This window comes from Cavia porcellus, unplaced genomic scaffold (genome assembly GCF_034190915.1).
Source record: "Cavia porcellus strain 051 isolate PalLab524CR breed Dunkin Hartley unplaced genomic scaffold, mCavPor4.1 scaffold_11, whole genome shotgun sequence".
In the NCBI taxonomy this organism is placed as follows: Eukaryota; Metazoa; Chordata; class Mammalia; order Rodentia; family Caviidae; genus Cavia; species Cavia porcellus.
This window is the reverse complement of record NW_026947494.1, coordinates 45,904,431-46,048,609: the sequence shown is the minus strand read 5'-3', so window position 1 is coordinate 46,048,609 and position 144,179 is coordinate 45,904,431. Positions and strand designations below refer to the sequence as shown.

At 38.2% G+C, this 144,179-nt stretch overlaps 1 long non-coding RNA gene across 1 annotated transcript; it reads right to left on the bottom strand.

Annotated features, from left to right (window-relative positions):
• Nucleotides 1–24,460: 24,460 nt before the first annotated feature.
• Nucleotides 24,461–127,535, bottom strand: LOC134477998 (uncharacterized). Its single transcript, XR_010050336.1, has 2 exons — nucleotides 127,352–127,535; nucleotides 24,461–25,726 (listed from the first exon to the last, which is right to left on the bottom strand). It is a non-coding gene; the product is annotated as an uncharacterized LOC134477998 (long non-coding RNA).
• Between the last annotated feature and the right edge of the window lie 16,644 nt (nucleotides 127,536–144,179).

Below are 144,179 nucleotides of genomic sequence, written 5' to 3'. Positions count from 1 at the left end.
AGGGGCCTTCCTGTGGTGATGTTCAGCAGGCAGAGGCAGATCTCCTGTTTCTCTCAGCCCGCGCTGGGTGCACAGAGGAAAGGGCCTTCTGGTGGCGATACCCAGCAGGCAAAGGCCGATCTCCCAAGGGGCAGTTTCAAAGGACAACTTTGATATGGATACACAAGGCCCCTCTTGGTCCTATTTATAGTTGATGCTTGGAAGGGAAATAGATGGACTATGTTTGGAGATCCATATTACACTACTGCACTATAAACACCATAAAGACTTTAAGAAGTCTGTATGTAAAACTGACCTTTCACTTTATTATTAAGGTACATTTGTCAAGATGGAAATACATGATATATTTGATTTAATATATTGTGCCTTGACTTATAACTATCAATATTTAAACAGGGTAGAGATATGGGCTTCCATTTGTATTCTTGCCCTGGGTCCCATTAGTTTGAGAGTAAATCCACAGGGTTTCTCTAATGTATGTTTATTCAAATAAGAGTATGCTAGAAACAAGTGCTTTAGATGGGGACCTTGTATAGACTTTGTCACCAGCCTCTGTGTGCCCTGGGCCAACCATGTCAACTCTGGGTTTCAGAATCTTAATCTGGGTTTAAGAATCTTTCTGTTGGTCCAGAAGTTCCATTAAGTTTCAACAGTCCATAAGTAAGAAAATCTACATCTTGATTCACAGCCAGAAAGATGTAGCAGGCAAAGGTTTTGCCAACATTATCACTAGAATTAATCCTAAAGGAATTTCAACATCCTGCTTTTGCACTGTACCTTTTCCATTGAGGCAGCTGCTTTTCACAGAGCCTTGAATAATTAGAACAAAATCTTCCACAGACCTACAGCTATGGAAATTTTTATACTACAGAACCCACATTATCACATTTTTCTGTGCTTAGCACAAAGTTTCTCAGATAGATATTGCTTACATTAAGGAAACAGTTCCAAAATCAATAAGAAGTGCTAATAGCTTATCTTTCCCAAGAAGAGAAAAACAATAAAGAATTTTGTAAGGCATGCCTGGGAGGCTGAGAAGCATATACATTCATGTCTAACACAAAGTGACCACAATGCTGGAGACAGTATTTGTCAACTTCACTCTAGAAGCCAGTACTTCTGAGCCAAGGAATCCCCCAGAGAAACCACATCATAGAATGATAAGGCTATAGAATCATTTTGCTTTCCTTGTCACCTACTTGCACCCCAAATAGGGAAGGACATCAGGAAACTAAAAACCCCCATTAAAATGTGTGCAAGCCATCAGAGAACAAACTTGACCCCACTTGAATTAGAATTTTCTCATTTTTAAACTGGAAGCAATACATAGAACAATGTGTGGCAGGAAAGCAGCAGCCCAAAGTATAGACACAAATCATATAAATTGAAAATGAAAGGATGTCAGGTGGCAATAACAAGAAACTTGACAGACTCCAGAGAAAAATAGATCACTCATTGTAATAAAAATGTTATAAACTATGATGATAGAAACAGGAGTGGAATGTGGCTGTGACAGGAAGTTTTAATGCTGTATTTTGGGGAAGGAAAAGGAGGAATCCAAAACTATACAAAACCTAAGTGGATAGAAGAATGACACCTACAGAAATGAAGAAGTCTGAGAAGAACTCAAGTCCAGACATAAGTCTGAGGTAGCAGGTAGACAGTGAAGTGGAGATCTCTAGGACCAGCTACCTAGAAATTCAAGGCTGAAGTTGTGGAAAGAGGACATGGCTTGAGCTACGGGTGTGGTAGTCATTCAGAAATAAGAAAACATATGGGATATTAATATCAGCAGTGACGTTTAGAGAGACAATTTAGAAAGAATGTGAAGACAAATGCCAGGATTGCAAGTTGAGGATACAAACAAGGAAACTAGAAATAGCAAATGCATAGCTCTTTTTTATGGGGATTGAGTCTTGAGCTTTTGCAGAGTTATATCTCTAGCCACCTTTTAAAAAATCTTGATTGCCCAAGATGGGCTCACACATGTAGTTCCTCTGTCTCAGCCTCCCAGACTGCTGGTATTAGAAGCATACATCAGCACACTTGGCTCATACCACAGTTTTGAGATGTCTGGCACAAAAAGGGTGATATTCAAGGTACCAGCAGCAGGGGCTACATACGCATGACTTTCAAGGGAAGAAAAGACAATCAGATACCCAGAACACCAGAAGTAGCAGGTCACTAAGGCCCATGCTTATTCCAGGTGCGCCAGAAGGAATGGGTTCCCCAAAAGCCACTAGACAAGTGCCAAACATAGCAACAGCAGCTCAGTTCTACTTCCCTCTATCAGAGCTGATTAGACTTGAGCATCTGGAATGTGCCTGGATTTTCTCAGAGAAAAGAACAACAGAAACACAAGCCACTGTGATAAGCAATGCACACATGTGAGGCAAAAGCTGACCAAAGCAGTTCCAAAGGTAAAGGTTGATTTTTCTGGGAAATGACTCGAAGTGCCCTCATGTACCTACTGAAATAAAGGTTTCTCAGACTTGAGTACAATAGGCTATCAAAGTGAATTTCTGACCCAGGAAACCTAGTTATGTACAGAGTTGTGTAGTCCTTTTTAGGTGACCCAGGACAAGCTTCTCCATCTCCGAGTTTCTATTTTCTTAACTGAGAAAAAAAATCACCCTGACCTTTTTTACAGGTGTTGTGGATGAAGACAGTTTATGAATCACAAAAGTATCTATAAGTGTATAGTTTGCTCGTTTGGTTGTGCCATTAAGACAAGAAAAATTGTACTCTTATTGCTCTCAGAAACTTAAGAGTTTTAAAGCTTCCGTATTGCAATAATATTGCATCTAAGTTGCACTGAAGTCTACTGCCTGAACTGCTGAAGGGGAATATTCACACAGAGGCACATTGATAGGCTGTAGTTTTCTTTAAAGACTGGTGATAGAGTTTTAGACGGAATATTTTATAAGAACTTCAAGGTCTTACTTTCAGTGACATCAGGGAAGGTAAAGCACAGCTAAGTCCTTTACACTGATGAGGTGACTTCAAAATTTTTTAAATCATGTATCCAATTATTTAACAAAAGGATTTTTCATTTCCTATTCTACATGACTACAGAATTAACTCACATAAGACTAATTCAACCAAGTTGTAGTTTATGAGTTAGTTTGAATTTCCTGACTGAACTATAACTTTTTAATTCAGTTTATTCCAATTAAATTTTGGCGCTATAAAGTATATTTCCATGGAGGGGGAACCTAACTCCATTATGAGAATATTTGGTGGCCATAAATAGAAAAACGAATAATTATTTTAAGCTCAAATAATTGGTAGTTTTTGTTCCCCCCAAAATGGGGAGGGTCTGAGAAAGAGGAGGAGAGAAAAAAAGAAAGAATTGCTACATATTAAATATCTTGTCTTGAAGACTAATACAATTGATTACAAAAATTTTATTGGAGAATAGTTCAGATTGAAAATAAAGAATTTTTTATCAAATATAAGAAGTACCTCACTGAGGTGTAGTTCCAGTAATGTTTTAGTTTCGTTAGGATCAACTGTTTCAAAACCTAAGCAAAGTAGAGTTTTGTAAATTTCTGGCAAATAAAAACATTTTTAATGTGTATAAATTAAACCATAAGAAACTAAAATTATATATGAGGAAAAATTCTTGAGCCTAATGACATAGTTGTGGCAAACAGAATAACTTTTCCTGGGCATGCTGTAATGCCAGGTACCTCACTAGGAATCATTGAAGTTAAATATAAGGCTGTATTGTTGACTTTTTGGTCTGCCTGAGGTTCTGACTAGAGATAAGATATTTCTAAACAGCTTACCAAATCCATTTCTTTCTAAAACTCCATAAAATATCCAAAATTGAGGGTAAAGTAGATAGGAAAATGACAGAAATCAAACCACAGAAGTAGTCTTCTTATAGAGAACACTTTGTTTCATAAAAGTTTTGCTCAGTTGAATAGAGATATGGTACCTTCAAAATTCAAAATTTAAGAGCAATATCATGCTTAATATCAGGTCCTATGTGCTTCAGTGGACAGAAAAAGAATATAAATGATCTGTTTTTGACCTTTCCTAATATACCTCAGCTAATTCTCAGATCCATTTATTGAAACTGTGCCTCAAGTGATTTCCTAGGTCCACAGCATGGAGCAGGCATCTGTGTACAGCACTGAGAACTGAAGGACCCACACAACAGAACCCCACCTCCCATATGCACAAAGAATTATAGACACCTCCTCCTTCCAGCAAAGTGTGGTTCTTAGCAACAGCACCTGATCAACCCTCCAAAAAAGGGCCATTGTCTTCTGGAAGGGCATGTTTACTTCAAACCTCGCAGCTAAGTAACATTTCCGCTGAGGTCATTAATAGAATGACCTCACAGTTGTGCCTGTTACGTCTGGTTTTGTTTACTGCTTAATCCCCTACCTTCGTCCATATGCCCAGAAGCCTCAGTAATAAGAGGTTTTTATAAGTCTAATAAATAATTATATGCTATATTTACTGCAGTCCATTCCTATTACATCAGGTCCCATTAAAATCAAGAGAAAAAATGCTAATTCTTTTCCCAGAGCATACATCATACAATATAAAGTATTTCCTTCCATACCGAGTAAAATAAGCAAATGGATGTAGATTTTCTAAAGACCCTTCTCCCTCATCTCAAATAAAACCTTTCTGATGCAAAAACTCTTTGAAGATTATTTCACTACTTTTTAGTTATGAATGCCTCTCTTGATGTTAAATTTGAGTCTAGGCTAATCATGCTGAAATGCCAACAGAAACTCCCTTAACGGAGTACGTCATCTTTCCAGTTGCAATTGGGAAACTCAAATTTGAATATTGGCCTTTGAGATTGTTCTGCTGATTTTACAAGGTGAAACTCCACATTTACTTTTAGATAAGTTTCTGTTTTGAAAAGCAAATTTCCAGTCCACTCAAAATGTATTCATGATGCTCCACCTTTTGTTCATTTTCATAATGAAATTAATTCAGAAAGCATAAAAACAAAGTATTGTCTAATGATAGTTTATTATAATACTTTCTGGTTAATAGAAGACTTTTATAAACCTTAAGTTATTTAATTTTTGCATTATCATTGCTAATACATTATTTTGTGAGATAAATAATATCCTAGTACCTTTCAAGATAAAGAAACTGAGGTTTAAAGAGTTCTGATTCTGTACCTGAAATTACACACCACTGTGAAAAGTCAAATGTAGTTATTGATAGATTTAACAGTGGTCCCCTAATTACTCAGGTTACTCAGGTAGTAGTAGCATCTTCAATTTTTAACTGGGCATGTGACTATCTAGGAAAAAAAAGATATTATCCAAGATCCCCCTGTAGTTACGTATGGCTGTACCATTGTTTCATAAAATAGTATTTCAGGAAGAAGAAAAAAGTATCCATACCTCTAGGAGGAGTTCCTAGAAGATTCAAGGCCCTCCTTCATCCCTTTCTTCTCATGACCAAGAACAAAAGAAGCCATCTTGAATTATAAAGTGGCCAAGAACAACCTGTACAATACAGCAACAAGACAGAAGGAGCCTGGATGTTTGTGGACTTTGTGGCATTGGTGGCTGTTACCAGATTGCCTACATTGTAACATTAAAATGAGAAAAAACACAAGAAGTGAAAGAGAACCTGCCTTGGTTATGCTACTGTTATTCTGGTTTTACAGATCAAACCTCAAATTAACCAATAGGTAAATTTTAACTAATAAATATTTGACTCCTCTATGATAAAGATGAATGACTAGAAAGAAAAATAATCTGACTGGATGAGATGGTAAATGACCTAGAAATCCAGAAGATAACAAGAAAACAAGAGAACTTCTATGGCACTGGGCATGGCCATCTGGCAGTTAATTTATACGAAAATTCACTTTTCATCTAAGTTCACTTGGAGAAGCAGCTGTATTTACATCCTCCCTCTGAAACTAAACATCCCAGTCTCTTAAATGTCATTCCTCTCTGAGCAGCACTACACAGAAAGAAAGAAATGAAGCAAAGAGGTGCCTTTCTGATGTGAGGCCTTGCTATTTCCTTAACACCAAAGTTTTGTTCTCATATCAAATCACGAATTAAAAATCACTCCTGAGACCCAAGTCACTAACCGAGCAGCACTTCTGTGCATGAATGCAGACACATGAGAGGCTGCCATTATCTTCTATTTTTGGCCTGGGATGGGAGTGCGTCTGCTGAATCCTAGCCAAAATTGATGCAAACCAGGTGAGCTGAAGAACACATCCCAGAAAGTCAAGTTCCAAGGCACGTCCCACTTTGAGAGCCAGTCTCTCCTCTAACAAAGTGGGAGAAATTTGGCAAAGAACCAAAAACTTTAGGTGAGAAGCATGAGAGGGGAGCAGACACTTCCCCACTCTTGTGGGAAACCCTGTATATCACAATCCAGAGCAGCCCCATAGCCAGCCACAGACCTTCAGAAAACCCAAGCTTCTGAAAGTGCATGGTTAGAGCCATAAAGCCTTATTGCCAGCCCAGCACCCGAAGTTCTCATTGCTCAGACAGGGAACCAAGGGCTTAGAGATGGTAAGGAGCTTGCCTGGAGTCACGTGGGCTGCTACAAGCAGTGCTGGGGTGGATAACCAGAGCTCATCTCTGCACATTCCGTCCCTGTTTCTTCATCGTAAATCCCCACCAGACCCCTCAGTCCTCAGCCTTAGCATGGCAAAACTTTGATGAAATCACGTAAGCTTTAATAAGACCCTTGCTCTTTTTATCCTACACAGCTCAAATGAAGAAAAGACCTGTGAAGTAGGCACTTTCCCATGGAGCACTATTCCCTACGCCTGACAGTTCTCTCCCATCCAGCCCTCCTGTCAGGCAATTTAGGCCTTGTGTCTCACAGGAAGCCATTCTGAGGTATCTTCTCTGTGCCCCCAAAATACTTTGTACCTACCTCTATCTTCAATTTTATCCTATGAAATTAAGAGCTCTGTTTCCTCATGTGTCTTCCTTAGCCGAGCAAAACATTGCTGATTCTAACAGTCTGTTCTATGTATTTTATGTCATGAATTTTAATCCTCATAATGATACTTAATGTCCTCATTTTACAAGTGAGGAGACCAGGGCACAAAGAGATTACAGAGTCTGACTGACTTACACAGAGAACCTACACCAGGGGTAGAGATGAGGGTCAATTTGGGGCATTAAGTCCCCCAGGGGCACTTGATCACTGCTATATTATTTTTCAGTTAAAGGACTTTAAGACTTGGGGGAAGGGTTTTATATGTTGGGGGGGGGGATTTGTCTTGTCATTTCCAGCTCTAAAATCCAAGAATATCACAGCAGACAAAACCCATTCCTTGCCCATATTTGTAGGATCATTCACTGTGCACTCAAGTTCTAGTATCTGCATCTCTTGCTTTAGGGATTTTTTTCCCCCAGAGATCTGCTCTCACTGCATCCTGTACACCAGAAAGCCAGGGAAATAATACCTTCTGGGAGCAGTGCTCAGCCAATAGCTCTAGGGCACTGGAGTATAAATGCCCTGGCTCCCTTATCCTTCTGTTAGGATCATTCCTGACAGCTTCCAAGGACTGAGCTCCATGGCCCACTGTACTACCTGGATCGGCAGCATATCTGTATCAGCTGCCTTCCACCTCCTCCCTGTGGGACAGTTCCACCTAAAACAGAAATTCAGCAAATGGAGAAATAATGAAAGGCAAAGAAAGTGCTCAAAAGGAAAGAACAACTTGTAGAGATACACATGTAACTATGTATGTTTAAGTGTGCCAGACAGATAACCGTACTACTAATTCTTTGTTAGTTCATCAAAAAGAATAGTTGGTGCTGTCATTGTTTGTTTGTTCATTTTTTATGCTTAGTTTTGTAACTCAAACAACTACTTCTAAGGTAACAATATGTAAAATATTAACTAGTGTTTCTTACTGTTACTCTTTTTGAAATTCTGCATCATTTCTACCCTTTTTGCTGTTTTGCTTTCTAAAAATAAAAAAAAAAAAATTTTAAAGAAACCAAAAGGGTAAGAACCAACCTGTCATTCTCTATTCCCCTGGTGTTTGCTGTACTTACCAGATAAATGACTTGTTTTTATCTCAATGCTCACACCTGAGAGAGCCCAGCTGTTGTGTCATACCACCCCAGAGGACCACTTTCTATGCAGTGTGTGAAGAGCACTGTTATGGATTAAGAACTGGTGGTCAATTTAACGCCATCTGGATTACATCAGCATGGTGCTGAGTGAAGATGCTCCATCTGAGGAAAGTTGCCAGCATAAATAGGCAGAGAAGAAGAAGGCTGTTGAGGTGTTAATGTGTTATTGTGTTGAGGCACTGTGGGTTCTCCTAACTGTTGCTGTTTGAGCCATTGGTTCTCCTGGAGAAGCTTTGGTCCTTACATCGAGCATTGCTTCCTGGCTCCAGATGGGAAGATGTGTGCCGCTTGGTCTCCAGGATGAACTCATCACGCTGGCTTCCTGGCATGTACCTGACTGTGCTTGTCGTTGGAGGCACACAGGGCCTCCATGTTGCTGAGGATGGCTGCGGTCCTTTCAGGACATCCCTGGTCTTTGTTGTGAGTGTGACTTCTCGGCTCCAGTGTAGAAGCCTCATCCCACCAGCACAGCTCCTTTTGGGCCTGCCCAGCACAGATCCATAAAAGGGCCTGGTGTGAGTCCTGTTAGCTCTGGACCTCCAGTTGGACTGGTGAGAGGCATTGTCATCAGCTCTGGGTTTTCATCTGGACTCATGTGGGATATTGCAGTGGGATTTAGGCCCTTGATTAAATATTCTATGTTTATGGTGTTATGGATAGATTTCCTGCATTTCTTGTGTTAACTCCCAGTGACCATTATAAAAATAACATTATAAACTCCGTGTCCTGATTCTAATTGTTCTCCTCACAATCCTGACTACAACAGGCACCACTGAAATTGTGCTGCACACAACCCATGTGGCTTCATGTAGTGACCAAGGGAGGGAGGATTCTCAGCTCATGCCCCATCCTAATTAGCTACCCTTCTAACATCTGCCATGTGCACTACACGGATATGAACCTGTTCTTGATTTCCTTCCTGAAACCAGTTAATTAGCGTATCTCCCAACAACCTGCAGGTCTCTGATCAGAACATGATTGCCATTGTGCCCTCAGCGGCTGGAAACTAAAAGGCAAAGGTAACAGTGAAACCCCTTAGAAAAAGCTGACAAATAAGGAAGTTGTGAGGTGGAACAAGGAAGTGGACATTACAGAACAATGGGAAATGAGACAGTTTAACCTAAAACAGAAAGAAAATGGGTAAGAACCCATAAAATGAACTGAAATTCTGAAAACTCTCTATCCTTGATTTCTTAAACAGCAATTATCTGGGCATGAAACTACTGAAAGCATTGCCTGATGGGGGAAAAAAGATTTATTTTAAGACTTTAGAAGTTGTACATTAAACCATAACCTTTATTTAATACATACCTTTATGTTTTAAATCATGCCATTATCAAAATACTATGGAGGGGCTGGGGATTTAGCTTAGTGGCATAAGTACCTGCCTGACAAGCACAGGTAGTGAGTTCGATCCCTGATATCAAGTTTTTTAAAAAAAATACTTATAGAAAGAAGAAATTTGTTTTTCAGTAGGATTCACTTTGTGCCTCTGTTATGTAAGGGAAGAAGGTGCCCATTTTATAGGCACCTTCTTTGATAACTAGCACAGTAGCTAATAAAAATGTACCCTGAATCTACTCTCATGGGAAGTTTGAATCATGGTTGGGACAACTTCATTGGCAGTGTCAGCCTTTCCATTTCAGAGAACTCAGTTTTTCTCTACATCTTGTCATCACAGACGTTCAGTAGTCACTGACTGATCACCAAGATGTGTGGGCCACAGTGAGATAAATTAGGCAACCTTAGAGCTGCACCTATACAAGAGCCTTTCTGCATATCTACCGGCAAAAGTTACCAGTAATTTTTCTTGATACTTGAGAATTGGACCGCTACTTAACTTTCTTGCTGTGTCCCCTAGTTAATCTGATAAAAAAGGTGTAAATTCTGTTTCCTTGCACTTTACTAATGATAAACATGACTTTTGATTGCACTGCGGCTGGGGCAACCATAAAAACCAGATGTTAGCTCTTGCAGGGCATGAGACTGTTTCTGCACCTACTAGATATAAACTCAGTCCCTTGAATATCACCAGCCAAAGACAATAGCTTCCAGATAGCCATATGGGCAATAGTGAGGACAACTGCACAAGCCTCTCCCGCGGCACCAAAGGCCTGTTATTGCACACTGCTACTTTGTGGCTCCCGTCCTAGGGCATTGTGCATGGGGCTGCCTGTTGTCATCAGGTAAGTCTAAAATTTTTTTTATCTTTTTTTAAAATTTCAATTAAAAGGAAAAAGAGAAAAAACAAAACAAAACCAAGCGGTATAAGGGTACAAGTAATACAGAACTACAAAAAAAAATAAATAAATAACAGTAAGAAATCACCGGTTAATAGATTACACATTATCATCTTAGAGATAGTTGCTCAAGTCACAGTATCAAAGCATACAAAGTGAACATTCAAACAGAGAGACTGCAAACAGTTGTGTTCAATGATCCAACCAAAAACATTAATATGGTCAGCTATTTAACACCCCTAAACACACTTGCAGTTGTATCCTTTAGGGCACTTTTTTTCCCTCTCTTTTTTTACAACAAAATTTACACATTTTGGGTTTTATTACTCCTTAGTTCTTATTACTTTTTTTTTTTGGAAGAGAATAAAGTCAAATATGGACAAAGCTGTGAGTCAAAACCAAGGATAGACATAGTACATGATGTAAAAACAGAGTACAAGGTTATCAACAATGGTTACCATAATGTCTCTTGTTTCCTTAAAAACAATTGTCTATCTCATTAGATATTATAAAGTTGAACAAAACAGTAGAGAACAAGACCAATAAAACTTAAACATTGTAAACATTACAGGACTTCCAAAGGAGGTAATAGTCAAACCAGAATGGGCATCTTAGTGAATCTTATTGCCTTCAAAGTAGTTGCCTATACCCTCAAACTTGATACTATCATACAGAATGGAACAGAGTCTAATCAGTCAAAACAAGATAGTGGGAGTATTACAGGACTTCAAAACAAGTTAATAGGAAATGAAAAAAAGTTACTATAGTATATCCTGCTAATTTTTTAAATTTTTCCCCTTAATTAAAAAAACATAAAAAATAACTAAATAATTTTTTAATGAATAAGGGAGAGATTGAGATAAAAGAGGACATAACAACATAACAATACAGGTCAAAGCATGACTGTTTCAGCAACCTAGTGCTTCACCACCAAATCACCTGACTTAATAGTAGTTACCATAGTGTCTGTCTTTTTCCTTGAAATATTGGAATATAACTTCATAAACTATAGCTTCAAATATTTCCATATCAAGAAGCCCAGAATAAAGCCTTTGCAATTAATAAGTGAAAACTTTATAAGGCTTCAAGGTCACATAATGGGGAATCATGATTACCACATACTTTTATATATTTGAATCATTACTTACATTAGGGAAACTATTTGGTATTCACACATGCGAGATTGATTTATTTTACTTATGAGTATGGTCTCAAGCTGCGCCCATTTATTGATAAATATCTCAATGTGATCCTTCTTTATAGCTGAGTAATACTTCATTGTATAGAAATACCATAACTTTTTTATCCATTCCTCAGTTGATGGACATTGGGTTGTTTCCAAGATCTGGCAATTACAAATTGTGCTGCTATAAACATAGGTGCACATATATCACTGTGGTATGATGCTTTCAGTTCTTCTGGGAATATGCCTAGAAGTGGAATAGCTGGAATAAATGGGACTTCCAATCCCAGCTTTTTGAGAAAATTCCAGACTGACCTCCAGAAAGGTTTTACCAGTCTACACTCCCACCAACAGTGTAGGAGAGTTCCTTTTTCCCCACAGCTTCTCCAGCATTTGTTGTTGTTGGTTTTCTTGATCCTGGCCATTCTTTCAGGAGTGAGATGGTATCTCAGTGTGGTTTTAATTTGCATTTCTCTAATGACCAATGATGATGAACATTTTTTCATGTATTTATTTGCCATTTGTATTTCTTCATCTGAGAAGTGCATATTCATCCCAGATGCCCATTTTTGGATTGTATCTTTGAATTTTGGGGGTCTGAGTTTTTTTAATTCTTTATATGTTTTAGACAAGAGGCCCTTGTCTGAGAGAGAGTTCACTAAAATCTTTTCCCAGTTTGTGGGTTTTCTTTTCACTATACTGGAGATTTCTTTTGACATGCAGAAACTTTTTAATAAGAAGTGGTCCCAGTTATTGATTCTGGGAAGTATTTCCCGTGCAGTTTGAGTTCTGTTCATGAATTCTCTACCTACTCCTATGTCTTCAAGGTTTCTACCCAATTTGTCTTCCAATAGATTTAGTGTTTCTGTTTTAATATTCAGATCTCTGACCAATTTAGGTTTTAATTTAGTATATGGTGATAGGCATGGGTCTAGCTTTAGTTTTCGGCAAATGGAGAGCCAGTTTTTCCAGCACCATTTATTAAATAGACTGTCATTCTTCCAGTGAACCTGCTTGGCTCCTTTGTCAAAGATAAGGTGGTTGAGTGTGTTTGTAGTTGTGGTTGTATCTTCTAATCTATTCCATTGATCTTCGACTCTGTTTTGATTCCAGTACCATGTTGATTTTACTACAGTTGCTTTGTAGTATAACTTCAAGTCAGGGATTGTGATGCCGCCTGCATTGCCTTTGCTGCTTAGAATTGCCTTTGCTTTTCTAGGTCTCTTCTGGTTCCAGATGAATTTTAGGAGTGATTTCTCTAGATTTATAAGGTATGTTGATGGTATTTTTATTGGGATTGCATTGAATCTGTATAACAGTTTTGGGAGAATGGCCATTTTCACAATGTTTGTTCTTCCCATCCATGAGCAAGGGATGTCTTTCCATTTTCTGAGATCATCTTGAATTGCTTTTTTCAGTGTATTATAATTTTCCCTGTATAGGTCTTTCACTGCTTTCATAAGAGTAATTCCTAAATATTTCATTTTTTTGCTTGCTAGTGTGAAGAGTGTAGTTTCTCTTATTTCCCTCTCTGTGATTTTGTTGTTAATGTATAGGAATGCTATTGATTTCTGAGTATTGATTTTGTATCCAGCTATATTACTGAATTTATTTATTATATCTAAGAGTCTTTCGATGGAGTTTAGGGGGTCTTCTATGTACAGTATCATGTCATCTGCAAACAATGATAATTTAACTTCTTCTTTTCCGATCTTTACCCCTTTTATTTCTCTCTCCTGTCTAACTGCTCTGGCTAGTACTTCCAGTACTATATTAAATAGGAGTGGTGATAAAGGACATCCTTGTCTGGTGCCTGATTTTAAAGTAAAGGCTTTCAATATTTGGCCATTTAGTATGATGCTGGCTGTTGGTTTGTCATAAATGGCCTTTATTATATTGAGGTAAAGACTATTCCAATTTTCTGTAAAGTTCTTATCATGAATGAATGTTGGACCTTATCAAAGGCTTTTTCTGCATCTATAGAAATGATCATGTGATTCTTACTTTTGGCTTTATTGATATGGTGGATTACATTTATTGATTTACGTATGTTGAACCATCCTTGCATTCCTGGGATGAATCCCACTTGGTCATGGTGTATAATCTTCTTGATGATTTGCTGCAATCTATTTGCCAATATTTTATTGACGATTTTTGCATCTGTGTTCATTAAGGAGATCGGTCTATAGTTCTCTTTTTTAGTTGGGTCTTTCTTAGGTTTTGGTACTAGAGTAATATTTGCTTATGAGAATGACTTAGAAAGGATTGCTTCCTTTTCAATTTCATTGAATAGTTTGAGGAGTGTCGGCATTAGGTCTTCTTTGTATTTCTTGTAGAATTCTGCAGTGAATCCATCTGGGCCTGGGCTCTTCTTTGTAGGTAAGGACTTAATTACATTTTCAATTTCATTAACAGAGATTGAGTTATTCAACAGTTTTACATCCTCTTGATCTATTTTTGGTACTTCATATGTTTCTAAGAATCTGTCTATTTCTTCTGTGTTATCAAACCTTTGAGAGTAGAGGTTTTTGAAATAGGTGTTGATGATCTTCTGTATTTCTGGAGAGTCTGTAGTGATTTCACCTTTTTCATTTCTTATTGCATGAATTTGAGCTTTTTCTTCCCTTTTTTTAATAAGGTTGGCTAGGGGCTTATTGATTTTATTTATTCTTTCAAAGAACCAACTCTTTGATTCATTGCTTCTTTGGATTGTATTCTTAGTCTCTATTGCATTGATTTCTGCTCTGATTTTTATAATTTCCTCTCTTCTTTTGGCTTTGGGCTTGACTTGCTCTTCTTTTTCTAGCTGTTTGACATGTAGCATCAAATTATTTATTTGTATTTGTTTTGTTTTCCTGATGTGGGAACTCAGTGCAATAAATTTTCCTCTGAAGACAGCTTTCATTGCATTCCACAGATTCCGGTAAGTTGTATCTGCATTTTCATTTTCTTGTAGGTATTGTTTAATTTCTTCTTTAATTTCTTCTGTGACCCACTGATTACTTAAGAGTATGTTATTTAGTTTCCATGTGTTTGTGGGATTTTTGCAGTATCTTTTATCATTAATTTCTAATTTCAGAGCGCTATGATCCGATAACATGCAAGGGATGATTTCAACTCTTTTGCATTTGTTTAAATATGCTCTGTGAGCTAACATATGGTCTATTTTAGAGAATGATCCATGTACTGCTGAGAAGAATGTGTATTCTGATGTTGTTGGGTGGAACATTCTGTATATGTCTATCAAATCTGTTTGTTCACAGATGTGATTCAGTTCTGTTATTTCTTTGCTCATTTTCTGTCTGGTGTCAATGGCGTATTAAGGTCTCCTGTTACAATTGTGTTACTGATAATTTGAGTTTTCATTTCTGTTAATAGTTGTTTTATATAACTGGGTGCTCTGGAGTTTGGTGGATATATTTAAAATAGTTATCTCTTCCTCTTGGAGTTTTCCCCTAACAAGTATGTAGTGACCTTCTTTGTCCTTTATGGTTATTGTTGGTTTAAAGTTCACATTGTCTGCAAACAGAATGGCTACTCCTGCTTTTTTTTTTTTTAATTCCTGCTGCATGAAGTATTGTTTTCCATCCTTTGACTTTCAGTCTGTGAGTATCCTGGGTTAGATGGGTTTCCTGTAAACAGCATATGGTTGAATTTTGTTTCTTGATCCATTCTGCTGTTTCTTTTGATTGGTGCATTGAGACCATTTACATTAATGGTTATTACTGTTAAATGCTGGTTTTTTGTTGACATGTTATCTCTCTGCTGTTGCATCTTTATCTTTCTGTTCTGTTTAATTATCTGCTTTGCTTAGTGGTTTTTTCCTTTGTGTATCTAAACTGTCTTTCAATATTTTTTGCAGGGTCGGCTTGGTGTTCATGAAGTTCTTCAGCTGTTCTTTGTCATGGAAGTATCGTATTTCACCATCAATTTTGAATGATAGTTTTTCAGGGTACATCAGTCTAGGTTGGAAATCATTTTGCTTTAGGATCTGGAATACTTCACTCCATGATCTTCTTGACTTTATTCTTTGTGCTGAGAAGTCTGCTGTGATTCTGATAGGTTTTCCTTTATAAGTGATCTTTCTTTTCTCTCTGACAGCTTTTAATAATCTATTCTTGTGTTGGATTTCTGGGATGGTGATTATTATATGTCTGGGTGTAGTTTTATTTTGGTTATGACTATTTGGAGTTCTATATGCTTCACTGATCCTGATGTTGGTTTCTGATCTCATGCTTGGGAAATTTTCAACTATTACTTCTCTAAATATCCTCTTAACATCCTTTTTGTTGTCTCCTTCTTTTTCATTAACCCCTATCAATCTTATGTTATTTTTCTTTGCATCATCTTGCAGTTGTTGAATTGTTGTTTCCTGATTCCTTGTTATTTTTAAAAGATCTTTCCTTTCCTGTTCACTAGCTGCAATCCTGTCTTCAAGGTCTGAAATTCTATCTTCATTTTCATTGAGGTGGTTTTTACAACTTTCAGTGGAGTTTTTTATTTCCTGTATATCTCTGTGCATCTGCATTATGTATTCTGTTTGTTTCTTATATTGCTCATCTAGGGATTCTTTTTGTTTAGTTCCTCCAATTTTTAACTGTGTTTTCTTTAGATATATTCAGAATCTCTTTCATTTCTTTTATCAATTCTTCTTTTACCTGGGAGATTATTTCGAGTTTGAATTCCTTTAAAGCTTCCTGGAGTTGCTTGTTAATTTCAGTAGCTATTATGTCTGATATTTGAGGTGAATGGCATATATTTTCTTCTATATACATTGCTCCTAGGGTTTCTTGAGATGGGCTGGAGGTTTGAGGTTGTAATTTGGTCTTTCGTTTTGTCATTTTCCTATATTTCTGTGTTTCAAGTGTTATTTGAAAGCTTCCTCAGGGTCTGTTGGAAATCCACTTCTATGTTCACAGCTCCTGGGACTCTGGCATCCAGTTACCCCAAGCCACTGGGCCTGTAGAACCAATGGCCCTCTTCTGCCTGTTTAGAACTCTGTAGTTCCCGATAAGCTGGGCTTCAGGGACACTGTGTGCCTACCTGCTTGTTGGAAGCTCCACAGTTCTCCAAGTGCAGCCAGAATGGGGAGGTGGATGTAGATGCCTCAAACTCACTTATGAACTTCCCTGCATCCAGAAGCCTGAAGGGTCCCAAACAGTTTGGGCTTGGGGCAGAGTGCACTGAGCACTTACCATAGGCCGCAGTGCCTCTGGAACCTGTGATGCTTGCCTGCTTGCTGAGATATCCACAGTCCTCCAGACACATGGGGAGGCGGATGCAGGCACCCCAGATCCGCCCAGCCCTTCCTCTGCACCCAGATGGTGAGGTGCAGGAGTCCCAAATAAGCTGGGCTCCAGGGATAGTATGCACCCGCCTACTTGCTGGAAACTCCACAGTTCTCTAAGCGCAGCTGGAATAGGGAGGTGGATGTAGATGCCTCAAACCCACTTATCCACTTCACTACACCTGGAAGCCTGGAGGGTCCCGGACAGTCTGGGCTTTGGGCAGAGTGTGCTGAGCACTTACCACAGGCCGCGGGGCCTCTGGAACCTGCGATGCTCCCCTGTTTGCTGAGATATCCACAGTCCTCCAGACACACGGGGAGATGGATGCAGGCGCCCTAGATCCGCCCAGCCCTTCCTCTGCACCCAGATGGTGAGGTGCAGGAGTCCCAAATATGCTGGGCTCTGGGAATAGTGTGCGCCCACCTACTTGCTCGGTAAGTCTAAAATTTTAACCGAACCTAAGAAAATGGTGCTCTGGTGAGTACTGCAGTATCCCTGTACAAACTCTTCATCTAACTTGAAAAGTACTATTCCTTATAAAAGCCATTGTTTTGAAGAGGTGATGAAAGAAATGTATACTTTCTCCTCTCCCTGTCCCTTCACATTACTCATGCTAAAAAAAAAAATGCCACTAGTCATGATTAATTATAAATCTTTTTTTAACCAACTGTATTCTACCACTGAGCCACATCCCAACTTTTTTGAGACAGAATTTTGTTAAATTGCCAAGATGGGACCCAAACTTGTAATCCTCCTGCCTCACCCCCCCCCCAAATACTGGGATTACAGGCATACACAACTATGTCTTTTTTAATTTAATTATTTTTTACTTTCTGTTGAGGCCCTTTCCCTCTATGCAATCTATCTTCCCTCTATCAGCTCCAGTACACACCTAATGCCATGCAATCATATGACTTTTCACCTTTTGTCTCTCTGGTTCAGAGAGATAAACTTTCTTTCAGAGGATTGACTTTCTTTCTAGCCAATTTTCCTGTCATCATTTTCTCAGTCCTTATTTCTCATCAAAACTGAGCTCTTCGCGACCATGTTGCTCTCTGTTTGGTTCTCTTCCCGCTTATTTCTGTTCTTACTATCTCTGCGTTCCCCCAATTTTCAGTACTGCCAAGAACATGCTGTTTTAGCATTCTCCTTAGCAAAATTCATTTCTTTCCCCTTTTTCAAACAGAACAATTCTCCTGGACATGGCTACCTGACCTCATCACCACTACCAAGAATGCATAAATATTAGAAAAAGAAACTTATAAATATGGCCAAGCAGTACGATGGCCAGTTTTGTCATCAGCTGGTTCTTAACATTAACATCCTTCTGCTATATCTTTCAATTCCTGCTATTATATTAGGACAGGGTTTCATGAGAAGCTGCTAGACTACAGAACACAAGATATTTAGATTCACAAGTTTCTCAAAGTTAAAGCAACAGTGACAACGGAACATTATTTAGTCCTTTCTTCTATGGCCAGGAAGGAAAGCTCATGCGGACTTCATAGCTCCTCTGAAGATTCAGAACTATGATTCCAAGCTCTCACAATACCAAGAGAGAGAGGTACGCATATCTGGTAGACAATTCAGTGAGCAATCTAAGCATGAAAGAGAACAAATAATGATGCCCTATGAGGAACTGGAATGGGCACCTAGCAACTGGCATTTTTCTTTTTAAATAAGAAATCACTCTATTTTTAGAAAACAAAGGTAAAACTCAAGAATCAGTTAAAGTTTTATAAATATTATATCCAGTAACATGCTATACATATGTTTATATTTATTCATTGTCCTAATTCATATTATTCTGAAATTTCAGGGGTGTTAGCTAATGAAGATCAGTTCTTAAATTCTTCATAAAGCAAAAGGATTTCTTTTTGTGCAATGTATCACTCATGCATGATCTGAAAATTGGATTTTAGAAATCATGACTTCACCACCCCTTCGCTGATGCTAAAAATAATTACAAATTATCTATTGAAAGGAAAATGTTAACATCTGAAGTATGAAAGTTATTAGAAGCTCCATAGCTTTGGAACCATACTTAATTGCTTTTTTTTTTCAGTTTTACTTTTTTTGCTCTATTTGACAACATTAGGCAAAGCTGGAAAGCCCAAAACACGGAAGTAAAAAAGAGTAAGACTAAGAAAGGAGAAGAGACAACACTATTCCAAAGGGAAGAATACTTCCATATTTTTCTATTCATGTGTGAACCCAAGATATCTACTGGCTTTTGTACTTGAATCTTCTTGACTGGAAGGAAAATACGTCATACTAAGAGTATTTCATTAATCACCAAGGATCAGTAAAATACTGCTCTGTTTTATGAGATCCAAACATATTGTCATCGTGGCTGAACTTAGTCTAGACTATGTAACCACTTATCATCAGAAACCAGTCAAAAGAACTTCTGGAAGGAGTAAATCCCTCCTGGCTGCAGTCTTATCTCAGTTCACAATGCCCTGACTCTCTTCACTCTAATCACTCATTTTGTTTCAGTTGTTCACGTGCTCTAAGGCTTTTCCTAGTTCCAGTTTTTTTTAATATTTTGTTGTTTCTGCCTAGAAAATGCTCCTATTCCTCACTTGAACTATTTCTTTTTCAGATTATATCAGTATTTCATCCCTCAAAAGGCTCTCCCAGGTCCCTGACACAGTGCATCCCCAGAAGAGTGCTGCTACATAAGTAACTCATCCTTTCATGTGTACAAATGGTCCCTGATAGACTTTGCAGTTCACATAGAGAGGGACCAACTCTACTATATTTGATACAATTCAATGATGCTTAATTGTAAACATATAAATCAATGAAGTACAACTCAGATGTTACCTGACATAACACCAAATTCATATATGACAGTTTCACATGGCTGACAGAATCAAGACTCAGCTATTTGATGCAAGCAAAAAGCAGTCAAGTCCTTACAAGACCCAAAGCAAAGAAATTCCTCAAAATAATTAGAAATTTAGACCATTAAAACAACCAAGAATTTTTTTTAATTCTGTATCATTTGTACCCTTTTTTCTGTTTTGCTTTTTTCTCTTTAAATAAAAATGTTTTTAAAAGTAAAAAAAAAAAAAACCAAGAGATAAAGTTGTTTAAAAAATGAACCAAAAGAAAAAAAAGAGGGCAAAAAATGATCAGCCGTAACTCAATATAAGGAAAAGCCCAAGAATCTGCACGTGAGGCATTTGGGATTGTTCTTGGTTCATTTCCAGAACACCCTGTAGGAGGCTTGGCATGTGGAAGCAGAGATGATAGACTGAAAATAGAAAATGTATGTGTAAAGACTTGGATCAAAAATAAAAGCAAGTAAGTCAAAATTTTGGAAATGCAATTTTCAGAAGAACTAGAGAAGGATTAGAAGCATTCAAAACTGACCTGAAATCGAAATAAAATAAAGATCTAAAATAGTAATGATAGCTGGCAGGAGTGAGCAACCACTGCATGGCTCGCAACACGATAAGTATTTTGTAAACATTGTCACATTTAGTCCTTGAGCTATCCCATTACGTAAGCACTATTATTCTGCTCTCATTTTATAAAAGAAATAAACTAAGGTTTTAAACAGTTAAGTAATTTCCCGAATTCTTAAAGAGTAAAAACCCATATTCAAAACCAAATTTTTAGAACGCAAATTCTTAAACTCACTATACTAAAAATTACCCAATCAAAATAGCCCTCTATTTTATTTGTAGTAACTCTACATCCAAATCTTTCCTTGCCACTCAGGGGTGTGTTTTGTGGAAGTAAGTGTTTTGTGGAAAACACCAGAAGATCTATTGTATCCTTTTCTCTATAGTAGCTACAGAATGTTCCATTAAAAAAATGCAAAGAAAATTTTCAAAAAGAGTTAAGGCAGCTCTCTGCATTCCATTTAATCCCTGTCAAGATCCATAAGGATAAAATCATGAAGTGGCATTTAGGCATTTTTTCAGTTTTACATATTTTTCATTTTGCATGTGTGTGCTTCTGTGTGCTTACCCCTGTACATGTCAGCCTGAATGTTCACAGAACCGTCTAAGGCCTGTACACCAAACTCTAACAATGTGACCCAAAGGGAGGTGAGTGGAATTAGAAGCAGGGGGAAAAGGGAGATAGCTGCAACTGTCTATAATGTTCACAATTTTTACAAGAAACTTAAGTCACATTTTAAATTAAAAATAGGTCATCTCCCTCATTTTCCATTTTTCTTCTTGATAAAACAGTATTCTTATTATAATGGTAGCAGATTTTACCCAATTGCACTGTTGCTTAACCACTGAATACTTTCCAAACGAATACCGAATTCCTTACTTCTAAGAGAGGTTATTGTGATTTCAGTCTATTATTTTTCTTTTTTCAGTGTATTAACTAATACTTCTTTGGTAATAGCTACTGACTGCATTTAATGTGATGAAAATAAACATACTCCTTAACTCTTCAGAGTACTAATCTGTTTGATCACGAAAATAAATGAAGCCCCAGGGGTGTTTTACCCTCAAATGAGTAGCCCATGTCAATGATGCAAGGGGAGTTTATCTAATCCATTAGATTTCATGTCATTTCATGTATAGGGGAAACCCTAGATCACCTTTAACTAGTCTGTTCTTGTTTCCCAAATCACCAGATTTCTGTTTTACCTGTGTTATCTTTTATTAAAACATACAGTTAATATACAAATATATCCTTAATGAAAGATTAAAACCACACTGAAGTACATTAAGCAGAAACTGAAAAACACACATTTGGCTCTTTCTCTAGATTTAAAGTTAATCACTGAAAATAGTTTCTGTGTATTCTTCCAAATATTTTCCAATGTATTTATAACTGAGGCATGAAATATAGTTCTGTGTGACCCACTTTTTCATGCCTGCATTCCCACTTTACTTAGACTTTCTTAGCCAGCACATTGGGGTCTACTTCATTCCTTTATCCTCTGGAAAGCTGTCATCCTCATTAATGTAACCTCTACCATACTTTTAAACTCGTATAAATAGTGCTGCAGTGACCATCCTGGCACATGTGTCTTAGCACAGTTTTAATGTTTCTATACAATAGAAGCTCCCTAGAACAGAATTTAAGGATCCCATTCCATTTTTAAGACAGGGTCTTTTTATGTATACATAAAATCCTGGCCTTGAGCTCACGGCAATCCTTCTGCCTCAGCCTCTCAAATGCTTGGAGTATAGGTGTGCACCACCACTTAGGAAAGATTTCATTCTTATAAATTAAATCCCTGTTTGTTGTCAATTTTGAACATTACCAAATTGCCATCTAAAATTGTACCAATATTGTTTCATTTTCTAGCTTTATGGGTTTCTTTTATGTCTAGTAAGCCAAAATATTCTTATTTTTCAAAATTGTTTTACTACATTCTCATTTGGTCAACATTACAAAAAAGTTTTTAAGTTCTGTTAATAGTCTGTGATACAGGAAAATGAAGAATGAAGAAAGCCAGCTGGGTGGCGTACACCTGTAGTCCCAGAAGGTGAGAGGCTGAGACTAAAGGATCATGTGAACCCAAGCATTCAAGTCCAGCCTGAGCGTCATAGGGAGCCTTTATACCAAGAAGGTTTGAAGCATTTGGTTCCTCCGGTTTTCACCTGGTTACAGAAGACTAACTTTGTCATCATTGCTCAGTCATACATAGAGCAGGATGTGAAAGGGAAGATCCTCTGGGTCCCACTGATTGTGAGGGTTTTCTACTTCAATGGCAGCGATACCTGGGTTCTCAGAGAGAACCTGGCTGAGCCCCAGGTCTATTGTCAAGGCTCATCTTAGAGGTCAAGTGGGCATAGGAGGACAGGCTTGAGCAACCATGCAGCCCGTGTGGAGAAAGAGGCTGGGGTGGGGCCTGGGGGGTAACAGGTAGAGCAGGCTATGACTTCCCCATACCATCAGTGTCTCTGTGAGCCAGACAGGTCCTAAGACCAATCTGAGCCACAGGTTCTTCATAAGTCAGCAGTGAGGATCTAGGTGCCATCTTGTCAGAGCCTTGGGTGAAATGTCTAACAGTGCCTGAGGCAGTAATACATATATTACAAGAGACCAAAAGAAGATAGGAGGGCCTGTTTTCACTCATTTTCCATCAAGTATCCATAAAGCATCAAGGATATAATTCCAACAATCTCATTAGTTAAATCACATCAGCATATGCACGTAGTACTGAAAAGTCCCCAAAAGATACACTTTGAGAAAACTTACTGTTGGAGACAAGGTCGGGAATGTTAGAACAAAAGTAAATCAGCCTTAATCCAAGACCAATGGAAGGCTGAGTGTGTTAAGGCAGGATCCTTGTCATCACTTATAATCTGAATCATATGTGCTTCCCTAATGTGTGTAAGATCTACTCAAGCAGAACCTAAAGAGACTGTACACCCACATGCAGGGTTCACATGTCTGGAAAATTTAATAAAGTTTGTGTTTTAGAACTAGGATCTGTTTTCTCATTAAAAACAAAATTCGTTTTTCAAAACTGGGATCTGTTTTTTCATCCCAGTAACTCCATGGCCTGGAGTCGTCCAAGCAGGCTAACTAGTCCCTCAGTGATGGGTGACCAAGGACAGAAAAAATACAACATGTGTCAGAGGCTTTTCAGATGGCAGAAGGTAGACCCTTTGGGATCTTCAAATTTTTAACAAATATTTACAATAAAAAATACATTGCTTTAATCCCCTTCAGAATACTCCCCTTCACTTCAAGTACACTGATCCCATCATTTTTGCCACTTTATGAAGCATTTCTAGAGTTCTCTTTCATGAGTGTCTTTAGGAAGTGTAATAAAAACAATAGAGTGAATACAGCTGCTAAGTGCCATCCAACAGAAAAGGAGAGTCTTAAAACATTACAATATGTTGTCATTTACCTCATTCCCTGGATCTGGCACCATGGGACTTCTGGCTCTTCCCTAAAGTCAAAATAATCCGGTAAATGTTTTGATTCAATTCAAGACATTGAAACAGCTATAACAGCACAACTAAAGACACTTACAGAAGAGGACTTCCAGAATCACCTCAGAAAGTGGCAAGAACATGGCATAAGTATATTCAAAGGAAGGGGAATATTTTGAGGGTAATGAATGGCAATGTGACTTTTATTGTAATATTTTTTAAATGTAAATATTCACAATTTTTTTCAATCCTATTTTATGCATGACCTCAAGAAAAACTCATATACTACCCCTGTAGATGCTGGAGAATTAGTATTCCTAGATTAATTAATGCTGTTGACCACCATGTATGAGTAATTAAAAAATGCCTGTTGGTTTTCCTTCATACTCTGATACACCAGATCAATTCTGACAAGGGTCCACGCATGCTGAACATTCAGTTCTTATTATTGTGTGCATATGACCTTTAAAACAGAAAGCAAACCAGGTGTCCAACTTCACATGTAATGTAAATAACATTGAATGTATTCAGTAGGACTGATTGTAGTAAAAATAACATGACATTTCCAACTGAGGAATCTGCAAGGAGGCTGCTCAAATTGTGCACTTCCAAATAAATGATGCAAAACACCATTAGTACCAATGAAAATGAAGCAAACAGAATCATGAGTGTTCACTTAGGAAAAACATCTTTAAATGTAGCTAATAAGCAAAGAACAACCAGGAAATGTGACTTCTGTCTAACAAGCAATAGAAAACACCCTGCTCAATGGACATTTAATAATTGAATCTTTTTATTCCAATGGCATTTTTCACTTTTGAGCTAAAAGTATATTTTCCATGATTCACTGACAACTATGAGGAACATAAATCTAGAGTTAGACAGAGACGAGTTAGACAGATGGAAGAGGAATACATGTAGGAAGACATACACATACACCAAGACTTTGGGGAAGGGGACCGGGGAGCCAAGATCTACAGGATTGCACTAGAATGATTTCTTTTGAGGAACAATGAAGAACGAGGAGCTAAAAAGGAAAATCTGCTGCCAGAAACAGTATATTTGGCCCTGATTCTTGGTTCTTTCCAACCAGCATTTGGCTCAGTATGGAATTGGCTAAAAATGTCAGGCTGTTGAATATTTTTTTTTGCTCTAAGGCTTCTGTTGCCATAGGAACAGCCACCATCTATTTTCTGAAAGTCAGTTAATAATTAAATGTGAGAGGAAACAAATTCTGTCCCAAACTTGAATTCAGCTCACTCTTGTCTCTGATATTGCCAACAAATTCATAATACCTTTGGAACTAATCCAGGACCTAGGAAAACACTAGGTCTAGAGTCCAAACATCTATTCAGACTCCTTAGTATAAAACCATGAGATGTGATTACAAAATCACATTTCATGTGTTTGAGTACACGTTGCAGCAAGCAAACCAGAACTTGCATAAAATCACACTGAATCCAGTAGAGACAAAAGGAGTGTGCGCTTAGTCCAACAATGCTGACATTGTTTAGAACTTTCCTAGAACTCTTCTTTATGACAATCCCTTCAGAGTCAATTGAAAAGCTCCACTGAGAAGTCCATAATCTAATCTTATAGACATGCAGTAGATGGTTTTATATCATTCCTAAAGTCCACTGTGGTTCCAGAGTCAGAAAAAAAAAGAAATAGTCTTGTTTAAACAAGCAGCAGAAATAACAAATCATCCTTACAAATCATGCCCCACCCCACACCCATAAGGATCGCTATTATCAAGAAAATAGAAAACAACAATTGGTGAGGAGGACATAGAAACACTGGAATGCTTGTGCACTGCTGAAGGGCTTCCAAAATGAAATAGCTGATATAGAAGACAACACAATATTTCTTGAAAAAAATAAAAGATAGATTGTCAGGTTTTGAAATTGTTATAATTTCTTCTTCTTCTTCTTCTTCTTCTTCTTCTTCTTCTTCTTCTTCTTCTTCTTCTTCTTCATTTCTTATTCTTCTCTTCTCCTCCTCTTCTTCTCCTTCTTCTTTTTTCTTTCTTTTTATCCTTGAGTAAAATGGATTTGTACAAAAGAAAAAACACATTATATTCAAAGTAATAAATAAAATAAAACAGAATTACCATGTGGTCCAGAAATGTCACAATATTAATACATCAAAGTTCATAGCAGCATCATTCACAGTTGTTAAAACACTGTATGACCTAAATGATCATGGGCAGATGAACAAATAGACAAAATATGGCATACACATGCAATTGAATTATTCAGCCTCAAAAAAGGAATAAAATCCTGGCACTTTCTACAATATGAATACACCTTGAAAACATTACACTAAGTAAAACAAACCAAAAAAACAGACATAAAATGACAAATATTGTGCAATTTCCCTCATAGGAGGTACACAGAGTAGTCAAATTCACAGAGACAGAATACAGAGTGGTGGCTGTCAGAGTCACAAGGGGAAGAGAGAGAGGAATCATGACTTAATTAGCACAGAGTGTCTGTTTGGGGAGGTAGGAAAATGGAATGGAAAGTGATGCTGGTTGTACAACATTGTGTATCTACCTACTGCCAGTATTATACTTAAAAATATTACAATGATAAGTTTGATTAGTTATATTCTATCACAATCTTACTGGCTACAGAAGTCAAGCCAGGAGTATCGTGAGCATCTTCAAACCTGCCAGCTCTTATTCACAGTTCTCACCACTACCACCTGGCACACAGAAGTTTTCCAAGGTCCATCCAGATGCTTAAAGTGAAATTAGTTTTCCTGTCACTCTTAATCGGATCCTGACTTTTACTAAGGAAAAAGAGAAGCAACTTCTCAGCCACGAGATTCTGTCTAAACTAGCATGGTCAGATTTAGCAAAGAAAAACAGCTAAATCTGAACTTTAGGTAAGAATGTATAAGAATGACTTAATGTTACATACTGCAAATTTAATTTATACTAAAATAAAATTTTTGGTATTTTCCTGAAGTTCAAATTGAACTGGGCATCTTGTGTTTTATCTGACAATCCTAACCATAAATGAACTGCTCCTAATCAATGACATTGTCACTTGCCTTGGGAAAAAAATGACTGAAAGTCCATCACAGCCAGTGTCTGCAATACTTGGATTTATGCCATACTGTTATCAAACCATCATGAGCAGAAAACAGAAAATGAAACACAGATCTATTCTCTGCCCTTGTCTCCCATGATGCAACACTCAACACATTTCCCAAATCCAACCCTTCAACCCTTATCCTGAGGTTAAGTAATATTCCATTCTACCCATCAGCTTAACTCTCCATGGGGTCTGGAGCTACAGGAGCCTGGTGGATTGTTTCAGACCTCCCTAATTGCTCATTAAATTTAGAAATATCACATTGAAAAGCTGTTTACCATATCGTTGGGAGCTCTCTAACCCAAATACATCTATAATGATTTCCAGCAACAGGAAGGCCATTTTAAAAGCATCATTGCCAAGTTTTTCTGTACATACTCCCCCAGGGATCTTACACACACAGTACAATTCTCAAGTAAACTTATTGAAAATAACAACACAGTCTCCAATTTATACCTAAAGAAACAGAATGACCTTCTCAGCCACTGGTCCACTCTAAATCCATTGTATCCATCTCTCCACCTGCCTTTCCATGTCCTTTATGTGTTTCTTTTTCTAAAATCAGGAGCTATAATCAGTCATGTTTACACTTTCTGTCTTGATTTGCTTGTTCTCCCAGGCTTGTTAATCCCTACCGTTACACACACACACACAAAATAAAATATTCCAAAATATAAGAAAAATACGGAATTTGCCATGTGGGTAATTTGCCCTTTTCTGTGCCACCAAAACGTTACCTATTGAAGGGGCCAAGCCTCAGCGGACACAGAAGAGTATGGATCTCTCCAGAAAGCCCACTGTGTTGTTGGTTCCCCAGCAGAGACACATGCCACTCAATCCCACAAGGACCTGTAGCGTTCCCATTGCACACAAAGCACAACTGCAGCCAAGGGATCAACCAACACGTTGTCACTGCTCACAGGTATTGGTGAACTCAGAATGAAGTGGGAAAGGTCTTTCCTGCTGTGGCATGAAAGCATCTGGTTGGCTCTTATAAGTTTTCCCCTTTTCTTCTTGTTTTACCCTGTTCCTTTAAAGGATCTTGGTCTTCCTTGCATTCGTCCACATTTTTCCCATGGTTTCAAGTCTCACATCTATATTGAGTCCACTGAATTTTTCACCCTGTCCAAATTCCCAATGGGCATCTCTATCTGGATATTTGTTCCAAAATTACTATGCTTCAAGCCTCACATAGCAGCTTTCTCCCAGGTTCTTGTTCCTGTCACCCTTGTGTCAATGGCCAACTATATGCCAAACAGTACAGAGTCTAAAACTCTCTCCCTCATTCCTCTCTGCATGTAGTTACAATATTCAGCCAGTCCCACTGTCTTCAATGTCTCCTATAAATGCCTTCTACATTCCCACTATCCTTGATTTGGCTTTCTCCCCCATCACCAAATGTATGGGCTACTGTATTTTCGTAAATGCTACCTTTCCTCCAAACTCTCTGTTCTTAAATGCACTTTTCAAATTCCTTTCAAACCTAAATCTGACACTCAATACCCTCCTAAAGCAAAACTCACAATGTCTCTACCCTGCCTAGAAAAAAAATAATCCTTGGAATGAAAGACAGGGCTCTGTCATCTAGCTCTAGCCCCAAGCTAATACATGCTAAGCATACGGTCTACCGCTGAGCCACATCCCCAGCACCTTCTAACTTCATTTTTAGCTTTTTCTTCCATTACTGCCCTAAATGCCCTCTGCTTAGGCCATACAAAGACTTTTCTCCATGAATGTTCATGTAACTCCTTGCTTCTGTCTCCTTCTTTTAGACTGCTTTTCTCTCTTGGTAGGATAATAACCTTAAAATAAAACACCTGAATTTAAATGCATTTGTGTGATATTGGTTATATTACACTTACCCCAATTCGTCTTTTGAAATGGGGACAATTTATATGTACTTCATGAAGATTTGAGGGCCAGGGGTTTAGCTCAGTGGCACAAGTGCCTGCCTGGCAAGTGTAAGGTCATGAGTATAATCCCTGGTACAAATAAAAAAAAAAAAATACTGATAACCTCATGAAGATTTTGAAAGACTTAAGAGATAATACATATAAAAGAGCTTACCTGCTTGACATGTTCAAAGTTTAGTTTCTGTCACTGTTACTGTTTTTAATTTACTTACGTTAATCATTTACAATTCATCTTTCAAGGCCCTAATAAAATGGCCTTTTCCATAGGCACTTGCCCAAAGCTACTTTTCATTCTTCCCTCCAACCCTCACCAGTAAGTGTACCACTCGATCCACACATTTTCACTCTGCTTTACATTCTAATCAGTTCCCTAGGTTCTGACACACTTCCTGTATCCATCACTTCCTCATCCCTCACAAGCTTAGGTCTTCGGAGGCTCCAGCTAAAAGTTTCAGCTGAGACCTGATGTATCCAATGAAACTCGTTCAGACCTAATCTTCTTACTGACCACATTGCTCTCAATACTACTTGAAGGCATAAAAAGCTTTTCATTTTCTATTTTTGTTCCCATTGCTATAGTAAATGACTGGTTCTTCCTCATTTCTCTGCTCTTGGAATTCGCTCCTATTTATATTAAACTCTTACTTAATGACAATTTCTTTAATTTTTTTAAATACTTGCATTTTCTAATTCCCTAAAAATCATAGCTTTCCCCTAGATTTTCCTTAAAATCTATGAGACCCACCTAATAGTGATGTTTTTTAAAAGATTTGAGAAGAGTTAGAATAACAAAAAAATAGAAGATAGATAACTACGCATTATACATTTGGGTCTGTTGAGAGCTCCCAATTTAATACAATATATATCATCCCAAAAATTTAATAAATTTTCCAAAGAAATTCATAACTAGAGATAAAATATCTTAGATGTCAAAAATTACATATTTTGTTCATTTTTCATTAAGATACAATGGCCTGCCGAACTAATACAGTTGAGCTGGACTCACTTCTAGATATATTTCTCACATTCTAATTAGCAAGTTGCCCAAAACTGATGAAAATTTTACCCAAACAAAGACTCTAGTTTCATATACTGACCTCATATGCAATATTGTCATCTTCACTAAGGTAAATCCTAAGGAAAGTGAGTACAAATGTAACCTCAATGTTTTGCCTAGATGTTTTCTTCCTCCTCAAGCATTTTCAAATTCAAAATAAAGTTAATTTACAGGAAGTTGAAAATCATTCTGTTTATTGCACACATTTGGGGGCTGTGCATACAAATATTTACTGGACTTGAAAATGCAGTGCCCTAACACAAACCATCTGACTTCAGAAAATTGAATACATACAGCAATAATTAACAACAGATGAAAATTTTACATCCTCAGAGTTCCACATTTTGAATTTAAGCAAACTCTGTAGGGTAGGTACTCATTACAGTTAGGCAAGGCTTTTGAGAAGTGTGTTTTCATTACTAAATTCTGTTTCTATAACCCCACTCAAATGTAGAGGAAAACATTATTCTCTGAAATGAAGTGTAGTTAAAAATAGAAAGTAAATTAATAGCCACTCTTTGAGATTGCCTGAGTTGAACTTTGATCCTGTCCAAGAAGTTTTGTGAAGTCTTTCTTTTATGCTAAAATGAGTGAATGGTTACATACAGCAATACAAACACCACAGCATTGAAAGTTATGAAGCTCTCTACATTCCCTAGGAAGGCAAAACAGAATTTGAACTTCAACATTATACAATGGTTATTCCCAGCTTCCATATTTCAAATCATCTAGATATTTCATGGCAATAATCATTCACAGAACTACAGGATTCTAGAATGCCACCATTTCACTTTATGAAAAAAATTATAAAGGTAAAATTTCTAATTACTTAAAACTTTGGGACAAGAATCCAGATCACCTAATTTCCTACCTCAGTGTTCCTTTGTTTCCAGAGCTACCCATGACATCACCCCTTATCTCTATTTCAATGCGGTGGGTTACAAGACCCTAAGGAGAAGGCTATATTATGGAGCCCAAATATCCAGGCAAAGGTGCCTACACCTCTCCACTGGGCAAGCCCTGAAAGTACTCAAGAGGGTGAGCCTTCTTTCCAAATACTCGTGACCAGAGAAGAGCCAGAGTTCACCATTAGGAAACCAGAGAGGGAGGGAACAAGCACTAGAGTTCTCTCAAGAGCCAGCCTGGCTGGGGAAACCCAGCTTCCACCAGAAGGAGGAAGAGTATTTGCTTCAGGCTTGAGCTGTCAACTTTTCTCAGATTAAGACTTCTAATCTCCCCCCAACCTGTGCCATTTTGGTCTTATGAACCTTAGAGCACAGAAACCAGCCTTGCCAACCAAAACTGCTGATTTACATAACTGTGAGATGATAAATTTGTGTTAAGTCTGTGATGATTTGCTACACTAGCAATAAAAATTAATAGATTCATTGTTGCTAAATATAATCTGCTCTCATTTGACCCTTTTAGGAATAAATTTCTTCTTATATCACCTAAGCACATATCATTCTGAGAGGAAGGCATTACTGTTTACCACTACTTAAGCATCACATTAAACTAAAAGATATCCAGAATCTACAAAGAATTCCTCACAATCAATAGTTTACATTCTAAACATAACACAACACTCATCTATAGCCAGGTCACATTCTCTGCCCAGGATTCTCCTCATTGCTGTTAGGGGGTCCTCTAGAGAGCACATACTTCTCAAAAACAACTGCCCTGCAAGTATGTCCTGAATCTGATCTCAGAAGAAACTGTTCTAATCTGCTCCACTGCTTTTTTGTAATGTTCACTCTGCTGACCTCACATAACACTTAGAAATGATACTGGCATGGATTTTTTTTGAAGCACTAGTTTGAAATAAATGGAGAGTTTAGAAAAACCATCAAATAGATAAAAATAGCAATGAGAAAAAGAACAACCCAAGCTCCAGGCAAGTATTTCCAGAGAAAACAATAAAAGAACACAACCCTGTTTTGGCACAACAGTCCCAGGAGAAAAATTGATCCAACTTGCCTCCAGGGCACAGTCACCTCTGAGCCCTTTCTGGTTACACAATCTGGATCTGTAACTCTGAGAAGCTGGAATTTCTTTGACCTGAACAAAGAGGATTTAATGTCTGCAGGGAACTCCCGTGATTCTAACCATAGCCTCTCCTAAATGTTATACCCAAGCCTAGACATTTTTAAGACTTTTATAGGCACCTCAGACAACTCTGGGACATGACAAAATCCAGTGCCTTCCTTCCCAGAGCACACAGCCTCCTGACTTTCTTCCTTTTGAGCTACCATCTGCCTAGGCTCTGCCACAGCATTCAAGCTTTACATACAACATTCACTCAACTTACAAATACTTTACAAGTGTAGACACTTTGGAGATGTTAAATTTATTCTTATTAAGAGGAGTTTTGTTGGGAATTTCCTTTGTCTCTTCTAGAAAGAAGCTGCTTCCTTCCCCGAGAGTGGCACTAAACTCCTAGCACTGGCCTGCTGGTATCATGTCAGTAAGAGTTAAATGTTGAGAAAAATGAGCCAAGGAAAGAGAAAAGACAGAAGCTAGAGTGTAAAGAAAGGAGCACCAACACAATCTGTCAATATCGTCTGAGTGTTTTTGGATCAGGTTCCTGGAGCCATTTCTATATTTTCTGGTTTTATGATAAATTTAGTATTTAACTCCTATTGAAATAGACTTGGTCACTAACAATCCAAAGTTTTGACTTGTAAATTCCCACATTCAATAAAATTGCTGCTACTTTTATTTTATTTTCTTCTTCCTTTTGGTACTCATGTAACAATGATTAATGAGATACTGCAACTGCATTGTAGTTTTTAGTTAATAGTTCAAATATATCTAACATCATAAATTATTTGAATAATTTCTATAAATTATAATTTCCTTTGTTTGATTGCTCGTCTTTTGTTTTGTGTGTAATCTTGCCAAAAATTTTATTGGCTATTAAAAATATTAACATATGCAATATAAAAAATAATATACCCCATTAAAAAACTAAAGCCCTCATTAGAATTTATTCCTATTTATGATAGTATATTCTAAATATTTTCATAAGGTGATAATTTTCCTCAACAATTTTAATTCTGTAATAAATTCTCGAACTGGACCTGGAGATTTGGACAAATAGTACTTTTAATCTTTTACTATGTTTCAAGAAATGTTAGTTGAAATGGGAAAGTTTTCCAGAACAAACAGACAAACAAAAAAGAATACATTCCAGAAGTGATAAGCATGTCAGTGGTCAAGACCCCAGCCTGGCTGGCCTTCATGCATTGCATGCTGGCTTCCTTGTAGGCTCAGTCAATAGGAAGCCTTGTTGGAAGGAAAGGAAGGAAGAGGAGGGAGGGAGGCGGCAGCATTTACCTCCCCAGCTTGTCAGCAGGTCACTTCAGGGCTAATGACCCTTCACGACAAAGGTCAAGAGTCCTCTATGGGGCTCTCTCCTTTGCTCTCTGAAGCTGTTTCCTCGCCTTTTCTACCACAGGGAGGTGATGTCTCAGTGTCACCTGTTTTGAGGTTCTGTACTGTTCTACCCATTATGGCTTTTCCACTTTCACCTGCACCTCTGTAACCGTGGCAGTATAACCATCTGTATGTGCTGGGACCATGACTGCACTATCCTTCATGTCAGCTTACACATCCCACAGTCTAACTCAGTCTATTATAACACGGTACCCTGACTATTGATTCATAGCCCTTTTGTGATTTGCAATTAGGTACTTATTGATTTCTGCATCTAATTCTCTCTCTGTCCCTCCCTCTCTCTGTGTCCCTTTCTTCTCCCCATAAGTAGACTTCAAGCTCCCTAAAGGCAAAGACAGAGTCTTATTCTTCCCCATAGCCACAGCAACTAGTGTGGTAAGTCCAACTATGTACTAAATAGTACCTAATAGCTATTCAACCTAGCATAAACTCTGAATATTTTTATTATTGCTTATATTCTTACAGTGATTTTTCCTTCAGAATTAAAACATTATATCTCTCTCATCTTTATGCTTCATATGCAAGCAGACACCACCAACAAACATTTATTGCACTACACTGAAGGCTGACAGGGAATCATCTACTCATTTAATAAGATGATCTTTAACAATATTCACTTTATCTCACGCTTTGGAAAAACACCAAAGATCAGACACATTCTAAAAATGATGATTGAACCACCCTGGGGGGGAGGGGACAGATCATTCTTAGAGTTACATTTATTTTCCTTTATGATATGAAATTATTTTCTCTTTCAAATGAAGGAAAAATGTATATGGACTTAATTAAACTGAGATTTTTATTCCCTTACCAAACAGTGTCATAATGTCTTCCCCAAAATTGATATCTCTCAGTTGTTTTAAATTTCATTTTGGTAAAAATTTTTTTCCCTAAACAGAGTAAAGAAAATGGAGGTGAAATAGCTTGGGTGTAATTATGTCCTGAAAGAAACTGGAGCAACCAATGTGGAAAACTGAAGTTATCAAAGCCAAGGCTTACAAAAAGTGACAAATAAAATTTTCCAAAATTTAAGCTTTTTACTGCTCTGCTCACTAGGGTACCCTAAAAAGAACATGGTAAAGACAATCATTACAATGACTATGAAGGAAATTAGTATAAGGTAGATCATTTCACTGGGCATCTTTATAAAGTAGCTTACATGCTCTGATTATTACACCTTTATGATGTAAGAATATGTCCTCCACTATAAGACATGGTATACTCATAAGTGATCCCAATATGTTAGTAGAATATATAGATTATAGAAAATTTTTAGGATCATTAACGTGGCCCAAACAAATATTTAGCTAAAGTAATAAACATTAATGAAGCAATCATTTTGTAGGCAATCATTTTACCGAGTTTTTCCTTAGATCTGAGAAGAGCTTATCATATAATTGATATCTCTCTAAAAAGTAACTTTATAGAAATGTTCACATAAACCTATTTCTTGTTTGTGTATTTTCTGGCATGTAGAATAAAATTTTACCCACTGGCATTACAACTCTATTAATAGTAGGGAATTTTTCATTTCAAAATAACCATTGCAAAATCTAAATATTTGTATTTGCATAAAAAATTGTAATTGTAAGAAGAAATCTTTAGGACTGGTACTTACCTTAAATTTCTCTTTGACTTCCACAATATGGTAGAATCTCAGGAGTAAAAGGCAAAAGAAAAAGGTACAACAAGTGTGGTAAAATCTCTAAAGGTCTGGAATTAGAACTAAGAAAAGAAAATTTGGAAGCCAATTTCATGTCAAAATGATGCATTCAAGTTTCTTCTGCTTCTCTAGATTTGGATCATAGATCTGACAGGAGTGGGACTGAGGTGGAGAAGCCAAGTCATCTGATCCCTGACCATACAGCCTTCTGCATTCTGTTTAGTTTTCATCACCGTCCCATAAATGTTTGGTAGCAGCACCCCTAAAAGTAAAGTGAAACTCAATGCAGGGTATACATATATGCTTACAAAATATACCTGACAGTAGAAGTTAAGTCCTACATTTTTTACTAGTAAAAGTACTCCTGGACATTTCTGTGAATTAATACCTAAACAGAACACCCTGTCTATCATCAATTTCCTAGAGAAAGTATCTGATTAAGGTCCGGAAATGGCACTTCAGAAATACAGTTAATAAGTATTCAAGTGTACTGGCCAACTTAGATCTTCCTCCACCCCCTCAAGCAAGGCTATGAGACCTACCCCTCAGATAACTCAATGTATGATCTTCACTTTGAGACCTGAGATCTCTACTGTTCATCTCCAATTGCTTTTCAGTTTCCTCCAAATTACTGGACTAAATAAGTTTCCAAGTTAAAAAGTAGAGACTTAATAAGCACTGGAAAAGGACAACTAGCATGGACTGTTTTTTAAAACAGTAAATTGACTAGTGACTGAATAAATAAGCTTAGTATATGGAATGAGGCAAAATAAGATGAATAGCAAACTCAAGTTTAAAAGAAGTTGTAATGGACTGCCTCCTGAACCTTAACTATAGCAAGTTAGGTGAGCAGATGGCTTTAATGAGCACAAGATTATAAGAATTAATGTTCTAAAATAGCTTCTAGCAGAGCACTTTTATAGAATTCACCAAACTATCTACCTTATAAATCAAGACTTGTATCCTTGAGAAAGACATTAAAGCTCTCTGAGCCTCATATCCTTATTTGTGAAAGAAAATAAACTTTAGTACATATAATAATAATTTCTGGAGTTTATTAAAAATGTGATTTACTAAAGTCTCATTTCAAGAGATTTTTTTCAGTTGTCTTAAGCATACAGTTCTACACATATGTTTCCCAGATTTCGCCTCACATCGTTAAGATGTGTATATGGTTTTGTTTTTAGGTTTAAAATTCTGTCTCTATAATTTCTCTTTAATTTTTAAATATTACACAGTGTGGAATACATAGTTACAATTTTAAAAGTATAAAATAGATATGGATTTCACCAAGGGCATAAGGAGAGTAAAATATTAATATCACTTGAATCTAATTTTAATTCAAAAACTGTTCTGAGAAAATAATCTCACAGACAGGGATTTTATACAAAGATGCCAATAAATTAATTATTTCTGTGGTAGAAAAACCTTCAAAATGACAAAGACAGAATAGTGGCATAAATGATGGTACTACACAAAATATAACATTTTAAATTACTAATATAGCAATATTGCAATGACTGGCTCTGTATAGCATACTAATTTCAAATGTTATATGAAAACATAGCAGAAGTATCTGTGTATCTACACATACATATGCAAGTTGTCCCATCCACACTCCTCCCTGGTACTCTGTAATTCTGCCAGACCAGCACCAGAGAGCAAGACCACAGTATATTTACAGTCAAAGTGATCTGTTGGTTTTGGTTTTGGTTTTTGCTTTTTGATAACCTTTAGCCTAAAATGCATAAAGCTGTGATCCCAGAGGAGTGATGCACCCTGTTTTAATAGGTTTCTAATTATTTAAGTGTGGTAACGCCAGAAAAATCAGGTGCTGACTATCACTGAAAACACAGAGGACTACACAGGGAATCACTGGCCCTTTCACAAGGCAAATGCCTTTGCAGCTAATGAGTGGAGCAGGTTATACTGGGTTAGGATTGGCTACTTTCAATAACTTCAGTGGATTCTGAGGCATAGGAACTGCCTCTGGCTATTTAGTATTGATCACTGATGAATCAAGGTAAAGGGATTTGGACCAGACAATTTGAACCCCATAAGGGACGTGGTTGAGATATTTATTAAATTTCCTACCTAATCGGTATAACTGACTGGCTCTAGCTGAGGCTTCAAAACTAGATCAAAACAGCTTTTTAAAAAGGATATTAGCACCTGTGAAAGGGATAATACCATAAAGACAATTATTTGAAATTCTGTTACTCCCTGGCTAGGAGGAGGGGAGCAACCACAGCAATATGCAGCAATATTTGAAATCCCCCTGTAATGAAAACAACCAAAGTGTGCTATGTGCACGCACAAATCTGCCAGGATAAAATCCACTAATCCACATAACCAATAAGCACTGATTTTTTAAAACAATGTGAAAAAATGAAATCCCTCTTGTGCCAGTTAATCTTAATTGTCACTTTGACTGGAGTAAGAGCCCCCCGAAGTGGTGACTGGATCATAGGAGCATGATAGTCAGTGGGTTAACTGAATGTGCGTTTAAGAAGAGAGGCCCAGTGAGGACAGATGGGCCACTGGGCACCCGCCTTTGGAGGGTATGGTGCATCTCTTGCTGCTGCTCCGCCCCTGTGCCCTGCTCTCCTGCTTCACCATGGCCCTGCCCGCAAGAATGTTCCACCTCACCTCAGACCCCCAGCAATGGAACCAGCTGATTACGGACTGAAATTACTGAAATCATGAACTGAATAAACTATTTTCTTCCTTAAATTGTATATGCTAAGTGTTTGGGCCCAGCAATAGGAAAGCCAACCAAAACAGTACACCTTTATTTACTTCCTTTATCCACTTCTCTCACATAGTGCCAGACTTCACATACCAAAGCTTGACTCTACTTAATTTCCTCTGTCACTTTCCTTCATCTGTCCCCAGAAATGCCTAAGAGTAGGTTTGAGAAACCAAGCCATGCTCAGTGTATAGACAAGGGAAGGGACTGACCTCTGCTCAATAGGACCTGAAGAAAGGCTAGGGAAGTGATGGTGAACTTTCAGTGTTTTCAATGATGCAAACAGCCCACTGAAGCACATGTGCCATAGATGGACCACTGCTGGCCCAGGGAATTCTCAAAAGTTAAATCAACTGTATTTATATACAATGTAAGCACTAATCAAAAGAAGACAGCAACAGCTCATTAATTTCAGCAGAGCAGAATTTAAAGCAACAAGCTTATCAGGGATTAAAAGATTATATCGTGTAACTTGAGCAGCTACTTTGAAGACAACAATATACAATATATTGACCTTTGTTAATCTCCTATTATTTTGTTTTGAAGCTCTGTATCATCATTTTTTTTTCATTTTAAAATTTTAAAATTACACAATGGCAAAGAGGTCAATCTCAAAGAATATATAACAGACGTAAAAATTCTTAATGGGTATGCACCTAACAACACAACATCAAAATATGTCAAGCAAAAACTGATAGAACTGCAAGAAGAAAGAGATGAATCCACTATTGTAGTTAGAGGCCTTAATACTCTTCTATTAGAAATGAGCAAATCCAGGAGACAAAAAATCAGTGAGTTGAACTCATCAACATTGTCAATCAAGTGGACATAATGGGCTTGGATAGAACACGTCATCCAGCAATAGCAGAATACACTTCTCAAACTCATGCAGAATTCTCACCAAAATAGGATACATCTCATTCTGGGACATATGACACACCTTAACAAATTTAAAAGACTAATAATCATATAATGTGTGCTGTCATACTATAATGAAATTAAACTAGATATTAATAACAGAAAGATAACTGAGCAATCCTAAAATACATGGAGATAAAACAAAATGCTTCTTTAAAAAATGAGCCAAAGAGAAAATCACAAGAGAAATTTAAAATTTTTTGAATGAAATGAACATGAAACCACAACACACCAAAATTTGGAGGATTCAGCAAAAGCAACAGCTAACAGTAAGTGCATAAATTAGAACAGAAAAAAAATTTTAAATCAACAGCTTAAACTAGTACTTTAGGAAAGTAGAAACAGAAAAAATAAATCTAAAGTAAGAAGATAAGAAATACAAACTACTACAGAAATAAATGACACTGACAACAAGAAATGATTAGAGAATATCAGTGGACTCACAAGCTGGTTCTTTGAAAAGATAAATTAGGGGCTGGGGATTTAGCTCAGCGGCATAAGCGCCTGCCTTGCAAGCAGGCAGTGGTGAGTTCAATCCCCGGTACCGATAAAAAGAAAAAAGACAAAAATAAATAAATAAAATTGACAAGCTTTCAGCAAAGTTAGATAGAAAAGGAAAGAACAAAGTTGGGTGGCTGGTTAAAAAACCAAACATACTCATACTGTAAAATCCACCCACTGAGCTCCAAAACAGTTGAAATATATCAACTCAAAAACTTGCAGACACGTTATAATCACTAATTGTGATATGTCAACTTGATTTAAGTAAGAATCACTTATTAGTAAATTTTGAAAATTTAATTAGTAGCATATTAGTAAATTTTGGGTGTATCTGTGGATAATTGACATGTAGGCAAACAGAGGGCAGAAGACCCACCCCAAAAGGGGGTGGCCTGAACCAATAGGCTTTTAGCTTAGCAAAATAAAAACAGAAAGAAGGAAGTGATTCCCTTGTCTTAGAGGAGCTCTGGTCTTTGCCATTCATTGACTTTGGATATTGGTCTCTAGTTCCTTCATCCTTCCAATACAGACTCATTGGCCTTCCAACAGAGACTTGCACCAGTGACTGCAGTGGGCTTCCAGGCTTTTGACCTTTTATTACTCCTGGATCCTCTGGCTCTCCAGAAAAGAAGTTCATCTGGAATTATTCTGTTTTTAATGTATCAGACTTGAGATTGTTTGGCTTCTGATCCTGTAAGCCTTATAACTTCTTTTCTATAATTATACATATATTTTATATTGAATCTTTTTCTCTAGATAACCCTAACTAATACAGATGTTTATATAAGTTTTATACATAATTATACAACTTGGAAAAAACCAAGATGCCCTTCTATAGTGGAATAAAAATATAAACTGAAATATATCCAGACATTGGAACATGATTAAGCAAACAAAAGAAATGAGCTTCTAAACCATGAAACGACATGAGGCAACCTCAGATGTGTATTACTAACTGAAAGTAGATAATCTGGGGAGGCTTTGTATTGTATGATTTCAACCACATGACATTCTGGAAAAAGGGAAATGCTGGAAACATTGACTGCCCAAGGTTATCAGGGAGGGAAGGATAGAGCAGGTAGAGCGCAGACCATTTTTAGACTTCAAAACTAGTCCATAATATACTATAATTGTGGATATATGTCATTCTAAATTTGTCCAATTTGTACAACACCAATAATAAACTCTAATTCAAACTAAACTGGGGCCACAAACACTAGAAAATGTAGTCACATAACTGTTATAGAACCAGACCTACCTAGATCCATCCAGGCTGCTTTAGTTATGATAGAGATTTCCATAGGCTTTGTTGTGTCAACAGAAGATTCAGGATTAAGATGCAGTGATTATGCATCACTTATTCTGAACACTGCTACCAAGTATACTTTATCAGCTCCCCCCACTGTATTTGTTAAAATTGAGAGTGAATGCAGCTCACCCAGTTTTCATCAGGGTTTAAAGGACTTTAATCTGATAGTCATAATGGGTCCCTTCCAGGTTTAATACCTCCCTGATCATCTATGACTCACCCATAGATTAGTCTCAGTCAAATCATGACCAAATTAACTGGGGGACTTCATGCAAATGTCTAAAGGAAATGTGGCACCTACTTTTCATTCTTACCTGAAATACCGGTAATAATGTCATGTAGTTTAACTACTAAGACTTTCTCTTCCTATGTAGTAGGAAGTCTTAATAGTAGTAGTAGTAGTAGTCTTCATCTGTTTTATGTTTCCCTTGTCCTACTTTTTATTTTGGATCCATTACTACCCACTAATCACAGATATTTTGTTATTTTTCTCTTTTAGGAGCTTGCTCAATACAACCATTCTGCGTCAAATCCTCTATCAACAGATCCCTACATGCATCATTTTCTCCACGTGCAAATTGCTGGGTTTTGTTTTAGGGTATTTTTTTTAAGTAAAAACAGCTTTACTACAAGGCTTCTAAGAGAAGTAATCTGTTTCTTTTTTGTATATATTTGTGCCTAGATTCTTGGTTATATGTGTGCGGAGAGCTCCTGCATAAGTAAATTGGTGACCTGACAGCAGGTGCAGTTTCATCTCTGTTTAATTTGTCCACATAGCATTTTAAAAATTTGAGCATCGTTGTCAACTACTTAATTAGAAAATTTCACAAAAAAAAAAAACAGTATTTTCTTCTGGTCCACTTGAAAATCTAAGTTCCAGCAACATTAGGCTGGAGGCCAATAAGGAGTGTTCCCTTTCCTTCTGGCACCATTGGGCTTGAAGTCAGCAATAGCAGGACAAGTGAGGCATTCGTGTGTCAACCATTTCCATAAACCATCACATCCTTCAAGGTACTTGAGTTCTACACCTAGTTTAACCACATCATCTGTAATATCATGTATGTTCACACACAGGTAAAATAATATACATTAAGCTTAATTCCATGGTTAGTATGTAAGACTGGCAGGCAGCCTTCCTCCCATGCCATTACCTCCCTGATATTCTGCATTCGATCACTAACTCCAAGAAATCCTGCTGCCTGGATGCCAAAGCGTATTCTCAGAAGTCCATGTCGAGTTCTTGCAATGAAGGCCTCCCTGCTCCTTGGTCTTTGACTGTTGAACTCCCTGGCATCCTCAGTAACTGGCTTCATAATCTGAGATGCACAGAATGGTGAAAAGCATCTAAAAATGTGAGGACGCTCTTTATTTCCTTGGTTCCTATGTTTTATGTCTGTTTGATTCTTCTCTTGCATCACATTTTGCCAATAAGAGTCACTTTCAGTCTCCTTAGGGTTCTTTACCTCTAAATCCATTCACAGCCTCACTTCTCTTAGCCCTGGGCACTTATGCCTATTTGGTGTCACTCTTGTTATCATCTGCTATAATTGAAGAATAACATCTTAAGATTTTGGTTGGTTGGGGAATGGCACTCTTTAATTGAATCACCTCTTTCTTCTCCTCCCCAGGACTGCTACCTGCTCCCTGAATCAGCAGCAATCCCATGTTTTGCAGCATTTAGGAAACTAACCAATAATAAAACTGTTTGAGTGCAAGTGTCAGAAAAAGAAAGTAACCATAGATTACATTTACTACTGCAGGGAGGGTCATTTTCCTTACATAATTAGTCTTGAGGTGGACTAACCACGGTTGATTCTTTCTGTCTTTTAACTTCTTTAGTGAAGGCCTTTAGTTCTCATGATTGGTTGCCAAACCTTCAGGCAGCCCTTTTGTTTCCAGGTGAGAAGAAAAGGAAAAGTTGACTAGCTCTTCCTCATGAGGTTTTCTTCCCTCCCCTCATTACCGCAAAGGAGACCATCCTCTTCAGAGTTCCTCTTACATCTTTCAATCTGATATTGTATATGAGATTTGACTTATATGAAAACTCTTGGACCAATTATTGCCAAAAATGCATGGGATTTCCTTAACTGATTTCAGTGCTTTATCATGCATGGCTGGCATAGGATCTGTGCTCCCCCAGATCAACTAGTTATACTCCATTTGTTTCTTGAATAAGTAAAGGTTCTATGAGAAGAAAATCAGGCAGTTGGGGGAAAAAATGGGTCTCCTTAAGCAACGGTGACTGCCACGTGCCATGGTGAAGTCTATGGACTGGGAGAGGCCTGTGTAGTTATGCCTGGTCTCCTCATCTCCTCCTCACCTCCTGCTACACACATGCACATACACATCTGTCCACATGCATACACCATGGATTGGGAAAGGGGCTAAGAACCATACGGTCATCACCTGCATCCAGAGCCCAGTGGGAGAAAGGCAGCCCTGACTCTCCAATGACCCATGTTCAATAGCTTCTGAGAGGGCCCCTTGCCATTCTGTCCTCTTCTGGACAGGGCCATTTTCTCCTAAAACTCAGCAGCCCTTTTCTGCCTCCAAGCAAGAACCTCCTGTTTACTGAACCATCCTCAATTGCTGAGGTTGGAACTGTTTACTATTGCTACATAGCAGTTTGTTGAACAAATAGATGCTTGCTCCAGGCTCTCTGAGGAACCCATCTTACTAACCATACCTATCTTAAAAGAAAAGTTTACACTTAGAGCACCACAAATTGGTTGTTGTTCAACTAGTAGAAACTGTTTCTTTTTCCTAAAGTTCTCAGAATTGGAAAGATCATCAACAGCCAGTAGATGAAAAGTCATTCCCTAAGTCCATTTTCACTGTTTGGATTTTCTACACACTTTACCCGGTATGACCATCCAACATTTAGCAAGTTAGCATCTTTCCATCAAACCATGCACGGAGTGCAGCTGTGCACTCTGCATTCACCATACCCTCAGGAAATCCTGAGACCTTAGCAAAAACCGTTCACCGGCTCTTTAAAAAGAAAAAATAAAAAACCAGACCAACATCATTTCACATTAGTTGTATCTATGCCTGACACGTAGGTTGAAAGTGACTCATCATTCAGAGATTATTCTGGGATAAAAACTAAACATAAGAGTGCACCAAATAAACAGTTTTTATAAAAAGCTTTCATGTGACAGCAGTGTCTTCTCTGGCATCACCTCCCGGAAGTGATAAAACATGACTCGTTAGCATAAATTAACTCAGACTCCAAACAGAAAGTGCAAACGTTGCCTAAGAACATGTCCCACAACATAGTGTTCTTATCTCCCACAGCCCACAGGGCAGCCAGGGTTATGACGCAGTGGCCTGTGCCATGCACGCTTGTCTAATCAGCTTCTGCTTCAAATTGAGCTGGATCATTTCCGATCTGCAAAGGTAATGGTCCTGCTCAGCTCCCACTGCTTTCCTGAGAGCTGCACCAAACACCCTCGCCTACAGCAACTTCCTTCCCACCAGGTCTAAGCACTTGTGCAGTTTGTTTATTGCTCACTATTCCCACTTCTTTAATAGCTAATGTCCTAATTAGTTATTGTCCTTATAATTAAGACCCCTTATTCCAAATTTAAAATAACAAGATTCTTTAGGAGAATTTTTTGACTGAATGTAAATTAGGTAAAATACAAATTACTTGTGTGATGAACATTAGAAAAAAAAGGTTTAAAACATAAATAATAGATGAGAAGCAAATGAGAGCTAAGGGAGGTTTTTTTAACAATGTAACAGTTAACATTAATTGCTATGTGGCACACACAATGCTAAGCAGTTTAAACATAGAAACATTTAATCATTGCAAAAACCATATGAGAGTATACTTCTCAATAGATTCATTTATGCAGATGAAAATATGGACAGCTGGGAACAAGATGGAATCACTAACCAGTCTCTCCTGGGCCCACAACAATCCATGCTTTTGTTGTAAATTGGATTATTGGCCCCAATTGTTCACCCCACCCTCGTCACACACTCTGCCCTTTGTGATACTGCAGTTCTTCCCATTAGAAGTGGAATGTACTTGCCTGCACCTGAATATGGTGTTTGGCTGTGTGACTTGCTCTTGTCAGTGAGATGCAACCAGATGTGATATGTATTTGCCTTGCTGGACTTGCCCTCATCTAGAAACACATATGTCCCAAAAATTCACATCCACTTGGAACTTCAAAATATGATCTTATTTGGAAATAGGATCTTGTAAATGTAATGAAGATAAGAAGTGAGAGGAAGATGAGAAGTAAGAGGGTCCTCATCTTAGGAAAATGTTGCTTCAGGTAACCGATGGCTTCAGGTAACCGATGGCTTCAGCCTGCATCTCAGCCTTAACTTGTGAGGAGTGGATCTGAGCCCAACTTAAAGTGAAAATTAACCTCAGCGAGGCTTATAACTGAAGGAGAGCTGCTCTGAGCAGTCCAGGCTAAGTCATCCCGTCAATCTGTGGAACCCTGAGGGTGACAGTAGATGCTTAACTTTTTATAGGCCACTAAGGTTTAAGGTAGCCTGGGAAGTTGCACAGTTATTCTTAGAGCTCACAGATACAGTGGTCCAGCCTTTTTTGCAGTTCTGTGGTGCCATATGACTAAACACTAAACCAATGCAATGGTGAGCAGACATAGTCCACCATTCCAAATTTGGGCCCTGGAAACCATATCATATTCCATCATGCCCTTTCCTGCTCCAATGCAGACCTGGAACCGAGGTGCTGAGTAGAAACAACTAGAGCCTTGCATCACTCTGCTGCTCTGTAGCACCTACTTCTCACTTTGCTAGAAATAAAATTCTACTGAATCCAGTCTCTACTTGAAAGGTTTGTTGGGGAGCTAACATTACCCTAACTTATAAAGTAAAGATGAGCAACCTGTCTAAGGTTATATACTGATTAAATGACAAACTAGGATTTGAGCCTGTCTCCGTATGACTTCAGCACTTAGCCTATTATCAGATAAAACAAGATTGCTTCTTGCACTCGCTGTAAAGCCTTGGGGAAAGTAAAGGAAGATGCTTTAGAACTGGATTCTCATGCCATTTGACATTAGAAAAACTATTGAGACCAGTGTAAGCAGCGCTGGAGGAGCAGCTTGGAAGGTATGGAATGTGAAATCTGAAGAAGATCCTAGAAGAAAAACTCAGATGGACAAATCAGCAGCTCCCAAGTAACCAGATAACAAGTATCCTATGCAGTGCTGTGTGGCAGATGCTTTTCAGAGGGGATCTGTGGGGAATGGCTAAAACTAAAGATCAGTCACACACATGGGGTTAGAGCAAGATCAACCCCAAGAACAGAGTGTTCAAGGCAAGCCATGTGACCAAGCTGATCTCCCCAGAGAACACAAGATGTCTGAGGTGAGCTAGGTGAACAAGCTGTTGGGCAGAGGGGCTCACCTGACATCACCTGCAGGATGTATAAATAAGCATGCTGCGGTCATTGAGCAGTTCTTTTTGTCCACCAAGAGAGGGACTCCACCCTCAGCTTCCTGCATTTTCACTTTGCCTTCATTTCTCCACAGTTCTCCCCTCAGGAGTGTCTCAAGAGCTGCTCTGGACATGTCAATACTCCTTTCAACTTTCCTGGAAAAAGGTATTATTTTCATGCCTACTTTAAAGAGAAAATTGAGCACAGAGAAATTGAGTGACTTCCTCATAAGCACACAGCTGATAGTACAAAGAGCTGGAAATCAAGCTCAGGACATCTCATTCCAGAGCCAGGTGTTAAGGGAGCTTACTAGAGTGAAGAAGAAAGAGAGTCACTGGACAGAAGACCAAATTAATGCGTGGAAAAAGGAAAAAGGCTCAGTATTTTTATTATCTGCAGCACAATTTAACAAGTGTCAAGATGAACCTGAAAAGTTTCACACACATGGCATAGAAATAAATGAAAGAGAAATAAAATGAAAAGAGAAACGACAGTGAAAGAGAAAAAATACAGTGTCCATTGTTAAAAATATTCACTGAAATAAGGAAAAAGTCACTGACTTTACCTTTCACAGCACGTTATGATCCTTTTGGTGCAGGGCATAAAGGACTGGCAATGGTGTGGTCTCTCAGGCTCCAGCTCTGAGGGTCAGTGAGCCTGAAGCTGTACAGCTCTATGCTTTGGCTGATGTTGCCTTCATCAGACCATGCTTGTGAAAGCCAAGTACCCCAAGTCAGGGCTCTCAGCTCTACAAGGCTACTCCTCACCAGCAGTGTGTGGATAATGAAAATCCCTACTGTAAAGTGTTGCCATGACAATTAAATTGTTTTTTCTTTTTTCCGGTATCGGGGATCAAACTCACGACTGCCTGCTTGCAAAGCAGGTGCCTATGCCACTGAGCTAAATCCCCAGCCCCTGCCATGACAATTAGAGAATAACACTGAGCCCTGTCTCTGACACATACAAAGGGCACAATAAACATTGGTTATTCTCTCTTTAAATATTGCTATTAAAATATATCTTCTAATAAACTGCCAGATAATATAGATTCTACCTCTACATGGTTCCTATATCAAACATTTTTCTCCTCTATTTTAAAAGATTCATTGACACTCCTGGTAGATCACTTTAGTTGCTTCCTAAGTGTCATGGTTTATGTCTGTGTCCCCCAGCCCTCATGAGTTTGAGTTGTGCATTTGTTATTCGCTCATTGTCTAGTGCTTGGGTTGATTGTGTCAGTGCTCCACCCACATAGAGGTGGAGCCAGGATGTGATGTAATGGCAGGAAGAAGGTGTGTTTCTCTCTTTGCTGGTTCGAGTTTGCTGCTGGCGGCCGCCATGAACTGCAGCCCAGCCATGCCTGCCTGTCTTGGAGACAACTGAGTGTGGACTGAAACCTCCAAAAACTGTAAGAAATAAACCTTTCCTTTCCCAACTTTGGGCTTCAGGTATTTTGTCTCAGCGACGAGCATAGAGTAACTAAGACACTAAGTGAATCTCTTCACCTATTATGTCTGCTGGCCCAGCCCATCTGTAGGAGTTCTATCCAATTCCTCTTCCCAGATCATAGCTCCTCTCCTATTATTTACTCACTCAACAATATTCAATGGCTCCCCATCGATTCCAAACTTTCCCTTCCACACATTGTTTAACTTTCATTTATCTTCCTTTTTCTTGAATATGCTTGTGATTTTACTCTTTCCCAACATTGCTTTCCCATCATCTCCATCTTCCCTCACTTAGTTCATCTTTCAAATACACTTTCTTTAGGAAATTTACTTTCCCTTCCCCTTAAGCCCTGTCCAAACAAATACATGACTATCCTGCTCTCATTTCCAGGGCACTTGCTTTGTGCATCTCTCATGTCATGTATCATAGTACATCTTTAATCATAATTACTCAGGCATCTGACTAATCGAATACCATAGTAGGCTCATTGAAGACAATAAGAAACTATGTCTTCCCTGTAGTATATGATGGATTGCATGCACAGTAGGTTATAAATAAACATTCACTGATAATTTAAGTTTAATATATATGTCTTACTTTTCGTATTAAGACAAAATTTTCTTGATGCTGGGGATCATTAGAACTAAGAATATTAATTCAAGAAGTAACCCCTAATGCTGGAATATTTGGTGCTGTTGTGCTTTGTCTAACTATTTTATCTGAACAGAGTAGTAATAAGAGCTTGAACCCAAGCATGTGATTTGGATATGGAGCTCCACATAGGCAGCCAGTGAAGACTCTGCCTAACTGTGAGGATGAGGAAAATCATGGTCATGCTAAGAGTACATTTTCCAAGCACTGCCCCAGCACAAATCTCAAGGCCCAAAACATAGACCCCCACAGACTCGTCTCTATGGTGTGAAAAGTATTGCACTTTATGCTCAAGTAAGATATTTTGAGGTTACAAAAGTGCTCTTACAAGCTGACAAACTTTCTACTCTGAAAGTCTGGGTAAGGCTATCTAATTTTGAGGACACTTCCACGAGATACAAAGGAAAAGCAATAGAGACCCCATCCACTTATATCCTATGTTGTGTGTACTTTTGACTACTGATTAGTAGCTATAAGAAAAAAATGAATTAAGAGCAGACTTCAGCCAAATCCCAGGCATTGTTGTAAACTGTCTTGAACCCAGCCAATCTCTGAGGTCTGGTCTAACACAGAACTTAACGGGAATTTTTAAGCAAATGGTGATGGGTGCCAGGTTTCTATTAGGGGATTATCATAAGAGGTTCTATGAACATCATTAGGGAAACAATATCTACTATAAAACCTTTACAGAAAATTCTTTCTTCCTTGTTCCTAATTATCATACTCTCCGACATCCACTGGAGTAATTAGAACAGTAATTTAGAATTATGAAATCTGCCAAAACCCTTCAGGAGCAAACCGAGAATATTAAATTTTCAGTGAAATTTTACTATTAGTGAATTTTATAGTGTTAAAAAATTTGGAAGATTGCCATCATGTACATACACATTATGTTATAAATGAGAAATTCCTGTAAGCAAAGTATTTATTAGTTGAGAAGTTAGGTGATATTTATAAAATAATTTTTCTGTTAATAAAATTGCTTTTAGATAAATCGTCTCACATTCTCAAACTAAGTTATTTTATTAACATTACTACTATTTTATAGGCTGGGAAATTATGATAACTAATGTCCCTGAAGTCATAGCAGTTAGTGATTAATGGTTTCTGCAAGTCAAATTTAGGTCTATAATGTAATATTCTACATCCTTTTCATTGTATGTGACTCTTCTGAAAATTCTTCCAGCCCTGTCCCATTTCCTCCTAGGTTAGTGACCCTGTGAACTCCCACACACACGTTCTCCAGTAGTGACTATGACCCTCTGCAACCTCAAATGGCCATGTGTCTGATGATCAGTGCATTCAGCCCAGGTTTGGGTCTCTCAATAGATGCTCATAACCCCAACAAATGTCCTCTAAACAAGTGGATACTTCAGTATTTGGGCACAGTCAGGGGCCCTTAATTCTATAATTGAGGAAAACTTCAGAGAATACATATACATATATACATAAATGCTTGTGTGTACATGTGTGTGGTGTGTGTCTGTGCATGTGGTGGTGAGGGGGTATTCGCATATGTGCACACCAGGTTTCTCCTCCTCTCTCAATTACCCCCAGACCTCTCCAGGGGTTAATAGGGGCCTAATTTGTGTGAGGTTTCAAACTATAATTTAGAGATGTCTGGTGTTCATGAATCCCACAATTACTCTCAATGACTAAACTGGAGGTGCTGACAGACGCATAAAATCTCCTGTTCCATCAACATCTCCTTTAAAACCTGATGGAACCTGCACCTGCAACTTGAATTCCTTAATCTATGCCACTGACTTTTTGAAAAGCGCTAATGAATGTCAGTGGCATACGGGCAGAGATTACAGGCTTTTTTCTTTTCTCAGAAAAATACTATAATCTGTTGGCTGGAAATGAGCAGCACATTAGCAGAGCTGTCGAAGCTCAACGCCACTTAACACTCAGACCAAGGTTCAGGGAGGGACTGACATTGAGCCTTTCTGAGTGTTGTTTGAAATCCACTCTGTCTACTGCCAAATCTCACTCACAAATAGCAGATCTGAATTCTCATAAATTGAAAACTGCATAAAGGAACTGCAATCTGCAAACACAGGGTCACAAGGAAATGTAATGGCATTAACTAGAACTTGGCAGTATGAGTCTAGGAAATTAACCAGGTTCAATAACTAGAAAATTTTGCTGGAAAGATGTAAGAGTTGAGGGCATATACTCTAGCACAATATTGACCGAAACAACATATTGTGGGTCACATATGTAATTTTTAATTTCCTGATATCCATATTGAAAAGGGCAAAAAAAGAAAGAAAATGAATTTTAACAATATACTTTATTTAATCTACTACATCCAAAAGAATGTTATCCTAACATATACTTCAAATAAAATTACTGAGATGCTTTACACGTTTGTTTATACTGTCTTTGCAATTCAGTGCACACTTTATATTTTCATCTCAGTTTGGACTAATCATATTTCAGTGCTCAGGAGTTACACGTAACTGATGGCTACCATATGAGCCCTGGGTAAGGGAAAGATCACACAAAAATTCAGTGGAATGAGCCAGGACCCTTTGGATTATCCATACCAAAAAGACAATTTTAAATAGCTCAGATAATGAACGGACAATGCTGGGGTAATAGTCCAGCACTACCATTTATTAGTATCTCATTTCTACTTCTTCCCCATGCCAGGTTTGGTCTCTCACCCTAGCTTTCTCTACAAACTAGAACTATAGCTATCAGAAGCTTCTGGGCTCATACCACCCAGTCTCTCCACAGACCAGAGAAAGTTGCTTTTTTTTTTTTTTTCATCAACTCTAGTGTGGGGAGGGAAAAACAGGAAATCCAAGGAAGTACTCTGATTAGCCCAGACTAAAGTCCATGTCACCCATCAGGGTAGGAGTGCAGGGTACTATATATAGAGCCCTACACACACTATGCCCTATATACTATGTTCCCAAGAGACCACTCTAAAACCTAATGACTGGAGTGGACAACTGGTTCCCAAAGAAAAGAGTTGTCCCAAACATGTACATAATAAGTCAATTACAACTGAGCCATGGTCTCATAGAGATCAGAGAGAGGATCTCCCTAAAGGAATCACTTTTACTCAAGCAGTCCTTCTCAGAGACCGTGAGGAAGTGTCAGAAGTCCCCAAAGCTCCAATAGTCTTGCACACTCACAAGTGGTTGAAGAAAGATCAAAATTAAATTCAGATTTCTATGCTCAGAATTCAGCTTTCCCTTCACGCTAAGATAATTTTCAGTGTACCTGATACCACACCTGATTGGATGTTTTAAGCTTTCATGTGACGTTTTGCTCATTGTCATGGCAAGGGAGTACAATTTCATAGGCAGATGTCAATGATACAATTATCCTTCAATGTTTTCAGTCCCGGAAAACTAAGACTTTTCTTGGGTCACCATGACTTTTTTTTTTTTTATTTAAGAGGAAAAAGAGAAAAACACAAAACAAAACAAAGCAGTGTAAGGTTACATATAATACAGAACTACAAAAAAAAGCATAACAGTAAGAAATCACCTGTTAATAGATTACATATTATCATCTTGGAAATAGTTGCTCAAATCACAGTATCAAAGAATACAAAGTAGACATTCAAACAGAGAGACTACAAACAGCTGTGTTCAATGATCCAAAAACATTAATATAGTCAGCTATTCAACATCCCTATACACACTTGCTGTTATATCCGTTAGAGCTCTTTTTTTCCCTTCCTCTCTTTTTACAACAAAATTTACACATTTTAGATTTGAATTCAATGTCTTTTTGTAAATCTGCTTTTAACAAAAATAATCTACTTGCAAATATCTAAACTTAGCATTGTTATTCACCCTGAATCTTCTAGAAATACAACTGTCATGGTAGACTGTACCTACTTTTGCTCCTAACTTTAGCATGATTCATTCCTTATTTCAGGAAATTATGCCACCAATAGAAACACCTTTCATGGTATTTGAGTCACAAGATAACATGCCTTATCCTGTATGTCACAGGGCTCATTTCATTGTGAGCCTACATGTATGTATGTATGTAGTACATAATTATGTGCATGTGTGGACAGGGGGACATGCTCAGATTGCCAGTGAGTGACATAGAAAATTTGGGAAAAGTTTAACAAGGTTCAAAATACATCAAATTTCATGGGCTTGTAGCTTAAAAAATAAAGCAAGAACTAGGTTAACCACTGACCCCTCAGCCATGTACCAGGTGGAATGCACAGACTTAATAGGAAGAGGTTGTGTTTCTCTACTGCTTATTTCATGGTGTCAGACACATTTTAAAGTGCCAACAATATACAGTTGGATATTGTCTGCATCTCTCAAAACAAGTACATTCATTATTGGTGGTACAAACATCTGTCTCCTTCAACAAGACTTTCAGTAGAGTTGTGTCTGAACATGTGCAAGTATGCTTTACTGATTGCAAACAAGTTTCCTTTTATTTCCTCTTTACATCACAACACAATTAGATTGACTTTTAAAAGTACATATGCTGAACTTCTCTCACTCATAAGTTTCTTTCAAGGTAATAAAGATACATCACAAAATAATTAAAGAGTAGGCATTGAGAGCAGGAGATAAAACTGAGAGGCGGAGCACTTGCCTAGTACACATGAGGCTCTAGGCTCAATTTCCAGCAGTGCAAGAAATAGAAAGAAAGAAAGAAAGAAAGAAAGAAAGAAAGAAAGAAAGAAAGAAAGAAAGAAAGAAAGAAAGAAAGAGAAAGAATCAGTGGAGTCAAGAACATCTGATCTATACCAAGTTTAGGAAAAAGATGTATAAAGAGAAACAGACAAGGAACCAGGACAGAAGAGGCTAAGTAATAATGGGTACAGAGAGAAACCTAACACAGACAGTCAAGAAGGAGGAGCAGCAGGGTGAGGGTGAGTAGGGAAGCCATCTCACCTAACCACTGCATCTCTCCCATGCCACAGCTCTATTTCTCTGCCTCTCAAGTCTCCAAAGGGTGAGGTCAGCACGGGATGCCCAGTGGCAGCACATCCCGGCAAAAACACCTACCAACAATTATTTCCAAGACCCTAAGCATGAACTTTCCCCTGGCTCTGCCCCTGGGATATGAGATGATAACCATCCATAAGGAGAAACAGAAGTCAGTGGCCTGATAAAAGAAATGAGAGGAAGTCTCAACTGGAATCTTACAGAACAACTGTAAAAGGTGACTATGAAGACTAAATGAAAATGTTGACACATATCAGACACATCTGAAATCCAAAAATCAGAATTCATTTTATTTCTTTTACCCCACATTGCAACAGTTGTTGAAAATGGGTGCTTACGAGCTGGCTATGGTGACCCGTGCCTGTAATCTCAACACTTTGAGGGGCTAAGGCAAGAGGATCACAACTTAGAGCTGAAGATGGGCAACTTGGTGAGACCCTGTCTCAGAATGAAAGTAAAAAAGGGCCAGTTATGTAATTCCATGGTAGAGCACTGCTGGGTTTGATCCGCAGTACCATACACACATGCGTGCGCACACATGCACACATGCACACACACAAAGACACATACACATATGACTGTGGACAAATAACTTAGCAAGGACAGAATGTTTTCAAGAGCTGTGGTAGCATGGTCAGATTTTTTTTTCTTTAACACTTTCCTTATACAACTAAGTATCCTCTCTCACTCTGAAAAACAAAAACAAAACACAAAGCTTATTTGTTTTGTTTTTCTTCTACTTCCCTATCAAATCATTACTCTTCGCATTTATTACTGTGCTTCCCAAAATTTCCAAGTCAAATACATTCTTTTTTCCATTTAACAGTGTTTCTTCCACTTCCCTACAAATAAATTCTTAAGAGATTTACTTGAAAGTTAGCAATTAATATCCATTGCATGGATGTTTCCACTTAAAATTCAATTCCCACAATTTTCCCTTAAAACTTTAACATCAAATCAGTTAACTTCAACAAGTTACAATAACTCTATAATCTAATAAAGTATTACTAAGCACACAACTCTTTAACATAATAAAATACATGCATCTTGCATGATAGAAAATCAAAGCAAAGTTTTGTTTTGTTTCTTCTTATTTGTTTGCTTGCTTGTTTGCAGTTCTAGGGGTCAAACCCAGGGCCTTGTCAAGGCTAGGCAAGTGCCCCACCATAGAGTGAGATTGTTAACATGTGTAAGATGACTAAAAATTTTAATAGCATGAACGTAAGTCCTAGAGCAGTGTACTCAGGCTTGTTCAGGAAGCCTGGCAAGACTAACTTACATTATCTGCTTTCCTTTCATCAAAGTCAACTAATAAGTGGTTCCACTTTATTGACCATTAAAAAATCAGATACATAAAACCTTGTTTTCTCTGATTTCCCTAAAGCATTAAAACTGTGGCTCTCTAAGCTTCCTAGAATCCTTTCTACACAAGTCTGTACTTTCCTGGTTTGCTGCAGGATACATGCACCAAGGATGGGCCATTTTGTTGTTCAGGAGGAGGAGCAAGGGGAACTGTGTCTCTATTTGGAGTCTGATTGTCAGGAAATTAGATGGCAAGTAGAACCTGTAGCTGGTCTTTATAACAATCAAGGAAAGGGCTGCCAGGCAGAGATGATTAATGGAAGCTAAAAGAAATTCTATGTCAAAAAATTCAGAAAATACAAGAATTCCCTCAGTCAGATTCTAAAGGGATTTTTAAAACTCACTCAAGGTGTCCCTACCCTCCCTAACCTTATACCTGTGGGTCACACAAAGGCCTCTGCTCCTGACAGTTGGGGGTCTCTAGCACCCAGGCATTCAACATTTCTCCATGCTTTCCCATATTTCAGTCTGAAAATCACCTCCCCGGTCTCCAGGCTCCAGTCCTGTCTGCCTTCAAAGCCCATCATGAGGTCTATTTCCCTCATGTTCCTCATGAAATGTTCCCAGACTGCCCACCGCAGCCTGTGTGACAGCCCTTCATTTGGTGTCATTGCCTATGTTCTTTTCTGGCATTTAGAACAAGCCAGAATCTTATGCCTCATGGTTTTGCACATGAGACAAATCTCTCAAACTGAATCAGAAGCTCCTGGAGTGGAAACTCTGCCTCTTTACACTGCAGATTCCTCATTGTACAAAATAACCGCCAATTGGCATCAGAAAGCTAATGATGGAACCTGAGGTCTGTACCTGGATCCTTAGGTCCCTCCCTTTGAATGACAAGGTCAAACCTGCCGGAATTGTTTTCTTCATCTTTATATGGATGAAGCTATGGATACAATGTAGGGTGGCTCACAGCTCTGTGAATAAGTATTCACTAATGCTTTAAACTCCACACATGAAAAATACCACTCACTTATTAATGATGCTCCTCAGTGTTTTGTGGGATGTTTTGTGGGAAAACAGACTGCTTGGTGCTCCATTGATTTCACTGAGCCCTCTGGAGTTCACCTTGGATTCCATGCCCTAAACCAGCTATGCAAGTAGGACCCAAACTAATCCCAAGATGCAGCAAGTCCACCTTCCTCCTCTTCTTGTTCAAGACAGTTCTCCAGAACAGACAAAACTACCCAAAAGGGAGGGCAGGCCTGTTTGAATGTACCCTTGGATTATACCCTAAAAACTTCACCAAAAGGCAGCTGCTAATCCTCAGGAGCATTTTATTAGTACAACTTAGATATACATAATGATCACATTCATCCCAGGGATCTATACCTGCACATGAAATATCTTAGTTTCTCTTTTTTTCCATTCCCCTCCCCTCCCTTCAACCCTTCTCTCCCTTCTTATTTACAAAACTTTGTTTCCATTTGTTCTCATTTGTTTTTTGTTTTCCCTTCCTTCTTCCCTTGACCTGTTCCTCTTTGCTTTTGAACAATTTCTTCCTATTCTACAATATCTATTATAAATTTTGATTCTTCACATGATCATCTCTATAGATGCAGAAAAAGCCTTCGATAAGGTCCAACACTTATTCATGATAAGAACTTTACAGAAAATTGGAATAAATGGTCTTTACCTCAATATAATAAAGGCCATTTATGACAAACCAACAGCCAGCATCATACTAAATGGCCAAAAATTGAAAGCCTTTACTTTAAAGTCGGGTACAAGACAAGGATGTCCTTTATCACCACTCCTATTTAATATAGTACTGGAAGTACTAGCCAGAGCAATTAGGCAAGAAAGAGAAATAAAAGGGGTAAAGATAGGAAAAGAAGAAGTTAAATTATCATTGTTTGCAGATGACATGATACTCTACATAGAAGACCCCCTAAACTCCATTGAAATACTCTTAGATACAATAAATAAATTCAGTAATGTGGCTGGATACAAAATCAATACTCAGAAATCAATAGCATTCCTATACACGAACAACAAAATTACAGAGAGGGAAATAAGAGAAACTGGACTATTCACATTAGCAAGCAAAAAAATGAAATATTTAGGAATTACTCTTACGAAAGAAGTGAAAGACTTATACAGTGAAAATTTTAATACACTGAAAAAGGAAATTGAAGATGATCTCAGAAAATGGAAAGACATCCCTTGCTCATGGATAGGAAGAACAAACATTGTGAAAATGGCCATTCTCCCAAAACTGTTATACAGATTCAATGCAATCCCAATAGAAATACCATCAACATACCTTATAGATCTAGAGAAATCACTCCTAAATTTCATCTGGAACCAGAAGAGACCTAGAATCGCAAAGGCAATTCTAAGCAGCAAAGACAAAGCAGGAGGCATCACAATCCCTGACTTGAAGTTATACTACAAAGCAACAGTAGTAAAATCAACATGGTATTGGAATCAAAACAGAGCTGAAGATCAGTGGAATAGATTAGAAGATACAACCACAACTACGAGCACACTCAACCACCTTATTTTTGATAAAGGAGCCAAGCAGGTTCACTGGAAGAACGACAGTCTCTTTAATAAATGGTGCTGGAAAAACTGGCTCTCCATTTGCCGAAAACTAAAGCTAGACCCATGTCTATCACCATGTACTAAATTAAAATCTAAATGGGTCAAAGATCTGAATATTAAAACAGAAACACTAAATCTATTGGAAGACAAAATAGGTAGAAACCTTGGAGACATAGGAGTAGGTAAAGAATTCATGAACAGGACTCAAACCGCACGGGAAATACTTCCCAGAATCAATAACTGGGACCACTTCTTATTAAAAAGTTTCTGCATGTCAAAAGAAATCTCCAGCATAGTGAAAAGAAAACCCACAAACTGGGAAAAGATTTTAGTGAACTCTCTCTCAGACAAGGGCCTCTTGTCTAAAACATACAAAGAATTAAAGAAACTCAGACCTCCGAAATTCAAAGATCCAATCCAAAAATGGGCATCTGAGATGAATATGCAATTCTCAGATGAAGAAATGCAAATGGCAAATAAATACATGAAAAAATGCTCATCATCATTGGTCATTAGAGAAATGCAAATTAAAACCACACTGAGATACCATCTCACTCCTGAAAGAATGGCCAGGATCAAGAAAACCGACAACAAATGCTGGAGAGGCTGTGGGGAAAAAGGAACTCTCCTGCACTGCTGGTGGGAGTGTAGACTGGTACAGCCTTTGTGGAGATCTGTCTGGAGATTTCTCAAAAAGTTGGGACTGGAAATCCCATTTATTCCAGCTACTCCACTTCTAGGCATATTCCCAGAAGAACTGAAAGCATCATACCACAGTGATATATGTGCACCTATGTTTATAGCAGCACAATTTGTAATCGCCAGATCTTGGAAACAACCCAAGTGCCCATCAACTGAGGAATGGATAAAAAAGTTGTGGTATTTCTATACAATGGAGTATTATTCAGCTATAAAGAAGGATCACATTGAGATATTTATCAATAAATGGGCGCAGCTTGAGACCATACTCATAAGTGAAATAAATCAATCTCGCATGTGTGAATACCGAATAGTTTCCCTAATGTAAGTAATGATTCAAATATATAAAAATATGTGGTAATCATGATTCCCCATTAGGTGGCCTTGAAGCCTTATAAAGTTTTCACTCATTAATTAGAAAGGCTTTATTCTGGGCTTCTTGATATGAAAATATTTGAAGCTAGAGTATATGAAGTTTTACCCAAATATTTCAAGGAAAAAGACACTATGGTAACTACTATTAAGTCAGGTTATAAGGTGGTGAAGTACTAGGTTATTGAAACAGTCATGCTGTGACCTCTATTGTTATATTGTTATGTCCTGTTTTATCTCAATCTCCCCCTTATTGTTTCAAAAAAAAATTATTTAGTCATTTCTTATGTTTGTCTTAATTAAAGAAAAAATTCAAAAAAATTAGGATATATAAATAGTAACTCTTTTCGATTTCCTATTAACTTGTTTTGAAGTCCTGTAGTACTCCCACGATCTTGTTTTGACTGATTAGACTCTGTTCCATTCTATATGATAGTATCAAGTTTGAAGACATAGGCAACTACTTTGAAGACAATAAGATTCACTAAGATACCCATTCTGGTTTGACTATTGTCTTCTTTGGAAGTCCTGTAATGTTTACAATGCCTAAGTTTTATTGGTCTTGTTCTCTACTGTTTTGTCCAACTTTATAATATCTAATGAGATAGACAATTCTTTTTAAGGAAACAAGGGACAACGTTGATAACCATTGTTGATAAACTTGTACTCTGTTCTACACCATGCGCTATGTCTATCCTTGGTATTGACTGACAGCTTTGTTTTGCCATATTTGACTGTATTCTTTCCCCCCCCCAAGAAAGTAATAAGCACTAAGGAGTAATAAAATCCAAGATGTGTAAATTTTGTTGTAAAAAAGAGCGGGAAAAAAAAAAAAGAAAAAGAGCTCTAACGGATATAACAGCAAGTGTGTTTGGGGGTGTTAAATAGCTGACTTTATCAATGTTTTTGGAACATTGAACACAGCTGTTTGCAGTCTCCCTGTTTGAATGTCCACCTTGTGTTCTTTGATACTGTGATTTGAGGAACTGTTTTCAAGAAAATAGTGTGTAATCTACTAGCAGGTAATTTCTTACTGTTATGGTTTTTTGTTTTGTTTTGTTTTGTTTTGTAGTTCTGTATTGCATGTACCCTTACGCCGCTTTGGTTTGTTTTGTGTTTTTCTCTTTTTCCTCTTAAATAAAAAAAAAAATAAAAAAATAAAAAATAAAAAAAAATAAATTTTGATTCTTATCTATACTTTTGGCTTCTCACACCACGAAAACAATGTGATATTTACATGTGTGTCCATGGTGTCAAGGTGCATTGAATTAGCTATAAATGTCTCGTTTACCCTTCCATATTACTGAGCATATTCTATTATATTTAAAAAAACACATCTTTTTTATCCATTCTTCAGTTAATGAGCATTTGGATTTTTCCAAGATTTACCTATCAAAAACTGTGCTGCTATAAACACGGGTGTGTATATAACATACCATATCGAAAAAATTAAAAGCATCGTACCTCAGGAGCATTTCAACTTTGACTCATGATCTAAAACATCTGATCGTGCAATGGCACCAGGGCTACAGTGATGGGGCTGCTATACAGTACAATGCCCTGGAGCTTATAACCTTATTGAGAAACATCATGTACAACCTGACACCGCCATTTGTCTCCTGGATAAATGTGTAATCCATCCTGCATTTCACTTCTTCGTTCTTTAAAGAAAATGAAAAACCTAACCTCTTATGGAAGAGATGGTCAAGCAATGGTGTTTAAGTACCTTCTTTTGTTAAAATACTTCCCTTCTACAGCTATCACTGTTGGAATAATAAAAGCAAGCTCATCAGAAATGTAAAAATTTTTCCAGATTTGTTTAGACCATTAATACAAATTTTCAGTTAAACCATTAATACAAATTTTGAAACTTTTCAGGCTTTAAAAATTTCAGACAGATGTTCTCATTTGAGGAGTGGGTTTTGAGCTCTGTTTTCTTTTGTTGTTTTACTCCGGCCATTCCTTGAGGGCAATATATGTTTTCCCAGTATTGTGTCTATGTCTTATTTTGGCTTCTCATTCTCTGCAAAGTTTCCATCCCATGGTGCTCTCTGGTTCCAGTGTTTAGGAGAGTTAACAACTCATAAACATAAATATTAATAACTATTCCTCATAAAGTATTTAAAAAGGAAAGTCACTTAGCTGAGTTCCTACTCACTCAATATAATATTCATTTCTTAGGAAATATTTTTTATCTAGTCATGCAGCAAAATGTATTCAGTAGCTGTATATCCTGGGCTCAAGATTGCATATGATTGCCCCCCTCAGGAACTCACAGCCTAGTAATAAAGACAAGTAGACAAGATTTGCTCTATAATAATGAAGCTATAAAAAAATATAGGCTATCAAGGCTAAAAAAAACCTATATGTTTCAAAAAACTGCCACATAAGAAATTTAGAAAGGAGCTCTTTGCAGAAGAATTTTTAAAACCACATCACATGTGTTTTCCATGTGTATGGAAAACATACCCCTAATAGAGGACAGAGAAAAGTCAGGGAAGTCTTCCAGAGTTGAATGATTCCTAAATTTGAGCCTTTAAAATAAGTCATAGGGATAATAATAACCATTACAATAGCAAAACTATAAATAAGGCATTATACCTAGCATTTGTACATGCATCCTTCACTTGCATTTATTGCAGTTCAGACGGGTATCTCATTATCTTATAGATGAGAAACTAAGTCTCATGATGGGCTGGATGAGGAATACACAGGGAGAATGTGATTGTTCCAGTGACAAAGTTAGAGAACAAAAATTGGAGGCACAAATTTTTCTGAACTCATTCATCAATTGTACTGAGCTCCTATTATAGATACTGTATCTCTTGAACAGAAAGAGATCTGAGAGTTGGAAAGGTAGTTGCTACAGGCTGAAGAAGTTTGGATAAGGGGTGATTGATCAGTCAGACTAGCCCGGTACGCTATTGCACAGTAAGATGACTAGAATAAGATAATACATATTTCAGAAAGTTAGGGAGAAGCCTGGGTTTGGTGGTATGTACCTGCAACCCAACCCTGTGGGAAGCTGAAGAAGGAAGAACACCAATTCAAGCCCAACTTGCACAACTTAGTGATTTAGCAAGACTCGTTTCAAAATAAAAAAATGTAGCTCAGTGCAAAGATCCAGGATTGAATACCCAGTACTAGAAAAAAATAGAGAGGCTTTTAAATATTTTCACCATGCAGAAATATTTGAGGAGACAGATATGTTTGCCTTGATTTAAATTTTATACAATGTACACGTGTAACAAACTATCACATAGTACACTATAAATATGTACAATTTTTATGTATCAGTTAACAATAAATTTAATTGTCTGAAAAAGGAAAGAAATCAAAGGAAAAATGAAACAAAATGCAACACATCACCACCACCACCTCCTTACCTCACCTCTATACCCCTCTTACCAGGATCCCAGGATGGAGTATTTTCAGGCTCAGCGATATTCCCAGGACAGATGTCTGGTCATGAGTAATTAATTCAAAGCACAACATTCATATCCAAAATATATTCTATATCTTAACCTAAACTTTTTCTGAATAACTTTCATCCTTTTCCAAAGGCAAATTAATATTCCTAGTAAGCTCACCATGGTGATGAAAAGAGTATTTGAATCCAGATGTGCTTGAATTCGAAGTGTCTCAAAGTGATCCATTATAAAAGTATTATTTTTTATAACATATCAGCCACTAATTTTAGTTTACATGCAAATTATCCTAGTACCATTATTCTATTCTCACAGATTCTATTTATCGAAATCTCAGTCAATTTGTGTGTCTGTTTCTGGCCACTCCATCAAATTCATAGTCCTCGCTGTACATATCACGTAATCACTAACAAATAAACAGCACTCACCAAACACCATACTCAGAGATATGAAAATTATAGAAAAATGGATATTGTCTTACAAAGCTTTCAGATGCAAAACTAATGTGCTGTTCATATAATCACCAACACTTAGAAAATACGAGCAAGTTGTTTCCTGGGAAAGTGCACAGGGCAAAGGAAGTGAGATAGGAAAGAGACTCACAGGAGTAGGGCTGCTCACAGGTGCTCCTTCATCAGTAATCCTTTAGTTTTTACACTGAACAGTGATGACAAGTGTGTTATTTTGTTACTATTTTATTTTTGAATTTAGCTTAAATGTATGAAAAACTCCAAAATTTTTAAAACAAGTGAATAAGTTGCTCCCTTCAAGAAAAATATCAGTATTCACTTTTTACACTAAAACTTAATTGCCAATCTCTTAAAACTCACTTCTACCCATGTAGCTCTGACATAAAAACTTCCCAGTACAATCCCTTGTGATTGTGATGAAACCTAACCAGCGCAGGCTCCTGGTTACCCATTATCACAAAATGGCTGCTTTGGCCACACTGAACCGGATACCAACTACTACGGAAACCCTGGCTGGGCAGTCACCTCCTCTCCCAGGCTCTAAAAAGAGAAGATGAAACTTTAAAGGCTGTCATCCAAAGACAGATCAAGTGATACCCTTGGCTTCTGCTTTGTTTTATTTTGTTTACCTGACTCACTTAGCCATCTGTGGGGAATTGTTCTGGGAACACAGCCATTATTTTATTCAGTTTTATGTTTTCTGGTTTTAATAAATTAATGGGTTATTAACCAAATTGACACATGATAGGCCACAATGAATCTATGAAGTGTGAGGATGTGGACCAGGCCTGCCAATCATTATAGCCATCCAGGTGCAGCTCTATTTCCCCTCCTAGAAGGTCGTGAGGTGCCAAACTACACAACACCTGCATACACACAGATGTTAAAAGAAGTGTTCTCTACATCTGGGAGAATAAGAATGCCTTACTAGGGACACCAACCATTTTGTTACTTGCACATAATAAGCATGTTCACTGGACCATTAGCTCCCAAGGGAGAATGACAGGAAAGAGGAATTTGAAAATTCAAATTCTGAATGAGGATCTTACCTAAGATCAAAACTAGTATTTGCTCTAATTATTCCTTCCAGATCCAGCAGTCAAGGAACTTTCCTAATCATCCACAGAGAGGAAAAAAGGAAATATTGGCTACAGCAATGCAGTACAGTTTTTAACAGAAAGGAGCTCGCACCCAATCAAATTCTAATTCATCTTAATGACGCCCCCACCATCATACAGAAGGCTGCTCACCCTGTTGCAGTTTGCCAAAGAGCAGACTTTCCTCTTAACACATGGAAACAATTCACCTACTAAACATTCCCTCAGTAATACACAGAACATTATTGGTTGTTCATTTCCCTTGATACATATCTACTGACATCAAAACATCATGTCTTTTAGTTTAGAGGGATTGTTCTTTTAAATATTTAAAGAAAAACAGATCCTTCGCATTCCATTGTGAATAATTGTTTAAAATTTTATAAATGTATGTCACAGTATAAAAGGGTATAATTTTACCAGGAAGAAATCAAGATATGACTTCTTCGGATCATAAAATGTGGCCTTTATGGACAATTTGCATAGAAAAATTGTCTATACAATCATTACTAACATCAGTGACTAATTTTTTAATACTATGTGACTTTAAAAACTGGTACAGAGGATGAGAAAATCTGTAGGAAAATACAATTCACTAAAGCACAGTGATAAAGCACAGTGATAGTCACAATAGATGCCAACCTAGTAAATAAGTCAAAAGGGATCGCTAGACATCCTTAAGAGTCCATATGAAGCAGTAAATATGAGGACAATATATAGGTGTCTTTTGGAGTATTTTAGTATGGTGGCTTCCAGCTGATGACTAGAAAGAGAGAATTTTCTTTCCATTTCATCCCAAAGTAGGATAACCTGAGAGCAGATAATTTGGATCTCAAAACACAGGACTCCAATTAGAATCTATGGCTCAACAATGCACTTTTCTCCTGTGAGTCCATTTCCCCATCTAAAAAGTGGAAACCCTTAAATCATATGTTACTGAGGATTAAAGTAGTTTATGAAGGGTCCCAGTAAAAATAGTCAAAAGTGCTCATTATCATCCTTTGAATTTCTTTTGCTTACTCACCCAGTCTTGCACCCCCAGATCATTTTTAAACTACTCATAAATGGCTGTCTGTAGTAGTCACAATTCTTTCAGTTGCAAATAACAGATACCCAACACGAAGTGGGTTAAGCAAAAAGGCTTTGAAAAACTGAATGTCTGCACAAAAGAGACATTTGATCCAAAAAGCTCAAGCACAGTTTCTGCAGTCATCAGCCCAAAATGATCAGACTTGATCAAAGATACCCACCTTCCCTTATTTTTGCTCTGCTTCTCCCATAGGGCCAATGGGGATGGGGGCATGTTTCTCTAACCAGTTATAAGAATGGCTCACTTGTCAGCCTTTCTCCAGGTTCTCCAGTCATATCCATTAAGGACTCACCTGAAGCCTTCCCATTTCCACTGCAAACCTTTCCTCTTCTCTATCTGCCTTTAAGTCTTCATCAAACACAAGTGACAGTGGCTGACTCCTTTGCAAGCACTGAAAAAATAGACTTTACTGGTTCTCATATGTATGTCCGCTGGTGGAAACCCTTCAGAGGATGAACAGGTGGTAAAGCTGAGTACAGCCCCATGACTCTCTGTCTCCGTGCCTTGCCTTAGCCTCCTCCGTGGCATCAGCACTTTGCTTCTCTTCTGGACCCAGGTTCCTTCCAAGTAAGCAGACAAAGTGCCAGCCTTCCATGCTAAAACTGAGGAGCCACAGCATAAAAAGAATTCCCTTCTCCCAACTTCTCTCACTCATAATATGCTCAGCCACCATTGTCACCTCCACCTCCTCTATTCAAGGTCTCCAATGATCTCTATGTTTCCAAAGCCAGTAGTTCTGTACACTCCTCACAATGTCCAAATTAACCATTTTCCCTACTCTAAGACACCACCATGCCTAACCCCTAACCAATGACAATGTTTCTTGTTGCACTCAGAAACTAAAAGTAATTCACAGAAAACTGTTTCATTGTCTTATCAACATTACCTAACATTAACTAGCTTCATCTCTACCATTTACTCTGGTTTATCCCAATGAGAAAAGATGAACAGACTCACTTTCAAACTGTCCACTAAACATTGATTCATCCTACTCACCTTCTCAAGGTCTTTGCTACTAAGGTTATTTATTTTCTGTCCTACATCTCTTAAGTTTTCCTTTCCATGTAATTATTCCTATCATCATCTATGCATGCTATAATAATGCCTTAATAAAAAAACATACAAAACTCTATCGTGTCCCATCTTTCCTTTGACTACTACTTAGTAATTCTGCTCCCCTTTGCTCCCTTCCTCAAAAGATTAGTATGCTTCCATCTCCTCTTCTTAAATGCACTCTCTCCTTTCCAATAAAAATACTCTCACTGAAGCAACGACTTCCTCCTTGCAAGTTCCAACCCCTAGGGCGAACCTCAGTTCACTTCACTTTCCTTGTCAAAGCCGATCACCCCTACTTCACTTTCTTCACCTGCCTTCCACAAATCCACACTTCTCATCTTTATTCACTCTTCAGCACTGTTGTTCTCCTCTCCCTCATCTCTGAGTGCTAAGTGATGGCCCGGTACTCTCTGTTTAGCCCTCTCTCCACCTAATGGAGATTTCTCACATCCAGGTCTAGGTCATTGCATGCCTTTTATTCAGATGATGTCTGACCTCTTCCCCCCACCCCAAGCTCCACATATGCATATTCAGCTGCCTCCTTCACATCTGCTTCACCATGGGTATTGACATCAATATTATAATAAGGCCCAAAATGATCATCTGATTCTACTCATTTACTCTCATTGTAGGCTTCCTTCGTCCAGAAAATAACTCAATGTAGTCATATGCCAAATTCTATGACCCACAGAGGAAAAGGTGCTCAAATGACAAGTAATGGGATGACCAGAAGGTTGCTGAAGAAATCTACTAGATAAACCAAAGCAAGAGTTTCTAAACCCATTAGCAGCTCAGCCCTCAACGACCCTTACCAACTCAGTAGACTATGTCGCCTCCTGCCTCATTGAGAAGCAACTCCACCAGTTTCAACACGAAGCCAGCTCCTTTCCTATTGCTTCGTGTTTCTTTATGGATCCTGTTCTGCCTACAATCCTCTTAATTGCACTGCAGTAATCCCTCCAAGCTGAGCCTTTCCCATTAGTCCATCAACATGTCAAGTTCACATTAGCTTAAGCCAATTCTTGGTTCCTATCTATATTTCTCCTCTTCTTGTCAGCCAGGCTGCTTAGGCACACGGTTCTTACTCACCATCTTAGCTGTCATTGTATATACCCACAACATCTCAGGAGCCTGACTTCTGCACCCTCTGCCCACTCCCTTCCTGTGACTTGAACTATACAAAGCCCTCTCTGCCCTCATTTACTCACAGCCGTTTGGTATCACTATTGCTCCCCTCCTTGCAAAGCCTGGGCCCTTGGTACTCAGCACGTGAAGTGATCTAAAGCAAATAAAATAACTGGATTCTCAAAACAATACACCTCTCCTGCCTGCCAGTTGAATTGTGGACTACAAGAGAAATGTCATTCTAATTTTCTCACAGGGTAGACAAGAAACAGTACATAAAAACTCAATTTTTATTAAATATATAACATTGCTGGTTCAAATAATCAGCTCAAAATACAAACAACAGCCAAATACAACAAACAAAAGCCTAAAATAAAGCATTTAACATTTTTTTAAAATGAAATTTTAAGTTGAACATTTTAGCATTTATAAAAATGACTAAAGAATCACATTCTGTTGAAAATTAAAAACTGACCTGGAGAAATTTTAATCAAAAGCTTATAAAGTTGACCACAATAAAAACTTCAAAATGGTATTAATGTGACAGTCAACTCAATCCTCTTGACTAAATTTAGATTTATAACATTGTAATTAGTCAAACTGGACTTAGTTGGTATAATGACTACAAAATAAGACAACACAAAAGCTATAAACTAGTAAATTGTCTCTGTGAATTTTCCATGAGAAAGAACTGCTCCAAATTAAAATAAGTTTGGTAGAAAAAAAACATAATAAAAATAGAAAATAATGGATAATTTTAATTTTCCTGAAAATGAATTGATTAAAATATTAACTATTTCTGTGGCATTAGCTGTATAAAATGTACTGTCATAGAATTTTATTAAAGTCAAAATAATGCTTTCTCCTGGACTCAAATTAGCAGGATGAAAAACAACTTATTGACTGACATTAGGACTAAAATATTGTTTTGCTACAGATAGCTCCTGGTCTCCAGACCTACTGGAGATTCTACTCCTGTAGAATCTGGACCTACTGAAGATCAACCTACTGATTCACTAATACTCTTTTTTTCAGAAATTACCACCTGGAGCCAAAATTCTCACCACAACACAGCTTTTCAGGGACCAAGTTGTTTCATTCACCTTTACATCCACAGTGTCTGATGTGGTACTTAGCATTTATTACATGCCCAAGGATTGTCCTGGAAAAAAAATTAAGACTTTCCAAGTTTAACATGCATCAGGATCACTTAGGAAACCTGTTCACCATGCAAAGTCAAAGATCACCACTCCCAGGAATTTCTGAAACATCCCCCAGAGCCCAAAGTAATCTTAGTGTTCCTAGAATCACATTCTGGGAACACAGCACTGGGACAGAATGAATTACAAAAGCAAGGAAGTATTTGCCATCTGAATCAGTACTGCACAGGTGTCAGTAAAAATTAAAAATAAAATGAATTCTTTACACTAACAAAAAAATATTTTCAACTGTAAGTAAGAGAAAGCCTGATCTGCTGCAAGCAGTGTAGTGAATGCAAGTTCTTCTAACTTGTTCTACAGCATAAGAATGTAGAGCTTGTATCTCTGAGATTCTCTTGGCTTCCTAATTAGCTTGTCACTCCATGGTTGATAAATGTCAGTTGTCATCCTAGATGTGACATCCATGTATAAGGCAGCAAAAGGGGCAGGCAGTGCTAATCGCAATTGTTTCTTTCATAGAAAGAGCAGATTAGGGGCTGGGCATTTAGCTCAGCGGCATAAATACCTGCCTTGCAAGCAGGCATCGTGAGTTCGATCCCCGATACCGATAAAAATGAAAAAGACAAAAAAAAAAAAAAAAAAAACTGGCAAGTACTAAATATGGCAAGTACTAAATACAAATACTCTGAAGACTACAGATGAAGTTTCTACTTTCTAATTAACCAGTTTTAAAAAAAAGAAAGAGCAGATCATTCCAAGGAATTGTCTTATAGAGTTCACTTACATCCATTGGCTAGAACTGTGAGAGGCTATCCCTAGCTGAAGGGCAAATAAAGAGTATATGGTAGGTTTTCCTGTCTCTAGGGTAAAAGCCTGAGATAAAAGAGATTGAGAATAATTATTGGGTCAGCCAAATGTCTGCCATTTTGTAACTTCCAGAAATTCTTCATATACCGAGTTAGCCAAAGACTACATCTCAGAACAAACCTATAAGAGAGTGTCTGTTACTGTACTTACTTTATAGATGAAGAAACTGAGACAAAGGTACTAGCTCTCCCAGAGTCATTCAGCTGACAAGTGTCAGAGTCAAACCTAAGGAAGCTAGCTTCAGAGTCCATGCTTTTAAAAGCTCATCATTCCATGGATTTAAAAAAATAAAGTCATGGTAAGGGAGTCTCCATCTACTGCCCAATGCAGTAATCAAATTTTATTCTACTATAACATTTCCTAATAAAATAAGCCTTTATCTTTATGCTTCCTTTTCAAATGCAGACTCAGAGTAGGTAACATTTTTAATGCATATTAAAATTCAAAACATCCTACTGCCTGGTATATTTTAGGTCTGGATATTTTTCTTCCTACACCTTGGCATATGAACTCTGTCCATACCATGCATATGCTAGGAAAGTGTTGCAGATGAGGTCCCCAAACAACAGTAGGCACAGTTTCATTATAGACTATCTTCTAAACTGGATGACAGATTCAAATTCTCAAGAACCCTGAGCCCCTGAGTTCTCTCCAACAACTAAATCTATTTATTTCACTTAAGACACACTCCAGAAGTTCAAACATCAAAAAAAATTTCCCTTGGAGCTATACATATGGCAATGGAAATAAAACAAGACAAAATGATAAAAATAAGACCTACCTCTTCAGAAAGCCTGAAATGTTCTAACCACAGCTAAGTGATGTTATCTCCAACTTATTTGTGAGTTGTGGAAATTTTTATATTAAAAATCAAGAATTCACGCCATTACTTTGTACTATTTAAGGTGAAGAATTACTACAGTTTTAATTTAAAATAAATTTATGTTTTTCTTATAACAAGAATAATATATTCATTTTTAAATTTAACATAGAAAATAACAAGAGAATTTTTAAACCTATAGTCTCACCACTGATAGCCAAGCACTGTAGCTTAGTATATAATCCTCAGGCTATATCATAACAACTAATATAATTAGACTACATCAAGGGTATCTCTCCTCTTCCAGACACTAACACCAGACACCAGTTGGTGGGAGGACAGTAGGGTTTGCCAGGAGGCTAATAGGAATAAAGAAGAAAAAGGTGCTGAATTCCTGGCAGAGATCTATAATCAAAGTCTGGGCCCAATGAAGGCAGAGCCAATCCCAACACTGCCCGGAGAACCAAGGACATTGTGCCAGGACATGTCCACAGTGTGGTCTGAAAATACGGCACAGACATGAATCATTTTGGGAATTTCGTCTAATAAGCAGAAATGAACAACAGAATTGAGTTCAGCACTAGTACATGGTAACATCAAGGTATGAAATGAGCTTTTATCAATCTGCTGAGATAAAGCATAGGAAACCAGCAACAGAGTAGGAAACCTGCAACAGAAAAACCAGCAACAGAGTGGGATAAGAATAGCTCAGTGAAAAAGATTATCAATGTTCAAAGGAGGGGCAGCAGGGTCATTTCCTTGATTCAAGATATTAGTTGTGCTGACAGGACAGTGTGGAGAGCCTGACCCTTTGGCCCCAGTTGTGGGCACTTCTAAGTCCTATTCACTTGTTTCTGGTGGTTCTTAAAAAAGAATAGAAAAGATAAGTAGTATTTATCCTGAACCTCAGGAAAAGGGTAAGACTCAAATAGAGCCACCTGATGTGAGCCAGTAGATCACAGGATCTGGACCAAATTTATGATGATCCCAGTGGAATGAATACAATGTTCTTTAGTCAAATAAACTGGTTATTACTAGAAGAGTACACATTAATTTATTGCCAACTATACTACCTATGACTGAGATATCAGGTAAACTTGCCAACACATCAAACCCTTACGATGGCCTAATTATGCCCTATCTTCCCTTATGCCATTAGAATGTAATCTGTGAGAAGGTAGGACTTTTGTAAGTTTCACTTATTGCTATAGTTCTGGTACCTAAAACAACAGCTTGATGATAATATTAGTATTTGTTTAATGAACAAATGCCCCATACCTAAAACTGCCTCACCCCTGCAATTCTTATTTTCTAGATAATACCTTTTTATGGGCATGCTTAAGTTAAATAAAGATATTGCAAAATCTGTAGCCCATTGGACTCTAATCACATGTATGTCAAACATAGCTGTCTATCTAATCTCAGGAAATCAACAGAAGTAGAACTTACTAGAAACCATCACAATGAAGAAAGGGAAGAAGGGGTGAGGGACAAAGGGAGACAAAATTATTAATTGGCTTTAAAAATCTTTTTTAAAACCTTCAAGTATTTGGACAGTACATACTTTGTTTTCCAAAAAGAGGTTGTTTCTACAGATTGAGACTTCCAAGCAACTCAGGATATCAAAGCAAGATGAGTAATGAAGAACTAATGATGTTATGCTTTTACAACAAAATTTTCTTTTCTTTCCATTGAAACACTGAAATATACCTCACCTAAATAAAGTTCTATTAAAGTTATGTGATGCTTCTATTATAAATGAAAATAGTCACTGCATTGTCCATATACACATAGTGCTCATAGCTCTGTTCAAATACTCATCACATGAGCCACCTTACAACACATATGCATACAACTCCATAATCATAACATTTAAGTAATGATAATCATAATACTTGATTTTCATAATTTTACTTTCTACAACTACCAGTTCAACTCAGTCATCAAAAGTCTAAAAAGATATCTGGAATGGAATGCATGATTATCTTCTAGATAGAGAATATAATTGGCAAATTGGAAATCTTGCATTTATCCAATTTATTCAACATACTGTATGCACTTTAATGAATAAAACGGGCATATCCTTCTCTCTGGAGTGTATAGTCTAGAGAAGAATTAACAAAATTTTCCTATAAAAAGCTAGATAACAAATATTTTCAACTTTGAGGTCCATGGGTTCACTTACTCTGTGAATATAATGTCAAAAAATCTGTAAACAATACACCCAAAACAAGCAGAGAGACCAATGCAGTCTATAGCCAGAGCTGCCTATCGCTGGTCTACTAGGACAGAGAGATATTAGCCAATCCATCCAACAGGAATACAACTGCACACTACGATGCGTGTTACAAAAAAAACTTCCTGTCTAGGGAAGCTGAAATACACATCCTTGCAGAACTCACATGTGACTGAGGACTAGGTGTCAGCCAAGTGAAGGAAGTGACTCCAGGCAGCATGAGCAAGCATGAGCAGGGCCCTGAAGCCGGGGTAGTCTGCCATTCTCAAAAGGTAAAGCTGGCTTTTGCTCATCACCAAAGAGTGAGAGGGTGAGAAAGCCTAAAGCCACAGAGATCATGGGAGTCAGAGTACATAAACCTTCTGGACCATTCTACCAATTTGCTTTTTACCACAACCTATGCAGGTGGCAGGGAGCATGGAAAACTAAAAAAACAAAAAAAAAATCTATAGACACATACAGAAAGGAAATCTGGGGTCCAAGAGGGACCAGACCTCTCTGAAGGAGTGGCAGTGACAACCCAGCTTGGTCTGTTTCATTATTTATACACTGTAAAAATGGGGGGAAATGCACAATGGGGTTAAAAGTATAAGGTCTCAGTGTTTTGCTGAGTATACTGAAAGCAAAATACTCTCAGAGCTATCTGTGCTATAGTTAACAGGGAAGAACACCAAGGCCAGACACCTGCTGAACCGGCCTTGTTCTAGACCCAGGAACTTGTCTACATGGCGCTTCTCAGGAGTTCTGTGTTCTCAGGGGATGGCCTTGCTCTAGCCCCGAGAAGTTTACCAAACTTCAGCTCCCCCACTCCCCAGTTTCTTATCCAGAGAATGATGGGAAGGCTTTGAAAGGGAATGAGGTCATTCACTGAACAAATACGCACTGAATACCTACCATGCACTAAGCACTCACAGTTATCAAAGTCCCTACCCTCATGGAGCTTACCTCCCAGTAGGGAAGTCAGGCAATAAACAAAAATGCACTGTAACTCATCAAGAATCTCAGTTGAAATAAATACCAATAAGAAAATACTAGGGCAAATAATGAAAGAAGAACAGATGTTACAGTAATTTAATTTGTCTTTTAATTATTCTGTGAGACACAGAATATATTGGAGAAAATAACATTATGGGACAGTTTCAGCAAGAAAAAACAGGTAAGGGACAGTTTGGGGCCGGGGATATAGCTCAGCAGCATAAGTGCTTGCCTAGCAAGCATGAGGTGATGTATTTGATCCCTGGTACGAAATAAAACAAACAAACAAAAACCCAAAAAGGTAAGCTGAGTTGGCCCAGTTACTTTAAAAAAAAACATTGACTTGAATCAACATGGTGTGAATGGACATGCGAGAAATAGAGGAAGATTTAAGGAACACATATAAAATATAAATGAGCAGCCTTCAAGATGAATTCAATATGGGGGTAAGAAGTAGGGTGATGTCGAGGATAAACGGTGGCTTTCAGGCTTCTTTTTCTGTGCAGTTGGAAAGATGACTGAACCTGTTACTGAAAAAGCAAAGCTAAGGGGGAGCATCTTGGGAGAGGAGATGGAAAGTTTACCTTTTTGGCACTTGTGTTAGAGGATCTTTTGGAGGACCCAATCAGAACACTGAGTAGACAGTTGGGTAATCAGTGAGTTTGTATGTCCATAAGCAGAGATCTGACCAATGCAAGCAAAGTCCAAGTCACAAGAACTGCCATGCTCTGGGGCCAGACTGAGGTATCCCTCCCTAGACTGAAGCTCAAGTTCATGTTAGGTCCCTCAAGCCAAAGATGCTGACAATGTCCATGATAAATGTTGTAGTAATGTACTTAATGTTAATATTAAACAGCTGAAATGTACTCAATTATTTCGTTTATTTCTAACACAATCCTATAACTTATGAACTATTGTTCTCTCCATTTCAGAAATAAGCAATCTGAGTAGTCTGAGAATTTAACTGTTACAGTGACACAGATGGCAAGCAACAGAAACAAGATCCAACCTAATTCTATCAGACCTCTGAATCTTAGGTTTTACACACTAACAGCAACCCAGCTACTGATGAACTCACAAGAGAGTGCTGTGTATGAAGACGCCAGCAGTGAGAAGCCAGGGCAGGGAGCCACTAGCAACAACAAGTCTTGAGGAAGTGAGATCCTTTCTTTGACAAGCAGCACCAAATTCTCTCATTTTAGCACATGGGGAAAATGGACTTTGGGGAGATTTGGAAGTATGTAAGGAGGGAACAGAATTAAGCTAAAATGAGAGTTAACCTACACCAGTGTTCATTAAACTTTTGTACATTTAAGATGACATAGGAAAGTTGTCAAAATTTTTAGACTTTACAGTCCTACCACTTGAGATTCTGATTCAGTAGATCTGTTTTCTGAATTTTCACAAGTTTCACATAATCTGATCTAAGTAGTAATCAATTCTTTTCAGAGTCTTCCATTCTTGGCCATTCACCCAAAGCAATTCTGTTCTCTCCGTTAATTCTTTCGAAGTTTCCAACTTAGTCTTATCCATTGATGAGAAGAAAGTATAGTGATTTGCAGCAACACAATCCTAGGTAGCTGGGCCTATTGTACTGCCTACATCAGGGATGGTGAACCTTAATTTCAATGTCCAAACTTGCAACCCGAAACCCACTTATTTATAACAGAGTGCCAGTACTGCAATTAAACCTGAATTTTGAGGTTTTAGGGTTTTTTTCTCAGAACAGAACAATTTAAATAACACAGTATTTTACCACAAGGCAACCCAGTATAACAGTAGCTACCATAATGTCTCTTTCTTTGAAATAGTTGAGCATACCTTCATATACAATAGTATCAAACATAACAAAATAGTCTAAAACCATTCAAGAAAATGAAAGAATTACAGGGCATTCAGAACCAAATAACAAAAAACAAACAATGGCTACTATATTATCTCATTGCCCATAAAAAATTTGTTTATACTATCACACATGATAAAACCCAATAAGATACAACATGATAGAACCAATGGAAACAGAAGATCAAAAGCATGATGATATTAAGCAAGATGATATTAAATTAGCGCTGACTATTATAATCCCTTGTTTTCTTCAAAATAGCTGGTCATACCATCACAGATAATAAAATCAAACAAACCAGGATAAAACCATTCCAACTAATGAATGAAAACATTATAAGCCTTCAAAGCAATGTAATGGGGAATAATGATTACCATAAAAACTTATGTACTCTTATCATTTTTAACACTAGGGAGAGTATATGGTATTTATACATGTGAGTTTGATTTATTTAGCTTCTGAATATGGTCTCAAAATGTGACCATTTATTTATAAATATCTCAATGTGATTATTCTTTATAGGTGAGTAGTACTCCATTGTATAAAAATACCACAACTTTTTTATCCATTCCTCAGTTGATGGACACTTAGGTAGTTTCCAAGATCTAGCCATTAAAACTTGTGCTACTATATATATTACTATGGTATGACGTTTTCAGTTCTTCTGGGAATATGCCTAGAAGCAGAATAGATGGATCAAATGGGACTTCCAATTCGAGCTTTTTGAGAAATCTCTGGACTGACGTCCACAATGGTTGCACCAGTCTACACTCCCAACAACAGTGCAGGAGAGTTCCTTTTTCCCCATAGCCTCTCCAGCATTTGTTGTTGGTAGTTTTCCTGATCCTGGCCATTCTTGCTAGAGTGAGATGGAATCTCAGTGTGGTTTTAATTTGCATTTCTCTAATGAGTAACGATGATGAACATTTTTTCATGTCTTTATTTGCCATTTGTATTACTTCGTCTGAGAAGTGTGTATTCATCTCAGATGCCCATTTTTGGATTGGGTCGTTGAATTTTGGGGGTCTGATTTTTTTTAATTCTTTCTATGTTTTAGACATAAGTCCTTTGTCTGAGGGAAAGTTCACTAAGGTTTTTTTTCCCAGTTTGTGGTGTTTTTTTTTTCACTGTGCCGGAGATTTCTTTGGACATGCAGAAACTTTTTAATGAGGCGCTCCCAGTTATTGATTCTGGGAAGTATTTCCCATGCAGTTTGAGTCCTGTTCATGAATTCTCTACCTACCCCTATGTCTTCAAGGTTTCTACCCAATTTGTCTTCCAATACATTTAGTGTTTCTGTTTTAATATTCAGGTCTTTGATCCATTTAGATTTTAATTTAGTACACGATGATAGGCATGGGTCTAGTTTTAGTTTTTGGCATACGGAAAGCCAGTTTTTCCAACACCATTTATTAAAGAGACTGTCGTTCTTCCAGTAAACATGTTTGGCCCCTTTATCAAAGATAAGGTGGTTGAGTGTGTTTGTAGTTGCGGTTGTATCGTCTAATCTATTCCATTGGTCTTCGGCTCTGTTTTGATTCCAGTACTATGTTGATTTTATTACAGTAGCTTTGTAGTATAACTTCAAGGCAGGAACTGTGATGCCTCCTGCCTTGGCTTTGTTGCTTAGAACTGCCTTTGATATTCTAGGTCTCTTCTGGTTCCAAATGAATTTTAGGAGAGATTTCTCTAGATCTGTGAGATATGTTATTGGTATTTTCATTGGGATTGCGTTGAATCTGTAAAACAGTTTTGGGAGAATGGCCATTATCACAATATTTATTTTTCCTATCCATGAACAAGGGATGTCTTTCCATTTTCTGAGATCCTCTTCAATTTCTTATTCAGGGTATTATAACTTTCCCTGTATAGATCTTTTACTTCTTTCATAAGATTAATTCCTAAGTATTGCACTTTTTTGGATGCTAGTGTGAAGTGTATGGCTTCTCTTATGTCTCTCTCAGTGATTTTGTTGTTAGTGTATAGGAATGCTATTGATTTTTGAGTATTGATTTTGTCTCCAGCTATATTGCTGAATTTATTTATTATATATAGGAGTCTTTCAATAGAGTTTTAGGGGTCTTCAATGTAGAGTATCACGTCATCTTCAAATAATGATAATTTAACTTCCTCTTTTCCTATCTTTACCCCTTTTATTTCTCCCTCTTGTCTAATTGCACTGGCTAGTATTTCCAGTACTATGTTGAATAGGAATGTTGATAAGGGACATCCATGTCTTGTGCCTGATTTTCGGGTAAAGGCTTTCAGTTTTTGGCCATTTAATATGATACTGGGTGTTGGTTTGTCATAGATGGCCTTTATTATATTGAGGTAAAGACCATCTATGCCAATTTCTGTAAAGTTCTTATCATAAATGAATGTTGGACCTTATCAAAAGTTTTTCTGCATCTATAGAAATGATAATGTGATTCTTACTTTTGGCTTTATTGATATGGTGTATAACATTTATTGATTTATGTATGTTGAACCATCCCTGTATGCCTGTGATGAATCCCATTTGTATAATCTTGATGATTTGCTGCATCCTGTTTGCCAATATTTTATTGAGGATTTTTGCATCTGTGTTCATTAGGGAGATTGGCCTACAGTTCTCTTTTTTAGTTGGGTCTTTCTCAGGTTTTGGTACTAGAGTAATATTTGCTTCCAGGAATGACTTGGGAACAATTGCTTCCCTTTCAATTTCATTAAAGAGTTTGAGGAGTGTCGGCATTAGGTCTTCTTTGTATTTCTTGAAGAATCCCGCAGTGAATCTGTCTGGGCCTGGGCTTTTCTTTGTATGCAAGGACTTAATTACATTTTCAATTTCATGAATAGAAATTGGATTATTCAGCAGTTTTACATCTTTTTGACCCAGCTTTGGTACTTCATATGTTTCTAGGAATCTGTCTATTTCTACTGCGTTATCGAAACTATGAGAGTAGAGGTTTTTGATACAGGTGTTGATGATCCTCCGTATTTCCACGGAGTCTGTAGTGATTTCACTTTTTTCATTCCTTATTGCATGAAATTGAGTTTTTCTTCTCTTTTTTAAAATAAGATTGGCTAGGGGATAATCAACTTTATTTATTCTTTCAAAGAACCAATTCTTTGATTCATTGATTCTATGGATTGTTTTTTTAGTCTCTATTGCATTAATTTCTGCTCTGATTTTTATAATTTCCTCCCTTCTTTTGGCTTTGGGCTTGACTTGCTCTTTCTTTTCTACATGTTTGAGGTGAAGTATCAGGTTGTTTATTTGTATTCACTCTGTTTTCCTGATGTGGGAACTCAGTGCAATAAATTTTCCTCTGAGGACAGCTTTCACTGCATCCCACAGATTCTGGTAAGTTGTATTTGTATTTTTGTTTGCTTGTAGGTATTGTTTAATTTCTTCTTTAATCTCCTCTGTGACCCACTGATTGCTCAAGAGTATATTATTCCATTTCCATGTGTTTGTTGGGTTTTTGCAGTTTCTTTTATCATTAATTTCTAGTTTCATGGCGTTATGATCTGATAACATGCATGGGATAATTTCAACTTTTTTGCATTTACTTGAATATGTTCTGTAGACTAGTATATGGTCTATTTTAGAGAATGTCCCATGTAATGCTGAGAAGAATGTATATTCTGACATTGTTGGATGGAACACTCTATATATATATATATCTATCAAGGCCATTTGTTCACAGGTGTGATTCTGTTCTGTTACTTCTTTGCTGATTTGCTGTCTGGTTGATCTGTCTCTTGGAGTCAATGGTGTGTTAAGGTCTCCTGTTATAATTATGTTATTGCCAATTTGGTTTATCATTTCTGTTATTACTTGCTTTGTATAGTTGGGTGCTCTGGAATTTGGTGCATATATATTTGAGATGGTTATCTCTTACTCTTGAAGTTTTACCGTAACTAGTATGTGTTGACCTTCTTTATCTCTTAGAATCATTCTTGGCTTAAAGTTCACATTGTCTGCAATCAGAATATCTATTCTCACTTTTTTTTTCAGTTCCTGTTGCATGTAGTATTGTTTTCCACCCTCTGACTTTCAGTCTGTGAGTTTCCTTTTGGGTTAGATGAGTTTCTTACAGACAACATATGGATGGATGTTGTTTGTTGATCCATTCTGCCAGTTTGTTTCTTTTAATTAGTGAATTGAGACCATTTGCGTTAATGGTATAACTGTTATATATTGGTTTGTTGTTGACATGTTATCTTTCTGCTGTTGCATCTTTACCTTTCCATTCTATTTAATTGCATGCCTTGCTCAGTGGTTTTTTTCCTATGTGTATTTAGACTGTCTTTCAGTATTCTTTGCAGGGTTGGTTTGGTGATCATGAAGTTCTTCAGCTGTTCTTTGTCATGGAAATATCTTATTTCTCCATCAATTTTGAAGGACAGTTTTGGAGGGTACATCAGTCTGTAGTTGGAAGTCATTTTCCTTTAGGATCTGAAATACTTCACTCCATGCCCTTCTTGACTTTATTGTTTTGCTGAGAAGTCTGCTGTGATTCTGATAGGTTTTCCTTTATAGGTGATCTGTTTCTTCCCTCTAACAGCTTTTAATATTCTATTCTTTGTTGGATTTCTGGGATGGTGATTATTACATATCTGGGTGCAGTTTTATTTTGGTTATGGCTATTTGGAGTTCTATATGCTTCACTAATCTTAATGTCAGTTTCCATTCTCATGTTTGGGAAATTTTCAGCTATTACTTCTGTAAATATCCTCTTGATATCATTTGTGTTGTCCCCTTTTGATTTATCCCTATCAATCTTTTGTTGTTTTTCTTTGCATCATCTTGCAGCTGTCGAATTGTTATTTCCTGATTCCTTGTTATTTTTAAAAGATCTTTCCTTCCTTGTTCACTAGCTGCAATCTCATCTTCAAAGTCTGAAATTCTATCTTCACTTTCATTGAGGTGGTTTTGACAACTTTCAATGGAATTTTTGATTTCCTATATATCTTTTTACATCTGCTTCATGTATTCTGTTTGTTTCTTAGATTGTTCATCCAGGGATTCTATCTTTTTGTTTTGTTCCTCTAATTTTTTTAACTGTGTCTTCTTTAGATGTGTTCAGCATTTCTTTCATTACTTTTATCATTTCTTCTTTTACCTGGGAGATTATTTCTAGTTTGAATTCCTTTAAAGCTTCCTGGAGTTGCTTATTTATTTAAGTTGCATTATTTCAGGTATTTCAGGTTTATGGCATATATTTTCTTCCATGTATATGGCTCCTAGGCTTTTTTGGGATGGGATGGAGGTTTGAGATTGCATTTGGGTCTTACATTTTGTCATTTTCCTGTATTTCTGTGTTTTGAGTGATGTTCCAAAGCTTCCCCTGGACGTGTTGGAGCCTAGGGCGTGTCTCCTATGCCCTAGGCTCCTGGGACTGAATGGTGGTTGCTGAGCATGATCCAGTCAGACCCACAAGACCTCCCGTGCCAACTCCAGTGTTCCAGGAAGCTGGGCGGGCACCTGACCACTATGGATGATGGTCCAAAGCTCTCCTTGGGCAAGCACCAATGTGCTGGAACTCACTTCACGTGCCTCAGCTCCCCTGATTGAAGAAGGTCGCTGAGCATGGTCTAGTCAGGCCGCAAAACCTCCCACGCCTAGTCTAGTGTGGCTGGAAGTGGGGTGGGCACTTAACTGCTGGGAGTGATGATCTTAAACTCTCCCCAGGGCCAGTGCTGGTGTGCTGGAATTCACCTCCAACACCTCCCAGATTGAAAGATGGTCACTGTGTGTGGCCCAGGCAGGCTCAAAACCTGCAGAGCCCACTCTAAGAAGTTTTAGTTTTTAAAAAGCAACTGTCAACTGATTGCTCAGTTGCTGGGGTGACTTGATTCAGAAATGGAGTGGGTTCTGGTGTCCACTGGGGCACATGTTCAATAGGTTTGCCACTACTGATCTACATAGTCCCAGCTTATATGGTTAACAATGCTCAGAAATGATCAGCAATATTTGAAGAAGTCCTCTCACTGGTTCAAGAGAAACAAATTTAAAATGAGGATTTCAGTTTTTAATAGCACCTAAAGACCAAGGACCTAAGAAGTAGATTGCAGAATGTTAGCTAAGTGACAGGGTGTCTTCCAGATGGCTAGCAATGAGGTGATTTAGGGTGGAGGACAAGTACACAACAAACTGAGTCACCCTGAGGTCTCAGGTAGGATGACGGACTAGGTAGCTACCCAGCACATTGACTCTTCTTGAGTTTTTATTTCTATTTGTCTGTTTTTTATTCAGCTGATTCATATTGATTTTTTTAAACTGTATGCTTGAACATATAAACAACTATATTTCACATTTGTAACATGATTACCGGTTTTGGTAGGTTCAGATATGTCATGTCCACCATTCCTTCAAAAAAACAAAGGTAAAAGGAGCCATAAATACAAGAGCTATAAAGAAATAAGACCAAAGCACTAGCTTTTTGCTCTTAATTAAGCAGCCAAACTTGGCTAATCAGTCCTCAGCGTACAATACACAGGGCTGTGTGGACTTATATTTGTATTTTATTTGTATGTATACTGTGGTTTTATATGATCCACACACCACTACCAGTTCCCAAAATCATCAATGTTCAAAGGAAGTCAATGCTTAGAACTTCCTATAGCGATTTGACAATGACATAACATCATAGTGCATGACAGATGGATTCATCTTCTGGAACAATGTATGACCCATGGAGTAGAGAACTCGCCTAGTAAATTTCAGATGGAATGAACTGAGTATTTGGCATTGCCATATAATATATTGGGGAAAATAGCCTGGCCCTTTATTTCAAAGGGCTTACCAGACCCCAAACAATGGACTACATCAGAAGTACTGATGCAGCATAGCACTGTAGATGAATCAGTCTTTACTTAAGAAATTTACAAAGCCAAAACTTCTGTTTTATTCTGTTAGTTTCACCAACTTAGATTTCTCAAGTCCCATATTGATGATTTCATGTTGTAGAAAACATTAAATCAGTCCAGGTTCAGAGATTATGGAGGAAGAAAGGAAATAAACCAGAAAGCAAATTCCTGATTCGCAATTGTTCAGTTTAGGCAGAAGTAGAATAACACACACTTGTAATCCCAGCACTGAACAAGTAAGGCTGAGGTTCAGATGCACCTCTGTGAGACCTTGTCACCAAACTTTAAGAATAAATAAGTAGACTGGCCAGGAGGAGAACCAGAAGTGGCTACCCGAGACCCAGCCAAGGTGGGATTTAGACAGCTACACAAGAAGGCAATTTGCCTGCCCTCTTGGTAAGCACCCCTGGTGCCACTGGAGGAGAACCAGAAGCGGCTGAGACCTGGCCATGTTTGGACTTAGGTGGCTGCACAAGAAAGCATTTTGCCCACCCTCTTGGTAAGCACCCCTGGCGCCAGCCAGGAGAACCAGCCAGCTGTTCCCACGAGCCTACTGGAGCATGGGCTGAGAATCAAACTCCCTCCCCACCAGCCAGCAACTGGGGACAGTCTGAGTATCTCTTGGGAGGATGACCATATGCCTTATAGCAAATAAGAGGGATTTCCTTCTATGTTCTGTTTGAAGGCAATGCTTATTTTCACTGTTATGTTTTGTAATGATTGTTTTGCTCTATTCAATATTCTCCTTCAATTGGTTTTACAGTGGTCTGTTATTGGTTTGATTTGCTATACCTAATTGACTGGACAACTATTGTGAAGATAATGAAATATATTATAGTACCCATTACTACTATCCCAGTATCCTGCTTTGAAGCTCTGTACCAATGTCACTATTTTGTCTCAATTGGCTTTGTTTTATCTTGTTCTGTTGTATTTTTACTACATTCTGAATAAAATTAAAAAATTAAAATTAAATAAATAAATAGATCTGGGGGTGTAGCTCAGTTGTAGATCACCCCTGGGTTCAATCCCCATTACTAAAATAAAATAGGCAAAAGCAGACCAAGACTGAGAGATGACTTTAACAGTACAAGTAAATCAGATGGGAAAAATGCCAGCAAGCTATCTAAAAAGTCCTGCTTCCTTGACAGAATCTTCTCAGGAGGTATTCAGCCAGAATAAATTATTTTCTTCAGAGTGATATCAAGGTTAAGAATGTGAGCCCACCAGGAAGTTTGCCTTGTTTCAAATCCCAGCCTCAACATTTACTTTATGTAAGCTCTTGGGCAAATTACTTCACTCTGAGACTATTTTCTCTCCTGGAAAACTAGAAAATAATACCTTTATTATGGTGTTATTATGAGGAATAAAGGCAATATTAAAGAAGAAGTACAGTAGCAATAAGGATTAAGTAAATATCTAATAACTATTATCTATGATCATTTTTAATATTTTGCCACTGTTTCAGAAAGGAGTTCACAGTAAAAACATCTTTTTAAAATGTTGTTATTTTCATGAAAAAAAGAAGAAAAAGAAAGGGAGACTTAGTTTTCATGGTGCATATTTTGTAACATTTTGAATTTCAAATTATGAATACATATTGCAAATTTACTAAAATTTTCCACTAAATTTTGAACAAAGGACATTAGTGCACAAGATAATGAAGTATGTTATAAATAAAAAATACCAGTCTGGTACCCAAAAGACCTGAGCTGTATCATGTGCTATGAGATCATGGCGAGACACTTAATATTTTCCTGGATTTCACAGTTGTAAAACAAAGAAACTAATGCCTCCCAAACCATCTCGCTGGGTTTATGTGAGGGTCAATGAGATTATAGAACTGTTTTTATAAGTATAAAGCACTAGACTAATACAAGATATCATTATTGTTACTGGAACCAGAATGCTTGGTTGTTTTGGTTCTTGGAATCACAGAACACTGAAAAATTTGATATTAGAATTAAGTTACCTATTTGAGAGAAATGTCCCTTTTCAAACTAAGCTTTTCTCTACTGTGTGTTATCTGGCACCTTCTACTCAGTTATATCACCATATGAAATAATATCTGAAAGCTATAACCAGAAAAGCTGAGATGTCCATACGGGCATCAAGAATGACATTTTGATCAAAATTTCACCTCTCCAAACATCCAGCTCCAGCAAATGAAATGAATTGCAAATGTAGATCCACACTATATACCAAATAGGATAAGGTTAAGAAATCCTAGCTTTAATTATTTGACTTGTCTAATCACAAAGAAGGCTGTACAAACTTTCCAAGGCAAAGAAGAATATCTTCCTGCAAGCTGCCTGTGTCAAAAGATAGCAAAACTCAACATGTCAGAGAGAAAAATAAAAACCAGGGATAGGTTTGGGCTGTCCAGGAATTTAGACCTCTGCCCCTGGAGATGAATGCCATGTGCAGTTAATTCAACTCCAACTAAACAGCTCTCTTGAGTCTCCCAAATAGCTCTTTTTAAAAAAAGATTGTAAGTCTTTGTGATACATAATGAATTTATTCATCACAGGGAGTTGGTACATGTACCTAGTATTTTAATCCGTTCTGCTTCCCTTTCCTCTCCTCTCCTTCCCTTCCTAAATCCCCTCCAAACAGCTCTTTGTTTGCATGAAGAAATCTGCTGTGAACTGGTGCCCAAGAGGCTCCCCTAGGAATGCATCCTATAAATTCACATCTCACAACATTGTAACAAGCTTTCATTTCTATGGTCTTTGCCTTTTGAGAGTAGATCAATATGGAAAAAGTATTTATTGTGTATCAGATCCTCTTGAATATATAATCTTATTCACCTAATTGATAAAAAAGCCACCATTAACTCTGTTGTATGGTTAAGGAGTCTGACAGGCCAGAAGAAACCTGCTCATAGATGTCCAGCACAGTTGGAATCCAGATCCCTAGATGCCAAATTTAGGGCCCTTTCTCTTCATCCTCACGCTCTTGCAATCAAATTTTCATAGAGTACCCTGAAGCATTAACCATTGTAGGTGAAACACTTAGCTACACCATAGAAAGAACTAAAGGTATTAGCAACTTCAGACTATGAATTAGATATTTAAGTGAAAGCGTAAGTTTAAAATTCAGATGGCATTTAGACCGTGTACACAGTGGCTAAACTCCTCCTTGTTCTGCCATATCAGGACTAGTGGTGATTGTGCCCCCCCCCTTCACTACATGCAACTGTGCAGGTTCTGTATCACTCTGTAGTGTATGTGATTGGTTTATGTCCCCCACAGATGCCAGTGCACATCATCAACAGCTACACACAGCAGCCCAACTCTTTCTGGGTTATTGTCCGTAATTGTTACTGTCAAACTCTGTTTAGAGTCTAACTCTGTTTAGAAAAACAAACTCCTAGTACTTCTCACCCAGCACAAGTTTATACTGTTGTTCCAAGGCCTGCTGGGTAGAGAAAAAAATTGCTTTAGCACTAATTTCAACATGGAAATTATCTACACTTTTGTTGGAAAAGCTAAAGAACAAGAGATATAGAAATGACCATCAATCAATGACTTTATTCAAAGGACCATCAAAGCTAACATATTACTTCCCAAACAATCAAACTTGCTGTCCCAGATCCAGAGTTCCAGATTCCAAATAATAATGCTCAGGACCCATCCAAAACTCTGGGTCACCAGAAAGGGTCATGGAATTAAACTATAATTATCACTTTTTTGCATTAACTCTGGAAAATCAAAACTGAGAAATCAAGTAAATGCAGTATGTTCCTTTAAAGAGTGATAGAAAATGATATGCAAGAAGGGTTGTTTGGCACTTGTAATCATCAGGGCTCATGGAGAAGAGGTGGCACACTCCAAATAAAATAAGAAGCAGCTTCTCCGCTACTTACAAAAAGCTGTGGGCATAGGGCAGCCAGAGGGGTAACATAGCAGAAGCAGAACTATTACCAACTAAGGCCTAAGGAGAGGAGGAGGAAGGCTGGGTGTAATGGCAAATGTGTGTTATCCCAGCTACCTGGGAGCCTGAGCCAGGAGGATCACAAGTTCAAGGCCAACCTGGGAAACTTAATGAAACTCGGCCTCAAAACAAAATTATGTTTTCTCAAACAATGAAACTGAGTTTATTTTGACTCTATCAAAATGCTACAATAAATTCATTAAAGTGACAAGTTCTTATATATCTTAAAAATCTTTTATTCAATTTTTACTTTTATTAGTATATGCTCACAGTATGTAATTATCGTATACCTCATAGGGAATTGGTACATATATGTAACACATCACAGTTCGTTTTTATCTCCTCCTCTACCCGTTCCTTCCCCTCCCTCCATTTCTCTGTCCTTTTCTCATTTCTAAAAGATCTACCTCCTTATTTCCTATTATCAACATTTTATTTAGATGGAGTTTCTCATATAAGAGAAACCAGGCACTATTTAATCTTGTGTGTCTAATTTACTTCAGTTAACATTACGGTCTCAAGAGGCATCCATTGTCCTACAGATGACTCAAGTTTATCCTTTCTTATGGCAAAACAGTACCTCAGCGCATCTAAGTACCACGTTATCTCTGTCCATTCACTTGTTGATGCATATATGGGCCACTTCCAAGATTTAGCTATTGTGAGTTGTGCTGTTATAAATATGGGTAGGCATTTATCATAGTAGTATGAATAAACAGGGCTTGATATATAGCCCAGTGGGAAAATGCTTGCCTAATATATGCAAAACTCTAGTCTTAATCCTCAACACCACCAAAAAAAAGCATCTTAGTCACTTTCTTCATCCCTTGGACAAAATACCTGACACCTGCAATTTAAAAGAGGAGAGGTTTATTTTGACTTAGATCAAGTTTCAAAAGTTTCAGTCTATGTTGTGCAGGCACAAAAACAGCATGGTAGAAGGGCCTGGGTAGAAAAAATACTCTTGCGTTGTAATGACAAGGAAGTAGAGAGAAGAGAGGCGCAGGAGAGGAAGATGTATCAGTCCGGTGACCCATGTCTTCTGAGCAGACCCCGCATCCCAACAGCAAGTCAGCTACAGTACCTTCATGAGTCAGTCACCTTCTAAAAGGCCTACGAGTACATAAAGCTTTGGAGGACATTCTTCATCCAAGCCATACAAGGAGAGGAGGAGGGGGAGGAGAGAGGGAGGGGGAGGGAGTGGGAGGATATGTAGAGATCAAACCTTAAGAAGAACTGAGACCATCAACAGATGGTTACAGTTAATCCAGGAACCTCACAGGTAGAACCCAGGGAAATTCATCCTCCCCCAATCATCTATGGGAATTCATCCCTTGAACAAACACAAGGCTAGGAAATCCTTTGTGTGGTGCTCCTTAGTCAGCTTTTCAAAGCAGAGAGTTAGGTGACCTAAAAGAGAGGGTAAGGCCTTAGGGACCCAGGGACCAAAGGAAAGTCTGGTACAGCACCTAAACCATTGGTAGAGCAAAATCTTGACATCAAAAGTTTTTCCAGGCACTTTAATTTTGTCTCCCACTTTTATCCACATGGTCTTTAGATTTTATGTACATTTACTCATTCTTGTTTTGTTTTTATTTTCCAATTCCAAAACCACTTTCACAAATGCAGCCCACATTCAAGACATGTCTTCATCCCTACATGGTCCTGGGAGGATCATATTTGAAAAGATTTTGCCTTTTGAAATACATACATAAAAACATCTTTCTTTTCATTTGGAGAAAACATGTGTTAAATAACTGCAATGCTTCTTAAAGTGCTATGACTCTGTAACCTACTTTGGGGACCAGTTCCTCTGGAGAGTCGTCTCCAACTTGCCCAGCAGGGCTATAAAACAGGGAGTAGCAGCCACTGGGAGCTGGAGGAAATAGTGGGGTTCCCATGGAACTCATGTTCCTATCTTGACCAATTGTGATTTGTGCCTTAATTCTTTTTGAAAATCTATTTTATAGCCTATTCTCAGTATCCATCAAGACTGGTAGACAGAATGTCTAGACATTGTGATAAAAAATACCAGTAAATGCTTAAATTTTTTTAATGTAAAAAATAAATTCCCATTGATCCTTAATTATAAAAAATTCCCATTGATCCTTCCCAAAATACTCCCTTTCACCTCAAACACTTGACCATCATTCTTGCCACTTTCTGAAGCAGCTCTGGAAGAGCATTTTTCGTTGCTCTGACATGGCTGCTTGTCTCAATATCCTGACTGGGTTCAAAATATTCACTTTTCATGGTCATTTTAACTTTGGGAAAGAGCCAGAGGTTCTGTACATGGTACCAGATCTTGTGAATACGGTAGATGAGAACACATCATGACGTTTATTACAAGTCTGCCCTCCCACTGAATACTTGGCAGCAGCATTCACCACTTGGTGAAGACATTCACAAAAGAAGATTCCTAGAACTGCTCAGAAAGTGGTCAGAATGATACGATAAGAATGCTCAAAATGAGAAAATACTTTGAAGAGGATTAAAGGCAATGTGTAATAATTTTTTTAAATTCAGACATAGGCTATATATTTTGATCACTTCGTGCAATTACCCCAGCCAATGAGCACATTCCCTGGGCATGAATCTACTCTCCATTCTGCTTCAACCCCTCAGAGAGCATCTGAGGCTGGGGTTCTCTGCAACTATTCTCCCTCTCTCAAGGTTCCAGTAACTTGTCAGCTTTAAAACCAAAAAACTCTAGAATATGTTCATCAAGACTAGGAGGAAAGTTGGTGAACATACTCTCTACCTATAGACAAATACTAAGCCATTATTTGTTTCTCTGTAAGTTTGCCAGCAAGTTAGGACCAGAATTGACCAATGGTTAGACAGCAAGAAATACCATTCTAGAAAATTCCATATTTCACTGAATCTAAAATGGCATCTGTTTTGTAGGATAGACTATTATTTTATATACTACTATAAAAAAAGATACAGTGCCAACTGTTGACATGAACTCTAAGCTTCTTTCAAATTTCTTTGATCTATTCCAAAGGATTTGAGGATTGCTACTATCTATAAGTAATGTGATTGTTGCTTGAAATTCTGTTGGACATACTCAACATGTGTCACACACCTTCAACTACATGTGAAAAACTTCCTGTCTTCACCCGACCACCACCACATAAAGCTCTTTGAAACATGGAATTACCTCCATTCTGCCAAGATGGATATTTGCTTCACTGGCCTCAAAATTATGCCTCACTGTTCTGTTTCATGCCTCTGTGAACACAATTATCTCATTCCAGAGTCGAATCATAATGTAAACTTTCTTAAAATATTTTAAACAGAAGTAACACCAATAATGAACATAATTCAATTAAAACAACTCCATGACTGATCCGGCCTATGGATCAATCCGTGGGGTGTACCTGGAGGAGGAATGGGGATTAAAATAAAAACATGAGGGAGACAGAGAGAGACTGAGGCAAGTTGAGAGAGTCCAATCAAGCCCCGTTTTATTCCGGAAGTGATTACATTTTTTATAGGCCAAGGGCAGGCTGGTGGGACAGGAAGAGGCTATGGGGGTGAATACAACAGGGTCATCGTCACATCCAGGTATGTGACGTAAACAGGAGAGGATTATGGTTAATGCAGGCAGACACAGTGCCCATAAAAGAGAGAGAGGCAGGGAGGCAGCAATGGGGCTGTCATGTGGCTCCCTAAACATGACCAGCAATATCAAGTTCACCCATGCAGAGCAAAGCATCCAGATGCCTCCCTAGTAGAAAGTGAAATACTGGCATTTACAAATCTCATCCTGATTTCAGAGATGCTAAAATATTAGCAGAGGAGAGTATATCTTATGTTCTCTGAAATGGATTATATATTGACATCTACTTACATTTAATTGGCGGGGATGTTATACCAATGGTACATTTTTAAACCATTTAGTATATGGATAGAGTTCCAACAGGAAATAGATGGCACACACCAAAAGGAATTTAATGAAGGCACTATTTACTAATGTGTAGGCAGAGTTAAGAGAAATCAGCAAGGACTTCTGGGCTGGTACTTCCAGGAATTCCTGCAAATCCTGGCCTCAAGATGTAAAAAGGAAGATTCAATGTCACAGACACCACAGTGCAGAGTAGAGCCACCCCAGTAGGAATCGTAGCCTGTAGTAGAGGAAGGGAGCCACTAGCAAGGAGGTAGAAGAGGGAGCCACTAGCCAAAGAAGGAGCAGGCAGAGGAAACATAGAGACCTCTCTGTCTGCTGTCCTCAGTCTTCTTCATTGAGCTTCTCATCCAGCCTTCGAAGTGGTTGTGGCCCACAGTCAGCCTTCCAAGGAAAAGAACAGATAATGAATAAGATGGAATGAAAAAGAATGTCCAGCACTGAGTGCTCACCAACTAACCAGACTTCAAATTTAATATTCTCCGATTGTCTTACAACAAATTTATGATCAAGGTATATATTTCACAATCCTTGATGAAAACTATTACAACTAGGAAAAGACCTAAGAATTTGGAAATTTCCCATTTATCTGAGTGTTAGACCAAATCTAAATCTATGGTCTGAGAAAAATTTTAACCTTGACTCTGGGTTTTTCCTTTATATATAAAAATGACTAGGGCCACAGTAAGTAGGTAGGTAGAGACATAAATAGCCCCATCTTATCCCCACACGGTACCTCCAGATGGCCAGAGAAAACCATAAAACAGATTTAATGGCTTCAAATCCAGCTTCACAGAAAGATTGGTAATAATGACAGGTAAAGTGTCCTGAATTTTCTGAGTGTTTAACATGGGGTTACGTACATATTCATTATATTTTTAATTTGTACTTAGTATTCACATGACTCTTTGAAGTTGGTACTGTCACAAGCTCAGCTTTACAAAGGTTAAGAAATAACAGCAAGCATGAATTTCCTTAGTGGTCACCAGAGGCTGGGAAGAGGAGGGTGGTGGTCAGAAAAGGAAGAAATGTTGACCACTAGACACAAAGTTATGGTCAGACAAGAGGAATAGGTCCTCAGGGTCCACTATACACTAGAAAGACTACAGTTAGCAATAATGTATAACATATTTCTAAATAATTGAAAGAGAATTTTGAATGATAAATATTGTAAGTGGTAGATCTTTCAGTTTGTTGGGTCTGTGCTTAGATCCCCAAATCCCAAATGGGTGCACAGCGAAGGTCCAAAGGAATGAGACAAGCAGCATAATCTTTGGGGCTCCAGGAGGACTAAAATTCTCTGCAGTTTGTATCTCTGCTAGCCAACAGACTGACCCTGGGCAGTTCCTATTTAATCAGAACAAACAAGGAGTTGAGTGGAAAATGCAGGAAACCTGGGCAGGATCTTGGGAGGGGTTCAAGAACCCTTGAGAGCAACAGACAATGCTAATTAAGGAAAACTATCTAGAAAGTCTCCAGGTGGTTTCAGCTGTGGCCTGTCTTGCCCCCTGAGGTGTCTCCTCATTCTCAGTTCAGCCATGTCCAGGCCACACCACAGCCTTGCACTTGTATTCAGCTTCAATGGCTCCAACACCAATTACCTGATTTGATCATTATAAATGTATACATGCATCAAAATATCACATAAATATTATAATTATTATGTGTCTGTTACAAATAAAATAAAGACAGGTGTGGTGGTGCACACCTGTCATTCTAGCACTCTGAGAGACCGAGGTGAGAGGATTGAACATTCAACCCCAGTACGGGCAGTTTAATGATTGAACAAAACTCTATCTCACAATAAATATCAAAAAGAGCTAGAGATATGTAAGTCAGTGTGAAGGCCCTGAGTTTAACCCCTAGTACCAAAAAACAAAAATAAAATTTATTTTAAAATGAAATAAATTGGATCCTAATGTTTTCCAGCCTAATACACCTCTTCTGCCCCTACAGCCTACAAACCATCCTAGAAGGAAACCTCACCTGGCTCCAGGTTTGTCTCCAGCCCAGACAGCTCATCTCCCACCACACTGTGCTCCTGTACTTCACCTAATACTCTCAGCTCTTTTCCTCTTTCCAGCTTCTTTATATGCTGCTCTTACTGTCCAAACTGAGTGACCCTGTCCACTTGTAGAAGGTCAACTGCCTTCTCATTTTTCTCTCAGGTCAACTGCTTCCTCCCCTGATCATTCCACCCAAAACAATCACCTACCTGCAGCCTCTGCCTGTTTTCCACACGTAGGCTCATATCTGTGGCTCTTATGATGTGTGTGTGTGTGCCTGTGCATGTGCATGTGTGTGTGTGTGTGTGTGTGTGTGTGTGTGCGTGTGTGTGTGTGTGACTTCCATTAGGACATGTGTCTTGTCGTGGGAACCATGTCTAGCTTGATCTTCTTCCTTCCCCTCTCACCAGCACTCTCAGCCTTCATGTGTGCTTTATGTAATTTTTGTTATATTTTCCTTTGTTTTTTTTTTCTTTACCTGCTCTTTAAACATCCCCACACAAGAACCAAAGTTCCTTTGTTCACCATTTAATCCTCAGTCTCCAAACTTCTGCTCAGCTACTCAATGATGGAACTTATCCCAGGCCTTGGAAAGCCAAGGAGGCAGGATTCACATCCAGGCTGTTTTTCTTCAGAGCTCCGCTTCTGCAGCTGCAGGACCACTTCTGAGGTGGTCTCCCTGTCTCACTAGAAAGTAAGACACAAACACTTTATAGTCTACAGATGTGTTCCGCCTCACGTGCATAGTCTGCATGTGTGGGTGGACAGTCACATTCCTAGCTCCAGTGTCCCCTAGCCACGCCGGCTGATCTGATTGAAAAGATATACACCACTGAGCTAAGAAAGGAATTCTCTGCACCTTGTCTCCCATGCAAGCTGCTAGAGCTGCATGGAAATTGGTTTGTTTCTTTGTGGGCTGAAAAAGAAGCTCCTGTTAGCATTCAAATGTAGGGACAAAGACAGCATCATGGCCCCAAGTGCACTCTGGTTCCACTAGCTTTCCTTCTCTCCCTGTAACACTTGTTCATTTCAGTTGAAGAAAAAAGAAACAGAATACACAAAGCCACACACAGCAGCAGCATCTCCTGCTATCAGAGAACATATCACATTTATTTTCTGTGTTGCACTGAAGCTTTTATATACTGTGTGTCCTTTTATGGCTGCTTCCTGCTTGTTTTGTTTGTTTGGGGCTGTTTTGTTTGTTTGGGCTGTTTTGTTTGTTTTGTATTAAGGAAGCTAACTCCTCCATTACTTTCTTTTGCCAGAAAGTTTTTTTAGCATGATCACATGTACATATCTTTTAGAGAACAACTTTGGGTATATTCCCAGCAAAAAGAAAGAAGTTTCTGTGGTCACACTAATTCAACAAGATTCAATTATTGATAGATCATCTATTAAGTGGGAAAAGGCAATGGTCTCCATAATCTGTCACCAGGGAAGTCACCTGAGCCTAAACTGCAGGAGTGGTTGATGGATAAAGTTTTCAAATTGTTTTACAAAGACATTGTGAATACATATCTTATATCACATAGTACAGGTAAAAAATAGAGTTTGGGAGCACCTAGTACAAATATAAAATAGCATTTTATAGTGAGACAGTGAAAGACGACAAGCAGAGAAATACAGAGGGTGAACGGTCCCCTGAGCTCTGATAATGCCCAAGTGCTTCAATGAGATCTACAGGAGCCCCGGATCATGGTCAGCTATTGTGAGTTATTTTATGTGATGATCAATTAGCTATAGTCATAAGAGGAGCCAGAGGAGAGGCTCAGAGCAGCTAATTGCATTACACTCATAGGTCTCAAGACAGAAGGCACAGAACAATGTGGAAAGATACCAGGATGGTTAGGAGACAGAAAACAAGCACTTGGAAGGCTTTGACCAGAGCCTGTATGAGAGTTTCCAAGAGAGGAAAACACAAGGCAGGGTAAAAGTTTAGCATTGGCTATTTTGAACAATTTCAGTGATTTTCAGATTATATAAGGGTGGTTCTAATCGCCTGGTACCTGGTTCTGGGATAACCAAGAAAGAGGAATAGTTATAGACTGGAGTGTACTGGGTGGAATAGCTCTAGAGTGGATAGCTTGCACAATAAGACCATATTCCCAGTGTTATTGTTTGAATCTAGATGTCCCCCAGAAAGCCTCATGTGATTGGGGCAGGGAGACTTTTTCAAAGACAACTTGCTAAGCCCGGACCTCCTGTTTTCATGCCCTGACCTCAGCAAACAGAGTTACAGTGTTTCCAATTTGACTCAACCGGGGGCCAAGAGTCCTCATTTTGTAAACATGCCGAATCTGTGCAAGAGGAGGCTATGGAGATGGTGTGAGTGCTATACCCACACTAGGGCAGGTAGCCTGCTTCCAGTATAAGGGAAGAAAAGAGTCTTGTTGTCTCCTCTTTTGCTCTTGTTGCTTTTTGCTCTCTTCTGCCACCATAAATGACTGCTCCTCTGCCATGTGCCACTCTGCCTTGGAGCCAGCTAATTACAGATTAAAACCTCTACAGATTGTGAGCTAAATAAACCTTTCCCTCTTTAACTTTCGGGTCAAGTATTTTGTCCCAGCAATAAGAGAAAAGTATCTAACACACTCATCTAGGTCCTTTGGTTTAGAGAACTACTGAGCTCTGAGAGTAGAAGTCTCTCCTCAACCAGAGTTATTTTAAAATGTCAGAATATAATAATATAAGGAAATTTTAAAATATCTATAACACATATGATGGTTAATTTCATGTGTCCACTTGACTAGGACACAAGATGCTCAGATAGCTGGTTAAATATTTCTGTGTGTCTGTGGGGGTGTTATTTCTGGAAGAAATTAGCATTTGAAGTTCTGGGCTGATGGTGAGCATAATCAAATCCACTGAAAGGTTAAAGAAGGTAACAGAACAGAAGGAAAGAAATGGAGAAGTCAAGAAATCACTGCAGGTCTGAGACTCATGCCCTTAGTAGTCCTACTTCTTAGCCTTCGGACCACAAGATTGGCCTTTACACTACCTGCTCTTTGGCTTAGAATTGTACCAACAGCTTTCCTGGGTCTCCATCTCACAGTAATGGGTCCACTCAAAAAGAAGACAGATGATTCATCATTCATCAGCTCTTCAATCCCAGGTGAACAGTCACCAAATAATTTAGATGACTGGTATTTGGAATTTGACATGAGGCTCAGGTAAATGGCAGAAACCCGGCACAATATATTTCATACAGATGAAAGATTTAATGCATGAAAGGGGTCATGATCTGGGATTCCTAGGAAACATGACAGAGAAGCCTACCTGGCATTTGAAGTAGAGCTCTGTAAATATAGATCATTATAAGGCTGAAGGGGTCATGAAAGGCTGGAACTGGAAAAGAAGCAATAGAGAAAAGGAAGGCAGGATATAAAAGGAAGTCAGTGAAACAGGGAAGAAGAGGGGGAAAAATGAAGAACCATGGTAACTTGTGATCACAAAATCCATTCCTTTCTTCCAACATTTTTGTAAATTATGTATTTAATGTATTCAAAAGAATATTAAAACAAATGTATGAGTTAAAGCGGTTGGGTTCTACCACCTCATAGAATGGCAGGAAAAATCCTATGAAGCAATGCCCATGCAATTGTTGTGGGGGTTCTGAGACACAGGTGACTCCTTCTAGAAGTGCTTTTCTATGTTCTTGTCATGCTGAATAAATAATTGGTCAAGACAAACACAAAAGATGGAAATATTTTACATTTATTAAAAGTAGGAAAAGAAATATCCTCAGCAGACTGAATGTGAGCCAACTAAACGTAGGAAAAGAAGTATATTCTACAGGGCAAGAGCAAGCCACAGTGAAAGAAAAGGCACAGTGGCTACAAGGTTAATGGTCACCATCTTTTGTATCTCCCTTCCCTCAGAACACTCAGGATCTTCTTTGTAGGCCTATATTCAAAGAGGCCAAGGTCCTCACATTCACAGATTGCTAAGATAGCTAGTACCAACATTTCTCAAAATGTGCCTCCTTGACCATCTTCATCAAAAACTACCCAGAGTGCCTTTATGAAATCAGATGCCCAGTACTGTAGACATGCTCCACAGAAACCAATTGTTGGAATCCTACAAACCAACTGTTAGAGTCACACATCAACAAGCATGCCAGGCCATTCCTGTGAACAGTAACACTGATGAATACACTAACTACTACCACCCTCTATTCTCCTGAGCACCCTGCCACAAAACAGAACTCAGACAACCAAAGAGAAGCATCTCTGAATCCTTCCACTCAAAACCTAATCTGCCCAATGCAGCATCATATCCCTCATGAGATAGTAATGCAAATTCTAAGGCCTACTGCTATCCAAACCTACTGCCTTAGAGTACAATTTTCCAATAGATTTGGAAGCAGAATTCTGCACTTGTGAACCCAGGTTGCCCCTAAAACTCTAGTGAATGCCTTTAGTGCCTGCTAATGTGCATCTACTTACTATCAGAATTTTAAAATCAAATAAAGCTGTTTAGAAAAACCCAGAAGACACCATATCAGGTATCATTCTTAACTCTACAGCAGAGGCTACCCACCAATCAATTTTCTCTACCTTTTCATAATGAAATCTCTAATATATAACTAGTACTGGATTGTCCAAAGCAGAGGTCACAGTACTCAGCCTCCACTGAAACTAGAGTGTTTGAATGCCAGTTCTAGTTAATGTTATGAAAGAAAAAGCATCTTTTGTAACCTTTAGAAAGTGTTCTGATGAGAATGGAATTTGTCCTTCTTTACCTTTTCCTTTCTCCTTGCTAGAAGCCAGCAATGATGAATCCAGATCAAGCCATAATATAGGACCATGAGGTAGAAACCACATGGTGAGAATGATGATCCCAGACAATGTCACAAATGGGATACTTACCCATGAAATTTTTAAATCTGCACTTTGCTTGGCCCATGCTGCCATGTGCTTCCTGTGTGACCCCTGCTGGCCCTGAGGAAAGTCATGCTACCCTCAGACTTGTGCCCGTGCTACCAGGCTGCCTGTGTGATCCCCACCAACCTGGAAGAACGCTGCACCAATGGACGTTGCCCTTGGTGACCCTCCCCATCTTCTAGACCAAGTACTTGATCTTCAGCTCCCACTCTTCCTACCAGAACCTTTAATTGCAGTGGATTAACCATGCTGAGTTGAAGGGTGACCTCTCACCCAAACAGAAGACCTTAGCAGGCTCCAATCACTATGCTCCTTTGCTTCTCCTGGCATTCGCCCTACAACTTCAACAGCCAGTTGAAGTTACAGCTTCACTAAGTAGAATAAGACCAAACAGGATGAAGCAGAATGAATCCACTCAGAACAAAACCATGAAGCAATATAGTACTTCAAAACAAGATAGCACCCGGTGGATGCACAGACTGATGCCACCGGCCCACACATTGGTCCAGGATCACCTACACAGCTATACCACACTTCCCACACACCCAGTGAATGTCCAAACACAGGACACCTGCTGACCCCTCAGGGACACTCCCTACCTCTGGGACCTAATACTGCTATTGATCTTCAGCTCCCACCCTTTCTCCCAGAACCTTGGACTACAGTGAACTAACCATGCTAGCTTGATGGGAGATTCAGTAACTTCCTCTCCCAGAGGATCTCAGCAGGCTCCAGTAAGTGTGATAAATATTCCCCTAAAATAGAGGTGTACAGTGAGCAAATAGAGACAGTAGTAAAGCTCCCTCCAACTAACTGTAACAGGAGTCTGGCAAGAGTGTATGTGACTGCTTCCTGCACACAGAGAACATCAGGCATGGTGAGGAGTGTGCTAATAAAGACTCTACAACTTTGAGAAAATCGAAAGGTCTTATGAGACACACAGGCACACAATAGGGACACAATAGGGCCTCAGCTGACACAAACACTCTAGACAGGAAGATTTGGTAACCTGGAATAACCTAAAGATAAAGTAACAGCAGGACTAAAAGTTGATATACATCAATACTACTAAGCCCAAGAAGCCCAAGAAGAATATAGGACAAGCCCAAAAGGCCCTGCAAGGAGTAGTCAGGTGACTGACCCACCTCTTCATTGTGGGACACAGCAATTGAACAAACAACAACCTTACAGTAGGACTCCAAGATACACACTACCAACAGTTGCTGCTAGTGGGATTGAAGGACCAAATATTGAAGGAGCAAGACAGGAGACATTGAAATAGAGGACTTCAAAAGTAACACACCAGAAATCTCTGAAAAGATAGCAAGCAAAATAAAAAAAAAACAACTTCATGAGGCTATAGAGGAAATCAAATTATAAGTAATCTCCCATGTAAAGACAGAAATAACAACCTTAGTAGAGGAGTTGCTCAATGCAGCTAAATAAGAAATAGATTTTTTTTAAAACTACAGGATCATGGGAATCTGATTGAAACCTTGAATGAACAATATAGAAAAAAAGAATTCATGAAACAAACTCAAAGAGACATCCAAGAAACAAAAATTCTACTGAAAGCTGGGAAAACTGTTTAAATGAAGCTGAGGATAGGATTTCAACCCTTGAGGACAGGATCGCAATTAGTGATCATGAAAGGATAGAACTTTTAAAAATAACAAAGCAGCATGAAATCGCAATCCAGCAGCTTCAAGATGTTGCTAAGAGAAACATGTAAGATTAATAGGCATCAGTGAAGATGCAGGAGTTGATGCAAATAACATAACTAAATATTCACAGAAGTAATAGCAGAAAATTTCCCAAATATAGGGAAAAAATCTGATATGCAGATATATGAGACATAAAGAATACCAAGCAACCACAGCCAACATAAATCTGCACCCAGACATATAATAATCAAGATCCCGGACTTACAACATAAAAGCAGGATGCTAAAAGCTGTTAGAGAAAAGACACAACTCACCTATCAAGGAAAACCCATTAAAATCACAGCAGACTTTTCAGCACAAACCCTCAAATTAAGAAAAGCTTGGAGTGAGGTATTTCAAGCCCTGAAAGAAAACAACTTTCAACCCAAACTGCTGTACCCAGAAAAGCTTTCATTCAAATTTAATGGAGAAACAAGATACTTCCATGACAAAGAACAACTGAAGAAATTCATGTCCACCAAACCAACCCTAAAAAGAGTATTGAAAGACATACTAGATAGAGATAAAAATGACCACAATCTCCAAAACAACAACAGAAAGAAACCAGGTGACATAAGCAATTAAACAAGGGGGGAAAGCAGAAAGCAAATAACTGGAACATAATATGGGCAAAGTCAAACCATACATATCAGTTATATCCATAAGTGTAAATGGCTGCAATTCACCTATCAAAAGAAATAGGCTGACAGAATGGACCAAGAAACATGATCCTACAGTACTCTGTATACAAGAAACACATCTGACCCAAAAGGAAATTCATACATTAAAAGTCAAAGGATGGAAAACCGTATTCCATTCAACAGAAACCCAGAAAAAAAGCAGGGGAAACTATTCTATTTGCAGACAATGTAAACTTCAAACCTAAAATGATTAAAAGAGATAAAGAAGGTCACTATATACTTATTAGTGGAAAAATTCAAAAAGAATAACTAACAATTATAAATATATGTGCACCAAATACAGGAGCACCCAACTATATATGACAAATACTAATGGACAGGAAAAAACCAAATACACAAGAACACAATTATAACAAAGGCCCTTAACAGCTCATGGTCACAAAGAGATAGATCAACTAGACAAAAGTCAGCAAAGAAATAATAGAACTGAATCATGCCTGCAAGCAATTGGACTTAGATGCTTACAGAGTGTTCCACCCAACCACATCAGAATACTTCTCAGCCACACATGTCACATTCTCCAAAATAGATCATATTTTATCCCATAAAACATTCTTAAGCAAATGCAAAGGTACTAAAATTATTCCATGCATAATGTCTGATCATAGTGCACTGAAATTGGAAATTAATGGCAAAAGAAATTGCAAAACCTGAATAAATACATGAAAATTAAATAACAACCTTCTGGACAACCAGTGGCTACAGATGAAATTAAAGAAGAAATAAAGCAATACCTACAATTCAATGAAAATGCAGAAACTATACAGCAATCTGTGGGATGCAATGAAAGCAGTCTTAAGAGAGAAATATATAGCAACAAATTCTCATATCAAGAAAACAGAACAAGCACAAAAAAACAACCTAATGCTTCACCTCAAACTTCTAGAAAAAGAACAAGTTAAACCCAAAGCTCATAGAAAAGATGGAATTGTAAAGAGTAGAGCAGAAATCAATGCAATTGAAACTAAAAGAAATACAAAAATTAATGAATTAAAAGGTGACTTTTTGAGAGAATAAACAAAATTGACAAGCCTCTAGCTAGCCTTATCAAGAAAAGGAATGAAAAACCCAAAATCACATAATAAGATCTGAAAAGAGGAACATTACTACAGATCTGATGGAAATTCAAAAGATCATGAATATCTACTTTGAAATCTTTACTCGTATAGAGTGAAAAACACAGAAGAAATGGAGAGATTTCTAGAAACATATGAATTACCAAAGCTCAACCAAGAAGATATTGCAATTTTGAATGATCCAATATCAGCTATTGAAATTGAAAATATAATTAAAAACTCACCAACAAAGAAAAGCCCAGGACCCGATGGATTCACAGCTGAATTCTATGAGACATTTAGAGAAAATTTGATGCCAATGCTCCTTAAACTCTTCAATGACATTGAAAGGGAAACAGTCCTCCCTAAATCATTCCTGGAGGCAAATATTACTCTGATACCAAAACCAGAGAAAGACCCAACCACAAAGGAGAACTAATGAACATTGATGCAAAGATTCTCAATAAAATACTGGCAAATAGAGTGCAGCAAATCATCAAGAAGATTATACTTGACAACCAAGTGGGATTCATTCCAGGAATGCAGGGATGGTTTAACATATGCAAATCAATGAATGTAATATACCACATCAACAGAGCCAAAAACAAAAACCACATGGTCATCTCAATAGATGCAGAAAAAGCTTTTGATGAAGTCCAACACATGTTCATGATAAAAAACCTTCAAAAACCTGGAATACATGGTGTCTACCTCAATCCCATAAAGGCCATCTATGACAAACCAACAGCCAACAGTATACTAAATGGACAAAAACGGAAAGCTTTCACTTTAAAATCAGGAACAAGACAAGGATGTCCACTATCACCACTCCTATTCAATATAGTTCTGGAAACACTAGCCAGGGCAATCAGACAAGAAGGAGAAATAAAAGTAATAAAGAAAGGAAAGGAAGAAGTTAAATTATCACTATTTGCAGATGACATGGTACTCTATATAGAAGGCCCAAAAAACTCCACTAAAAGACTACTAAAGATAGTAAACAAATTCAGCTGTGTGGCTGGATACAAAGTCAACACTCAAAAATCAATAGCATTCCTGTACACAAACAAAAAACTCCATGAGAGAGAAATTATGGAAATATCACCCTTCACAATAGCATCTAAAAGATGAAATACTTAGGAATCAACCTAAGAATGTAAAAGACCTGTATGCTGAAAATTATGCTATGCTTTAAAAAGAGAATAAAGAGGACATTAGAAAATGGAAGGACATCCCTTGGTCTTGGCTAGGAAGAACCAACATTGTGAAAATGGCCATACTCCCAAAAATCTTATACAGATTTAATGTAATCCCAATCAAAATACCATTAACATACCTTACAGATGTAGAAAAAACACTCCTAAAATTCACTTGGAAACAGAAGAAACCTAGAATAGTAAAGGCAATTCTGGGCAACAAAGGCAAGACAGGAGGCATCTCAATTCCTAACTTGAAACTATACTACAAAGCCGCAGTGATAAAACCAGGATGGCACTGGCAAAGAAATACACCTGAGGATCAATAGAATAGATTAGAAGGTGCAAACACAACTACAAAGACACTCAGCCACCTGATATTTAACAAAGGAGCTAACATGTTCACTGGAAGAAGGATAGCCTCTTTAATAAATGGTGTTGGAAAAACTGGCTCTCCACATGCTGAAGACTGAAACTAGATCCATGCCTATCACCATGCACTAAACTAAAGTCTAAATGAATCAAAGACCTAAATATTAAAACAGAAACACTAAATCTACTGGAAGACAAGGTAGGTAGAAGTCTTGGAAACATAGGGGTAGGCAGAGAATTCATAAATAAAACTCAAGCTGCACAGGAAGCACTTCAAAGAATCATCAACTGGGATCTCATATTATTTAAAAGTTTCTGCACTTCAAAAGAAATCCCCAACAGAGTGAAAAAAAAAAGCCCACAGAATGGGAAAGAATTTTAGCAAGCAACCCCTCAGACAAAGGACTTATATCCAGAATATGTAAAGAATTGAAAAACATCAAGCTCCCCAAATTCAACAACCCTCTCCAAAAATGGGCACCTGAGATGAACACACAGTTCTCAGATGAAGATATACAAATGGCAAATAAATACATGAAGAAATGTTCACCATCACTGGTCATTCAGAAATGCAAATTAAAACCGCATTGAGATTTCATCTCACTCTGGAAAGAATAGCTGCCGTGAAGAAATCAACTGATAACAAATGTTGGCAGGGCTGCGGTGAAAAAGGAACACTGCTCCACTGTTGATGGGAGTGTAGACTGGTGCAGCCACTATGGAAATCACTATGGAGATTTCTCAGAAGACTAGGATTAGAAGTTGCATTCAATCCAACTATTCCCCTCTTAGGTATTTTCCCAGAAAATTTGAAAAGGTCATGTCACAATGATATATGTGTACCCATGTTCAAAGCAGCACAATTTGTGATAGCTAAATCTTGGAAACAACCAAATGCCCATCAACTGCAGAGTGGATAAAAAGGATGTGGTACTTTTATACAATGGAATATTACTCAGTTATAAAAAGGATGATCTTGAGGCCTTCATAGGCAAATGGAGACAACTTGAGGCTATCCTCATAAGTGAAATAAATAAGAATCATATTTATAAATATCAGATTGGGTCTCTAGTGTAAAAAGTAGTAAGAACTGTAGAGGTAATAAAACCCAAAATGTGCAATTGCTATTGTAAAAAAAGAGAGGAAAAGAAACTGCTCTAAAGGATATAACTGAATGTATGTTTAAGTGTGTAGAATTGATAACCATATTACTAAGTTTTTATTGGATCATTGTACAGAACTGTTCACAGTCTCACTGAATGTCCACCTTGTATGCTTTAATTTTGTATCTTGCACAACTATTTCTAACAGGACAATATGTAAATTATCAACTAGTGATTTCTTACTGTATTATTTCTACCCTTTTTCTGTTTTGCTTTTTTCTCTTTAAATAAAAATTGTTTTAAATCTGCGTCTTATTTATTCATTTTATTGAAATTCTCTTTCACTCTCAGCTAAAGCAATTCCTAGTAGATATTTATCCTTTTTACATTATAACATAATTCAGGAAAAGTAAGCTGAGTGACAAAGTCAAAAAGGCTGAGTATCTTTAATGTAGGAAAACTCCCCGACTCAGGGAAATTAGTACCATTGTGGGTGTGCTGAGTCTCCCAGGAAATAGGAAGTGGATAGACAAGCAAGAGGGGAATAGGAACAAATGTTCAAGGTTCTCCATGAGGATGTTTAACCTTCTGTTGCCATAGATACATCCAGAGAAAATACCACTGGAGCTCTTAGCAATTTCTCCTGCTTACAGCTAAGAGGTCTAACCTATGTTTCCCTTACTACCCCTCGGTTGAGTACCTCTTCATCATATTTAAGTGAAAAAATAAAAATACAGAAACTGTCTGCTACAAATAACTTTTCAATATGAAATCCTCTATTCCTCTATTACACAAGTGTATTTCAAGGTGACTGTATGCACATCACAGTGGGAGACTTTGGATGACGTGAAATCTTCCTGAAAACTACTTTCAATTAGTGTATTTGTTTCTAAAAGTCAAACCCTTCATTCTAGGATATAGGCCACTTTTTTCAAAGCAATATTTGGACCTTAACTTTTAAATCATTATCCAGGGATTTGATTCTTCTGTAAATTTTTGTTGAGTTTTAGGTTCTTGTTTTGATACATAATTATGTATCTTCCGCTTCTCCTCAAACTCTTAAATGACTTCTCATGACACTCATACAAATTACTCATCTTCAGTGATTCTAGATTAGTTTGCCAAATAGTTCTAATTTATATTCATCCAAGATAAAAATACACGGTAATAATCCTAATGCATGTCTCGGTATACTGTAGATCTATAATACATTTTACCAGAAACTAATCTTTTAGGTTTTAATGCTTTATGTTTTGTATCCCCTCCTTTTCACAGTAAGTCCCAGACTCAATTTGTCATTGTAGAAATAAAACACTCAGACATCAAAGATCTCAACAAAACAAGTTTACTTCTGAAGAACAGTGGGCTACACTCCTAAAGGCAAGGTAGTAAGCACATAGAAAGGTAGCAACAGACTCCCTTTATGTCTTCAAATATAAGGCAGTGGTTGACCTTCTTCCCCATTGGCTAGGTTGAAGTTTCAGACTCTCTGCTAATTGGCTAGTTCTAGGTAGCATGAGGGAAAGAGCTGAAGGGCTGCCAGCAGAGTTGCTAAAGGAGGCTGGATCACAAGAAATGGATGTCTTTGGAAGGAGGTGTTCCTGAGTCCAAGGTGGAGACAACTGCCATCCTGGTGTGTGGGGTGGAGGAGGGCAGCCTAGTGTGAAATACGGTTTAAGATGGAAGCGCTCTTGTTTATATTTGAGAGAAAATACAAGGCTGCAGTTTCTCACATTCACATTACCATACTATTCAATAAATATTTGTATTAGTAGGTATCTTTGTTTTATGCTGCTATAACAGAAAAAAAAAGCCCTGAGAGTGAATAATAAAGAGCAGAAATATATATATTACAGTTCTAGAAGACAAGAAGTCCCAGGTCTAGGGCTCATATCTGTCATGGGCCTTCTTGAAGTATTCGCATTGTTCTGTCCCAGAAGCAGAAGAGAGAGAAATAGAGACCGAGAAAGAGAGACAGAGACAAACAGAGACAGACAGACAGAGAGAGAGAAAGGCTAAATGCTCAGCCTCAAGCCCTTCTATAATCAGCATCAATCCATCCATGCGGGCCAAGGCCTGGTGGCCTCATCACCTCTCAAATGTCCCAATTCTTAATACCATTGCTTGAGTATGGTTTTGCTATGTACCCTTTTTGGAAGATACATCCAAAACACAGCATTAGAAGTAGAACTCATGACTATTTTATTATTTTTATATTCCAAATACAATGACAAATTGCTAATTACATGCACTGGTTGTCAGAAAATGTGTCCAGAAGTCACCATAATTGAAATGTCTTTGTCTAGTTACATTTGGATCCAGAAGCACCTCTTCCAAAATGTTGTAAGAAATCACTTCATCTAAATCAGACCATGAAGCCATGAATATCTACATCAGAAACAACTGGAAGGCTGGTAGCTTCCCTGGGCTGTGGTCTGGGTTGAACGGGAGAAATCTGTGGACACCATGTTAATGGGGTGTGGAACTGGTAGGCTTCTGCTAGCCAGGAGTTACCCTCCCTCCCAGACACAAGCAAGAGCAGCTGCCTTTTTCACAGTCTGGCTCGTGACTTCCTTGGCAGCTAAGAAGTTCATCTAAAAGAATATTTCTGGAGTCCATAGAAGTAGTTGTTGCTGAGTATCCACCAGACAAGAAATAGCATGAAGTGTCATGCCCTGTGTTCAGAAAACGGTGAATCCAAAATCACGCCCAGGGCCAAGGGCACCCCCTTTTTCTCGGGGTGGCATGGCATGGAGTGGGCCAACTCTTCTCACATTTTAAATCTGACCCACCTTCCTTATAGCCTGGGGCAGTAGGCACACAGTTACTAGCACAAGGAGCTTGGAAAGCCAGAAAGTAGAATTTCTGTGCATGTTCCTGTATCGAAAAGGAAACAACTGGGGTTATTAAAGACCAGCCCTTGTACAATTTAGACACACTTATCAGTCCATTCATGCACAAGAAATTTTCTTACCCTTTTCTTTTTTAACAATCCTGAAGTTATATGCATAAAAAGGGGGTTTTTTCCATTCATCTGGTTTAGTGTGCTGTTTTTTTATTCTCTGTTTCTCTCAACATCCTGTCAGGCTTACATAGCTTAGAAAGACTCTTACATTTAGGGATGGGGTGGGGGGCAGGAAGGGGAACAGGACCCTGGGAAGGCAGGATATAGGGAGCCTTGTGATGAATCTGAACAGGAAATGTCTTTGACAAATGAAGTCCCTCTTCCCTTGCCTAATTCTAAAATCCCTCTGGATTGAAAAGGCTCCATATGCTCGTTATTTATGTATACCACGCAAATTCTAAACAAAGAGCTCCATTCTCAGTCCCCCACATACACACACAGCCTGAATCAGTGAGAAAATTTTCCACTGGAGAAATATAGAGGGATCCGGAGCCGAATGAGACCAAGACTCACTAGGCAGAACGCTGCTGGTGAAAGCTGATAGGTTTGCATGGACAGCATGGAGCAGATCAGGCTGCAGCAGGGTAGAGTTGGCTTGTTTCTAAAAAGTTTGAACCTCATTAGTGTCTGTATTCATTTGCAGGACTTCTGTAGCACAGAGCCACAGACTGGGTGATGTAAACAGAAGAAACATATTGTCTCATGGTCCTGAAGTCCAGAAGTCCAAATTTAAAAAGTTGGTAGGGTTGGTTGCTTCTGAAGACTGAGAGAGGACCCGCTCTCTGTCTTTCTCTGCTTCAGGTAGTTTGCTATAAATCTTGGGATCTCTGCCTTTGTGTTCACACAGCCTCTTCTTTATGGGCATGTGCTGTGTCCATGTGTCATTCCCCTTTTATAAGCCCACTCTAGACCCTGAGCAATAGTCTTAATACCACCTACACAGACCTTATTTCCGAATGAGGTTATATTTGCAGGCGCTAGAGATTAGGGCTTCCACATACAAATTTGGGAATACACAGTTCAACCCATACAGTATCCAGTATGAAACATTCTGAAAACAAAACTGAGAATCCTTCCCTGGGGGAACCAGTAAAACTGTGTCTTGGCCTTTTTAAAAAAGCTTTGACCAGTCCAGACTTCAGTGGGCAGGTTTTGACCTACAGAAGTCCTCAGGGAAAAGCTAAACCCTGAAAGGCACTCTGTCAGAATGGCTACAGGCTACAGGCAGAGGCACACACCTGTCATCCCACCTATTCTGGAAGCTGAGGCAGGAAGGTCTCAGATTAAATAAAAAGTCCCGCAGATGTAGCTCAGTGGTGGAGACTTGCCTAGAACATGAAAGGCTGAGTTCATTCTTCAATACCACCACAAAAAAAGAAAAGTCTGACAGTGACCATTCAAGACACAGTGATACTGCCTGACCCCTCTGGTTCTCAGCAATAATCTCATAGAATTAGATGTCAGCAGCACACCTGCCTTATGGTAGGGCAGGCTTCCCTTGCTCAAGACCTTTTCCTTTCTTCCCCTTAGACATTAGAGAAAGGAGAAAAGTTAGAAATGGGGGAATAATCCCCATCCCTTAACAGTCAGTTTGTTAGTTTAGTTTTTTTGTTTTGCATTGTATTGTTTTGTTTTGTTTATTCATAGTAGGGATTAAAACCAAGGCCTATACACTGACCTACATCTCCAGCATTGTTTTGGATTTTTGTTTTTGTTTTTGTTTTTGCTTTTGCTTTGAGAGAAAGTTTTGCTAGGTCACTAAGTTGCTGGTGCTGGGCTCAAACTCGTGATCCTCCTATCTTAGCCTCCAGATTTCTAGGATTACAAGCATCGACCAGCATGTCAGGCTTAACAGTCTTAAGTCAATGCTACCTCCCCTTAAAATATTTCCTCCCCGTGGGCTTCCTCTTTCAGTCTTTCCATCATGAAAATCAAGAATGCTGTCAAGAGGAAATTGCAGGAAAAGCAGAAAAGTAAAACACTTAAGTTTTTCACATCACAAGACCTCTGTCTCTTGGACTCCAAAGCCCACAGCCCTGTCTGAACTGGTCAATGCTTCCATTTTTAACTCTGGTTTTGACTTAAATTTCTTGAGACTCAAGGGAGTAGACATCCCATTTGTGCAGAAGTGTTTTTCCAGTCATTCTGTGCTTGTTTACTTGCTTGTTTTCTGCTCCCTCCCTCTACTCCACAGCCGAAGAAAAGGCTTCAGAGAAAGTGGCTGGAGGAGACAGTGCAGGGATAGGAGAGCTCTGCTGGCCCTCTCCTTTCTGGGGCCACACTCTCAACCTGCGTGGTCCATGCACACTCTCTATGTCTAAGGGGAAAAGATGGAAACAGGCTGGGAGCTTCAGCCCTTCCAGCCAATGAGTTCTACAGAAGGGTGACAAGAAAGAAACGGACTGTTTCCTTGAGAACCTCCAAATGCTAGTATCTGTAAATTGCTTCAGCTGATTCCCTAGACCAGATGCCTCCCTCCTCTTGAGGGAAATAAGCCTGAGATGAAGGATCAGGAACAAAAGAAGGGAGAGAGCTGGAGCCCTCCATATCTAGCAGAATGTAGTAAGAAACTTGGTCACTAAAAGCTTTCTGCACAGGCAGCATATTCCCCTTCCCAAAATTCCCCTTTCATCACTGAATGGTCTGTCCTATCTCATCATAGCTGACCAGGAGGACAGCCTGTACTGGAGCTTTTACAAGCTCCTGAATCCACCTGTCCTGTGCATTCTGCCTTGACCCAGGCTCTAAAATTTCCTGTTTGAATTGCTACAGTCACGTGAGTCAGAGTGAGCACAAAACTCTGACATACCAGCACCCTGCTCTAGCAAAACTTCTATTTTACCAAATTGACATTTAGTTCAAAAGCGAAGTCTGTCAGTGAATGAGAAGAGAGATGATTGATTGGTCCAGGACTGAACTGATGAAAATTACATGGCACTTTTCCAAGACGTCTAGTACCTTCCACATCCCCGAGACCTAAGAGGGTGAAATCCTTCACAATCCAAGTGAAAATCAGTCAGGTATATTGGGGCTATTTTGTAAATACACATTACCTTTTAGAGGGCCTGCTTCCTGTAACAACTTAGCTTCACAATGCAAAGTTTGTTGTTGTTGAAGATGATCATGAAGTGCTTGTTTTTGTTTTTTTGACAGGATCTTACTATGTAGGACAGGCGGGTTTTGGACTCACTATGTAGCCCAGGCTTACTTTGAACTCAAACAATCCTCCTGCCTCAACCTCCTGAGTACTACAATTACAAGCATGTGTCATCATGCCCATCTATCAATTTGCTAAATTTGTTTCTAATGCGTGATTTTAGACCCTCCAGTATAAGCTGTTGGGTGTTTATTTATTTTGTAAATATTATTCATCATTTACCTGATACTGTTCTATGATATGCTCTTTGCAAATATCAAGTCTTTGTATCGGCATAACTCCACAAGGTAGGTGAAAGTATTTTCATCTGGATTTTACAGACAAGGACAGGATACACAAAATGGTTTAATAACTTGCCTGAGGACATTCCGTTATAAGTGGAACCACTGAAATTTGAGCCCTTACAATCTACAGTCTGAACTCTTAACTGCTGCACTGAGGACCGATCATAACTGTATATCAATGAAGCAAAAAGCAGGAGGAAATAATGCACTGAAATTGGACTCTCCAGATGAAAACCTACTTGTATTTCTCCAGGAGGCATTTGCTATACTTAAGCACAATTTTTCTGTACCTCAACCAAAGAAAAGACAAGCATCTGATCCCCTTGCCACTGAAATATAGATACAATTATCACAACGGAGTATATCTACTTTCAATTAGGATACTGTAGTATCTCCAAGGGATGGTGTGCAGGCCAGTATTTTCTCTTACTATTAAAAGCTTTGGCTCTCTCCCTGCTGTTCTGTAGGTGAGATTCTAATGTGGCAAACAGAAAACCTTGTACAGTTTTTATACGTTTTTTCTCCATCTATGGGGAGCAAAATAATAGGCAAATCTGCCATATTCCATTCGCAGCTCAATCACTGTACACTGATGTACAGCCCTAACAAGGACCTTAAGAGCTTGATTCCACTTGTCCTCAGCACAGGCAGTGGTGGGACGGCTTCTTTGGCTTTTAATTTGGTTTTTTTCTCTAGGGGAGGAGTCAGTCATCACAGAGTTTGTTGACCACTGGGAACAAACTCCAAAGTCCTTCTAACCATTTGGCAAGCTCAGCTTGCAGTGACTTTCAACACCAGTGACCTTTGGCCCTCCCATGCATCCCCACAGTTGTTGCTCCTAGCAAATGGAAAAACCAAAGTGGTGATTACTGTGCACTAACTTAAACTGAACAACCTTGTTTACCCTGGTAGGTTCCTGATAAACATGCCGCAGCTGAAAAAGCTTATCCTGTTTACATTAGTGTGAAGTGTCCTGCTTGGGGCTCCCAGAACCCGGGAGAAAACTGTACTTTCTCAGTGCCAGCTATTTAGAGGGCTTTGTGTTTTGACAAATGATGTTTAGGCAAAAAAAGCCCTTGTTGATGTGATCTTTGGTATCAATCTGACTATCTGACGTAGATGGAGGTTGTTCTATTTTGGAATATAGCAGGCTTTCTTAAAGAAGAGATTCACTACTGTGTGATGACTAGAACTTCCTCATTGGTCAAGCCTCCATGTACATGTGACATTCTTGAATTTTGTTCCTGTGTTAAGAGTTTCTTGATGTCACCACCATTTATATTTGGACTGATAATCCTTCATTGTGGTAGCTTTCCAGTGCATTGGAGGATGTGTAACAGTACCCCAGCCTCTACCCACTAGATACCAGCAGCACCCTCTCAAAGTTAAGACAAGCAAACACACCTACACACATTTCCCAGTGTTCCTGGAAAGAAGAGGGAAAATCAGACTCACTCATATGGAGAACCACTATTCCAGCTTTGAATGAACATTGTTCTTATAAGGCCAGCAAGAAAAGAGAACATTTGTATAATAAGCACTAGCTTGTGTTCTCCTTCATCCATGTCCTCAGGGAATATAATTTGTCCTGCCACATTGAAATTTGAAGACCTGAATATTTAAAACACTTTAAGAAGCATTACTAGAAAAATTAAAATCGGCCAATGAATATTCATTAAGTGATCTCTACATGCCCCCTTCATGTCTGCTCTCGAGGTCTTTAAGAATTGTCCAGCTGGTAGCTAATGGTATGCTTCAAAGATGAAACACTTTTCTAGTGTGTAAAAACCCCCATGTTGGATCCCTAACACTTGGAGGGGGTGGATGTCTATCTGCTCCATTAGCCTAAAGAAGAAATAAAATTATGACATGGTACCACATGGAATTTATAGACATTCTACTAGGCAAAACAAACCAGTTATAGAAAGATAGATATTGTATGATCCCATTTATATGAGATAACTAGAGTTATCAAAACACAGAGAGAGAAAATAGAATGGACTATCAGAAGATAGAGGCAAGGGAAAATGGAGAATTGTTACATGAGTATAAAGTTTCAGTTTAGCAAAATGAAAACTGGTTGCTTGGCAATATGAGCAGAACTAACACTGCTGAACTGTACACCCAAATGGTTATGGTGGTAATATATCCAAGGCTTGATGATACATATCTGTAATTTCAGCACTGAGAGAAGATAAAGCAGGAGGATCACAAGTTTGTGTCCTGCCTGGGCAATTTACTGAGATTTGTCTCAAAATTTTAAAAAGGAGTATGGCAGGGAAGGTTGGGGTATAACTCAGTGGTACAGTGTTTTTGGATTTCCTTCCCAATACTGCCTAAATAAATAAATAAATAAGATAAATGTTATAATCAATTACTTTTCTCATTGCTGAGGCAAAATACCTGACAACTAAAGGTAAAGGAGGAAGCATTTGTTTTAGCTCACAGTTTATAGAGGTTTCAGCTCATGGGTTCCAAGGCAGGATGGTGCAGCCCAGAGAAATCACAGAGATCACAAAGGACAGGGAGTTCACAGTGTGATAGGCAGAAGGTACTGAGCAGGAGGCAGCAGAACAGTCAGCAGTAGTAAAAGCAAGCCTCCCTCTCTCTTTATGCCACACTATAAACTTTTGAATGGTACCACCCACACCCAGAATGGAGCTTCCCATTACCCACATCCAAAACTATGCTAAACCCATCAATGGAATAATCTAGTACCACACACTCTTAATTAATCCACATTCACACACCCTAGATCCAACCACTTTAGAAAAGCCCTACTTCTGAACGCATGAGGCTTTAGGTGGGCATCTAGATACAACCCATAACAATAATAAAACATAGTAATAATTAAGAAAATAGTAATAAACAGGCAGGTTGGACCCCACCCTTGTCTTCCAGTAGGACCAGATGTACAGGCATCCCTACTTCCCCCACTGCTAACCCCTAGGCTAAATAAGTAATAGTCTGAAATAGCCCATATCATAACATATGAGACAAAAGCTTCTCTTTTTATCAAATGTGTCCTCATCTTCTATCCCATATGGCATTCTCCCTGTGTGTCTGCCTTCACATGCCATCTTCATAGAAGGACACCATCATACTGCATTTGGGGCCCAGCCACTCAAGGATGTCCTTTTAACTAACTACTAATTACCTCCTAACTAATTACACCCACAACCAACCTATTTTTAAATAAGGACACATTCTGATGCATCGGATGTTACAGCTTCAACGTAAGTCCTCAGGGACTTCAACGTGTTTCAAGGCCACAACTCAACCTAAAACAGCCAGATACTGGGCTTGATTTTAGTGCAAAACCTTTGAAAAGAAACCCGTAAGCCTTTCCCACTTGGGTTGCACTGAGAAAATATTTCTTCCTACAAGGTCAAGGACAGTAGACTGAGGTATAATCCAACAAGGGAAACAGTTCAATCCTTACAGGAACAAATGTTATTGAAAATACATAATGCGACTTCCGGGAGAACATGGCGGACAGATAACAACAACTACCAGAGGCTCTCTGAAAGACTCGGCTCAGAGGCCAGGAATGGTGCGGACTAAGGAGACATAAGCAGGTGGAGATATGCTCTGCTGACTCAGGAACGAACTGGGCTGAGAGAAACCAACTTGGAATGCATTCCTGGTGCTAAAACAGGAACAGAAAAGCCTCGGTGTGGAGGCTGGACCCCACGCCATTGTAAGCCGCGATTTGGGTTTCCCACCGTGCGGCGGCTGGCTGCCTCTACAGTGGCTCAGCAAGGAGAGAGACTCCCAGAAGCTCTGAGAACGGCAATCTGCGAAAGGCAGGGAGGCGTGCACTGACTTGTGGTGAGGTGAGTGAGAGAAGCTGACACTCTACCACAGTTTGACTCCAGCAGAGGACTTTCTGGGCCCGAGCAGTCCTGTGGGAGCAGGGCGCGGTGGCAACTCCAGCCACACATCCCCCTCTCGGGCGAGATTGGTGAAAAGTGCCTGGCCTGCGTGACGCTGCCTGCGGACCTGGTAGGCTGTCCCAACCCAGATCCGAGAGCCTGACAGTGGCCGGGAGGGGAGACGCGTAGGCTGCCTGGTCCGTAACTCCCTGGTGCGCAGCGGTGAGCGGGAACACCTAACTGGCGCAATTCGATCAGGCTGTGGCTGACTGGGAGAGAAGCTGGGCCTCTTATATAAGCTTGCATATATAAGGAACAGAGAAGAAGAGGCAGCATGGGAAGAGGCAGCAACAAGAAAGGCTCCTCGGCCCCCAATTCTGAGAAACAGGCAATAGCAGACACCGCACCAATATACATAAGGCACCATATAGAGAGCCTCATAGACCAATTCAGGAATGAAGTTATCAATGACCTGAAGCTAGAAGTATGCAGAATAGTTAGAGAAATGCTAAGTACCACCCAAGAAAAAACAGGCGGTGGAATGGAAGAGCAGAAAAAAAGGGGAGAATTGTTTGATGGAGAAAACAGAGAAAGCATAGAATACGTGAAGCAGGTTCAAAGGGACTACCAAGATACCAAGAAGTCCATAGAAGACTGGCATAACAGCTTGAAAGAAACTAAGGACAGACTATCTGACCTGGAGGGCAGACTTGTAATATGGGAGAATGAAATGAAAAACTTCTTAAAAATAACAAAGAAACAAACAGCAATAATACAAAGACAAGAAGATGATAAGAGGAGCCATAACTTAAGGATTAAGAACATAAAAGAAGAAGTAGGGACACAAACAAGTGAACTACAAAAGCTACTCACAGAAATAATCCAGGAGAATTTTCCTAATTTAGCAAAAGGTAAAGATACTCAGATATATGAGGCATACAGGACCCCAGCTACCTACAACCCAAACAGAGCAACACCCAGGCATATAATAATAAAAATTCCAGAAATTCAATACAAGAACAGAATATTAAAAGCTGTAAGAGACAAGAAACAGACCACTTACAAGGGAACACCCATCAGAATTACAGCAGATTTCTCTGCACAAACCATCAAATCACGAAGAGCGTGGGGGGAAATAATTCAAGCTTTGAAAGATAATAATCTCCAGCCAAGATTGAGATATCCTGCACAACTGTCCCTGGAAATTGATGGAAAAACAAGGTGCTTCCAGGATAAAGAGGAACTGGGGGAATTTGCAACCACCAATTCAACTCTACAGAGAGTATTGCAGGATATTCTAAAAAAAGAAAAATACAAAGAATCCAGAAATAATGGCAGAGAGGCCACAACGAATGGAGCAGAGAACAAAATGAAGAAGACAAACTGACAGCTACTGACAGAAAAAGAGCTCAACAGAAATGAGGCAGAGAAGATTGGATGATAGGAACAGCTATTTTGGAGAAAATGACATCTTAATAGGTAATACTGATTTCGTATCATCTTGTTTTGAAGTCTCATCTAGCTTTTGTCCTTGTGTCTCCAATGGTCTAAATAGGTTGTATCTTACTGGATTTTATTATGTACGGTAGTATAAGCAAAAACCTTGTAAAGACAAGGAGATTATACAGAAACCATTATTCATTTCCTGTTAGTCGATTCTAAATACTCTGTAATGCTGTCATTCTCTTGAATGGTTTTACATTGCTTTGATATACTTAATGCTACAGCATACGAAGTTGTACTCAAGGATTTCAAAGAAAGACAATATGGTAACTACTTTTAGGTTAGGATTATCTGGTGGTGAAACACTATTCTGCTTAAATGGTTATGTTTTGATCTGTGCTGTTTCATTGTTATGCCCTCTTTTATCTCAATCTCCACTCCATTATTTACTTTTTTATCTTTATCCTTTTAATTAAAGGAAAAAAATAGCAGGATATATTATAGTAACCCACTTTGACTTTTTATTACCTTGATTTAAAGCCCTGTATTACTCTCACCATCTGTTTTTTAACTGATGTTCCCCTATTCTGTTTTGCTGGATAGTATCAGGTTCGAAAGTTTAGGCATCAGCTGTGAAGATAATGAGATTCATTATGACGCCCATTCTTGTTGACTTTTAACTACTTTTGAAGACCTACAATGTCTCCAATGTTTTGGTTTTGTCGGTTTTATTCTTTACTGTTTTGTTCAATTGTATTATAACTAGCGATATAGGCAATTCTATTAGAGATAGCGGGAGGCATTATAGTAACCATTGTTGATCACCTTGTATTATGTTTTTACATTATCTATTATGTCCACCCTTTTGACTTGACCGATTCTGTTCTGTTATGTCACATTTGGTTTTACTCTCTTCCAAAAAAGTAATAAGAACCGTGGGAGCAATGACCCAAAATGTGTAATAGTCATGGTACAAAAGAGAGGAAAAGAAAGTGCTCCAAACTATATAACTGCATGTATATTTAAGTGTATAAGATAGAAAATGATATCACAGAGTTTTATTGGATCAATGAACAGAACTGTTTGCAGTATCATTGATGGAATGTCCACTTTACAAGCTTTAATTTTGTGAATCCATTAACTAGTGATTTCCTACTGTTCATTTTTTTTTCTGTAAATCTGTATAACTTGTACCCTTTCCCTGCTTTTTTTTTCTTTTCTCCTTAAATAAAATTAAAAAAAAAAAAAAAAAAAAAAAAAAAAAAAGAAAATACATAATGCAAGGAGATAATTTTAACTTGAAACTCTGAGTTAAAAATTCATGGTCTGTGTCTCTGAAATCCACAGATTTGACGACTATATAAACATCAGTATTCAGCAATTTACCTCATTATACAAAACCATACAGTACTTTATGGAAACATAAAATTGACAACTCAATCCTTAAGCCAAATGCTTTAATAAGTAGCAGCTAATCAGGCAAGGCATTTGCATGTCTGCTATTTGAGACTATTTCAACACCTCTCAGCGATTGTAAATGTCCTTATTTGCAGCAAACTGTACCCAAGATAGTTCCAAAATGTAAGCCACAGCTACGCAATTATGCTACTGTGAGAATATGCTCTCTGCAGGTGAGAAAGTAAATGCAGGCAAGACAATTGGGAAAGAAACCTAGCAATGAAGAGAAGAGGAAAGGCAGACAAGGTGAAGGGACACCAACTTAGACATCATTTAGCTCTAATACAAAGTGTTTAGCCCTGTCTAAAATAGGGAACTCTAAAGGAGATTAGCTGTCTTCCAGCCTGAAACTGACTTTGTTACAATTTTGGCTCAAAGCTAAGTTTTACTTCCTTTGTACTGGGGTGAGGGTTGAAGAGAAACAGAGAGATTAAGGTAGAGAGGTTTCTCCTGTTTCTAAGAGTTCTCAAAAAACCAGCTAACCTTTCTTTCTGAAATAAGGAATAGTTAGCCACTAACTGACTTCTGATGCCTCTGTAAATGATACAGTTAATGATACATTAAGTTCTAGAGGAGGCCATCCAAAGTAGTATGATTTGGAAGCTTTCTCCACATACACTCTCAAGGTTTGTCACACTTAAATTCCACCAGTAGTCATTCATGGGAAACGCTGTTCCTTTTCAAGGGTTATTTTTAAAATTTTTTATTTTTATTAGTACATATTTGCAGTATATAATATTACATTCATTGGGGGGAGTCGATACATGTGCATAATTGATCTTAATTCTTTTTACATCCCCTTCTCCTTCATTTTCAGGGTTCTCACTTGAAAATGCAACAATTTGGGCTTCAAGATTCAACTCAACCAGAACCTCCACTACATGACTTTTGGGAATTCTGCTCTCAGCCTTCACCCACTTCTTACCAGCGAGCCCAGGCTCTGCTAAACAGCCCCTTCTCATTGCTCCAATAATCCTTCAGGTGATAGAATGGGTGACCCTACATCGTGCTTTCCCACTGCGCTACTGTAATTTTTAGCATTTTCTCTGCCACTGTCTAACATGTGCCAATTTTTATTTAAAAGTTCACCATTGACTAACTTACTCATTCTTGCCATTTGCCCATCCTTTCCACAGTCAGAATGAAAGGACAGAGGCTGTTGCAGTTTTTTTCTTTTTTTCCAATGGCTGGAAATCCCAGGCATCCAGCAGGTGTTCAATCATTTGTTGAACTTAACTGAACTGAAATGCCCTCATTCATAAACAGTCTGCTGTCTAATCACTTACCAGCTTATAGGACAGGATAGACCTCTAACATCAGGTTAACTCTAAAAGAGCCCCTCCCCCCCGCAAAAAAAAGATCACCAAGTGCCAGAGAAAGGCTGTAACTACTTCACTGCCATAGCTCATTGGGCATTCTTTCTTTATCCATCACCTGACGACAGTAAATTTAATAGTAGATGCATTCAGGTGGTACCCAGCTGTCACACAGCTGCCTGCTTCGGGTTCTAAGGGTTCTTTCTTCATCTCATTTTTAAACTGTTTATCTTCCCATTCATTATTCTTCTCTTTCTGGCTCCATGTTCCCTTGCTTATGTGATTACATTAAATTTAACCACCTCTGATGTCTAGCAATTAGAATCTGCCTCTATTGACATTTGTTCATTAAAGAGAATGTGATCCTTTCTCAGAACAAAAGTGAAGACCTATCCTCAAGAGGAAAGTGTCTCAGTAGGAGTTAATGGTCTTGAAGCTGTCGTTGCATGACTGGAAAGAAAAAACCTTCAAATCAAGGATCCAATGATGTTTACCATAGGGAAAGACCTACCATGAAACACGACACTTCGGGAAATTCCAATATTGAAAGCAACCACAAAGCCTGAATTATTCAGCATGTGACTACTACGTAAGTAGGTTCTATATGTGTCATAGTACTGAGTTAAGCAGTGAGAAAGCCCAAAGGCAATCAATTACAGTCTCTATCTTCAAAACATTAATAATCTAAAGAATAAAGTAGACTAGGAATTCTCAAAAGTGTGCTCTTCAAACAAGCAGCATCACATGGAAACTTTTGAGCAATCCAAATTCTTAGGCTCTTGCCAGATGCACTTAATCAGAAACTCAAGGTTGAGTCAGCAATCTGCATTATAACAAGCTCTGCTATGATTCTCATGCATGCCAAAGTGTGAAAACCAGTGGGATAAACACAGCAACAGTTGGAAAGGCTCATCATACAATCTACGTATGAGCCCTGTCACAAAGCAGGATAGAAGTAGGTATTCACTATGCCTGAGATCCAGGGCAGGTCTAGAATGGGAATTTTTATTTCTTTCTCTAAACCACCAGGTGTTTTCCTTACAATTCACATGCCAGGGATTTGGGCACCCCAGGGAGAGTGTAATTGTGTCTACTGAGAGTGCTATTCCCATGCAAGTTTTATTTTGTGTATGTGATACAGGGCCACAGATCTTCAGGCAGCAGGTTTCCTTTGCTGCAGTGAGGATTTGTACCACTGGAGAGCTCTTGCGGGCTCAGGACTGACTCCTGATGGGCTTGCAATTGATAACAAAGGGCTGAAATTTTGTCTTTTTAGAAACCAGCTACAGTAGCCTTTAGAGATCTGCTCCAAGCCCCATTAAAAACAGACTATCTCTTCCAAACCAGCTCTTCTGTTGAACACAACTTTCAGAAGTCAGATGATATACTATATAAATATATCTTTTTTAAAAGAATAAAATGCTTGACAAGAAAGTGAGAATCACTTGGCAATGATGTATTAAAATACTGAAATTCAGGGAGATGGGACCCACATCTGGGATTACCTTTGCCTGAACATGCAGGTAAAGGCACTTTATAAGAACATCAGGAAAAAAAGCAGTCTATTCTCCACTAAAAGGGGAGAGGTTCAATGAACCTCTAGTCCTTGGGAATGGTTTCCCGAGAACCATTTCCTAGAAATTAGTGGAAACTGGATTTAAACCTACTTCCATCCATAGCCTGATTGTAAGTTGTTTGGGTGGCCCACAAAGCCTCAGATCCTGCAATTAGATTACCATGATCCTGGATACCACCTCCAGGTTCCTAATGGAAGCCAGAGAAAATCCTCTTTGGGGAAGATATCATTTTAGGCTTCATACATTTCTACAAGTTATTTTTTTCAAATACAATGTCCAACACACAATAAATTATAATCAGCCCTCAAAGAAACAGAACATAAGCAAAACCAGCACAGATGATAACAGAGTTGGACACACTCATACTCCAAGCAATGAAATTCCTACACACATAATAAGACTATCATGATTAATCAGTGTATTAAAAGAGATCAAAACAAAGCTAAATAATGTTAACAAGAATTGACAAGGTGAAAAGTGACACTGCAGGTTTGATAAGAAAACTAACTGAAATTCGGGAACTGAAAAACACAATAAACAAAAGAAAAACAATGTACTAGATAGTGGCAGGTAAGAGAAAACTGAAGAAAGAATTAGTGAACTTGAACGTAAAATGAAACATGAAGCGTAATAGGAAGAGAATGTAGATAGGAGTTGATAAGAGAAATAAAGGACACAGTGAAAATACCAAATGTGTTTGGCTCAAGATCCAGGAAAGGAGGAGAGTGATTTAGGAACACATATCGTCAGGTGACTTTCTTTTCATAGGATGCTGGCATGATATACCCCATTCATTAGTGCCGGAAAAGAAATATTTATCCATTTCAAATGCATTTTTTTGTTGTTTTTCTTGAGACAGGGACTCGCTCTGCAGTTCAGACTGGCCTTGAGCTCACTTTGTAGCCCAGACTGATCTCGAGCTCGCAATGATCCTCCTGCCTCAGCCTCCCGAGTGCTGGGATTACAGGCATGAGCCACCATGCCCGGCTTCAAATGCATATTTTTAATCAGTAAAACTGAAGTGGTTTGAATATTTACATCAGTCTTTCATGGCTACTTGAAAAAAATTTCAGTACCAGAAGTTGGTTGCCACATTATACCAAAAACACCATTTAATTAAACCCATTATTTACATTCATACAATAAGCCTGGACAAATCTAGACAATGAGGAGAAAGTTTTGTAGGGCTTGGTTTTTTAATGGGTGTTGTCAACTACATGAGTGTATTTAAGCCGTCTCAGGGAAAAACAGAAAAACCAACAGCTTCATTAGCCCACTGTCCCCACAAATCAAGCACCCTGGACTCCACTCTGAGGTGGCCTTTTGGTAGAAGCCAAAGAAAGTAAAGACTGCTTTGTTGCTTTGATCCACAATGGACAAAGAACAGCTCAGACTGGACAGTGCACCAGCCTCAAGTTCATCCAGGAAAAGGGCCTGGCAACCGCACAGTCAGGACTCTTAGGAATGGAGCAGTCAGCAATTCAGGAAGAGCAAACACGGAGCCCAGGCAGACCTGCAGCAGAAGCAAAAGCCAGAGCAAAACAGACATCTCCAGAATTCACATGGAAAGATGGAGAATCTGGCCATTCATTTAGCCTTTTAAAACTCATGAGCAGATAAAGACTAACAATCCCCAGGTAAAGCACCACCATGGAAAAACACAATCCCTGAGAGTAATGGTACTATACTCTATTTATGATGGTCTATTTATTCTGTAAGTATACAGACAAAGATCAATTGTTTGTCCAGCCAACTTTTTCTGAAGGATTCAGTGGGACAGTGAAACTCTGAAATAAATACTGCACAGCATTTATTTTTGGCTTACGTCAAAAACACTGTGAAAAGCAACTCCTAAACAAAGCAGAAGCCAGTAGAGAAATAGGATTCACAGCACAAACAGAAAACACTCATCCAGTTCTTTTTGTTGTCATTGCTGTACTTTAGAAAAAGTCCAATGCAAACATGAGATCAAGCTCTGATGAAATATAGTAAAATGGTGATTTTTAGCCTGTTTGTGCTGTAGATTTCAGCTTGGCTGATGACTTGATAAGAATGATAAAATGAGATGCTTTAAAACATCTCACTAATATGTACTGGGTTTAGAATTTATGAAAACATAAATTGTCACTCAGAATAAAAGGTTATATTGATAGTAATTAAAACGGGTACTCTTAGTTTAAAAGACAATTTGAGATTTCTAAAAGAAAAAGTTCACAGATTAAATGAGACATTTGTTTTTAGTTTTGATAAAACAATTTATTTTAGAGCTAAACATCCCACTCCTATTTTGAGTCTAAAAATTTTTGTATATTTTAACTAGAAAAATACTAGCCAGAAAAAAAAAGAAGATAAACAGATTGGCTGATAGATATTCATTTTCCAAGTAAAACAAAAAGTCTGAAATGTTTGCAGTTCCAAGTTGAAAACTCACCTAAGTGAGTATTTGTATGAAAAGGAAAGTCTTGCTAGAGAATGCGAAGAGTAGAAGGCAGGCACCCAAAATCTCTTTCCTGGCTCTGCTGCTATTTCAGGGATACAAATGGCCCGTGGCATGAGGAGCGGATTGTCATTGAGACCCACTCTTCAGTAACAATGACAGTGTTCCATTCTAAGAGATACCTGTACTGGCCCTTTGATGCTCCACAGATCTGAGGGGTGGGCACTGTCGTGGTCCCTCTTATAAAGGCAAAGAGACTGAGGTGCATAGAGTGGGCACCTTGCCACAGTCAGAGTGGAGGGCCTAGGGCTGGAGGCTGCCAGTGAGGTCTCCCAGAGAAGCATTTTTTAAAGCATGGATCGTACATCTGCTCAGGGGGAGATCTGTTGGTTAAAAAACAATTTTGGGTAGCAATCCAAAGTAAGTCTTCTGCAACTTTGATAGTAATTTGACAAAGTAGTATATCTGTTAAAATCAAATAATTTTAAGTGGGGCATATATTTGTTTTCTTCATTTCGTTTTCACAAAGGCCTGAGATATGGAAGTCCAGAGCCTTACAGGAAGATACAGAAGACAATGAAGACTGAGTCAGTGCTTCGCAGGCTCACTTTGCTATGTTGTTTTAGGAAACAAATCCCAAATAAACCATGATGGAGTTTTGTATCTCCAAAGCCACAGTTCACCACAAAGCCTTACATTTACAGAGAAAGTAAACAACTATAATGGGAATGCTCCTGCTGGGGTTCTTCAGACCACAGGACACACTTTCTTAGTGAATGAGATGGATGCTGTATGCAGGCAACTCTGAAGAGGCAGCAAACATAAAACACAAGGTGTTGTGGTTCATGGAAAAAGCTAACCTACCCTATTTCAACCTTCAATATAGTAGATGAGATGAGAAATGCCACCACTCCTGCCTCGTAATAAAGCAATATTCATATCAAGGTTTATGGATCTTTAAATACATTATTGTGTTTAATTCCAATCTTTATTCCAAGAAATCAGCCATAAGTTTTTATAACCCCCACGGAATAGTTACAATTAGTAAAGATAAGGAAACAAGGCATTTTCCCAACCTCTTCACCAATTTAGTCCTGCCAAGTAAGCAACACAATAGCTACTGGTGTTGGGACTTGCAGTTCTTTCTAGAGCACCTATAAGTCAGGAATGTGACTCAATTTCACTTACTTCTGGGATCCTGTGTCTCAGAGGAATTCATTTTATCAAATACCATCAAGTCACTGAAATTTAGAAAATAAACAAGAAATGATATAAAATGTAGCCTAACCAAGCTCCTATTATGTACTAATAAGAACCTACAAAAACTTGTATGTGTGCATTTTGTTAGTTTACATAATCCTCTAGGAAACTTTTTACCAGATCAGAATTTGAAATGGACTAACAAAGACCTCTATTTCAGCATATTCTTCATGAATTTTTGGTAAGTTGGTGGATGGATGGATGAATATTAGAAGGAATACTAGCAACAATCTAGCTTGATGTCCACGTCCTGGGGAACAAAAATCAAAGTCATCCACAGACAACCAATTGAGAACCCTTGCCTACCACCTCCACATTCAAATATATTCCAGAGATTCACCCACTCCCCACCAAAAAACGTGTGTGTGTGTGTGTGTGTGTGTGTGTGTGTGTGTGTGTGCATGTGTGTGCATGTGTGTATGTGTAATTCTGTAGGAGACGATGAAGCCTGAGGCTATACTTGCTCATCAGATTCAGAAGCACACTTTTGATTAAGAGCCACTTTCCAGGATGAGATGTTAAAATGCCAAAATGAAAGCTGGCAGCAAATCATATCCTCTCTAGAAGCTAGAATCAAGACACCTGGAAAACAACTTAGTGTAGAGAAAGAGAATAACTCTAGAAATCAAGAAGGAGTGACAGGAAAGCCAAATATCACAGGAAAACTGAAGATAATGTAGATAAAAGAAACTGTCTAGAACACTAACCACGGCTCCTGGGGATTGGTATTCGACTCCAAAAACACAGGATAAACCTGGAAAGGGCCAGCATCCCCATGAATAAACAACAGACTAATGGTACTGGCCTCTGAAAAAGCCCATAGTTTCTGTAAGTCTCAAATACTGTGTAGGGTCTTACTCTGAAAATGACTGCTTCCACCTAGCAGACAAGAAATGGAGAAGTCCAGTGCAGTGTCGCCACTATTTGGAAGTGGTATAATCAAGAGCCATTTTGGAAAAGGGTTTATTGTTTAAGACTTAGCTATTCTAGGAACCAGAAGTCATAGAATAACCACACTTCAGGTCCTCTGGAATCACCCTGCTCCCATGACTGATCAGGAGATGCCCATAAGAAATGGTCACAGTCTTGATGGAAAACAGTTACAGACCCTCTGAGAAGGTAAATAGCAGTAAGCTTAAATATGGCGGGCACAGTTGTCCCACCTTCTCTGGTGAGAAGCCAGGCCAATCACATGTGGTTTTCTGAAGGGGCTGGTTTTTAAAGGGTCAGGTCTCTCCTTGATGTCTACTTCCAGCACAGAGCTGAGTGGTCTGTTTGCTTTCCCCAAAACTGAACAAATTCACAACCACCAAGCCAGCACTGCCGAAATTACTTAAAGGAATTCTATACATAGAAGAGGTAGAATAATCAAGCTATTGAGAATTAAGAAAGAATTAAATATTAGAAAAACAATAAAATGACAGAAATCAGTACATACTTTCTATAATCATTCTGAATATAAATGGTCTTAATTTTCCAATTAAAGCATAAAGATTGGCACATTGGATTTAAAGACCCAACTCTGCTGCATCCAAAAAACATACCACATTAGCAAAGATATACACAGAAAGTGAAAGAACGAAAAAATATTCAATGCAAAGAGAACCTAAAATATACAGGAATAGCTATACTTGTATATGACAAAACAGACTTCAAGATAAAATTAGTCAGATGAAACCAAAAAGCCACTATATATTGGCAAAGGGGAAAAAACCTACCAAAAGGATATAACAATTGTAAATATGTATACACCAAATGTGTACATTTCAACGTCACAAAACAAACACAACTCAACATAAATGGACACATAGGGCCCAAAACAATAATAGGAGAGATCTAGAGATCTTCACTACTCTATCTAACAAATAGATTGGTCGTCCTGACAAAAACATCATTGGAGTTAGACTATACCAGTATCAAAGGGATTTAACAGGTATCTACGGTACCTTTCGTCCAACAACTACAAAATACACATTTTTCTCAGAAGCTCATAGAACAAGTCCCAGAACAGATTATATTGTAGATTATAAAGCAAACCTTTACAAATACAAAAAATTTAAATAATTGCTTGCAGCTTATATTATAATGGAATAAAACTAGAAATCACCAGCAAGAGAAACTATACAAACACATGAATATTGAATAATTTACTTTTGAATGATCAATTGGCCATTGAAAAAATCAAAGAGGAGATTTTAAAATTTCTAGAATCAAATGAAAATGGAAATATGATAAACCAGAATCTCCAGGACACAACAAAGGCAGTTCTAAAACATCAGCAAGATCTCAAAAAAAAACCTAACGATGAATCTCGAGGTTCTAAAAAAACAAGAATAAACTGAAACCAGATCCAACCAAAAGAAATCAGTAATAAAAATCAGAGCTGAAATGAATAAGATAGAGACTAAGAGACCAATACACAGGATCAATGGAACAAGTTAGTTCTTTGAAAACATAAACAAGATGGTAAGCCCTTAACTAAACAAACCAAAAAGAGAGAGAAAGACAACCCAAATAATATAGAAAATACAATTAAAAAGGGGTGTTACCGCTGAGATTTAGAGAATTATTAATGACTACTTCGAAGACATATCCTAATAAGTTGGAGAATCTAAAAGAAATGGATAAGTTCCTACACAAACATGACCACAAAAACTGAACGAAGAGATATTCAAAAATCTAAATAGATCATTAACAAGCAATGAGATTGAAGAAGTAATAACATTCTCCCAGCAAAGAAAAGTCTAGTACCAGATGAGTTCACTGCTGAATTTTAACAGGCCTTTAAAAAGAACTAACAGCAATGCTCTTCAAAATATTTCAAGATATAGAAAAGAAAAAAAATGCTTCTGCACTCATTCTATTAGGCCAATGTCAGTCTGATACCAAAAGTGAAGAAAGGCATAATAAAGAAAAAACTATAGACCAATATCTTTGATAAACATAGATGCAAAAATTTTAATAAAATACTTGCAAACCAAAACACGTTAAAAAGATAGTGCATCATGATCAAGTTGATTGCATTCCAGGGATGCAAGAATGATTCAACATATGCAAATCAAGAAACATAATATACCACATAAATAGGATCAAGGATAAAAATCACAGGAGCATCTCAACTGACACAGAAAACACCTTTAATGAAATTTGATCTTTCATCATGGAAACCCCTGAAGAAACTAGATACTGTAGGATCCTTCCCCAAAATAGTAAAAGTCGTAACACAAGCCCACCTCCAACATCATTCTGAATTAGGAAAAACTGCTAGCATTTCCTCTAAAATCAGGAATTAGACAAGGATATCCATTCTTACCATTCAATGTTCAATATAGTTCTTCAAATTTTAGCTAGAGCAATCAGGCAAGACAAAGCAATGTAAGAGATACAAATAGGAAAGAAAGAAGTCAAGGGGCTGGGGATTTAGCTCAGCGGCATAAGTGCCTGCCTTGCAAGCAGGCAGTCGTGAGTTCGATCCCTGGTACCGATAAAAATGAAAAAGACAAAAAAAAAAAAAAAGAAAGAAGTCGAATTACCCTTGTTTGCAAATTATACGAATCTATACTTAGAACTCTCTAAAGATTCCATCCAAAGACTTTTAGAGTTGATAAACAAATTTAGCAAAGTAGCAGGATATAAAATCAACATTAAAAAAATCAGTAGCTCTTCTATATGCCAATAATGGACTAGCTGAAAAAGAAATCAGGAAAATAACACCATTTGAGACAGCTTCAAAAACTATAAAATACCTAAGGATCAATCTACAATAAAAATTTCAGAACACTAAAGACAGAAGATGCAAAGACCTCCATGGTCAAGTATTGACAGATTAATATTATTTTGATGGTCTTACCACCAAAAATGATCTATATATTCAATGCAATCCCAATCAAAATAGCAATAACTTTTTTCACAGAACTAGAAAAATAATAATCCTAAAATTCATGTGGAAACACACACATGCATACACACCCACAAACTAGAGTAACCAAAACAATCCCAAGCAAGACTGAAGGCATCACAATACCCAATTTCAATAGTTGCAGTACAAAGCCATAGCAACAGAAACAGCATGATACTGCCACAAAAATAAGTGTGTAGGGCTGGGGATTTAGCTCAGGGGCTTAAATGCCTGCCTGGCAAGCGCAAGGGCATGAGTTCGATCCCTGGTACCAAATAAATAAATAAAAGCCAAAAAGCAGTGGAACACTTATTAGACAAGAGAAAAGAAGGGGCAGTGAGAGGAGGTGTAAGGATGGGTAATGAGGGCATGGATATGATAAAAACATATTGTGTACCTGGAACCCCCTCAAAAAAATATGAAAGTGCAGGTGAGATTGCAACAAGGGGGACATTACAAGGGACATGACTTAAGTGTGTCATGCATACATACAAATCTGTCAAAATAAATCCTATTAATCTGTATAACTAATATGCACTAATGAAAAAATGTGAACAAATAAAAATAATCAACACACACACCCCAAAAAAGTAGAATCGCTCTCTAGCATGATTTTATTTTGTAAATAAGGAAATAGAGGTTCTGTGACCCACCCAAGGGCACACGGTTCATGGAAGAGCAACATCATAACCAATACTCCAATAATACACCTCTATTAAAACTTTTACCCCAAAGCACAGAACAGCAAGACCATATGAGTCCCAGAAAAAAGCTCCACTGTGCCAGACACAACTATATTTGGCACTTGATACAGAGCACAGAGCACATCTTCTTTTTTCCCAACTTGAGTAGAACATGAAAAGTCCTAATTAAGATGTTCTGAGTCGTAATTCCCAGAGTTAGCAAAGGAAACAAGTTTGTATGATTTAGAATAAAACATCTAGTCAAACGAAATTTAGGATTGACTCTACAGAATGTCCTGCAAGCTAACTTTGTGAATGTCTTCACCTGAACAGAACTCTCGGGCCCTCTGTCACACAGGAGAGAAGGAGTCTGAATCTACATAAACTGAGGGACCTGGGAGGTGAAGACCTCCAGCTCCTCATCCCCCAAGATGCACAAGATGAACTGCTCAGTCTGCCTCTTCCCAGAAGCAGGGGCATGGCCTTGTAGGGACAACCTGTTGTGGACACTGGAGAGGAAGGAGCTTAGAGAGTTTTTACAGGGGTTGGTGTGTTTGAACTGGGGGTTCAATACAGGATGTGAATGTGTTTTAGAAGAATGGAGGATATTGGGACAGTGTGAAGGACAATATTGCAAAATAAAGCGCAGGAATTATTAGAATATCACTCAGGTCTGACGTCAAGGCAGATCGTTTTAAAAAAGTATTTGTCAGGAAAACAGTACTTGAGCCTTACTGAATTTGTGTGCACATCTCTAAACAGTGTTTTGCTGCCCTCTCGTGTTTGTTTTTATCAAGAAGCAATTTAACAGCTCCTGATTGTCTTCCCTTCATTTTGCTCCCAATCTCACTAAAAATAATCATCTCTTGATTATCCCTGCAATCGCCAAATTAAATCACAAAATATGTTCAATTAAATACATCGGTATTTTTGTCAATATGTAATATACTGCACAAAGCAAATAACAATAATGCCTTGTATATTTTAAAAATGCTAGAAATTTTTGAATTTTTTCATCACAAAGAAATGATAAATGGTAGCAGGCTGCGGTGGTGTACACCTATAATCCCAGCACTAGCACTTGGGAGGTTGAAGCAAGAGGATCACCGTGAGTCCATAGTCCAGGCCACCCTGGACAACAGAGTTCAGGGTAAACCTGAACTATGAAGCAAGACCCTGTCTCGAAAAACAAAAGCAAAGAAAAAAAAAAGGAAATAAAAATATTTAAGGAAATAGTTACTCACCCTCATTTGAACGTTACACAATGTATGCATGCATGGAAACATCATGTACCCCACAAATATATACAGTTTTGTGATCCAGCTTTTAAATAACAATGTTTTAAAATGTGATACATACGTGATAGCTGCTTGGCACAGAAATGCTCTCTGCTTCTTCTCCAGGCACCACCCACTGAACAACTATCATCAACAAAGTAGGAAGGCATCTGAAGGACCACATGTCAAAGCCAGAATCGCAGAAGTCACTATTTGTGTCTCCCTATGAGAGTCTCTCTAAGAAGATGCTAACTGTCTACATCAGAAGGCCCTAAATCCCCAGTGGCTTCCAAAGCAGGCTGGGTGTCTGCAGAACAGTGTTTATAATACCGAATCCCCAGGCCCTAGCACCAGAGTTTCTGGTTACAGTTATATTTTTAAAAGCTCCCCCGAGTAGTTCCTCTACATTTTCAGGCTCAGAAACTGTAGAATTCTTACATAAGAAGGGCTCAACGGGTATCAAACAGGCTCAAGAAAGAAGTTAAAGTTTGACGGAGGAGAAGAGCAAGGAAGTAACCTTGAGTTTGAGATTCAATCTGGGGATAAGAAGGGGCCATGGAGGCTGCTACTTGGATTTTGGAGAAGTTCTCATTGAGAGGACATTGTCATGGGGAGTAGGGTGCTGAAGAAGGGGAACACCTGCCACTCACCTGCTCCAACTGGTACAAGCTCCAGGGCAGGAATGTTCAGTGCCCCTCATTCTGTCTTTGATATTTGCTATATCTGGGCAATCACCAAGTCCTGTTTTTCATCCATCTCTTGACCTTTTCTCACTAATCACTTTAATCCTGTTATCAAGACAAGAATGAAGTTCAAAGAGAAGCAGACTTTCTTTAGAGCACTTCCCTTACAGAACTATTTACTAAGAGACAGATTCTGCTGCATTTTGTTTCCAATTTGGAAAGATAATTTCTATAGATTCACATCAGGCTTAGGCTCCCCTTGCAATAAATCTTCCAAAAGTGCCAGACAAGAGAGTCCTGGTTAAATGGGACTCCTCTCCTTTCACAGCTCTACAGGAAAGGAACGTGAGAGGTGTAAGCACATGCAGGCAAAGTTACAGAGAAGGATATAACCATGGATATCATACTGAAGGGAAGAAATTCAAGAAAATGTCATGAAGTGAAAAGGTCTGCTCAAAGCCCACCAAAATAAATTTAGACCAATGAAAAATAATATCACCACAAAATTCCACTAACAAATCTGGGAAGAAAGAAGATCACTTACAAAAGATCAGAAATCACAATGCCATGAAACTTTTGAATTACAACAGGAAAAGCTGAAAGACAACGCAGAAATTCTGCAGAAAAAAATATTAACTGAAATATATATCTGCTTAAAATATAAATTAAGAATTAAACTGAGTAGAGTGCCACACACCTATAATTCCAGCTACTCTGGAAGCTGGGGCAGGAGACCACAACTTCAAGGCCTGGGCAACTTAGCAGAAATGAAATAAGAGCGTAAGGTTATAACTCAGTGTTAGAGCACTTGCCTAGCATGCACAAGGGCCAAGATTTAATACGAAGTTCAGGACAGGAAGGGGGAAGAAAAAGAGGAGGACAGGAAGGTGAAGGTGAAGGAGAAGGAGAAGGAAAAGGAAGAGAAAGGGGAGATGAAAGACAACGATGACTTAAGACATACTAAGACTTTCAAGGGACTCAAAATACTACTGCTCTTTCTCGGGAAGTTCCTTAGCAACGAGTTCCAGAAAATAGGGGAATAAACCAAACAAAAGAGACACGAGGACCCTGGAGGAGACCCTACAGGGGAACATAGCAAGGATAAGTGAGACAGAAAGACATCTTCACGCAGAATTAAAGCACAAGCAGCTCAGCTCAGAGTAAGACAGAATGAGAAAAGGGATGTGACACGTGGTCATTTGGGAAATGTAATTGGTAATTGACAAATCTGACAATATACATGGAAAACTGGTGACCAGTACATAAAAAGAAGCTAACTGCAGGAAAATCAAATGGAACTTAAGAAATGAAAAAGAATTTATTCTAGTATTAACTCAGCAGTGAAGAATATTATCCTCCAAAATATCAACCTGATGAAAGAATTAACCAAAATTGCTTCTGTCAGGAGGGTTTGAATCTGGATTCGAATAGGAAGCTTTTTGGACTTTGAACAACATGAATATACTGTTTTCTTAGAATTATTATATTTGCTAAGACTCAGCACATGGAATCCCTAAGGCAGGGCACTCAATAATCTGCCTTTTGACATTAGTGAAGGGAAGTGGGAGGTTAGGGAACCGAGTAGGAGAGAAAACTTTTTTTAACTCAGAGCCCTTCCATACTTTTCAAATCTGCAAATTGTTATAAGACTATGAAAAAGTATAAGATAACAGGAAGGTAAAAAGAAGTGAAAGTGTAAAATTGTTATTTTGAAGAAATACAATTGGAGAAAACAACAGGATGGACAGAGAAGCAGTCTTGTATTATTTTGTGTTTTACATACAAAAATCTTTCTCATACTGATTTTGTTCTAGTATGTTAACAGTGTGCATATATCATTCCATATATAAATTCACCTTACCTCCTTAAGGGGATGAAAGCTATGACATTTCTTTTTGGATGCCAAGTTTAAACATTACTGCCTACACTGCACTGCACCGTTACACAAGCAAGGAGATACTGACACTCCCTGAGTGAGCCTGCTGTTCCGAAATCATGGAGAGCTTTTTGGCCCCCTCTGCTGGTAAGCATGATGCTTGTGAAAGAGTATTAAAGCGCTGTATTTTACTGTTTCCACGAAGAACTTTGCTTAAGATAGCAAATAAGAGAATCACATTAAGGTCTCCAGGTAAGTTCTACATTCATAGATATCTCAGAGGGGGCATTTCCATTTCTGTGGATTCCTCACCCAATATTTTCACACAGCTCAGAGATGCTTTTCTCTTGCACAAGGTCTGTAAATAGAGTGCTCAGTAATGACTACATGGCCTTTTCTTCATTGTCAGATAAGTTCCAGAGGCTGAAGGGACAGAAATTAAGGCTCTGAATAAACATCTTTTCTGTTTGAGGCTAACTTCACCTCCTGTGCAGTGAGGAGCGCTCCCTTCAGAGAGCCTGGACCAGCAGATTCCTGCTAGTGTCTCCTGCTAGCTGGAGACACTAGGAAATTGCAATATACTTTTATGGATTTTTTATTAACTAAGTAGTATATCCTTGCTTTAAAAGCTATATAATATGTATTTCATTAATTTCCTTCAGATTTTCAAGTGCAAATTGGCATAGTCTCTTTTAAATTTTTAAAATTATTTGTAATTCCTTTTTTAATTTCACACCCTATAATCCAGTAATATGACTACTGCTGACTCTCCTAGAGAAAAAAGAATGTGTTCAAGGAAGTGTGTACCGTACAGGAGCCGCAGTAGCACTTCTCATAAGAGCTAAAAATCTAAGGCCAGGCAAGACAGCACACTACTATTATGCCAGTGTTTAGTATGCTGAGGCAAGATGATCTCAAGTTCAAGAGAAGCCTCAGTTACATATCAAAACACTATCTCAGAGGGAAAAAATTGAACAATTTAACTGCCCATCATTAAAGACACACTTTAAAACGGTTACTTATCCTGTCATCTAATAAAATAATTTAAAATAAAGTAAGTTTATTTGTCCTAACATGAATATACAGGTATTGCTCAGCTTAAAACCAGATCATGTTCTGACAAACCCATCATAAACTGACAGTATCTCAAAATACAGTGAATACCTCTAACCTACTGACTACCACAGTTTGGCAACACAATGCACTATGGAGAAGGGTTCTTTCCCCTTCTGATCACACAGCTGGCTGGGAGCTGCCACTCCTTAACATGTACATGATTAACAAGTTTTCTTGTAATATATTTGCTAGCCCAGGGGAAGATCAAAATTTAAAGTGTGGTTTCTACTAAATTGAATTGCTTTGCACCACTCTAAAACCAAAAATTACAAGTCAACCTATCATAAATTGGGAACCACTTGTATATTAAAAAAATACTTTGGAGTATTATAGCATGATCCAAGCTGAGTATGATAGCAACCAGCATTTGGGAAGCTGAGGCAGGATGTTCACTACAAGTTCAAGGCCAGCCTGGGCTACACAATGAGTTTAAGTCTAGCCTGAACTACATAGCAAGATTTTGTCTCAAAAAAATTTATACAACATGATATTGCATATTTTTAAATATTGTAAATTCTCCTTATGTTCGTATATTTCCATATAAATGAATTAAAAAGTATACAAAGTCCTCATATTAAATGGATAACAATAGAATGAGTTGGAAAGAAGGCCAAGAATGATATTCAAAGGATTCAGCTTTGGCTAAAAGCTTTGTTTGCAGTCATAATGGTTTTGTTAAGGATTCCTCAGCTTAAGGAACAGCTGTCACAGAGCTCAGTTAGCTCTGAAGTCAATTCTTCAGCCCCGCAGGACTGGTCAGCCCAGAACAGAGGGAACCACCATGTGTGAGCTGGAGCCTCACACACAGATCCCTACCTAGCTGTGCAGCCATGGGACTCTGCCTCGAACCTAGTAGGTTCCACCCAGCATCCCCAAACACTGTGGGATCTTTGGGTCATCACTCCAGTCCTGGCTGTGTCCCACCTAGTGACTTCCAGGTGGTAGAGAGCCGCCACATGTGAGCTGAAGCCTGCCGCAGAGCTTCCTACCTACCTAGCAGCCACAGATCTTTACTTGGAACCTGGTAGGCCACCATCCAGCATCCCTGAACACTGCAGGACTGTTAGGTCATCACTTGAGTCCTGATTGGGCCCTGCCAAGTGTCCTCCAGGTAGCCAGGATGCTACCGCCTATAAGCTGAAACCTACCACAGCAGTCCTTACCTAGCTGTGCAGCAGTGGGTCTCTGCTTGGAACCACCCAAAGACCCCAAGAAGCGTGGCATGAGCTGAAAGCCTTCCCAGTGTATTCCACATACTGTTCAGCCTTACTACACTACTCAGAACCTGGTAGGGCCCTGTGCAGTGACCTCAAGCAGCTGGGGTGCTTCGGTGAGCCATCTGGAGAGTGCTAAAGGTCCATCCAGAGCACGCCCCCTATCTGGGGAGTCTCTGAGTGCCACTAGGGAACTGGGGAATACAGGAAAATGACAAAACAAAAGAGCAAAATGCAACCTCAAACTTTCAGCCCGCCCCAAAAAAGCCGAAGAGACATGGACATAGAACAAAATGTAAACCATATACCCAAAACTTCTGAAATGATAGCAACTGAAGTAAAGAAATGACTCCATGAAGCTATAAAGGAACTCAGATCAGAAATAATCGCTCAGGTAAAAGAAGAAACGATAAACATAATAAAACAAATGCTGAACACATCTAAAGCAGACCTAGTTTAAAAAAAAAAAAATCCAGGAGCACTGCAAAAAATGGAAGCCTTGCATAAGAAAACAATCAAATACATGAAACAGATTCAAGGAGACATCCATATGCCCAAAACTAAAACTAGATCCATGCCTATCACTGTGCACTAATTAAATTCATAATGGATCAAAGATCTAAATATTAAAACAAAAACACTAAATCTACTGGAAGACAAAGTAGGTAGAAATCTTGAAAGCATAGTTGTAGGCAGAGAATTCATGAACAAAAATTAAACTGCACGGGAAATACTTCACAGAATCAATAACTGGGATCTCATCTTATTAAAAAGTTTTTGCCTATCAAAAGACATCTTCAAAGAGTGAAAAGAAAACCTACAAATTATGAAAAAATCTTAGTCAATTGTCCCTTAGACAAGGACTGATGTTGAGAATATATAAAGTATTTTAAAAAATCAGACCCCCAAAATTCAAAGACCCAATCCAAAAATGGGCATTTGAGATAAGCATACACTTCTCAGCTGAAGAAATACAAATGGCAAATAAATATATGGAAAAATGTTCAATATCATTGGTCATTAGAGAAATACAAGTTAAAATCACACTGAGATTCCATCTCACTCCAGAAAGAATGGCCAGGATCAAGAAAACCACCAGTAACAAATGGTGGAGAGATGTGGGGGAAAAGGAACTCTTCTGCACTCTTGGTGGGAGTGTAGACTGATGCAACCACTGTGGAAATCAGTGTGGAAGTTCCTCAAAAGACAGGGATTGGAGGACCCATTTGACCCATCTATTCCATTTCTGGGCATATTCCCAGAAGAATTGAAAACAACATACCACGATATATGAGCAGTAATATTTATTGCAGTACAATTTATAGTAACCAGAACTTGAGAACAACCTAAATGCTCATCAACTGAGGAACTGATAAAACATATGTTGTACTTTTATACAATGGAGTACTACTCAGCTATAAAGAAGGATCAGATTGAGGCTTTTATAAGTAAATGGATGCAACTTGAGGCCATAAGTGAAACAAATCAAACTCACATGTGCAAATACCATATTGTCTCCCTAGTGTAAGAAACTGAAAGAGTAAATAAGATACAAAATCTTCAATAAATATTGTGAAACTACTCAAAGGGGAAAAAATAGCTCAGATAGGGAAAAGGAGAAAAGAAAAAAAGATACAAATTTATATATACACACTTAAGATAGCTAAGATTATTTTACTACTAATTCTATTAATTCTTGGAACAAAATAGTTAACATACATAGGATTGGATTAATTTTTGCATGCTTGTATCTGGTAATCTGAGTAAGTCTTTTGAAGATAATTATGAAAATAACAACCTTAGTTATGTTCCTATTACCTTGTTTTGAGGGCGTATATTGTCATTGTTTTGAGCTCTTTGTTGTTGTTATTTGTCTCATTTCTTTCTTGTTTTTCTCATAATTTTTTTTTCTTTGGTTTTGGTTTTCCCTCTAGTACGGAAAGGATAGATGTACGAGTATCGGAGTATATATGTCTAGAACTTCTAAAGAGTTTACAAAAATTAACTTTATTACTTGTAATGGTATGAACAGCTACTCTGAAGAAAGTAAGACATGGTAGCCATTGCTGACTTCCTATCATCTTGTTGTGAAGTCCAGGAATGCTTTTATTCTTTGTTTTGATTAGTTTTAGTCTGTTTTGTATTATTTAATTTCAATATGTGTGAAGATATGGACAGCTATTTTGAAGAGAATAAGAGACATTATGGTAGCCATTGTTGATTTTCCTTCCTATCATCTGGCTTTCAAGGCCTGTAACATTTTCATTCTTTTGTTTTGATCAATTTTATAGTATTTTGCCTTGTTTGAATTCATTATGTGTGAAAGTATTGACAACTATTTCAAAGAAACAAGAGATGTTATCGTAACCACTGTTGAATTCCTGTTGTCTTGTTTTGAAATCCTGTGTTGCTTGCATTGTTCTGTTCTGATCTACTTTGTTCTGTTTTGTTTTGTTTTGTTTTGTTCTCTTTAAAATAAAAAAAAATTTAAAATACGCATGGGTTATTAAGCTTGTGTGCCTAATTTATTTTATTTAGCATTTATGGTCTCAAGTTACAACCATTTTCCTACAAATGACTTGCCTTTTTTATAGCAGAGTAGTACTCCATTGTGAATAAATACTACATTTTCTTTACCCACTTATCTGTCGTTGGATGTACAGGCAGCTTCTAAGATTTAGCTATTATATGCATGTGTCACTGTAATATAATGTTTTTAACTCTTAGGGAAAGACTACTAGAAAGGGAATAGCTTGCAAAAATGGAATTTCTAGTTTTCATTTTTTGAGGACTCTGTTTTGTGATTTGCATAATAGTTGTACTAGTTTATGTTTCCAACAATGTAGAAGGGTTTCTCTCTCCCAAAAGCCTAACCAGTATTTGTTATTATTTGGTTTTTTGATGATAGCAATTCTTTCTGGAGTAAGATAGACTCTCAGTGTTGTTTTAATTTGTATTTTTCTAATGGTCAGTAATGTGAAATTTTTTTGATATATTTTTGGTCATTCATATTTTTTCTGAGAAGTGTCTATTCCTTTCAATTATCCATTTCTTATTGTGTTTTTTATTTTGGGGTCTTTGTTTTATTTCTTTATATATCTTTGTCCTCTATCAGAGGAAAAACTGATAAAAACTGTCTTCCCATTCAGTAGGTTGTCTGTTCACTCAATTGTTTCCTTTGCTGTGTAGAAATTTTAATTTTGATATAATCTCATTTGTTGATTCTTGATGTTATTTCTTGTATAATTTGGGTTCTTTTTTGGAAGACCTTACCTGTTCCTATGTCTTTTAGAAGCATTATCTCTCTTGTCTTCCAGCATATTGTTTCTGTTTTAATACTTAGGTATTTGGTCCATTTTGATTTTATTTTGGCTTGATCACTATTGACCTAGATTCAATCTTTTGCCTCCATATAACTGTTTTTACCTGCACCATGTTTAAAGAAGGTACCTATCCTTCAGGGTAAGTTCTTGGCCCCTCTGTCAAAGATCAGAAGATTGTGTATGTCTGGAAATGTTTCTGCATCTTCAATGTTCCATTGATTTATATGTCTATTTTTGTGCCAATATCATTCTGTTTTTGTCACTGTAGCTCTGTAACATAACTTGAAATCTGGGATTATGACCCACCTTGTTTTGTTTTCGTTCTCCAGGATGGCTTTTACTATTCTGGATCTCTTCTGGTTCCATATAAGTTTTAGTATTGTTTTTCTAGTTCTGTGAGAAATACTATTGGTACTTTGATTGTGTTAAAACTGTGTGTCAGTTTAGGTAGTATGACAATTTTGACAGTATTTATTCTGTGTATCCAGGAAAAGGGGATATATTGGAGATCCCTGCGATACACTCAAACCTCCTGCCAGCTGTTATGTTGCACAGTGGGAAGAAAGAGCAAGAAACAAAATAGAGGTGAAACAGGGATCTGGGATGACTAGTTATTTCATGGAATAAAAAGCCATGAGGCAGGGGCTGGAGGTTTAGCTCAGCGGCATAAGCACCTGCCTTGCAAGCAGGTGGTCGTGAGTTCGATCCCCGGGACCGATAAAAATGAAAAAGACCAAAAAAAGAAGAAAAAGCCATGAGGCAGCCAGAATCTTGGTATTCATTAATTGATTACACTTGCAAAAAGAAAAAACAGCAGCTGGATATGCTAGACAAGTGGGTGGGAAGGCAAAGTTTGTAACAGAGGGAACAAAGCATTCTTGCAAAAGGGACAGAGCAGCCAGATTTAGATTATGGTTAATGAGTAACCTGCTTTGTAGCCAGTTCTGGGAGGAATTTTCCTCTGGAGTCAGGCAGGCCTCATCAGAAGTGTTATCTCATATCTTAGCCCCCTGGTATCACAGTTTGCCTATCTGAGTTCAGCCATGGTCATTGATGATAAACAATGCTAGTCCACTATCAGCCACCTGCTTTCATAAAGATATGTACACAGCCTCAGCCAGATTTACTCATTAAACTGAAAGCCAATTTAGGGAAGTCACCTCTGCACTGCTCCCAAGAAAGCACAATCACATTTGTGTCTGGGGAGGTTGACATGACTGACCTCTACAGGGATATCTCTCCATTTTCTAATATCCTCTTTGGTCTCCTTTTTCAAGTAGAATAGCTTTCATTGGAAAGACATTTGACTTTCTTGGTTAGCTTAATTCTTAAGTATTTAACTTTTCTAGAGGGTATTGTGAATGGCATTTTTTCCTAATTCTCAGTGGGTTCATCATTGGTAACAGGAATGCTGTTGATTCTTTTTTTTTTTTTTTTGATCTTTTTCATTTTTATCGGTACCAGGGATCGAACTCATGACCGCCTGCTTGCAAGGCAGGTGCTTATGCCACTGAGCTAAATCAACAGCCCTGATGTTGATTCTTGTATGTTGACTTTGTATCCTACAAACTTGTTGAACTTGGTTATTGTTCAAGGAGGCTTTTGATGGAATTTTTTTTGGCTTTTCTATGTAGAAGATGATCAAGTAATATGTGAATAATGATAGCTTGACTTCTTCCTTTCCTATATATATATATCCATTTTATTTCTTTCTCTTGCCCGATTGCTCTGGTTATGTTTCAAGTACTATATTGAATGGGAGTGGTAATAGTGGATGTGTCAGTCAGTGCTTATTAGACAAACAGGTTTTATGCAAGATATATATGGATTTACATGACAGTCTTACAATGGCCACCCACAGAGTCGGGTTTGAAAGAGTGCAAAGGGCTGTCTGTGCACTCGAGAGCCAAAGGATCCCAGGTAAAGGCCTGGAGCTCATTGTTACATCCTGTGTGAGTCCAAATCAGAGGCTGAATGGTCTGCAATGATCCCTTTATTCATCAATGATGAAACATAGTTTTGTAGGATACATTAGTCTAGATTGAGAGTTGTCTTTTAGGACTTGAAACACTTCACTCCAAGATCTCTTGGATCTTAAAATTTGAATTGAGATGTCTGCTGTAATCCTAATGACTTTACCTTTATGAGTAATTTGTTGCTTTTTTCTGAGACTTTTGAAGATTCTGTCCTTGTGTTGGGCTTCTAGGATTCTGACTATGGTTTGTGATTCAGAAGTTCTTCTGTAGTTCTGGTTATTTTGGGTTCTATATGGATTACTTACCCCATATATTGAACTCTTTGTCTGTAATTGGTTAAGTTTTTTATGATTCCTTTTTTTTTCCTGTTATGATTTCTGTAAACAAATTTTTTATTCCATGAATGCTATCCTTTGGCTTTTCTCTTATTCTAGTTTACAGTGGTAACTTGGATAATGAACTTAATTCATTTCATGATTCTGGGGAACACAGCCTCATTCAAGTTCATGCAGGGAAGATGGATGTGGTTACGTTTGTCACCTAATGAAGAGTTTGTGAACGGAAGCAAAATTTTGTTGAATGCTTCTGTTTGCAGACCAAATTGTTCATGAAGGGAAGTGTTCATGAACCAAGGCATTGATATAGTCTTAGGCTCATCATCTTTTCATTGTCTAATAGCTGTTTAATCAATTTTCCTTGCTTTCTTCGTGTTTTTAAGGTATCTCTGAGTACATGGTCCCATATATCAGATCTCTCTTTTATCTCTGACAATCTCACTTCACTTTAGTCACTTCTGCTGCTTATACATACATTCAATAAAATTCTTTATCTCCTAGGTTTCTGTTAGATATCTTTTCATGGACTCCAATTCTTTGGTAAATAGTTGTTCATGTCCTGAATGACTTTGATTGGCTCTTCCTGTTTTTACCTCTTGTTTAGGCTCACTGATCAGTTTATTTGTTAATTCCACTGATTGGTTGTGTCATCTTTGACCTCATCAAGTTTATTCATTTCCTTTTTGATCATCTAACTCAGTTCAGCCACTTGGTGTTTGATTTCATTTTCATTGATGCACCTTGGATCTGGTTTTGAGAAGTTGGGAGATCTTGGGGGCACTTTGTTGTCTTGTCGCCATGCTTCAATTTTTTAAAAATTTGTGCTTAGGGGGCTGGGGATTTAGCTCAGCGGCATAAGGACCTGCCTTGCAAGCAGGAAGTCATGAGTTCGATCCCTGGTACCGATTTAAAAAAAATTGTGCTTAGGATTGACAAAGGTCAAGTACAGTGAAAAAGCCTCTTTGTTGGTATGAGTTGTGATTTTGGTTTTATTTGATAAGAGGTATTATGTACTACTTTGACCTATACTATTTAATAATTGAACCTAGTCAAATTGTTGAAAGAAAAGAATTTTATGGCTTATAACAGCATCAACAGATCCAATTATATATAAGTTATGAACATTAAAATTTGTTTTGACAATTTCACCATTTTATCAGTGGCTCTTCAAGACTGTACTATACTTCATCAGTCAGACTTGGACATGGAAATGATGGGAAGGAAAGAAGAAGGGGAAAAGGAAAGGAGCTAATCAGTAAGAAGAGAGAGAAATATCAACAGCAAAAAACAGATAGTAGGTCAGACTCTGCCATCATCTCCATGTTTTCCTATCACAGGCATTGCTGGAGGCTCTTTGATCTGGGTGCCACCATCTGTCTATTCCTCCGTCTGCAGCCTTTTTTCAGTCACTGTCCCAAAAGCTTCACTCTCTAACCTGGGGAATTTGGCACAGCCCCCAGGCTTGGTGGAGGGCATCTTTTGCCAGTACAGGATGACGGTGGTGGGCAAAGTAGCACACTGTCTCAGATCTCCCCAGGGAATAAAATGTTACAGGCAGCTGAGCTAGTTAGAAATAGTATAGGCAGTCAGACAGGACTAGGCCCTTGAAGGAGTTGGCACAGAGGACCAGATGTCTAATGACCTTGGAGGAGACACATCTCTTGCTGTGAGCCAGATCTCAGGACAGAAGGCAAAACAAATGCAACCACACTCTTAAGTATAATCCTTAGGGATTAAATCTAGATCACTTTGAGAAGTCAGGAGTCACCATCCCAACCTTATATAAGAAGAGTCACTAATGTGACTCACTTCCCCATTTGTCCTTGATTTGGTCAATTTTACTAATTTTTTTTTTTTGTTCTGGAGATTGAACTCTTAACCTCACGTTTGTCAAGCAGGCACTTATGCCACTGAGTTAATCCCCCCACCCCGATGTGGTCAATTTTACCTAAACAGTTTAACCTGTTGGTTGACTATATCTCTGTCCCATCTCCTGCCCATCTGCCTTGAGAGTTCCCAGTTTTTCTTTTTTTTTTTTTTTTTTTTTTAATTTTATTTAAGGAGAAAAGAAAAAAAAGCAGAGAAAGGGTACAAGTTATACAGATTTGCAGAAAAAAAAATGAACAGTAGGAAATTACTAGTTAATGGATTACATATTGTCATCTTAGAAATAATTGTTCAAGTCACAAAATTAAAGCTTGTAAAGTGGACATTCCATCAATGATACTGAAAACAGTTCTGTTCAATGATCCAATAAAACTCTGTGATATCATTTTCTATCTTATACACTTAAATATACATGCAGTTATATAGTACAGAGCACTTTCTTTTCCTCTCTTTTGTACAATGACTATTACACATTTTGGGTTTCATTGCTCCCATGGTTCTTATTACTTTTTTGGAAGAGAGTAAAACCAAATGTGACATAACAGAACAGAATCGGTCAAGTCAAAAGGGTGGACATAATAGATAATGTGAAAACATAATACAAGGTGATCAACAATGGTTACCATAATGCCTCCCGCTATCTCTAATAGAATTGCCTATATTGTTAGTTACAATACAATTGAACAAAACTGTAAAGAATAAAACCGACAAAACCAAAACATTGGAGACATTGTAGGTCTTCAAAAATAGATAAAAGTCAATGAGAATGGGCGTTATAATGAATCTCATTATCTTCACAGCTGATGCCTAAATTTTCGAACCTGATACTATCCAGCAAAACAGAATGGGGGAACATCAGTTAAAAACCAGATGGTGAGAGTAATACAGGGCTTTAAATCGAGGTAATGGAAAGTCAAAGTGGGTTACTATAATATATCCTGCTATGTTTTTCCTTTAATTAAAAGGATAAAAATAAAAAAGTAAATAATGGAGTGGAGATTGAGATAAAAGAGGGCATAACAACGAAACAGCACAGATCAAAACATAACCATTTAAGCAGAATAGTGTTTCACCACCAGATAATCCTGACCTAAAAGTAGTTACCATATTATCTCTTTCCTTGAAATCCTTGAGTACAACTTCGTATACTGTAGCATTAAGTATATCAAAACAATGTAAAACCATTCAAGAGAATGACAGCATTACAGAGTATTTAGAATCAACTAACAGAAAATGAACAATGGTTTCTGTATAATCTCCTTGTCTTTAAAAGGTTTTTGCTTATACTATCATACATAATAAAATCCAGTAAGATACAACCTATTTGGACCATTGGAGACAGAAGGACAAAAGCTAGATGAGACTTCAAAACAAGATGATACTAAATCAGTATTACCTATTAAGATGTCATTTTCTCCAAAATAGCTGTTCCTATCATCCAATCTTCTCTGCCTCATTTCTGTTGAGCTCTTATTCTGTCAGTAGCTGTCAGTTTGTCTTCTTCACTTTGTTCTCTGCTCCATTCGTTGTGGCCTCCATTATTTCTGGATTCTTTGTATTTTTCTTTTTTTAGAATATCCTGCAATAAAACAAACATTCTATTTTTTTTTTGTTTTTATCGGTACCAGGGATCGAACTCACGACTGCCTGCTTGTAAGGCAGGCGCTTATGCCACTGAGCTAAATCCCCAGCTTGAGTTCCCAGTTTTTCCCAATGTTAGACCCAACTTACATCATCATTTTATTCTATAAAAATCCCAAGAAAATGCAGAATCTTTGGCAACCCACTCAGGACTCTTTATGTCTCTCTCAGAAAAAGCTTTCTTTCTCTCAATAAGTATTTCTGCTCTTAATCTCCATTGTTCCTAAAATTCATTTTTGATTTTAGAGAGCATGAACTCTATCTGGACATATAATAGGTCAGGAGTTTCATTCTCCCATATCAATAGGAGAGCACCTACTCAAGTCTCATTCTGGAGTATCACCTTCTCTCACCTGTGCCTCCCAGGATGGAGTCTACAGTTCCCTGCCAGTGAACTCTGTGTTACCTGTGTCATGGGGTATCCACTTGTTCTTTGAGTAGGGTGGAGGGCTTCTCTTGCTGGCAGGTGGGCAGTGGGAAGGCTGCTGCAGGGACACAGAGATCTCTGATATTCAGAAGAATGATGAGGGAAGACGTTGCTTGTTTTGATGCTGCTGACAATTCCATCTTCCCTTCATGTTACCAGTTTCAGCTTGTATCACCCTGGGGGACCACTAACTGCAGCTATCTTCCTGTAAGTTTCCTCTTTCAGGTGGAAAGGTGGAAGTGAGCATATGTAGGGAGTCTATCTTGGAAGTCCTGCATGTAAAGTGTTGTACCCCCAAAACAAGCCCCATGATGTTGTCTGTTGTCAAGAAGGAGGAAAGATGTCTTTTAAAAAGAAGCCCTTTTATTTAAGCTGGTACCAGCAGCACAGTGCAGATGGAGTTTGCAAAGCTGTGCAACTGGGTTAGAATTTTGACAGATTTTTTTAGCAATTAAACTGCTGACATGATGAGAGCAAGAATGGGGAAGGCCTTTGTTCCCCTTTGCTTGGGGTTAGAGACATTCCGCAGTTGGTGGTTAGCCCTTTTTTTCCTTGGTCTGCTAATTTCAGGAACATTTGTTTCTCACAAAGTGAACAAAGGTTGACGCAGCATCATTTGTCTCTCACAAAAGGAACAAAGGTTGACACAGAAAACAGGTTACTAAGGTGATGACGCATACAGAACAGTATGGCGATGCGTCAGTTAATTAATCTATAACTATGTGGTCGGTGTTCCAGGTACATGGTTACTAGGGCAATAAGCATGACAAAGCCCTTTGTGCTAATAACAATCTTTTTTTAACTTTCCATTTCAGACCGTTTTTCTGGCACAACATGAAGCACTGGGTCCTTTGATCAGGATGTTAAAACTACTCTCAAGATGGTGTATTCTACTGGGGACCTGGCCATGATCCCCAACTGCCTGTATAATGGGTATGATAAAAGGATGAAATAAAAAACAGAGACAAGGCCCACGCTCTTGGTAAGCACCCCTGGCACTGGCCAGGAAGAGAATCAGAAGCAGCTACCCAAGACCCAGCCATGGTGGGACTTAGGCAGCTGCACAATAAGGCAATTTGCTCGCCCTCTTAGTAGGCATCCCTAGCACTGGCCAGGAGGAGAATCAGTCAGCTATTCCCGTGAGCTTACCGGTGTGCTGGCTGAGAATCAAACATCTCCCCCACCCCACACCCATCAGCAACTGAGGACAGAGTTTTGAGCATCTCTTGGGAGGATGACCATATGCCACATAGCAAATGCAGATTTCCTTCGATGTTCTGTTTGAAGGCAAAGGTTATTTTCACTGTTATGTTTTGTAATGATTGTTATGCTCTATGTAATATTCTCCTTCAGTTTGTTTTACAATGGTCTGTTATTGGTTTGATTTCGCTATACCTAATTGACTGGATAACTATTGTGAAGATAATGAAATATACTATAGTACATATTACTACTATCCCAGTATTCTGCTTTGAAATTCTATACCATTGTCACTACATTGTCTCAATTGGCTTTGTTTCATCTTGTTCTGTTGTATTTTTACTACATTCTAAATAAAATTTTTAAAAAACAGACAAATTTAGTAATGCATGGTGGGGGTATGGTAGGCCAATGCCTCAGGATCAAACCAGCCACTGTTTATTGAGTGTATACAATGTAGAAGGGATAGTGGAAGGTTCAGAATCCACAAAGGATTCAGCAGGTGATGATTCAACAGGCAACAGATAATCCTGGAATGAATCAAAAGGGCAGAAACAATTTTAGGCTAAGATGGATCTTGTGCTGGAATGTTCTTTCTAATTTTAGTTTTAGTGTAGTCTTACTGGGTGGGAGAAGATGGCCCATCCCTAAGGAGTTAATAGGAAGTCTCAAAAGGGTGATACCATAATCTCAAAATATCATTCATCCCTTAGGAAGGTATACAAAATTAGCCATTGTGAATTTGTTGTCCCCAACAGTTTTCACTGGGTAAATGATACAAGAAGTGCTGTGGAAAAGAGAGGCCCCCTTTTCTTTTCTGTTATTTAATTTGATGTAGTAGATGTTTTCTTCAGGTTGACTCTTTATATCTGGGTATATTAACCTCCACCATTTCAGAGTGCCTGCATTGTCCAGTGTGTCTTCCAAGCTTCCCTCTGTTTCTAGTTGGCATCATGGATCTCAACAAATGGGCATGAAACTGAGGTGTTAAGAAGACAGATCAATAGATTTTGAGGAGTGAAGAGACCAAGGATAATGTCTTAGTTATTTTCTCCTTGCTGAGGTAATATCCAACAGCCACAATTTAAAGGAAGAAATGTTTAGTTGGATTACAGTTTATAGAGGTTTCAGTCCATAGTCAGCTGGCTCCAAGGAAGGGTGGTATAACAAAGGGGCATGGCAGAGGAGAACCAACTCATGGCATGGTAACAATAAGCAGAGAGCAATCAAAG